Genomic DNA, 141646 nt, shown 5'->3' on the forward strand with positions numbered 1-141646 from the left:
GCAGATGACCCTGGTATAGTTAGAAGAAGAGTGAGAGTCAGGGCAGTGGCGAAGCCAGAAAATCTCCAGACCTCTAATTGTAGCATATACTCGTTTGTGATAGACTTCAAGCCCTTTTTGAACTAAGCGATATCCTGTTGCACGAACGGTGCAAAACTTCTGGTGGATACCAGCATAAACACAAGCTCAAAGGGGCTGTGTAGTTTTCTTGCATAAGTTTCCGAAAATACATCCAATGAGTCATCAATTCCCCCCTGCCCTCAATAAACTAAAAGTAGCAACAGTAGCAATGTCAATGTGATAACAGCACTCCAGCGATATTACTAAAGTACACAAATTTTATTGAATTAGATGGTAGCGAATCTAAGTGCTGTGTGAAAGTCGATGCATACAAATATTCATTTACAATGCTGATGTCGGTTATTTGCCATTGAGTGAAATGGGTCATATAACAATGCCGCACTTAACTAAATAATTTTTTCCCTATTAAAATCTCTATTTGAGATTAATTATATCAAATGACTATGAACTCACTCGTTTTCTGTTTGACTGGCTCAAAGATGATAGCCTCTGCCTTTGGAATCTCTGAGGAAAGGAGCAATTTGCAATAGCATCTCAGTAGTTTCTCCTGTTGCAAAACTAGATTTCAAAATTTTCACAGAGGACAAAATGAATCCTTATGGTTGGAATTTAAACCCAATGGCAAGCTATCCTTCTGAACAACTGAATTCTGTAAGGCGCTGGAACATCCCCCCTTACGATGACCAATTTAGACCATCTAGAGAGTAAGGAGGCACCAAAAGACAGCTGAAAAATGCCAGCAAAAGATCAAGTATTTGATTGACAAATATAAAGATGCAGAGTCGTGGAACAAGAGTCAGACAGAAGGTCACATACGTAAAAGTGTTTTCTATGACAAAATAGACTGAGTTCTTGGAACACGAGATATTGTTACCATGAAACACTTGGTCAAAGCAGAGACAAGCACTGCTTCTATGAGTGCAAACCCTCTAAGTGATCATGATGGCTCACCGCGAAGCACGAGTGGAACACCAAGTTCTTAAGAAAGTAGCATTGCTTCTAGTGGCAATGAAATCTTGGATGCCAAAGTCAATCTGGCCACTCCCAGCAAACAGTGCCAGAAAGAAAGGAAGTGCACAATGAAAGGAAAAGTAGCGCCCAAAGACACTGGAGAGGAAGAGGCAGTTTCCATCAAGAAAAGCCTTGAATCCATAGAAAGCAAGGTGAAAAGCTCCCTGCTATTATGGAGGGTATGCTGCAGAACCATGGTAAAGAAATTGGAAATGGGCTCTCTTCTGGAAGCCATAAAGGATAAAAAATAGATGCCTAGCAGTTTACCTTTTTAACAATGGACTGTTCAGTCTGATGATTCATCTTGTTGTTGCTTGTAGAGTTTACAGTTGCAAAGATATATTGGATTTTTTTTTTCAATTTCATTGCTTTTACTTTGTTAAAATAATTTTTGAGTAAAGAAACTGTTGTGATTACTATAACATGGTTTGATTTAGTTTACAATATAAAATAGTTTCGTCTTTTTGATAGTTTACAATCGTGGGAACATATTTGAGTTCCATTCCAAATGATTAGACTTGACTTATTAAAATAGTTTTTGAGTGATGGATGGATCACGGATAACATGCCTTGATTCAATTTATTGAAATTTCAATCATTATTCAATGAAGTCAAAGTGTAAAAGTAAAAAACTAAGAACACGACAGCAATAGCAAGTAATCATAACTTAATTCTCAATTTTTTTTAATAAAGTTCATTGAAATTGTAATATTGTATGAACTTTTTGGATTCATAAGTTATATTTGTTATCAATTAAATGTTGTGGTTAAGTCACGCATTTGCAATGTACTCTCTTAACACACTTCAAACGTCATCCCCATCCCTTGTAACATCCTTGTTGCTTTCATGTCCTTGATCTCGAGGGTCATGATTTCATCATCATTCCATTCATCTTGATTCAGCAGATAAAAGTTGTGAAGGACTGCACAAGTAACAGTGATTTTGTTGGCAAATGAAATCTTACTTTCCAGCCATTTCCCCAGTATACGCCAGCAATTTTTTAGCATCCCAAAAGTGCACTCTACTGCAACCCTGGCACCGGACAAAGCTTTATCGAAAGCTATTTCCTCTGGATCTCTCATTGCTTCAGGAAATGGCTTTTGAAGCCAAGAGGCAAGTGGGTATGCACTGTCTCCAATTAGATTGAGTTTGATATCATTACCCCCAATTTGCACAGAAGGACCCATCAGAATCTGATTGTGCTCTGCAAGATCAAATATTGTACTATTTCGTAGAACTCTCACATCATGCATACTGCCTGGAGAGCCAGATGCAAAGTCAAGGAAGTGTTTCTTGCCATCGACAATAGCTTGAACAATGAAGTTGTGTTGTTGGTAGCAAGTGAAATAGTCCACCACAGTGTATGGAGGAGCAGCTATTCTGATATGGGATCCATCAATTGCAACAACAAAGTTCGGGAGATCAAAAAACATCTTGAAATGTCTCTATACAATGCTATGTTTCTTGCTATGGAAACTTTGTGCAATCATTCCTGAGATTGAAAGGGGCTTCCACAACATCTCGCACTGCTTCTAGACCAGTCAACCTTCCAACACTGAAAACTGGCTCAATACTTTCATACAAGTTGCCACGAGCAAGACAGTACAAACCAAGCATGAGAACTTTTTTCTGGAGCAACGCAGCCATGCAATCTTGTATTTTTATGAGTTATAACCAGCAGCAAAACATTCAACAGAATATCAAAGGTACATTGGTTCATTCATAGTTGCTTTCTGAAATAATACCAGGGAATCTTTCAGTCATTGTAGTGAATCTCAAACCAAGACTGTTTTGGTCTTGGAAGTTTCCGAAAGTATGGGTTGTGTCAACGTGCCTGGTGTCTCTGTCATCTACAGTATTCAATCATTAAGAGGGCCACTTGATTTCGAAGATATTGATGCCTCAACAACAGGCACACCATAAGGAGTATTTCGTCTGCCATCTGAGCAATAATTACAAGAAAGAGGAATGCGACAAGAAACAAAATTTTAATGCACTCCATTATCCCACCAGATGAAGTCAATGTTTTGGCATGCAACAGAATTGAATAAATTATAATTTTGTCTGCTAGTGCAGATCAGCCCTTAGTCAAAAAACCAAGTTTTAAGTCTTTTTAAATTTTTCCTCTATTGGAATTGGTTTGTACATGTGATAAACTAAATATTTGTGTAAAAAAATTTTTCATGTCATAGGCACTTAAAATGCTTTTCACTTTGTATTTAGTGACATCAATGAAGTCAACAAGTCAGTTTACTGACATTCTATTATAACTGATAAGTCTTTCTTTATTGACACCTTGCATTGGTGTGATTTATACAAGAGCATCAAGCAAACCTACAAGAAGAAATGCTGTGATAATCAGATGTTTTGCAATTTTGCAACTTCATATTAATCTATAAGTTTAAGAATTGGAGTTACCTTAAAATGATTGAGAATTGATCACAGATCAAGAATGTGGGATTTCCTTTTTTAAAAATGTCTCCTTCTGGGTCTCAAATTGATTTGAAGACAACCTGTCAATTTAGGGTTCAATTCCCAAAATGCCCTGGTGTTCTGGGCGCTTTCTACCCAAAATGCCTGGTGGTGAAAGGGTAAAATATTCCAGCTGGATGGAGGCCTTGGTTATACAGGAACTCGATTCAAGTTCTCACATAGCTCGCAAACTTTTGGCATGTTAACTACCAGAGTGCTAAGAAATCAATTAATGAATGAGAGAATTGTAAATGAAGCATTGGTATGTCAATTTTAATCACATTTCCTTACCCAATCTCAACTACAAGTGGGGAATTTTACACATGGTTATATGAAGAAGTTAAGTGTAAGGAATGGCACCCAGTTCAAGTTTCACTTCCCTGGAGTGTTTGCGTGGTTGTTTGTACCACGACTTGAACACCTGGTTATTCAGATCACCTCAACAATCAAAAATTCATTGAGGATTCAACAGGAACAACAGATAGAATAGTTAATTAAGCAGATGGAACTGATTTTGAATATTTCTGAATTGCATTACAAAAATACTTCTTGGCTACTTTTATACTTTAACTTGCTTTATTTATACTTTATCATTTGCCTTCTGCTCTATTACTGTTCATGGTTTGTAATGTACAGTGATTATCTTGAAGGAACTGTTTTTCACATGAAAAAAAAACAGTTGGTGGGTGCAATCTGACCTCCCAGACAAACAAGTAAACTAGATTCAAAGATACTATGGCCTGGCCATTACACACAACACTCTGTCATCCCCAAATCCATCAGACAGAGAGGTTAATGTAGATGTTTACACCATGAAAAAGAACATCCTCACTCTCTTACACCACTCTGTCTAACCTGCAATGTAAAGATCCAGCAAAGCAACACAGATTTTGTCTCCTGACACAAAAAAGAGTCTCAAGTAAATTAGATACAAATTAACACATTTTATAGTATAAATTTTATTGTCTATAGAAGTTTTCAAGGACCATGCATATCATTGAACTTTTTCTAAAACTTATCCAAAATATTATGCAGTTCAGCTTACTGGCCACAATGTGAATTTGTATGCTTAATAAATCCATTAAATCTATTAAATCTACCTTCAACTAAGAATTCAACCACAGTTAAGCCAACTGTGAAAGATAAGCCAACTACTTCTGGCACCAACAACAGGAAACCTCAATGTAAACCAAAACATGTTCCTTTAGATTGTACATATACATGCAAATATTGATTTTGAGAAAGATATATCCTACTCCTTTATTTCATACTTTAGGAGCACTACAGTACTGGTCAAAGATAAGTTGACAGTCCAGTCTCTACTCCATAATCACTCCTCAATACTCAAAACTATCAAGAATCAAGGCTCAAGTATTGAGTATTGAATATGGAGGATTGAGAGTCAAGGATTGAGACACTCAAAAAACTTTGTGAGGATCTCAAACTGCAGTATCAAGAAAACGAGTTAAATATTGCAAACAGAACAATTGCTCAAGACAAAGGGCTCGACACGCAGCTCTTCTTTAAACACACAGACAGCTCACAGACATGCAAATATTTCTATGGTTGATCAATCACTACGACTAGTTCTGCAGCGTTTTAAATTAAATTGTGGAATGATCTTCCATGTTCTATCAGAATTATCAAATCTTTAAACAGGTTTAAGAAAGCTATTGATACTTTTTTACTTGCAATAGCTTTCTAATTCTTTGTATGTAATTTTTATGTTTCTACATCTTCTCAGTCAACATTTTTATTTTTAGGTTTCATATGTAGATATAGTTGCGTTTTAACATTGTAATATGCAATGGAAAATTGATAATTGTGCAATATAAGGCAATAAATTTTAACAATAATAATAATTATTATTATTAATATTGTCATTTTCATATCACACAAGATTCAAGCTTTAGCTAAGCCCTGTCTTAGTGTTGATGATATTGAATAGAGAATGTGTTACATTTATAATTATTACATGATATATGCATAAGAGCTGCTTGAGGTATGGCCTCAAGCAATTCTAGCTTCTTGAGTGATCTCCAAACTTCCCAAGTGCTTCATATCTTGATGAATGCACAGCTGATGTATTAACCAATTGTTTTATAACATTTATATATATTCATATATACATATATATATTCATTCCGGCGGTCCACAAACGTTTCGCTGGATAGAGAGACCGCTCAAGATTTGAACGAGTATTTCGGTGACCTGTGTACGGATGGCGATTACGTTGAGCCCGCGTTACTTGAAATTGGTCCTGAGGTGAAAGTCCCGGAAATTAGTGAACGATATGTATGGAACTCACTGAGTACTCTAAAGAAGACTGCAACTGGTCCTGACCAAATTCCGTATTGGGTGTGGAAAGACCATGCGGAGATCTTCACTCCAATCATTACTAAGCTATGGAATTTGTCTCTCGCTACGCACCAATGGCCTAGATCGTGGAAAAGGGCAAGTATAAACCCACTGCCAAAAGTTGATGTTCCAGTGGCAAGAGGGGACTTCCGGGGGATCAACGTAACCCCTGTAATAGCAAGAGCCCTGGAAAAGGCAGTCTATAAGATTCACGCCCAAAGGCTGGTAGAAGAACAGCTGTTGAATAGTCAATTCGCGTATAGAGAAGGAGGGAGCTGCACAGATGCTCTGCTACTTATACAGAATAAGATCTGCAAGTTTCTTGATGATCCCAAGTGCAAGGCAGTGCGGATGTTCGCGATGGATTTCAGTAAGGCCTTTGACTCTGTGAGCCATCAACTCCTTACTGAGAAACTTAAGAGTCTACCACTTAACCCGTATATCATAAACTGGTGGTTAGGTTTTTTGCGAGATAGAAAACAAAGAGTTATTTTCGGGAATCATGTCTGTAATTGGAAAACAGTTAACAAGGGCACAACCCAGGGTAGTGTTTCAGGACCTTATTTGTTCAATATATTTCTTAACGATCTGGAAATTAAATTAGGGAACGAGACACTTGGTTTCAAATACGCTGATGACTGTACGATTATTGCTCCGGTATATTATTATAAAGATCACTCTGTAGACTTAATAAATCAGTTTTTACAGTGGGCAAGCCAAAATAGAATGAATTCAAATTCTACTAAATGTAAAGAGCTTATTATGTATAAAAAAGGTCACACTGCTGAGGCCTACAAAAGTATTTTTGGCATACCTCAGACTAGTACAATAACCATTCTTGGTCTCACGTTTCAGCCGAACTGCAAATTCAGTACTCACCTAAAAGAAAAGTTAGGTAAAGCTAATAAATGTTTATACGTTATCAGATGCCTCCGCAAAGAAGGATGTAGCCAAGCAGAAGTAGATGTTTTATTTAATTCCATTGTCCTACCTAATATTACTTATGCTCTATCTGTGCATGGGGCCTCTGAGTCAGAGCTAACTATAGCCCAGCAGTTTTTAGATCGTTGTTTTAAACGTAGTTACATATCTAAGAAATTAGTGATAGGTGACTTACTTAAAACGCAAGATCACAAAATTTGTCGCAAGGTTTCAACTATCCTGAGCCATCCTCTTAGAGCCTACTTCCCTGAGACCAAGATCACGAGGTATAATTTGAGAAATAAATCCCCTGTCATGCCCGCCATTCGCACAAACCGTTTTAAGAATACATTTTTTAATAGAATTGTTTTTAAGTACAATGTAGCTTTGTAAAAGTGTACTTCCTGTATTAGACTTTTGTATTTGTTTCCACGTATATACTTATCTTATTTAGATACACCTAAGCTTATTTACATCCTTTTTTTAATGTAACATAAGATATGTAATTTTATCTTTTGAACAATAAAGACACTTTATTTATTACTTTATTGACACTTTATTGGCTAATTTACAACAGGCCACATCCTAGCTTCATGTGACAGAAAGTTCGACTTACAAACAAATCTCCTAATCATTTCTCGGTATTGACGCCAAAGAATATTTCAACCATACTTTTATGGTATAGATATTTGGTAACATATAAGCTGAAAAATATGCTAGAGTCAAGTCAATTCCCGTAGCTGCAGCTGTTGAAGAGTGAGCCATGATGTTGTTGCCACTGTCATCTCGATCTTTTTTTGAATTTGAGTGCGGGTGTTAATGATGGTGCCAGAAGAATAAGAGCTTTCGCCTGTCAGACTTCTTGACAAAACTTCACTGCAGTGTTGTAGTCATGAAGTGGAAGGCCACGTGTTGTAGTGCGCCAGACTCTGCTCACTATAGTGACCTGATATTGCCATAATATGGCAATTTTGGATTCCAGCATTTGACCACAAGGTGATCACAGTGGCCCCAACTCTGCAGTTTGTGTACATTTTCAACAGTTTTGCAGCCTCACTGATGCTTTTCATTGTGTTGTCGAGCTTGTTGATACCGATCAGTCGAGCATCATACCAAACTTCATCATCATAATTCCACGGCTTCTTCATATATTGAGAAAATGCATTGCTTTTAGGATTCAACTTCGAGATATATAGCTTCATGGCTTTGTAACCATTGTTTTCATCAGAGGTTTCATACGTCCGTGCCAATTTTTCATCGCTTGGGATATTGCTCACACCTCCTGGATGATTTTTAGTTACCTCATCATGTGTCATTGTGTCGAACCTTCTTCCAGAGGCATCTGCTTCAAATTTAAAACTCAATCTTTTGAGCTCCCTTTGCCCTTCTCTTCCTCTCCAATAAAAAAACAGGACAACATGAAACCACACATTTCAAAGCAAGGAAAGAGGGTTAGTGACCGCAATGGCTCAAGACGCTATGAGTTTTGCCAAATCTTCCTTTTGAACCCTAAATGAGGGTCTGAGCTCAGTTAAAGGCCACAGTTCAAAGGAGGTGCAGTGAGGTACCTTTCGAAGGAATGTTGGAAACCAAGAAGAGTGGATTTACTGTAAGGTTCACCAGATTTGTTTCTTGCTTCAGAAAAATTTTCGTAAGTTTGTGTCCAGTTGTCCCAGTCATTTTCTCGATTGCTGTTTCAATTTTTTTCTTGTTGCACCAAGCTTGAATCAGGACAAAAACATTGCAGGTTAATTTTTTAGAATATACATATATATTTCTTTATGTTAGACATTGCATGTTTAAAATTATATCAGTCAAAAACCATGACAGATTAAGTATTAGTTACAAGCCTCTCCTTTGAACTGTTTACATTGCTGACAGATTACTGCACTAGAATTATTGTTTCCATAGCAACTGTAAAGAGAATAAAATACTCTTAAATACATTTGAGATAGAAGTATTTACCTTTGAATGTACTAACAGACCAGTTTGTTATTTGGTTGGTTCTTGCAGAGTGTCTCTCTACCAAGATATTTTCTAACTCGGACTCACTCAGAATTGCAAAAGGGGATGACACCAGCCATGCTTGTTCTTTGTTTTCTTTTTCTTTTTGTTCTTTTTTGGAAGTTAAAAACTCCATTCCCAAAGGAAAAGTAAGCAGTTCTTCCTCATCAGCTGGCTCACAACTTTCCATGTTTCCACACCGGCAAGGAGAATGCCCCACAAAATCAAGGTGCCCTGTCTGATTCAGAAAGAGTTGTTGTGGATCTCATGGAGCCTTTGCTTGAGAAAGGCTACCATTTATACACTGATAATTGGTATTCCAGTATAACACTCTTCAAATATTTTTATGAACATCACACCCACGCCTGTGGAACAATAAGGATCAATCACAAGGGTTTCCCTGAAACCAGTGAAACAGGTAAAATTGAGGAGAGGTGAAGTCAGTGCCAACAGGAGCAGTGAACTTCTTGCTCCTAAGTTCAAGGACAAGAGAGATGTGACCATGCTCTCAACAATTCACAACAAAGAAATGGTTCGAGGGAGAAGAAATGCAGCCCACCAAAAACCAAAATGCATTTCAGATTACAACAAGTATATGGGGGTGTGGATCGCACAGATCAGTTGCTACAGCCATATGAAATTGCAAGAAAGTCTCTAAAGTGGTATAAAAAGTTAGCAATCCACTTCCTGCAGCTTGCAATGCTAAACAGTTTCCTGCTTTTCAAGAAAGATGGGGGTCGAAAGCATTTTTTGGAATTTCAGCATGATGTCATTTCTGTCCTTGTATTTGGTCAGGACAATGAGGCCCATCATGATATTCAAAGAGAGGAAAATGTTGTTAGACTTACAGAGAGGCACTTTGTTGAGAAAATTCCACCAACAGACAGCAAACAGAAAGCACAGAAGAGATGCAAAGTCTGCTAAAAGAAGACTATCAGAAAGGAAACCTACTACTACTGCCCAAGCTGCCCCAGCACACCAGGCCTCTATTACTACCCATGCTTCAGAATTTACCACACAGACTTTGTGTATTAAGCCAACACTTGGTAAAAATGACATAACACTAAAACATGCAGTAGAGATTTTGGTATAATAACTTTATTTCAGTGTACATGTTATTGTTTGTCTTCAGTATATAGCATTGAAAAGTGTAACACACTTACACTGTGTACAACAGTGTAAGTTCTATCTTTTTTTAACATATAACTTACTCGTGTGACATTGTATCTTCAGGAGATTTTCATCCTTTGTCATGCAAATAATTTTGTGTCACTCAGTACCAGTTTAGAGATATTTATGAGCTAGGGGATTTGATAATGTAGGGGAAAAGTCTAGAAATTTTAGACATTTTAAAGACCTTTCAGAAAACGTATAGGTTTATACAGCTTAAAGAAGTAATTTTCAGTTTATTTGAAGTTTTTTTGAAGATGCCTGTTTTCAGCAAAAATGGCATGGCACACTGGTTACAAATGGTACCAGCAGTCAAGGGGTTAAAGTTATTGAGTATTGAAGATCAAGGTTTGAGGGGCTGTCAACTTACCTTTGAGCAGTACTGTAACTCTGAGACTTTTCTAAGTCAAATAGCACCCAACATGCAAACAGCTTTATACCCTAGTTAATTAAAGGAACACTATCAGCGAGATGCATCCACCAGTCTTGAAATCCATAGTTGAATAATTCCACAATCACTTTGCTTTCTTACGCACTTCCAAACAAGCAAATAAGCATATTATGCTTTCTTTTATATCAAAGCATTAAGAATGAAGCCATTTGTTTCATTTCATTTGGCTGGTCCAAGGAAATCAACTCCTTTGACGTCTTTGCCACATAAACTTTTTCATCGGCCAAATCCAAGTTTGTTTACCAGCTACTGAAGTTGTGATGGACTTTTCCAGTCATTTGAAACCAGCCAAGAAAAATTAAAGATTCTAATTAAATAAATATCTCTACCCTTCTTCATTGCATTTCACAGCACACATGTTTATCATGAATGAAAATAATCTTATATGAATCTTCTACATTAATTATTACCCGGTACTTACAATTTCACTTTCCTGGGAAGTACATTTTGCTTCCAGCTCATGACGGTTTCTTTTTTTCGGCCAGAGTTTCAGCTTGATCAAGTCATTGTTTTCTGATAACAAAGGACCCATTGAGGTTATAAGTAGAGAAGTGTTAACACAGTTCCCAAAGAACATAATGACTTTCTTCCTCTTGCTTGGTTGCAAAAGAATTGGTTAACTCTGCCATTCAATAGTTTAATACAGATGACTTATCTTGATGACGGCAATACTCAATCTGCCACAGCAAGAGTAATTATTTCAGTTTTTGTTGTTGTTGCATCCTTAAGTCACAGTATTGTCTCACATAAAACTATAACATTGTGAGGAGAACTCTGTGGATGTTTTGTATTTCTTTCCCCTTTTAAAACTCACCATTATTTTCAATCACTGCATGAATTTCAGTAATGACCAGTCAGTCCTCTACCTCTGACAGTTTGTTACCAACATCTGAAAGAGCAGATAACAAGACAACTCAAAAGGCAGTCGAGGAGAAAGTGCAGTCTTCTTCGTCTCCTATTGTGCCTAGAGGACAAGAATATGAACCTCACACCAAATAAGTCACAGTGAAGAGGAACTGAAAATAATCACAGAAAGATAGTTCATATGCTCACTGGATCTGTTTCTTGATTTTCTTCAGAAGAGCTGATTAGTGCTAGGTTGCAATAACACCTTAAATGATAACCACCACTTTGTGGGTACAATATTTTTGTCCATATCACATGCCAAGCTGGACACTTGTGCGGTTTTTCACTCATCCCATGGAGTGAATGGCATGTATAAGTACAATTTGCAATCTGCATCTGCACCTCTCTTGTCTGGAGAAAATTCAGTAAAATAGCTAGAATAGCTGATTTTCTGAATGTAAACTTTCTGTCTGAAACAACATGTCTCATACCGTGCCTTTGTTTGGCTCCAGCACTAGAAGACTGGCCTACCTGGTTGTTCAAAGCTGGGTTATGAAAGCCCAGCTTTCCTAGCGCAAAGCCGAAGACACTCAAAGCTTGAAATAGATTTTAGAAAACAATTGAATTATTTTAACGAAATGTGAGAAATATTTTAGTGCCGAATTGAAGTAAACAAGACGTACCAGCGCCAGTCGATAGAGCCAACTTCTCGATCGAGTCGCATCCTTCTGGAGCGATTTCAAATTTCTGAAATAGGGTTGTCATGATCTCAGGCAGGAATCTTACATCATCCCGAAAAGGAGAGAATCTAGTTCGTATCTTAAAGATTTTCGCAAACATTTTTTACGAAATGCTAGTGGAATCACGACGAATAGTTTCCAAGTTTTATTGAAACGACGACCATTGCGACCTTTAGAAGTCGAGATATGCAAACGTTGATAGCTTGCTTCAGCGGGGTCATTTTGAAACAGGCAACTTATGTTTTCCGAAGCAATGCAGAACAAAGCAGGCTGACTGCATTAAAAAAACAAAAGCGAAAACGTGCGCGACACATGCACTTTGACGCGCGCTTTTGCTTCTATTTTTTTCGCGCAGAACTCGGAAAACGTGCAAAGGTCTTGCGTGTGCGTTGGTTATCTATTTCTGAGCTGTACTGTATGCGTGAAGTCGTCCCCGCGACATTACCAGCTTAAACCCGATCGGCATCAAAATTTTAATTTAAATGTTACCCAAGTCAACAAGTAATCTGATCAGTACAAGATTTACGAGATCACAGGTGTACGGGCAATGATTTAGATTTACATTAAACGTAAACAAACCTCCGACATTTTGCAAAGATGCTGATTTTTCCACCAAAGTAGCCCATCCTCGAATTAACTACTTGAACTTTTCTTTTACAAAATCAGCAAGATAGTTATCAAAAAGATACTGCCAACATTACTATGCTTACCATACATCGCCCTTGGCAAGTCGGCAACTCTTCTTGATGATCTCCCTACGACCCCTCGAGCAAAACCTACAATAGCGCACCGGTGACATGAGTTTGTTCCCAGACCCCTTGCACCCTGTGAGGCTGCTCGCCTGTTTCAAATGGTGGACCCAAACAATTCCCAGGGTTATCGAGTTTGATTTAGGGTCGAGAAAGTGAGCGTAAATCTGTGTTTTTGGAGATTTATATTCCCTAAAAGATTTAGATCCCTGCTTAAAACGTCTACTCTCCAACCTTAGCCTTGTAACTTTTATGATCATTCGGAGCATCAGGTCACACCACAAAGCATAGCTTTACACAGATAAATAGATATTTTTTTATCCACGTTCGATTCGTCAGCTGTAAATATATATCAACCTACAAGTAAAAAATTGAAAAAGTATTGAAACGATAAAAAGCACAAAGTCCTTACCTACTAAAAGCTGCTTTCCACGAATACTGTGGCTTAAGAACTTGTTTGATGAGCCGTTTTAAAAGCCCAAGGGACTCTGCTTATCCAACATCGACGGGAAAACTACGTTACTCCAATGTGTAGTGCAACTGTAGTTAAAGCCATTTTTATAATAGTTTGAGTGCAGTATGAAACTTCGAGTTCGTTGTCAGAGAGCAGGAGCTTCAGAACGCAAGTTAGACTTATCCCCCAGCCTGTGTTATTCTGTCACGTCGAGTTATATCGTATCCCAAGATGTCGACCTCATCGTCTCTTACGGTCTCATTGAGCTTAGTCTCATTAATCAATGATATGTCTGTTTTGTATAGTTCCAGAAAAATTCTAAGATCTTCTGTATGAGTAACTAATGCATTGATATTAAAAGAGGCCTATTCAAAACCACTTTGAAATGGCAAAAGTGAGATCGGCTCTCTACCCCTTTCAGTTTTCGTACGAAATTCTGTGTTGCATTTGGTGCACTTACCAGGCACGAAATTCGTGGAGAGCGCGTATTTTTACTCTAAGGTTGTTTTTAAGTTTTGAAAAATGTTTTAATCACCTTTGAAATTAAGACTTGATCGTCCCTTGTCCAAATCACTCTCTGCGATCTTTTGGTGCTGGATAAGTTTCCATCCAGTCTGACGGCAGTAGCTCTTTTAGATGTTTGCTCGCTTTCTTCACTGCTCTATTGAATCCATCCCTTCCAAAAGTAAGCTCTGAAATAGTGATGGTGGCATCGGATGAGTTTTCGATTTCACTGGCAAGGTCTACGATCGATTCGGTAACGAGCAAGAGATTTGCAAACGAGAAAACAAAAATAAAGGACAGAAAAAGACACTTACAAACGTTGTACGATATCCGGAGAAAACGGCAAATTCAAGACGTTTTAAAGCGATGAACAGAGACAGTTTAAACAGTTAGACGGCTTAAACAGTAAACGATAGATCTCAATGAATAAAATCCACGGTGAAAAATTTATACAAGCGAGACACACAAAGGAAAATTAAGCGGGTAAAAATTATGCACGTAGAACAAAAAGCTCTAATGAAGATGTGACAATAGAAGAGCACGAATTCGCAATGAGAAACGCGCCGAACGAATTTTTGGCGGCAACAGTACATTCTTCCACAAGCATGGAATTACCGCACGCGTTGGAATTGAACTCTGCTCCATCCCATTCTTTTTCTAACTAACAAGTTACTACTCGTTACAATTAGAATTTGCATTAGGCCGCGTCAGGTGTCGAGTCCTCGCCAGGAAAGGTGTGTTCTCCCATTTTTAGAGGTGTTTGACGTGTTACATCGACTAGCACCGGGTACATGGACTGCTTCTCTTGAAACGATTAGAAGGCAAATGGGAGTACCTTTATTTGCCCTTTTTGTCATTTGCCTCTCTCGAGGACCAAATTTATAAAAATCGCGTAACCCGTTATTCTTTATCTACCATTCCTTCATTTCACTAGAAGACTGCATGGAGTCTTTCAGACACCCCCCAAATACTCTAAACTTCTTCCCGTAATGAAGCCAGCTCCTCTTGAATTTGAAGTTTTTCTTGACCGTTGAACTTTTTCTGCATGGCCACGTCCTCTTCAGCCTTATTCCAAAGTAGCTCTACGTAAATCAGATACTAGCTACTGAGAAGTAACCCATATACAATGACGTCATATATCTCAAAACTTATTGGGATTTAAATTGAATGTTGTTCCTCGCTTAGAACAAATTGCCGATCGACACTGAAAGTGTGAATTTCTTTTACACTTTTAAACGAAAGCTTTTAATCTTTTATAGCTTAAAAGCTATTTCTTCTTATAATCCTCTAAACAACGGCGTGTAAGTTGATAGGGCAAGTGTGAGTGGGATGGAACAGCCATACATTCTTTACTCATTTCTGATAGGAATAATCTTCTTTTCATTAAGTTACTGAAACATTGACTTCAATTCTTCTCCTTTGCTCCTTTACTTGTTTTTTTCTCAAATAAAGGCTTTATTTTTTTTATTATTTTTAAATCTGCTTCTTTTGGAAAGTATATATAGACAATATGTCTTTTTTGTGGAGACAATAGAAAAGCAGAAGTTGATTGGGAGACCTCAGTGTTGAAAACTTAAAAGGTACAAGTGGAGAAGGATATTTCCTTGTAAATAAATCGTTTAAAAAAACATATTCGCGTAGTGATATATAACGTGCCCACCTTATAATCGGCATGAAAAACCCAAGACAAGTATTCAGCGGAAATCTTGGAGACACGTTCCATTTGTAACCTTTGCAAAACAATACTTCGAGCTACAAAAGTAAAATTATCCGAGAACAATGTTTTTTTTTAGTTATAGGTTGAAAAACTTTGAGTGCCCGAGGACAACGCCTGCATTTTTAAAAGCCGTTGAAACGAGGTCTATAATATACAAGGAGAATTCCTGGAATCCAGTATTTAAGACATACATGAATAAACTGGGAAGCGATTTATAAAAACGACTGTACGTATCGTCCAGATACCTACAACGTACCCTCGACATGTATAAGTTAAGTGTATCTGTCCAAATCTCCTCACGAGCTCACAAAACTGCGGTTTTCAGTTATTGCTAGATCACGACTGCGTCACGCAGCGCCCCAACAGGTAGGTTGCAAATCTTGTGATATATTGTGGTTGAAGAAAAAGAGGGCAAATAATTTGTTCATATCAAGCTTTCTATATGAATATATAGATAGACTCTTAAAGTTAAGTTATTTATAGAAAATTCAGGAGGAACTCGTTAAAAATTGATGTTCACAGAACTCTCCATCAGTGGATCTAGCAAACCACGACCCCTCTTCAGAAAACGAATCAACTTCTGGCTGAAGCGTAGAGGCAAACGTGTATAATCAGCAAGACAAATAATGAACTGTGCCTTCAGCCAGTGTGTTCATCCCACCAAGGACTTCCATCAATACTTTATATTCTCCAAATGGATCGAGGAAAGTTCAGAAGATGACACGATTTTCATCAGTTCAAACGCCTGGTCTAAAACATTGTTAAGTTAGCAGTGAATAATTTGACATGTTAGGCATCGCCCATAAAGCTTGCATGGCTGAACAAACTGAAACGCGAAAAAAGCATTGAAGTTCACCATCCATCTTCCAGAATGAAAAACAACCCAACAGCGGCTTAGTTCAAAGAATTTCTGTAATATGCGATGTTAGTCGTATCATATTAGATCTTAGAGAACTAGCCATCACAAGGAATAACGTTCCAGCCGCCAGAAGCGTCAGCTTGAAGTTTAATTTTCCTGGTCTTGAAGTAAACGTTCCTTACACAGCCTAGGAAGCCGGTATCGTATTTGTTGAAAGTCATTTCCGCGATGTTTTCACCTCCTCCTGTCATAAGATGTTTCAAATGAAGTAGTGATAAGAAAAACACTAGTTCTACTCTTCTTAATTGAAGGTCTGAGAATACATGTGACCCCTTTTCGTCGGAAAAGTAAGAATTGATAGTTACAAAAGAACGTGACATTACCCCACATGAAATTCAGACCCTAGCGTAAGATCCCGCTTTTGCCCTTTTTCCTCTTTTATTTCGTGAATATCTTGGTAAATCTTCTCAACGAGACTCATGATCGCCTTTTATGACCTCTTGTCTTTATGCACTTCTTGAAATTAATGAAGCCACCGGAGGTTTTGTGGAGTACAACAAATGTGGGATGCCTGGTGCGGTCGACAGTCTACTTGGGCTCTCTTTAAAACTAGAACTACTTCCCTGATGGTCAAGTCAACTCTTCTTAATAAAGCTACTCACCTACTAATATAGACCCCTGGATATTCAGTCCCCTACTTCCTACGACAGATGTACCATTGACTGGTTCTTGATCATCCACTATTAAGGAGCCCTCCATGTAACTCCTAAAAACCGTGCAAGAAGAGAAATCAGCTCCTTTTCCCCTTAAAGAAGGGTTCGAAGCGGCCTTATGCTTGTGGGTCAGTCTAGGACTCGAGTGATCCTACTACTAACCCTCAGCCAACGACTTTACGAGGAAAGGACACACTTCCTCCTGTATAGCTATGATTAATCCGATGCGCAGGCTTCCTTACCTGAAAACCTCGATTGAGTGCCACTCCCCGTCGTTGACTGGTAACGAGGATCTGAGAATAGCAGGGCCAGAGCCAAGCTCGAATCTGATTAGAAAAATAAAGCATTAGTAGCCACCTTTAACTGTACAAGTGAAAATATTAAGTACCAATCTCGAGATTTAAGTTCTCACAACGTACTTTGCCTTCCCATCATTTATACTTCATGTTCACAGCGTGAAAGAAAGGCACAAGCTAGACTGACCTGAACTCCAAGCGACCTTCCCTTAAGCCAATTGCGAAGTGATCTCCTCTCTATGAGAAAGATGGAAAATTAACCGGTTTAGTGTCCTTTTAGAATGGGAAAGATTTGTTACCTTTCGTGATATCTGTGAGAGCTATTTTTCTTGAATAAAAATAATCAACACCAACCTGGCCTTGCCATATGATGACTCCATTCTCGGCGTTGGTTTTTATCTCTAATGACATGTAATCTGGTTTTACTACCCTATAAATAACGAAAAAAAGTCGAACAATTCCTTCTTCAAACAGCACAAAAGTTCTCGTTTTAACCTCTTGGAAATGCGCACTAAGGAAAGGAAAACTCCAAGTCTTACCTAGGTCCTCGCATCGTAGAGCTTGGAAACTGTAAGTAGCCATTTCCGTTAAAGGCTGCACTGTCACCGAGTTGAAAAACTACAATGGAACACAAATTGCTTCATGCTTAATGACTAAGACGACGCACATGAAAAAAGAAGATTATGAAAATAAGTTTACTAAAATTATATTATCATGTAAATGCGAAATGTAAAAATATGGATGGAAATTGTGGTTAGTCCAAAATGCTGTATATGAGTGAAGACATAATGGCAAAGTGGTTCCGATAACTGAGGCGGTGGCCTCATATGTGTTCTGTAACAAAAGGTTGGTGAAAATATTTATGTGGACACTTTTCTTCACGGACTAGTGTCGTCTAATGCAAATTAGCGCCGCCTCTTAATAAACGCTTACCATTCTGGCATCTATCTCCTCTAAAGCCTAACGGACAGGAACATATGCTATCCGAGGTGGGTAGGAGTACACCGTTATTGAGACAAGTATTGTTCCTCAGTGGTCCAACCAAAGGAACCTCGCAATGTCGTCCAGTGTACCCCTGAGCACACGAACAACTGTAACTAATCTTACCAATTGGTAGACACGTGGCATTGTTTAGACAGGGTTCTATTTCACAGGGTAACAAACATTCTGTACACTGCGTGATATTACGCAGTTCAAGGTTTGACTTTATCAAGTTCATCTCTCTGCCATCTACAGACATGGCAGATATACAACCAACTAGTCCGGAGCCGACGCCAACTTTACGTGTGTCTATCACTGCGAAGTCCTCGACGCCTCCTATGAATAAGTTTAATGCAAGATTCAACCCCTTTGTGCAGCATGGGGAGTCGTCTGTTACAGGTGGATCGTTGTCAAGTGTTAGCGAGCCTTCATCCAGCGTACGTTCCGCGTGAACTGTGTGCCATTGTCCAACAGTAATATTTCTTGCGCTTCGCACAATTCCAGGACCACTTCCCAAATCAAACCTAAACTCAACTTTTCCACCAATAATGGCCAAAGAAATGAAGTCTCCACGCTGAGGGAACTGCCTCTGACCATTGTATAACAGAAGCATGTTTCCTGATTTATGAATCATGAATCTGATTACGAGTTTTAATTGTTGGAGAGCGCCTTCGATTCCCGGAAATGACATAAAGGAATGCCCATCGAACATAGGCGTCTCTATGAGAGCTCCTGCAAAAAGTGAAAAAAGATAAACTTCATAAGGAGAATAACAAGCCATACTTTGAAATGAATCAGCGTACACGTGGTCAGAAATAGCTGACTAATACCAGTGGTGAAAAGGGTCTCATTAAAGAGCACTCGATGCAATATCACTTCATAGGGTCGACCATTATTGGTAACACTGGAAATATCTTTTTACCCTTTCGCACCAAAAGGTGATATCTAACGATACTTAAGGTTGAGCTACAGAATATAACACAATAATCCTCGAAAAATAAAGTGGTGGAAATCAAGAAAAAGCGTTCGTTGGAAACAGGAATATCAAATAGAGCTTCCTGTTCCACGCATTTGTGCCACTACGGTTAGGAATACCGCTCGGTATAAGAAGTTATTTTATGTCATGGATTACCCCGTTTTATAATTTCTAAGCACCAACAAACCTTCCTCGCATCTCTCCCCTGAGTAACCTGCTGGACATATACACTTAAAACCTTCGTCGCCGATATTCTCACAACGGCCTTCGTTGCAAACTCCGGGAGAACACTGCTGTCCAGCATCTTGACAAGTTCTTCCTGAATAGCCGGGCCTACAACTGCAGACAAAGCCCCAGGCTCCCGGAACCTCTTCACATGTGCCACCGTTGTTGCAAGGCCTTGTCTCGCAAACGTTACAATCTTCCAAGCCCATATGGTTAATGGGATCTCCTATGAACATGACATTTAAGGTTGATCGGTTACATCAAACAAGACAAGTACACATCAATGAACTCCGTTTGCAAACATATTGAAAAAAATGAAAGCGAGTGATGAAGTCCATAAGTACAATTAATAACAGGTTTTTTTATGAAACAGAATTTCATGTTACTCCTTAATCTGTACGATTAGATTAAAATTTTTTTGATATCCTACCGAGAAATCAGTTTAAAAGGGGATAAACAACCTTATCTTCACTTGTGTCCAGAAATGCACGTAGTAACGAAAATGGCAAATTTGACGAAACTTTGTCAAACCGAGTAAATGTTCATGGAATTGACGATTTTGGCGAATTTTTTTCAAATTCGTCAAAGCGAAATCAGCTCGGCGGGATGGACGAATTTTAGTCAAATCCATCAAAGCGAACTTAGCTTGGCGGATTTGACGAATTTTCGCCATCGTGGTTACTTCAATCATTTCTGGACATATCTCAAAGTTATATTTTACATTACCAATTTCCCTGAAAAATTGATGAAGAAAAAAAACACAAACCAAATAAAAAACAGCACACTCTGCAACACTTTTCTGTGAGGTGGGAAGACACTGTGTGCCATTTCCTTTCGTTTAAGGCAATTTTGGAGACTAAGTTGCTTGACAGACAGAAGGAGAATTAAATAGCGAATGAACTTTACTCGCTCACCAAGATTTACAACGTTTCCATCAACCATCAAGTAGCTTAAGCAGCCAATGAACCCAGACTTGAAGCCTGCCAGCGTACTTATCGACAAAAAATCAGGGACTCCCCCGATGTATAAATCTTGGTTTAAGTTCAGTCCTGTACTACCTCCCTTGGAAATTCCTGTAACAGGTGACTTGCTATCAACAGTCAGATTTCCAACCTTCCCGTTACGTGATAGAATGACTGAATGCCACTCGTAAAGACGCAGAGGTTGGTGGCTTCTTATGATGGCAGGCTCGAAGCCAAGGTTGAACCTACCGGTAAGAGAAAATTTGATTGCAGGAAAAATGTGTTAGACAGGAGTCAAGACAGGAGATGGATGGGCGCTATATCCTGTCAAACGTCTCGATAGCAATGTGCCAAACATGATTTGGGATTGAACTGTTTTAGCGATACTGCAGTATATGATTGGTGGAGAAAATTCGCGCCACCGGCAAAGGGACCGTTCACCTCGGTTCCTTTCAGTTCAGTTCTTACCGATTCTTCCTTCCGATGGGCCACTTTGATAACTTTTTTTTGGTGCCAACGACACGCAATCGAAAACCACTACAGAACTGTGTAATTGCCACTAACCTAAACTCAGCAAATCCATTCGACATTCCAAATGATATAAAGTCTCCTACAGAACCGTTGGTAAACTGATCGTTGTAAAATATGAGGCCGTCTGCCATCTCTGGTGTAAACACAATCTCCACCGTAAAATTAAGCGGCTCTTTAGTTAATGTTGGTACGCTGAGGTATGATAGTGGCCTCTGAGTAAAACGGGGCACGGTCACTACGGACAAAGAATACAGCCTGTCAGTAGAAATCTTTTGCGACAAGCCAATTATTCGAGGACTGAAATCCATTACTTTTTTTTAAACCTTAATGAAATCTTCGAGTTTTACGAGTTGTTGACCAGTATCTGTCCGGAGTGATACTTTGCTAGTTTTAAATTGACTCTATATCTACTTTGTTCAGTACAAAAACAAACAAATAAAAACTTGAGAACACCATTACTTGTTTTCAAGTAATACCTTTTATCTCAAGAGTTGTATTTCCTTGTGCTGATCCTTCGACATTGGAAGCGTCACAGAAATATATCCCAGCATCTTGGTGGGTTACATTAGGAATTCTAAGTACTCCATCACTTACTGTGGCATAAATCGGAACTGAACCATTCAATTTTCGCCATGTTAGCTTGGGTAATGGTGAGCCACTGGCGATGCAAGTAAATTCCCCTGTCTCCCCGAGCTTTACCCGTGATTTTTGGGGCGTAACCGTCACCTTAGGTGCCTCTGAAAGGTAAATTCAAATGTGATGTGCAGCTGGGAATGGATGTTTGCAACCTTGTGTATTCTTGCGCGATATTCTTTGGCAATAACGAGTGGTCTGCGCTCATTTTTAGATCCCTGATACTAAATTTTTGATGGTCGCCTAAACATTCATCTCAAAATTCTCAGAATAGTTGATGGTGGTGTTACCACTATGCAGTAAATCTCAGAGAAAACAAATCGATGATGTCATTTTTGCTGCGGTTTCTGTTGCTGCATAATAATAGCGTGATATATTTCAATAAAATATACGAACCTTGTACTAAAACAACAATCTCGGATTGCACAGAGCCTACTTTGTTGGTGACATTACAAACATAGGGTCCTCCATGGTAAAGTTGAGCGTTTACAATATTAAGAAGTCCACCATCTGTAGTTACTCCATTGGGCAAAGGACCGTCAACACGTGACCACATGATCTCCGGTTCTGGGATTCCTGTTCCTTGACACTCGAGAGTAAGGGAACCACCGACAGCTACAGTTGTTACAGAGGATCCACCCGTTATAGTTCCAGTGGGGAAATCTATAAATTAACAAGGTTTCGAATTCATTTGTGTGTCACTGCAGTCTTTTAGACCTGAAAGCGTTTGAAACGATAAAATAAAAATCCTGAAGCAGCTGTCATTTGAAGAAATTAACGCAATAATAACAACTTTATTAACGTATCTTACGTTCTGGTTTCATTGCGGAAAATAACCGAGGACACCTATCTAGAGTCATTGTAAAAATACAACTATCAATAGACAAAAGACTCTCCCGGCCATTAACAGGATCTGCTAATTATCTCTGCACACAATTTCAATATGAATTTTAAAAGAAAAATGTAAAGTAAGAACTAATTATTACATAGATAAGAATCCTTATATTTAATTCTGAAAATAATTGTGAGGTCTTGCTTTCTCACTTTAAAAACATTCAGGGCCGGTCATCAAATTCAGCCATTGTTTAACAAAAGCGAGTCCTAAACATCCTCAATATAGCTGGACCTTTTATCTGAACATTTACTTTTGCGAATTGTGTCAAGAGGGCTTAAAGCTAACACTGTAAGGACATTTATTTCCCTAAGTCAATGCTCTTAGAAAGAAAGTCTGAGGCCCACTGATTACGCAAAACCGTAGTTTGAGTTAGACCTTGGGTAGATAACCGGTCCCTGAGGTCTTAGTCATTTTAGTCGACTTTGGGAGCTTATACCAAGCCCTTATATCTTAGAAAAGTGTCTCCTAAACGTAATGGCGTTGTATCTTGGCAAGGAAAAGTCGTCTTGATTCCTGGAGTTATCCGTGCCCATATTATAACTTAATAGGTTTGCTAAATATGTTGGAACTAAGTTATTTTTGGCGTTAAACATTGATAAGGCAATGTCTTGGAGTCTGCGGTCAAGCAAAGATAAAAAATTAGCTTTCTATATAGTTCTTCGTACGAGCTACTCGGATCACAGCAAATGGCCCCTTATGCCCGCTCTTGCAGCCTCTCCACTTTTCTGTCGTCGGAAGAGCGGTAGTGGTGCCATACTATGGGGCAATATGTGATCTGAGGTGAAATAAGGGCTTCATAATTCCCAATTTAGCAAGAGTAGTTTTTAAATTGACACCAAACGACGCGTACAAACCTTCAACTGAGAGATATACAACTTTTTGTGAATACCCTGCGGCATTGGTAGCTGTACAAATATAGCGACCTTCATCTGAACTCACAATACGCGTCAGCGTCAACTTATTACGCAAAGATGAGTGCCTCCGTGGAAGACTCGTGCCTTCTTTTGTCCACGTGATCACAGGTTCTGGTATACCAGATGCGTTGCATCGGAAAGTAACATTGGAATTCGGTGACGCTACCATGGACTCTGTCGAGACAGTTACTGTTGGTCGAACTAGGAAGAATGTAAAAAAGCTATAAGAGAATGTATGAATCTTACACTCAGTCCATAGAGAGTGAACTCTCTTAAAGTTCCCTGACGCCATTACATTGCCACCCACTGATGTAGCGAACTCAATGGAAAACTCTCTGTTTGCTTTATATTATACTGCTTTAATGGTTAATGAGTGTTTTGCCTAGAACGATATCCAGGAGCCTCAAGAACACAGATTACATGCCGTTTCAGGGCGCTTTGACATCACCTTTTCTACAATTCTGAAAAGAAAAAAGAATATTTTCGATTTTGCTTCTCAAATTTACCTGCGCTATTATTAATAATATTTATTATCACTCTTTCGTTTTCGCTCCAGTATCTGGAAATTTATGGAAGAATATTTCTTCTCAAAAGATTAATTCATCATCTCTGTGAACATCGGAACAGATGAAATCGATCTGCCTCAAAAAAGTCAAGAAAAAAGACGGGTGAATATTTGATCTGGAAAACCATAACCGTGAAGCAATATTCCTAAAACAGAGAACCAAAATGGTATCTCACCGACTACTGTTACGATTGCAAAATCTTCATCGGAACCTGCAGCATTGAAGGCTTGACAACGGTACTTCCCTGCGTGTTCCACACTCGCATTCTTAATGATCAGTTTTCCCTTGTCTACTTCACTTTCTCCAGTTATACTTCCGTTTATTTTCGACCATATAACCGGAATTAATGGTGTGGCAACGCAAAACAAACTCAGAGAATCTCCTTGAATAACCGCTCTCTGGGAAGGTGTCACTTCTACTTGAGGTGGGGCTGCAATCGGTTGAAAAGAAAAGGTAGTGCTAAGTTTGTCACATAACTAGAGGAGCAACCCCCACGTCTAGGCGAATTAACTGGGATTTGAGAAATTGGGTTTGACTTCTAAATTATTAGTAGTTGAGCTGAGTTACATCCTTGCGTGTCTGTTGGGATTCTCGTGTATCCAGGAAGCTGTCTCTGCTTTGTCCTTAGACGTTATAGTAGATGAAACTATAGATTAATCCTTAGTCAGTGCCCAAGCAATTATTTATCTCCGCCGACGCGAGAATAAAGTTAAAAATATATTTTAAGCAAATATTCCTTTAAATCTGGTAGATGATCTTTTTTTCCCTTAAGGTTGAATGGAATCTGCTTACCTATCACCTCCAACTGAACGTTAACGACGTCTTCTCCTTCAACATTCACAGCCTTACAAGCATATATTCCAGCATCTCGTCTGGCAACAGATGGGATGGTCAGATTTCCATTTCTATTTAAGGCACCACTGGGTAAATTAGAGCCTACTCTTTCCCAAGTGATACTTGGCGTTGGTACACCCGACGAGTTACAGCGGAGCACAATCTTGTAACCCTCGATAACTGATTCGTACAAAGTTTCCACGACAACTTCTGGAGGTTCGTTGGCCACAGTAACTAAATAGAAACGTAGTTCGAAAATTTTTATGCATTGTAAGAAATTTGTAGCCTGTAAAGAATAAGCCATCCACACCTACGTTAGATATTTACCTAGCAACTGGACACTTTCTCTTCTAATTCCCACGATGTTTGTCGCCTGGCAGGTGTAATTTCCCTGGTCTTCCAATCTTACGTCTTCGATGGTGAGTTTTAATACACCCATCCTAGTTTCTACTATTTGGAGACTGGATCGAGAGCTCTCTGGACTTATCCACTCAACCGACGGAGGGGGGTCTCCAGCGGCTGCGCATTCCAGGGTGACTGTATTACCAGTTGTCGCAGAAACAGGACTGGAAGGAGTCGTGATGATATTGGGTTCACCTGAAAGTGAAAAATGCGGACGTCGATAACTGCATGTTATAACATATGCCACATATCGCATCCACCTAATATGGAAAGTATTCAGTTCCAGCCAAACCTTTCCTTTTGCTTATGAGACTGAAAGAATAGCAATGATCCATATTAACACTGATTACCTTGAACAATCAGCAGAGCAACAGCTTCAGCAGATCCCATTACATTTGTGGCCTTGCAAATGTACTTTCCCTGACTGTTACCGTTTGCTGGAGAGATCACCAACACTCCATCATCGCTACTGTTCAACGGTTGACTCTCTTCCGTTTCCCACACCACCGCAGGGGGAGGATTACCAGCTTTAACAACACACCTGAAAATTACTGTTTCTCCTCCAGTGACGGTTAACCTTCTCGCCGGCATGATTTCTATCTTTGGCAACACTTTACCTGAAGTAAATATGACAAACCATTAGCGCCGCGCCTTAATCAGTTGTTCAGAAAAAAAAGGCGTCGTTAGGATAAGTTTATGGAAAACAGAAAACAGATATAATTTATCCCATCAAGAGAGTTGTGGTACCATCAATAAGGCAATTCTATGAACGAACAACATTAGAAAAATGCTTAATCACTTGTAACCTAACCTGAGCAATGTTTGGTCACATCATACCGGCAAAGAAAAAATAACTACAGGTCACCTGACCTGACATAACCTTCCTTTCTTGATTGCAAAACAAATACTAAGCTCTTTGACGTCCCATTATTGATATCGAGTAATGTTTAGGTTGTCATAACTCGATAAATATTTATTTCGAAATATCTAAACGGGTGGTTCAGAGCTACTTCCCAACACCAAGATCAATTGTTGAGCTGTTTACTTACTTCTGACGTTAATAAAAGCCGTTACTTGTTTGACACCTTTCTTGTTTTGGGCCAAGCATAGGTACATGCCCTCATCCTCTTTTGTTATTTCTGAGATCACCAATAATCCACCAATAATTGAGTGGTTGTCCGGTAACTCGTCACCAACTTTCCTCCACTCTATGGAGGGATAAGGATCTCCTGTCACTTGGCATGATAAGCTGGTGGATGAACCTTCAAGGACAGTTTGATTTGCCGGTGACACCAACGCAGTTGGAGGGACGGAGGTATCTAAAGAAAGATAAAACTTTGAGACTACGAGTAACTTGAGTGAGCGTCAATCTTTATCTTTTAACAAGTTGTCTTTTAAGGAGGCTAAATAGAATCGCTTTACTGTTATTCGAGACCCCGATTCCGTCACACGGAATGACCGGTGAATTTCTGGTAGCCGTACACGTAAAAAGTGGCGGGAAGATCAACTTAAGTTACCCGAACTAAACATGAGAGGACTGGAAACAACTTCTTGACTTGTGGTAAACATGGCGGCTTCAGTTTGGGAATCCTTTGCAGTCTGGAATCAGTTGCGGTTCAGGGATCATGTAAGGAACTGTGTAGGACTCTTAATTTTTTTCACTACCTCTCGCCATATGCCTTTGTGCGACTCTGTTTAGCTCACGCATCTACCTCTTTTTAAAGAAGGCAGCATCACAGACTAATCCTGGTGGTAATCACTTTACCTCTCTCCACAGTGAGAGTCACCAAATATCCATCCACTCCAATTGTATTAGCTGCTGTACAAACGTAATCACCTCCGTCTTCAAGCTTTGTGGGGAAAATGCGTAGAAAACCATTTGAAGAGGTAGAGGACGGAGGAAGCTGGCCCTTCTCACGTGACCATCGAATTGTGGGTTTTGGGTCCCCTATCGCCGAGCACTGGAACGAGGCTTCTTCACCTTCCAAAACAGTCAGCGAACTGGGCTCGACCGAAATGATAGGGGCAGTACCAGGAGCTACGAAAAAAAAAGAAGGTAAAGAGGAACTGTCACAGTGGGAAAATGGAATCTAATCTAGTTGAAAATGCCGTCATACCTGAGACATTCAGGAATGTTCCAGTGCTGGAGATCCCTCCCAAATTGGAAGCTGTACAAAAGTATTCTCCTTCGTGAATTTTTTTCACGGCATCAAATATCAAAAGCCCGTTACCATTGGCTGTACTCGCTTCCGGTGGCAATTCACCGCCAGGACCACCATGCCACTGAAGTTCAGGAGCTGGAAATCCCGACGCAGAGCAACGAAATTGAGCGGAGTCTCCCTCTTGCACACTCAAACTGGCAGGGCTTATGAGGACCTGAGGCTTTGTCACTGAAAAAGAAAAACGAAGTAGTTTCATACAGACTACAAAATATCCGAAGTCATGCAACCAAGTGGATCACCCTTACCTCCTATTCTCAGCTGTACGGTCACCATATCTTCGTTGTTGGCATTTTTACCGGTGCATGTGTACGATCCTCCATGGATGGCCCGGGCACGTTCGATCGTCAGAACACCATTTTCATTCTCGGCCCCATTGGGAAGTGCTCCATTCACGCCCTGAGTCCATTGCAAAGTGTACTCGGTCACACTTTTTGCTCTGCACGTGAACTGCGCTTTTTGGTCCAAAAGAACATGAAGGACTTTTGGTGAAACTGTTACGCTTATGGGATCCACACGGCGAGCTAATTTAAGGACACAATAAAGGTTGTCAGTGAAAGGTAAATATAACCATCTTCTCTAACATTTAGAACAACGATCAAGTAATGGTTACTTTGTATTTTCAACAGGGTTGACGCTCACATAGAAGACATTAACAGATGAATGCTAAAAGGGTTATGTAAAAATCACTTTCATTACATTTTGATGAAAAACAAGAAGCCACTTCGATACTCAACAAAAGAGTTGTAATGAGAAAAGGAATCGCGAGGGGATCAACCCTAAAGTGAACTCGTTACTTCGTTATAAATCACATGCTGGGCAATATTACTGAATGCTGATTGGCTGAAACAGAGGGAAATTTTTCTTAATCACGAGGACACCTTTAGTAATCAAGAGGGCATGATTACTTGATACTGATTGAGCCTTTTTGCAACTTGACTGGATGAAGCCGTGTAACGTTGTTAACTGTATTTTGAGAATAAAATGTACGTTGAATCTATTGGTCAGCTATGTTTGTTTTGACTTTTGTGGCGGCATTGAAAGGGCTCAGTCGCGCGGATATCGTGTGCGAATGCGATTCCCTCAAACATTTTGGGAAAACGTTAATAATACGCGTGAAATTAATCCGGGCCCATGCGATTTCATATACAAACGGTTCCTCTCAACAATATCCTTCCATTCTAGGCTCTCATAAAAGATAATTTAAGTATCTAACCTTGTACTCTCAGCTGTGTTGAACCAGTTTCGGAGCCATATATGTTTCTCGCAGTACACTCGTAGTCTCCCTCGTCTTCTTTCCTTATTTTACTAATTAACAGAATTTTTCCAGACACAACAGCCCTGCTGGGTAAGGTCTTGCCATTTCCTCGAGACCAACTTATTAGTGGTTGTTGCTTTGCCTTGGCAAAGCAGTAAAACCTAACATCATCTCCCTCTGTCTTTGTTCTTTTCATTGGCCTGATCATAACACTTGGTAAGAATTCCGCTTAAAAAAAAAGAATGGTCCGGCAAACTGTCATTATTTGATCTTAGGGACATTTTATGTTCATTATTTAGGTATTTATCTAAACCGAGATTTCAAGGAATATCCACCTTGTTACTACGGAAGCAAGCAATAGAAAGTTGCTGACAGAGACAATCAAAAGCTTTCCAAGTGAGGTACATATTATTTTTCTTGAGAAGCATACTAATTCTTAATCATACTCTGAGCAGAAATTACCACGCAGATACCTTCACCTTAAAAGAAATTTCTCGTCCAGTCAGAAGTTTCCATTACAATTTTTAAACCCAAAAATGAGAGCAATCAGTCCATTGTATTCTTGTTTACAATGAACTCATGCGTAGCATCTAAATTACAACGATGGATTCAATTTATCTCACCTGGTAGCTTGATACACTTTCTGCCAGGTTTGTTGGGATTCCCAGAATATCCCTTTGCACATCTAAACAGCATAAACTTGATATTACAACAATCACAACAGGAAGTAAAAACGAAGTCTGCTATGTCAACATCACCAGAAAACCATCTGCATAATCATGCATTTCACACCGGGGTCTTCATGTAACAACAACGTAGTTTCAACGAAGCAAGTTGATTTCAAAAGTGTAACTGAAGCGTTTGCGGTTAAGACGACTTTACCTATTACATGTTCTTCCCGTATAACCGGTTTGACAGCCAGTGCAGGCAGGTAGACCATCTGATTCTATCTTGCAGGTCTTGCTGAACCTGTTTAAAAGAGCAAATCAGCTATGAAAAAAGCATATAACCGGAACCAATCTTTTTAAAATTCACTTCTTTACTCACTGATTCGAAGAGACTGTTAAAGGACATGAACACGGTTGACAATCTTGAGGCGTGCCTTTAGTCGCGTCGCCATAGAAACCAATTGCACATGTCTCACACCTGGAGCCTGCGGTATTGTGATCACATTTCTGACAAAAAATAATTTTGAGATACACAAATCCCCTTCTTGCTACACTTGCTCTAACAGTTATCTATCATACATGATCAAATGAGAAATGACGGCCGAGAGGTTTGTGCACTAATTAGTGCACTGAGGGTTTGGACTTCCTCCTCAGTTCATACTGATCTTATGAAAATATTTATAGCCTTTGCAGTTGTAAGAATAAACCTCTCCCCGATCTGTTGTTTCATATTAGAATATGCATGTACAGGAGTAAAATTGGGGCCTTGCAGTTTCACGTAATTCCCAGTCCCTTTTGTAGTATTTACTCACTACACATTGTCCTGTCTCTGGATCACATTCTTTTGAGTGTTGATTACAGGAACATGGAACACAAGGGGAGAAATCCGGGCCTGGGTAAGTCCGTGTGTATCCACGAGCACAACGCTATAAAATGATATGAAACCAAAAAACTGTCATGAACTTATGACCGCTCTTCATCGTGTTCATGGGGAAGGATTTACGTCACGTTTTTACAGGACATTTTCCAGGTTTTCTTATTGTACCATTGCACTTAAAAATATAATGGAAAGCTCTCTACAGATATTCCGAAGTAAAAGCTCGCTTTTTAACTTCCACTGAGGGGTGAAAACTATTCGATACAAGTTTTAAAAATCGAGGACCGAATTTCATTTCAAAAATCAGAAAGAAGCTAAACCGAATAATAATGCGTCTTCAGAATTCGAAACAACAAAATAATACTTACAAAGTTCTTCTAACCGAAGATTGCTGGAATTATCTGACGCTTAGCAAAAGGATTCGACAGAACTATATCCTATTGTAAGCCTGCAAGATTACCTGACAAGATGTTCCAGTGTACTCTGGTGGACATCTGCATTGTTCAATTTTCTCAGCTTTTCTAAATCTCGTTACTTGAGGGACAGCTGTCTCCACTTTGACTCCGTAAAGACTGATGCAAACAAAATAAAGATAACGTTAGTGGTCTGATTTAAATCATAAATACAAGGTTACATACAGGAAGAAAAAAAGTTTTAACACAAATAGCCAAAGAACCTTTACATAACGTTGCATGCAATCCTAGTTCCGTAAGTCTGTGTTGCACTAAGTAGTAATGTAAACATTGAATGTGAGCCATATTAGTACTGTAAATATGAATTTTTACACTGGATGGGGTAAAATTAGAGGTGATCATATTGTGGCAGAATCAAATGAGATATATTGTAGTTAAAGTAATTAAATTCTGACCTAGCTTTTGTAGTAGTTGTACTGTATGTCGCACGGACTAAGATGCTATCCACGGCGGACAAAACCGTCATCACAGTATCTCTGGTCGTTTCTGCGTTATCCGGGTACCTCAGCCAATCCTGCATGATTGGTAATAATAATAGAACTGAGTGGAGTTCAATGTGGCTGTAGTCATACGAGTGGTAACAAAATCGGACGACCGTGCAGCGGAAGTCCGATCTGTATATCACGAGTATGATTACAGACCGGATTGGATGACACGAAGTCTTATTACAATTAATCGTGAAAAAAAAATTATGATTTCCGAGAAAAGAAGAACAGCCATGTAACGAAAGAAAGGGAAAAATTTTCATAAAAAGACCAACAAAGGAGGCCTAAATTGTTTGAAGTCGTTCTGAAATTTAAGAGTTTATGAGTCTTTACACTGTTTCTATGGTGATTGAAACCATGGTTGTGATTGGTTGATTTAAACTACAACTTTGAATGTGATAGGCTTAATAGGCCCTGACCAGGACCACTAAAAGTTAAGGTTTGAACACCTGATGTGCGACTATGCTACAGAATTTCGAAAAGTTGCAATTTAAATTATGCGAAGTACAAAGTTAAAAATAAAACTCAATATGTAATTCAATTGGACTACCTTTCTCTTCGTTTCTTTGCCTGGACTCTAAGATCATCCATTTTAGTAAATTTTTAGTTCTGAAGTGGAAATTCCGAGCCGTTTTAACAGTAATTTCACGAGTGATACACATTCACAAGATATATAGACGCCATTTTGATTTTGTGATTGCCACGTGACTCTGGACTTTTGTGTTCTTTCCTTTTAGTTAACGCTCCGTTAAAAGCCATGGGGCGTTTATTCAAGGTTTTCATTTTAAACTAGAGGAAATCGAGGGCTACTTCATTTTGGGATGGGCCTCTAAGAAATCAAGGAAACTGGCCCGACTGGCCACCAAGTACTGGAGTTAATTTTTAGCCCTGAACTTGGTGAGTGAAGTAGTAGAAAATGGGAGTTGTTAACACCCATCACAATCGAGGACATTGTAATTTTTATAATAAAGCAAGTTATTTGACTTCTACAGGAAAGAGGTTAGTTTTTACCTGGTTGTTGTTGGCAAAATAGTATATCTTTAACATTAAACACCTATAATTGATGACAAACCCGATGAATCAGAGCAACTGGTTCGTTCGGATATAACTGAACACACCAGATTGCCTTCAGTGTCGAAAAATGGAATACAATGCTATATGAAGTTTTAGTAACTCCTCACCTCTGACAGTTTGAGGCCGAATGTCTCTTTTTCCCCTGCCTTAAGTCTTCTCCTATGATGAAATATTAGAACTATCCCTCTACCCTGTTAACAAAAAATTGGCAAAAACATCATCGAAGCAAATTAAAATGAATTAGAAAAAGAAGCCCTATAGTGAACTCAAAAGTAGCGGGTGTTCTTCTATAGTTTTTACCGAGTTGAAGTTATGCGGCCCATTTTAGAAATAATTCATAACGATGGCAATATATCAACCAATCAATTTCTCTCTTTCTCGTTATTTCTTTCTTATCTTTGTTTGCCGGTATGTGCAACTTTTCACGCAGCACTACCAGCCCCTCCCCCCCTCAAAAAGAGAAAACCTTTCAATAATAATTGTCGCCAGAAACGTTTGACATTTCTGCACAACGCATGAAATTACACCAGTAGCTACGGTAATCTGATTTTTCTAAAAGCGCAAGACAATGAACATATACTTCCAGCATAAAATTTTTCGAAACTAGACCGACAAACAAAACAAGCTCGAGAATAACGATTTAGGTTAAAACGTCAAGTGACCTTACACAGCTTTCAAGAATCAATAGCATGCGAAGTTCCGATTGACATCACCACTAATTGGTGTATTAAAGTTCCGAATGACAGCACCACTAATTGGCGTATTCAAATTCAATAAATACCCTCAATTGGACGTCAGTTGCAGAAGTCAGCTCACCACCTGGCTGCATTTCATGCGACACTGTGTATCGTAATATACCGTCATAGCTTGTGATCTAAACAAATCAAGAGGTCAGTAAATTTTCCTTTGATACTTACCAGTAAAAAACTTTATTGAGGCGGGAAATGGATTGCAAAACATTCTGCCTAATATTTTTATTGTATGAATTTCCCTAGGTCAAACAAAAGCATTATCACATTATCAAGTGAACGCGAACAGCGAGCCTTTGAAACAATTAGAGAGGTGGGTCGCCTCCGTCGCTAACAAGTCACGGAAAGAAGACTCGAGGAAGCTGCAGAGTGAACTTACCATATCACCTCTAAATTCCTCTCCCAAAAACCAGTAATAGGTCATTACCGGTGGTTTGCCAAAGTCATAGACATAATGTCCCGGATCACCCTCTATTTCATAGCCAGAATTTATCATTGAGTCCCGTGATAAGTCCGAAAGACGTAAGTAGTTTGGGCCATCCAGTAAAGCGATACGCAAGGGAATCTGAAATACAAATTTGAAGTGTTATTAGGACATTACCAAATTACAGGAACTGAAAACATTTGCCATGCTTGGTACAGTAAGGTACGAAAAATTGTTTTCTGAAAGAATTTTCCATCAAGATTCCGCCAGTTTTAAATTTTTTCAAATTGTCACCGAACCATTTCTTCTTTGGGTATGAAACAAACCGCCTCGAGAGAGGCAATCTTTTGAGAGGTTTAATATTCCTAATTCTTAACTCCTTTTTCAAACGGGACTTTTCTTAAATGGCTTCTTGAGGGAATTATAAAATAGACCATGAATGATAGGTGGAAGTTTTGACGCCAACCTTTTAAGCTCCGGTATCGTGGCGGTCACGAGTGTGACTCCGAGACGAGCCTGAATTTACTCCAGGTTTTATTTTCACTACTGCCTAGTAGTCTTCATTACTGCGAAGATCGCTCTCATCTTCAGTTTTTTATCCGCAGTTCAAATATACGTTATTCATATATTTACAGTCGTCCTGATTCATCTTTACACAGGTTTATTACGAACCAAAACAATGACCAGCTTTCAGATGGAGTGCTCTACCAACTGAGCTAACAAGCCATCGGTATCGTAGTCATTTATTACTCACATCAAGGGTTTATTACGAACCAACAAAATGACCAGCTCCTAGTTGGAAGAGAATGTTGCTCCGGTGTCGCAGAGGTCATGGGTTCAACTTCTGTACGAGCGTGAATTTTTCCTAGGCTTTATTTTAGCTAGAGCTTAAGTAGTGTTCTTTACTGCGAAGATCACTTTAATCTTCAAACTTTGAAAGCAATAGGCTATTTCCGAGACACCTCATTCCGCTACGTTATAGCGAAAGTGAGTGGGAAGCCTTTCAGTGATGTTAGAAATATTCTTAATTTCTAGCTTTTGATTGGGTAACTGCAAATTTGGGTACGGTAACAGTCGTCATTTACTTACTATTTCTTTATAATAATCAGCACATTTACAATCAGCAGACACTCCAAAACAGAAACAAGGCACACATCCCTGAGGATCGTCCGACTGCAAGTTGAAGAAGGATCGCTTACAGCTGTCGCACTTACTTCCTTCAACATGTTTCTGTGGAGACAGGAGGTGAGTAATAATTGCATGAATACATCGTCGCCATCTTTGCATTTGACATTTTGCTATGTATAAATTCTAGCAAAATTACGCTGCAAAGATGGTTATACGTCGGTTATGCAATCTAACATTAGTCAGATTATTGCGCTATTTCATTTGACATTAACTATCCACAGCTGATAGAATTTTAGCTGTTCTAAATGTACTGTAATGTTGACTATGCTGTTCAAAACAATTGGAAATAACTTGATGACAGTGTTAAGTTCACTTCTTTAATCTACAAAAAAACCTTCAGCAAGGACACCACAACTGCAGTGGAAATGTTCCTATGTTTTTCTCTGATTTTCTTCTTTCTGATAGAATGGTGGAGCCATACGACACACACAAGTTACTTTAAAATTCGAGAGCGTTCCAAATTCAGCCCGTCTTAGAGATCAAGTAAGACGATGTCATCAAGTGATCGATCCACTCGAGGGCTGTCTCTAAATCGCGTGTGTATAAAAGTAGCTGTATATGTGGCCGAAACCATTCCGCGTGGTCATTGCCTTGTTGGTTGTGTAAGAGTGAGATCGGGAGAAATATATTGCGTGACATCTTGGGCTCTACATTAAAATTACTAAAAAAAGCATGAATCAATTGATCTTTGTAGGATCTTGAGAAACTAAGGATCATTTATAATAATGAACCAGTTTATCTTCGCGGCTAAGAATCAAACAGTCATCGATCTTGTAACATAAAATAGTCGCCTCTCTCTACTCTTTAGACTCCGGTTGTACTTGACACAGTACTATGACCTACTATGAGCCATCAGTTAGCACCTGGCTCTCAAAATCATCATTTGACGCCAATTGAAGTCACCTTTCGTGTTTGAGATCTTATAGCATCAGCATATTTTCATCCTATTATAAAACATCGTTAAGAAGACGGTCCCAAGACGATTAGTTTGTTGTTTCAAGGATAGCCTTCGGGCTCTGATGGAAAGAAAACTGATGCTGCCGGCTTTGCTTTTGCCTTGGAAAACTGATATTTGATCTATATCCAATTTGGGACCAAAAAGAGATTTGGCTCCTGTAAATATCCACTAAAAAATTACATCAAACCAGGGTGTATGTTGCCTTCAGCAGATGTTGCTATAAATAGACTAGTACTCCTCGTAATTATTGTTGATCTTGTCATTTAGTTGTAGCATACGGTTTCTCTGGGAACAGCGAAGTGTCGTCTACCAAACTATTTCATTACTCTGTCATATGTCACAAGGCACTCAACATTGTAAGCGATAATGCACGAGCACTTCCCATTAACAACATGTCGGCTCTGTCGGGTGGTAAGATAAGCTTATGTCACAATACTGGGTTTATTTTGGCCTCTGCGAAATGGCAATCATTGAGCATAAGCTCAAGTTCTTTGCAAAATCAGAGATTGATAAAATGTGAAAAGAAAATAGGATATGTGAGCGTACAAAAATATTTACATAAACAGAGACGAAGGGGTCCGTAAGAGATCCACAGGGCACACGGAAAATGGAATGCCATAGCAAAGAGGAAGTGATGGCTAATTTTACAAAATAAACACATTTTGGCAAAAAGTCTGATTTTTCTTCCATTCAGCTCATTAAACTGACAGAACCAAGCAGGTGAAAGGTCACTTTGAATGGAGCACGCATACTTCACTAATAAAAAATTACAACCATTCATCTCCACGGGGAGAGTTCAAAACTTAAATGAGACACATAAGCACAACGTAGCTTTCCCTAATTTGGCAAGAAAGTAAACGATGAATATGGAAATTATCGCATCTGTTTGAGAAATAACCTCTGTCTGGGTGGGCACATACGGGTTTTAATTAAAAGCTTAATCTTCCCTGCATGCGTAAGAACAGCTCCTCGAATGGTGTAAGAAGAAAAACCCTTTTTAAATTACATAAAACATCCATGCAGTCGGAACACCCTTTTAGACTGTAATATCGAACAGCTGTAGATGCCCTTTAATTTGCAAAATCCAATAGGTATCTGTTGTACAAATTTTACCGTACCACTTGTTGTTTCAGAAACATAGCTTTAGGTTTAGTAGGGCTAATCTATCAATAAGTGGCAAAGCTTACCCTAGATGAAATGGGCGAAATCCAGATCAGAAAATGCAGGAATGCAGCAGTAATCGGAAAGAAATACTGATTCATTCTGTGGCTTGATGGATAAGCAGCTTTCCTTCGGAAGATTTCCCAAACGGTCTTTAGGACAGATAGCCGACTAAATGACACTCAAGATTACAATCCGAAAGATCATTTTTAGAGGCTCTGTAGGAGAACTCGGTTCCTTGTAATGGAGTTCAAGCTGGGAATGGTTTGATCAACCGAAAGATTCTCAAATCCTGTCGCAGTTGATGAGCATAACAACTGAGGAAAGTGTCAATTGAAACCCAATCCGACAACTTTTGGATCTTGCCATGTTCTGTCTCCCTGATAAAAGCCCGCAAGATAAGTGATGATCTGGTTACGTTGTCGGCATCTTCGCACCTCTTTTGCACAACAAGGCGCCCGACGAGACAAAGTCAGAAGGAAACCGAGTTGAAAGAAACTTTCGTTCAGTTTACGTATCGATATACATTACGTAAAATTATCCACAGCGTTAAAAAATTACTTTCTTTTAAGAACAGCTTGAGAAGAGTTTTAGATGAGTAACTTTCAATAACTAGATCAGATTAATGATGGAAAGGTTATCAATAACCCTCCTAACTTGACCACGCTCACGAAAAAGAGTGATTCAAAATTAAAAAATCCAGACAACCCTCTCCACACTCCCGAAAAGTAATTTACAATGCGTGGTTTCACTCTAGCCAAAATAGACTTCTTTCAAAGCAAGGATCGTGGGAACGTCCGGTTACTCAGGAAGTTGATATTTCGATGTATAGGAACGACAACTTCTGTCGCTCCTGAGGAATTTTGCTCTCCTCCTATCTTTACTGGGATACCTGTGGTAGCCCAGTCATAAAATGCCTTTGTTTTTTTGTCGTCTTTTTTTTTTTTTTTTTTTTTGTTTTTTTCCTCCGCCACAAAATGGAAAAATTGCGCAATAGTACCCAGAGGTCATTGGGCCCTCAACACCATGACAACTAACTGTGATCCAATGAGGTGTTCACATACTGATCACGCGTGCTATCTTGATGATGATTGACGTTGTCATGCCCGGACATGGCCGGGTCACATGACGAACACGAGATTTTTGCCCATAAAACTATTTTGACAGTCGTTTTGTATTTCAACGTAATTGGATTACGATCATCTGGAGCATTATGGGGCAAACGCTCAAAATACTTATAGACGCATACACAATTTGTATTGTTCGCGGCCAATCCACACAAAAAGATGTTATTGAGCGGTAATTTTGGATCGGACAGAATCGCGAACGCTTGAAAGCCATGAAAGCATTGAATGCCTTGTATGTCTTGTATGCCAAGTATGCCAATGTCTTAGTTGAAAACGTAAACTCGTTGTAAAAAGCAAAATCTGAAATCTGAAACCAAACTGCATATACTCTATGCAATCTATTGAACAACACTACTACCGTGAGACTGAAGAACAAAATTCAAATGGATGCAAACTGCTAGTGAAGAAACATGTCATGTTAGATTCACTTGATGCCAGGGAACGTAGCTACGATAACAGTGCGAATGGTATTAATTTCACGATCAGAAAGGTGAATCTTATGTTTGTTTTCATTGTAGTTGTATGGATATTCTTTTTTAATAAATACATGATCCAAAATCCCGTGTTTTTTGTGTATAATGTTATTATGTCAAGTATTGTTTACGCAATTGTCTTGTCACAGGCGACCCAAGGTCACGTTTCGAGAAAGAGCCAACGATTAATTCACGAACGCGTCACGCGTTGTGTGACTCAGAGTAAGTTATTCTAGGAACCGTTGAAAATTTGAACACGTTATAAGGAAAAGTATAGGGAACGAAATATGGTCGATTTATAACGATAAATATTTCGAAATATGAAGATTTTTCTCGAAAAATCAATAAAACTTACTTATACCCTGTGTATCCGTTGTAGTTTCTGGCGATTGTTGCCGTTTTAAGCTTGCTTTACCATCACTATTATTCACGTCATCTACTTTTATTACATTGGTAAAATCTGTACAGACATCACACCAACCAACTCGCGCGCAAAGTAAGAAGACTATGTTGAAGGCTTGAAATTATATTACGATCGATTTTCATCATGAAATGAGCCAGGAATTTTCCACAATAGTGCAAATAATCGTGAAGGCTGATCGCGGAAAAGCGATTGCGTGACGCTCGGTAAGCTGTAAGATGACATGTTATTATATACCAGACGTAAAAACTCTTCAGATTCTCAGTCTGCACTTTGTACTCACTCTGCAGTCTATATTTTGTATCCGGTCTGCAGTCTTCTGTCTACATTTTGTACTAACAGGTATCCGTGGCACAAATACAGTTTATTTTTGGTTACATTTATTCGCAAAACACACATAATCTACCACAAAATACCTGTGTGTGAGGTAATTCGACATTTTCATTCTTTCCCGCGTTAATAATCTTCTTTTCTTTTGTAAGAATGTAGACCACTTACAATGTTTCAAGTAATCCACCCACCCTACAAAAAATAACTCTTGCATGCATAGCATGGCTATGTTTTGAGACAGGTGTATGCCCTTGGCCAGACTTGAGCTCACTATTTCAGTATACTAGTCCGACACGCGTAGTATCACTACACTTGATTCCACGGATCCAGTACCATCCAGGTATCCCAGTTACCCTGCTCACAGGGTCTAGTATCACAACTAACATACTTTCACTAAAGTGATCACATTATAAATTGACAATTTGAAAAGAAAGACAATGCACTGTTTTGCTTACAACAGACCAATATTTATCTACCTTTTAGTGGTGCTTTTCTTACAGACCAGGTATGTTGTCTAACACTAAGCAAGAACCAAAGCGAAAGTCAGAGAAATTACGTTCTATTGTGTATAACAGAATTTTAAACGCGAATGCCATTTAATGAAGGATTCTCAAATGTTGAAAATCTGCGGCTATTAAAAACAGAACAGCAATGCTAATCGGAAGAAATAACAGGCATGCAATTTACCGTAAAACATTTGTGACCTGGAGAAGGGAGACCCATACAATGATACACGATGACGAAAATAGCTGAAAAAAAATTCGCAAAGATACCGTTTGTTGTGTCTACAACTTCCTCGGGTCACGTCTTGGATGAAAGTTTATGGGACGTAACAAAAGAAACCCGAACTTAAACCAACAGAAACCTGGATTATTTACTTACAAATATATCTGCCTGTCAAAGATTATCAAGTACGGAAGACGCAAATTACCCCTCCTTACAGCAAAGATTGCGATAACAAGGATGCATGGATGAGAGGCAAACTTTACGCACTGTCAAAATGCTAATTTCTCGAAAGTCGTTTTGAAGAGCGAGTCACAGTTGTCTAGTCAAAAAAAAAAAAGGAAAAAAAAAAAAACCCTTGAAGGCTGGCAGTTCGTGTTGCGCTAATTTCTTAAATCATATCGTCGACATTTTTAATTTCTGAAGCTTGGTTGATCACAAAACAAACACTGTTTAGATGGACAGAAATCTCCGATACGCAGCGGGATCGAAGAAGGAAAGGAAGAGAGTAATCTATATTTGGCGCTATTTTTAAATCGAACAGACAAAATATGTTTTACAGATTTGAGATCAGGTCAGGTTTGGGAGATCGGCAGTCGGTATTTGCTTGAGGTCGGTCAACACGCGAAAACTCACATATATAATTAAATTACAGGACTTCAAATTCTTCTTATAGCACCCTTCGTATGAACGCCGTATAAGTAGTTCCAATTTAAGAAAGAATGTCACCAGAAAGTACGCTGACATGCTAAGGAAGGGCCGACGGAACGGGAAAACGATGAGTTAATAATAAATTTCATTACCTCTTTGTTTTCATCTACAATGAAATTCCTGACACAACTACTGTAAAACCAGTGCACTGAATTAAAAAGTGCGCTAGCGTCATTGAGACACTTTAAAACTATTTTTTGACACTATAGGTCAACAGAGCATATCGCCACTTACTAAACTGTCAACTGTGACTTCGGACGCAAGTCGCGTGCCGAATGTAACGGTTTCCAGATGAAAAGTGAAATTTGAGGTTGGATACAGCTCAGCACTAACGTTGTGCGCTAATGACGTAATGAACTCGTGACGACTCGGACAAAAAAAGTCTAGCTCTGCTCCTTATACTCATTACTGTCATATAAGACAAGTCGCCTCTTAGTATACCCGGCGTAACCGGCAGTTTTGTAAGTACGTAGATGCGCTAAGCGGTGGGGGCCTTGAAAAGGAGTTGCAAAGTCGCGAGAGGCTCGGAACGGATGATAGTGATAAAGGTTTTTTCCGCTCTCGCGGCTTGGTGGCTCATTGTTAAGGCGCACATTTAGTTCTGACTACGCGGGCTACTCAGATACATACTTTAGCTTTCATCACCCACCTTACAAAAGCACTGTGTGGTAATAGGATCACAAGAACTGTTGATCGAGCCACGAACATCACATCTACAGTCGACTTCCAAATTTGCAAAAAATTAATAAAAAAGAATGAGAGAGAAATCCTAATTGAAATGATAAAAATAACTTATCCGATATTATAAAGGTATTAAAAAAAAAGATGTAAGCCTTTAACATCTCTTGTAATGTAGTATATTTAAAAAAGTATGTTCGGGACAAATATTGCAAACTTTTAAAGTGTTGCATCGACTTTGCAGATATATCTGATATAGGAACACTTTAAGATAAAATCAAAATCTGGCAAATTCTCACCTAAGTTGCATTTTCCTCCTGGCTCGGTTGGATTTCCAACATAGGACTCAACACACCTACAAACAATGGGAATATGTTTATTAAAATTCTCACTTAAACTGAAAACTGTTTATTGGTTGATAACCAGACAGTGTTCGGGAAAGAAGCCCGCGATCCATGGGAGGATCGAAGACTGGACTCGAGAAAGGGGGAGGGGAAAAGAGCTCACTGGGCATGAAAGAAAGGGATTTTATATTTGAAGCACGAAAATGACTGGTTGACTAGAACTGATCGAAGAACGTTGGGAAGCAATGGTGTTAAAACGCAGGCAAATGACATCGATCGTGGACATAAATCAATAATGTCACCACTTATTTATAAAGCAGCATTCGCTCATACTTCTGAACCCTAAACAATAACATTTATGGAGGGAAAGAGGATGGACAAAATGTAAATTTTGACCTTTATCTAACATTTTTCTACAAGTTTGGAGAGGTTACTTAATCGTTTGAGGCTTCATGAGAAGTGACAAGTTATATAAAGTAAGTACAGGAACTTTCTTCTTTCTAACACACCTGTCGCATTTTCTACCCCCATATCCTGGTGGGCATGCATCGCAGGTTGGTTCATTATCCTCTGCCATGAAACACGTGGGACTAAACCTGGAAAATAATTCAAATGTAATGAAAACGTTCAAAGAATGAAGATACAATGCATTGCAATTTAACGTATTCTAAACTGCTGGCAAAGTTCGCGTAAAATAGAAAAATAATGCACGGCTTCTAAAAATATTTTCAATGTTTTAGACTACAATACTATTTGTTTGACTCGTTAGGACAAACCTGGTTCGAGTTATGAAGGGTTGATTTATGAAAGACATGACCGGAAGGGAAAAGTAAACAGCTCATAGTTAGCGTAATGTTCGAGTTATTGAATGTTTCGAGTTACGGTGGATTTTTCAGTAATTGTAAGCCGGAAGTCCAGGAGAAGTCGATGTTGTTTCAATTCAGTTCAGGGCACAAGTTTTCGAGGGTTCGAGTGTCATGAGAAGTTTGGTTAATTTCGCCCTTCTTACCTGTTTGGTGACGACGTCATTGGGCAAGGACAAGGCTTACAATCTGATGGTTGGCCAATTGTTGCGTTTCCATAGAAACCAGTCACACACTTATGACAGCGAAACCCTTCCGTATTGTACTGGCAATTCTGTTAGAGTAAACGTCAAGAAATATAATATGTCCAGTCACTGGGTAATAAGCAACACGTTACGTCGGACTGGCTCACCTTGCATTCTCCTGTTTCAGGATCACAGTAGTCATCAAGTGAGTGCCCGTTACAATCACACTTCATGCACTTGCCAAGGTGTGGACCAACACGTGATCGATAGTAACCTGCTTTACACGACTGGTGAACGTAAGAAAGAACAGTTTTCATTGAATACATAGTTATCAGTGATGAAACGGTTGAAAAAAACAAAAGAAATATGCCATTTGTGAGAACTCAGAGTAAATATCAAGGATTGTGTGACCAGTTTTCACGGAGGGACGGAAATAAAGTGAGTCGAACCTACCTCACAGGATAAACCTTGGTACTCTGCTGGACATACACATTGTTCAACCGAGCTAACACGAGGCTTATTAGTGACGGCATTAGTTGTGGTGTCCATGGAAACTTCACGAAGGCTACAAAACATTAACAATCAAAGAAAGGAGTGAGGATATAAAATTGAAATTAGGTTGTGGACTTGATTTCTGTCCATAAGAATTTTACAGGTGGCTCTTTCAAAGGATGGGAAATCAGAAATCGTTAGGGACGCTCGTGTCAATATGAACAAACTATTTTGTAGATTACGGTTCATACTACCATCCAATATTTCTAAAATTATGAATCAAAGATATAACCATTTATAAAATGGAAATGTTTTTTGAAAGAATAGCTCATAAAAAACCTTTACTATTTACAGAAACGCAACTTGAACTTTCTTAAGCCTAGTTGTTAATTTTTCACTTGTTAACGAGGCTTGCAAGGGTAATTATCGTGAATACAAACGAATAACTAAAAAATGGCAAACATTTTGTTCATCATACGTTGTCTGAAGCATCTGAGTATTATAAGAAGCTCTGATCAAAAGTGCCTCAATATGGTGCAAAGCCTTCATAAGTTGGTTTCGTGATATCTCTCTATTGGTATTGTCAATCCAGGAATTCTGAAAGAGTGAGATTTAATTTCAACGATAATTTTCTTTAATTTCATATCGAGTAAATTAGAAAGAAATTCAGGAGAGAATGAAGGGATTGAGCCTCAAACCTCTTCAAATATAACTTGGTAACCTCCTGCCCGATCGTTTCCGGTAGGACTACGTTTGTAGTGATGAAGTGTTATGTCTCTTCCCTAAATAAAAATAATAACAATAATAGATAATAATGATAATAATAGATAATAATAAAGCTTTATTCACAGCTTAGTCAAAATATTCACAGATGAATATAGAAGGAAAAAAAATCGTGCTTTATGTACAAAAATGTATCTTAACTCAGAAAAACTTGCATAGCTAAGGCAAAATAAGACTCCATTGGTAAAATTATCAAAATAATCCGCGCGAATCCCCAGAAAGGTGCTTGGTGTATGAACAGAATGATTGACTTGAGTGACTGATGCCTTAGGTGCATGGTTTGCGCCCGGCTGATGCACAAAAAGAATACCAGCAAAGACTGTGATAGAAGAGATGGTAATAATAATAATAATAATAATAATAATAATAATAATAACTATAATAATAATAATGATAATAATAACAATAATGATAACAATGAAAAAATAATACCGAATTTCATCATTTTGCCTGGGAGGCTATGACTTCTTGAATAGATAAATCACTCTATAATACTTATTGCTGTTACTCACAATTAAGATGATATCTGGCGCGTATAGTGTTTCTCCATCAGAACTTGCCTCGTGTGAGACAACAAAGCTAAAATAACCACCGTATGACGTCAGCTGTAAACAAAAATGTGAGGTAATTTAAAAGTTTGTCTACATCTAGTAACTCTATGCGACACAACTCCCCTTAAAAAGTCTTTCAAAACTCACCTTATTCCCTGTATATTCTTGGGGCAGCTTCCAGTATAAAATCTCTTCCTGAACGTCGTCCTCCACAAACGACTGAAAAGTCAGTTCCTTTGTTAGGGGATTAACAAAGAGATCTGAAGAGTTTACTGGGGAACTGTCAGATGTGACAAGAGTAAAATTCTTCTGATCATCCACCGAGAAGGTAGAACGTATCTGAAAAAAGCAAAAGGACGTGTATCGCTCTGTATTTCTAATGCAGTGTTTCCGTGCAGTTGCGTTTTAAATGTTTTAAACGAACCAGATACTATAACAATACAGTAGTAGCAGCTTGTAATGAACAGTCATATAAGAATATCCACAAGCTAAAAAGTGTATTCTTTGGTTAATTTCAGCAGATGTTCCTTATTTTAATGGTAGGAACTCTTACATAATGCGTGCATTTCTCAGATGTATTAATACATGTAAAATCTCTTAACTTGACTGTTACTGTAGCTTGAAGGAGTCCTAAAACTATTCTTCTAAAAATTCAACTACAGCTTCAACACTCAAACCTACTCTTGGCTTTCAATACTCTTATTTTCAATTTTGTCTACAACTACTCTGTAACAATGAACGCATTAGTTGCTAACCTGAGTTTTATTTAGCATAGCACTTTGGCAGCTGTCAGAAATTCCATTGCAAAAACATGGTGTACAGCCATCGAGATTATCCTCTTGCAAATTGAAAGATCCTGGTTTACAAGTGTCGCAGGTATCACCTCGGACGTTAAGCTGCAAAGGTAAACGACATAAAAGGATAGCTTTCATTAAAACGTTACAAATGAGGAGAAAGCTCGCATTTTCTGAAGTTATATTTTACAAAAAGAAGCGTCGACGCAGGTAAGGATTTTCTGTATTTTCTATCGGCCTAAGTACAGTACTTGGAAGACTCAACTAGTTTTTGAACTTTCTATTTACCGCAAACGGGTGGAAAACCTTTAAGAAACTCAGAAATGCCACGCTGCTAAGGATACAACATTTCAAAGCTATATTCGGGATTGGTAAGGGATGCAGAGAATAATAACTACGCATATTTTATTAGCCCTAAGGGGTATTATTATACATAATTTTTTTGGAACTTTCAACAAGATGCCAACCTATAATATAGACAGAAAAATGTGACGAAATTCCGTTTTTACCTTGCACAGACATTTCCGAGCGTCAGAATCAGTGTCTAAACTGCCGCGAGTGTCACACTCTGTTGGTGCTACACGAAGAAGCAGCGGAATAGGATGAAATGGTCATAGTTCGTAACTGAACTGATCATGAAAATTAACAAATTTGCAGGTTGGGCACCAGCAGAGAAAGACGAGAAAAGTGAGAAAAAAGAGTAGAAAATTCGAAAAAAAAAGAAACAACAACAACAAAACACTTTGAATATGAGCAGGTCGAATAGAATAAAAGCTACCTCGACGAATTGCATTGTCTGCTGAAGAACCACTTTATGGATAAAAACTATGCTTATAATATCTTTGTTCCCGTTTATTCAAAACAAACTTATGGTGCTAAAGAACAGACAAACTTTGGCGTTACCTGCTAGTTCACATTTGGAATAATGTATCATGGGATCTCCTGTGTAGTTTATTGCACATCTGTAGGTAGGCACAAAGAACGCGGATTTAACTGCAGCTTCTCAAGTTTCATGTAAAGTATGAAAGACACAAGAGGGGCAATGTGTTGTGCAAAACACTGTTCAAACGCATAAGACTAGCTATACAATTGCATGAATTTTGAAGCGCATGACCAGTTACACAAATGGCGTTCCTCACATGCTGCTTAAGTTGTGAGTTCCCAAAGGCACCGCTGAACATAACACACTTACAACTCGCAATTTCGTCCAGAATATCCTACAGGGCATGCGTCACAGGTTGGAAGATCGTCACTGTCTAAGAAACAAGTTGGACTAAACCTGGAAACAGATATCAGAAAATATAAACGAAACATTAGCTACACTATACTGTGGCCATATGCTGGTGAAAGATAATCATCTGGTATTTCTAAAATGGAAACAACTACATCACGACGAAGATATAGACCAAATCATCACCAGGCTATTTCATTAAAAAGGCACGAGCTGTGGAAAAGTTCCATTAAAATAGTCGAAATTTGCTGCTTATCTCATGTTGCTGCATAACATAGAGGATATAAGAAAAATTAAGATAAAGAATAGAGGCGTACTGGTTTGGAGATATAGTCAGCGGACACGGGCACGACTTGCAGTCAGCGGGAGTTCCTCTCAAGGCGTTTCCAAAGTAACCCAGCCGACACCTGTCACAGAGCGAACCTTCGGTGTTATAACGGCAGTCCTAAATAAAAGATTTGGCGGTGAGGTCATAAAGAAACGAAGGGACAATCAGGGAATACATAGCAGCATCCAATCAGCTATGACCGTCGATTGATAAAGGTTGATAAAAACTTATTCTCGTCAAGCTCTGCGTGCTCTTGGCGTTTCCTGATAATGTCTATAACGCAAAAACCACACTTCGCATAGCCAAAATACATTTAAAGTATCAAGCATATATTACAGTAAGAGGAAAACTGTAATATATTTCTTTGAGAGGAAACGAAAAACTCACAAAGCAAGTGCCATTTTCCTGGTCACAAACATCTGAATGTCCATTACACGCACACTTTTTACAACTGAGTCCATCACTAGTTCGCGTGTAGCCTGGGGAACAGTACTATCAAAAGAAACCAAAGAAAACATGAGAAGGATTTAGAGAAATGATTTTGGCAAAGTCAACTGGTCTGAAACCAACCTATCACATACTCCCCTCCGAAAAAAGCACCCGTCTAAATTCAAGTTTGCTATGAGCCCCTTCCGTAAAATGATATCGCTTCTAAAATAGCGATACCATTGTGTAATTAAAAGTTACTAGGTATGACGTACGGTTTCAGGACATAACTTTCTTGTAACTGAACGTCTATATCATCGTAGGTTTACCACGAAAAAAGTACATACTATGTACCAAGAACTCGGTAGAAAAATAATGTATCGTATTTTGTCCCTAGGTGCGTTTTCAACAAGCATCCCTTTCTCTCCCTAGTGAGGCGTCCAGTCGAATGAGCCTCACTTCTGGATACCTTTGAAATTATCAAACAACTCTGAATATTTATCACAGTTTCTATGTTAGAATGGTAGATGAAAAGAGAAAAGAGTTCAAAACTTTGCAACGTATCACACATTTTGTCTTTTTAAGAAAAACAAATAGTTGCAATCATTGTTGAAAGGAACTTATAAAAAAATGGTTACGCTGGCCACACAAGGTGATCCATTTCCCTACATTTAAGTCAATGCAGCATCAAAACAATGTAAGGTGATGATTTGTTTTAATATTGATACCTTGCTTCGTAGATAAAATGAACACTGAATTGATAACTTACTTCACAGGACAGTCCGTCGTATCCTTTTGAGCATTCGCATTTTTCCACCAACAAGGCTTTGCCATAGCCTGCGTCTTCTTGAGATGCCACGTCGAGAGAGACATCTTTAATGCTTACCAAACAGTAAAAGACGTCAGTGTAAATCTCTTAAATGGAAAATGTTTCTTTCAGTAGTCACAAAGAAGTAATCACGTACCTAACTGATTCGACTAAACTGTAGTGTCGATCGCCATAAGAGGCTCTTATGAATATTCCCTGAACATCTGACAACACCCTCATGAAACTATCCCTGGAGACTGGCACTCCATCAGTTGAAATCCATCCCTCCTAAGAAAGATGAGGAATAAACAATCAATCAATAATCCGTGTGGCATTTGAAAATATGCTCAAATGTTTCTCGCACAATGACTCACTAGACTATTGAAATGGAGGTAAAAAGGTAAAAAGGTAAGGTACATAAATCCTCTAACTTAAATATTTTTGTTCATACCTCAATAAGCTTGATCTCAACAGCAGCTTGGTAATTCCCAGAGCCTGATTGGACTCCATGATAGAGAATTACGCTGCCATCTCTTCCCTATGAGCGAAATAATGGAAGGAAAATCATTCATATAATGTGTGCTAACCCTCTTTCCCTGTCTACCTTGCAAATCATTTAAAAGCAAACTTGAACTTTCAGTTTTTTCAGTGAATATAAAAAATCATCAGTTAAGAATTACTTTTACTTTATTCTAAAGATGATATCTGCTCGGGTGGCCAAGCGTTAACGGATAATTGAAGTCACTTAAAACGATTTTCCAGAACCAGCTCTCTAGTACGAGAACACTGGATAAATCAGTTCTATATAATCCATACCATAATTCGCACTGCCTCTGTTCCTTTCCCAGCCGTAGTAGGCGGAGGGGCTGTGGGTTGAGTTACAGGGGTTGAGGGTGTTACATCTCCTAAAAAATTCAACAATAATGGTCAACGAATCGAAAATTTCAAAGATGTTAGGGAAGAGGAGATCTGCTTACGTGTCATGTACAGAACTTATTAAATAAAAAATAGCCCAACGCATGGTGTTGATGGTGGCATTGTGAAGTTCTTTAGCAAAATTAGATAGGCCCTTTTGCCATCTACCCTGAAACAAATTTTCTTTTCACAAGTACGCGACACTAATTCTCTTTCGCTACCTTTCGTTACCTTCACAAATAGGAACATCGTCGAACACAGCTGAGGGTCCCAACTTCATTACACAAGCAATGGGAAGGACAATTCTTAGTGACGCACATGCTTTTTGCTGGATAAAAATTTCCACTGACTTTAAAAGTAATTGGGGGCTCTAAGTGATATAATTTCATAGAAAAGAATTTTTATCTCTGCACAGTCGCCTGGCAACTTTAAAACTAAAATCCACCCGAAGTGTTTAAAAGAAAAGACGTGAACGGTACAGAGCCGGGATGTAATATGATACGCTCATGGTATTGAATGGTATGCGACTTTGTGAGTAAATAAATAAACACAACCTTGTGTTTCTGTCTGCGACGTCGGTTCTTCTGTCGATGTCGTGGCAGACGATGTTGTTTGGGAAGTAGTCTTGGAAGTACCGTAGGCTGAAGAAGGCACAGATGTGGTGGTCTCATCATCCGTTCCGGTCGTTAACCTTGATTTTGTTAGAGCCATATCTGCTATTTTTGTCACTGTTGTTGAGGAAGCACCGGTTCTTCTGTAAGTGACGGGAGACGCAGCCGTGGTTGTTTTTTCGTAACCCGAGGTGGTCATTACCTTTTTCGCGTTAATTGCATCTGCAGTTGTTGTCTTCATTGTCTGAATACTTAGCGGTCTAGTTACCGTCGTGGTAATTCTAGGAGCACTGTGGCCAGAAGAAGGCACACTAGTGGTTGCTCTGCCTCCACCAAGTGGTGAACTTGCAAAAAACGTACCTGATACTGTTGTAAGGGTTTCTGTAGTCTGCTTGTCCGTTGTGTCGACTGTTATTACGTCGCCAATGGTAGCTGCCATCGTTTTGGTGTAAAATTCGTTTGCAACATTTGCTGACTTTCTCCAAATGGCTCTGTCAGTACTGTAGGATGTGGATGGCATGGTAGTGGTTCTTCCATCGGTAGCGCCGGTCTGATCAGTCAATACTTTTGTCGATGCATGAATTGTTTCAGGTATTGTTGATACAGTCGTCATGATTGTTGTGTCAGTACTGTGGCCTGAAGGAGGAAGGGTAGTGATCAATACATCTTCACCATCAACTGCTACTGTATACGGTGTGTTTGTTACCGTTCTCGAGGTAGTCCCATCAGTACTGTAGGCTGAGGGAGACACATCAGTGGTTGTTTCATCATCACCATCGACCGATATTGGACCTGTGGAAGAAGTACCAGATACTGTGGATACGGATTCTGAGGTTGGTTTCCCCGTTTCATCGATTGTTTTTTTGTTACTAGTGGTAACTACCATCGTTTTCGAATAGACTGCATCTGAAATTGCAGTCGCCATCGTTCGAGTGACTCTGTTGGTACTGTGGAATGTGGCAGGTGCAGCAGTAGCCTTTTCATCCCTTCCATCAATCTGACCTGTCGAGGCTTTCGTTTTTGTGTAAAGCGTATTAGGTATCGTTGATTCAGTTACCACGGTAGTAGTTACAGTACTAAAGTCTGAAGGAGGAGGCTTACTGGTCGATCCATCTCCACTATTGACCATTACCACGTCTGAAGGTGACATATTTGGCTTCTTTGTTGTCGTTCTCGAGGTAAGCCCAACAGTACTGTGGGCTGTAGGATACAAGCCAGTGGTTGATCCATCTTCACCAGGAACCATTGTTGTGCTTGAGGCACTTGATTTGGTTGTTAAGGATTCTGAGGGTGGTCCTTTCTTTATGTAGGATGATGAGACTTCAGTCATGATTTTTTCATTTACTCCATCAGTAGATGCACCTCTTTCTGTGAAAGATATACCTGGTACTGTTTTGGTGTATTCTGTGGCTATTTGGTTAGAACTGTATGTCGTAGGAGGTACGTTGGTGCTCATTCCTTCTACAGTACCAGTTATTACGGTTTCCGAGGTTGGAATGCTATTGCTATAGGCTGAAGAAGGAGAGGAAGAGGTTGTTTCATCTTGACCATCGACAGAAGTTGTATCTGTTCTTAGTGCTATAGTCATTTCTCTCTTGGCACTTGGCCTTTCACTACTAACAACTGATAGATCAATGGAAGTGGTTGCCTCATCTTTGCCAGCGGTAGATGAATCCGTCAGTTTGTACGAAGTACTTGGTACATGTACACTGGCAGTGGAAGTTCCATCTAGACTATCCGTTGATTTCTTCGTTGTTACGTGAAATACATCTGGTGGTCTTTCAGTACTGAAGGATAAAGGAGGCATCGTAGCACTTGTTTCAAATTGTACATTTGTGGATTCACTGGTTTTCATGGATGAAGGATCTGTTGTCGATGTCACGATTTTTGAGAACGGAACATCAGTTTTGTAGTCTGAAGACCTCGGGATGTAAGTGGTTTCATCTCCATCATCGACTGAGGTTGTTAATGTGTAAGCGGTGTCTGATACTCTCTCTGTTTGAGAAGTATCTGGTATTTGTGTGGTAGGCAGGTGTGTGATATGGGCGGTAGGAAGATCATTTTCACCGTCCGGTGATACTTTGGTAAAAGACGAATCTGTTACGGATGGCAAAGATTCCGAAGAAAGTTGTTCATTGCTGTAAGCCAAAGGAGATGTTTCAGTGGTGGTGGCATCTTCGTTATCATTCGTCTTGCTTGAAATTGTCCTAATTCCATGGGAAGTGGTTTTGACAGAAAATTGGGAAGAATATATAATACCAGTTGTTTCACTTTTGGTAATAGTTGATTCATCAGTAGTACTGTGAAACGTATTTGGTTTTGTATCGGTTCTCAAAGTAGAAACGTCAGTACCGTCGGGTGAAACAGATACGGTATTTGTCATTTCCTGTTTAGCACCACTCGATGTTATCATTGTCGTTTCAGACATTCTTGGAGGTACTGTAACGTATTCTGTAGTAGCCCCCTCAATGCTGATGTGATCCGTCTTGTGGAGAGCAGTTTTTGACATTTCTGTGAATGAATGATCAATAAGCTCCATGGTAGTGTAGGCTGAGGAAGGCACTGCCGCGGCACTAGTTGAATCCTCTTCTATTTCGGTGACTCGACTAGTGGAAGTGGAAAACGTTTCTGGTGGTCTCATCTCAGTAGCAGGATCCCTAGTGCTGTAGGTCGAATAAGGTAGGATGGTGGGTGGCCCATCTTGACCACTGTTTGGTGCATTAGGCTCGGAGGGATAAGTATTAGTATCTGGTAAATTGTCACTAGAGGATATCCTACTAGATGTCGTGTAAGCCTTGTCTGGTATTGTTGTCACCATTTCTAATGAAGGACTGTCACTGCTGTAGGTTGAGGATGCTGTTTTGGCTTTTTCCCTGCCTATTGACGCATTCGTTGTTGTGTCATACGTGTTTTGAGTCGTTGCGATTGCTTCCGAAATAGATTTCGGGATGCTCAAGGATGAAAAGAAAACAGTTGGGGTTGCTTCTTTGCGACTTTCAGGCCAAGGATTCGATTTTGTGAGAGAGGGGTCTGGTGTTAATTTCGCAATTAATCGATCAGAAGTTTCTTGAGTGGTCTGAAATGGTAGAGTTTTCCCCTTCGTCAGTTGAGTTGCGGTAGTTACCGGCAGCTCTGACTTAGAAGGAACTGAACTAAAAACTCTCTTTGTTGTTCCTCCATCTTCCGAAGCAGTATTTAAGTTGGTGTCTCTGTCAACCTCTACAGTAGGTGTTGTTTCTACATTTTCTGTTATCAAAATGTTTCCTGTGTGTATGGTTGGTGTTGATGGACGTTGTGTTTGTGTTCGTTCGGTTGAGAATTTTATCGCTGCAGTTGAAGCTCCAGGGTTCTCTGTAACGTTTCTAGAGCCATCCGTACTAATAGTGTGTTTTGACGTTGCGTTAGTTTCGGGTAAAATAAAAGGAATTTCTTTAACTCTACTGCTTCTAGATGTAAACTGCGTCGAAATAGTAGACGACATATGTTCTGACATATCCAAAGAAGGGTCCTCTGTTCCAGAGGCGTCGGTGTCAACGTCAATGTTATTGTCGTCTACGTCACGGACATCACCAGTGGCATATTCTTCCATTAAGGACTTAATGGTAAGAATTTCTTCTGCACTTCTCACTTGTCTCGATGGAACATTTGCAGTATCCGTCGACGCATTACCACTGAGGTACTTGACAGCGTAACGTAGTTTTCCGCCATAACTTGTCAGCTTCGATAAAAAAAAGCAATTCAAACCTTAATAAGGGTGTGTATCTTTACAGAGCCAGCTCTATTTAAATCTCTACAATCAACCATTGCTACCAATTTTCTCATTCGCTAGAGGCGACACCGAAAATTTTCATTTTTTTCGTGAAATCTTGACTACAGCAAAGATACAGAATGAAAGAACACAATCCTGTAAGCAAGAAAATGTGCTAAGTCAACGCTGTGACATAAAAGACAATTCAAACTGTAATCATAAATGAATATTCGCAGTTCACATATATTCACAATCATATAATCTTAAACTTACTTTGTTGCCCAAAAATTCTTTTGGCAAAGCCCAGAAATGCACTCCTCCCTTCGACGTACTATGGGCCGATAGCTCATTGTTTAAGCTATCAAGAGTATAGGTAATACCGGACACTTGAGATCCATCCACACCCACCAGTGGCACATTAGGTGGACGGTTATCGGTCGTTAATTTTAGAGTGATCTGGATAAAGACAAACATTACTAAAGGAAGGAAAGTATTTAATAAAATTCGTATCAGTGAGGCATATCACGATAAACACTTGCTTCCTCGCAACCAAATTCTTAAGTTAACACCAAGTTTTTTGACCTACCCTGTCGCGGTACACGTTTGCGCTGCTACAATTCTGAGAACGTCCCATGCAAAAGCACAACGTACATCGTCCTTGAAAGACAGAGAATTTCTCGCCAGGGGCACAAAAACCATCTGTTGGTAAAATTTTAAATCATCGTCATCATGATACGAGAAAAAATCCTCTTGCATCGAGTAACTTCATGATGCTGTTGCTTGTTAAGGAATGTCAATCAGCTTTGCTATATCTTGATCTCATCTAGCCCAATTTATCACGGAAACACGATTGGATGCGATGAGGTGGTGAAACATTGAAGGTTCTTTTCTTGTAGCCGACAAATTCGCTCAGAGACCTTGCTACCTCATGAGCAGGAGGAGACATGAAACTAAACCTACGGTAGCTCTACATACGAAAAATGAAAAAATTAGTGAAAGTAGAACCAACCACATCCAATTTCGTCACTCCAGTCTCCACAATCATTCTCGCCGTCACACTTCCACTCTTGCCTTATGCATCGTCTATTCCAACAAAGGAAAGCACCGACATCACACACCCTATCGAGACCTAGGAAAAATTATAGCGGATGAATAATATTTAAAGGCTCTTTCAGTCGGTTTTCTGCTCCGCAATTAAGATGTATTCTTGTACAGTTTCCTTTTTGTACCATGAAAAAGATCAGCTCGGAAAGATATCTCCGCTATATTGGGGTAAAGGTGAGAGGAGTGATTACAAGGTTTATACTTACTGACGTTTGCAGAGACATCAGAGATTGTTGACGAAATGATTTAAAACTTAATTACCTGGTCGTGAGGGTGCGCATTTTCCACCAATGTGGCACATTCGAAAAAATCTTTGAATAACCATGTTTGGAAGAGCACAGAAGTAGATGTAGAACTCGTCAAGAAGCCCTCTCAGTTTAAACTCCAGTACCTTGTTGACTCTATATCTACCAATAGCATGGAATTCATTCCACGCTAGATCCAATGATCCACCAGCACTAGGGCCCTGAAGTATTTCCTTCCCATTCACAAATACCGCAGCACGATTGTTGTGAGCATCATATAGCGCTACGATATGTGTCCACAATTGAGTTTTCACAACTGGTTTATTGCTTATCAGCGCAAATGTTGCTATTGGTGGACGAAAAGCGGTGTGTAACCAAGTAACGTGACCTTCAGCAACCTCAAATCGAAGCTCGCCATGTTGTCCTCTTACGACCAGAATTGGCTGAATGCCCTGGATGGTTTGCAAGTTAACCCAGACGGCAATCGTGATCGCATCAGTCATCTTTGCCAACTTAACACTCCTAAATTGAACCTGTTGTAGATCTATGTCGGCGTAATTGCTGCAGGGTGCGTCAACACTTGTGACACGATTGTCATGATCACTGTATGAAGTGCTGTTTTCAAACCCAAGGTACAATTCAGGAGGGCAGCAACCTGTCAAAGTATGGCAACTTTAATTAAGACAGAAATAATTAGCCGGAATCTTTTGCCATGCGTTTCACTTGCCATGAAAGGTTGGTGATTTTGCGATAAGTGTGAAAATGCAAAATGTCTAATATATAAAACAACCGATTCAACTGTATTTTAGTAAACCCACCTAAGGTTAAAGAGGAAAGGGTCGGAGAATCTATAAAATGTTTGGATCAAACGCTCGAATCCAACAAATGAAATCCCAAACACAGGAAGAAACTCTTGGGCAGAAGCATGCTGGTGACTAAGGACCCTGAAAATTCATTCTTTTCTCGTGACGTTTTTTTTATCGCCTTCCTCGGAGTTGAAAATCTTCCCGCTGAGATATGGGGAATCCAGCATTACAACGAGCTATTTCAGGCCTGGAGGTATTTTATACAGTTGAGTGAAATCTGACTCTCGTCGGGTCCTAAATCTGTTTTGAATATTCACCTATGAGCTATGTTAAGGAAGGAGGGTCTTCATCAGTCCTTTAAGAATCGATCAGATGAGTTTTGTTGGAATGGTGTGTGTTGCCTGGCGCGAATATGTTGGCGTTGTTGCAATATATCAATTTTATCAACCAAGGTGGATCAAAGGACATCCACCGTTGAGATTCCCGCTGCAAGTCAAAAACAGCTCACTAACCCGGTGGTCTTCCCTTACGCACTGAAGGTCTCCTTTCCCAAATGGCTGATTCATAACTTTCTACTTGCGAATTCCATTTATCAGATTGGATATCAGGATTCTGGATAAGAAGAAAACCAGACAATTGAAAATGTGGAGCATGTTTAAAAAACTGGTATAAATGGATGAAGAATTCTGTAAAAATCTGTCTGATCCGACTCGTGGCTTTTGGCTGCACACCGGGCAAAGCACGAAAAAGAAAAATCAACTGAACTGTTTAAGTAAAATAAACACTTAAAATCTCTCTGGAACTAAATATCATTGAATATCAACCCAGCGGATACAATCTTGACTTAATTTCTGACAGTCTTGATAAGAACTCCGAAATAACTTAGATGGAATTCTTCTCCGAAAGGGTTCAATAAATAAATAATCAAAGGAATGCACTTGATCACAAGTCTGTCTAAACAAATTAGATTCTCATGTCTTCGACTGCAATGGAATTTTCTGTAATAGTTTGATTGAAATGACTTTTCCTAAAAGATAAACCAAGACTTCTAGGGCACGCTCATTTCTGGGTATTTTAAAATCACAGTTTGCAAAGTATCTGACCTTCCACTGAAAATATCTGAGAATGTTTAGATGCCTTCTCATGTGAATGGAAACGAAAATCATGCGTAGAGTTCGATTGGAAAATGTCTTGTGAGAGCTGCTAAAATCTCTAATCGTCCGTGCGTGCTTCTTTGGACAAAACGGTTGATGAACATGCCATGCATCTAAGTTGGTCCACTTCGCTCTCAACGCAGTCACAGAGAGAAATAAAATCCATGTTTAACCCTCAAAACGTTTGTATTATCGCAAATCATAAGTTAGAGAAATGAGAACAATCCTCGGTATAATCAAGATTATCGAAACGTTTCCCATGCTGAGGAATTAAAAAATAAGCCATGCAGTATACATATTCCTGGGTTGGGTTTCCCCTCATCTGTTGCAAGACCTGAACTAACTAAACGAATCAAAACGGAAGGAAGAACAGCTCACCTCTAAAGATCTGCTGATGGTAAACAACAGCACCGCCAGGAAACCAAAGGCATGATCCAGTCTTACATAAAATCGGGGCAACATTTCGTTAACCATACAGTGTACGCCTGTTTGGTGCACCATGGGGGTAATGAAACTGTAAACAAAGGTTCGATTCTTTGGCAGACTTCAGTTTGATCACAGTAACTAATCAGCGAGAGATATCGCTTACGCGTTATCTTTAACCTTGCAAGATCACGATACAGACGGGACCGCCTACCGCTCTGATCTTAAACACAGAAACGGAAGTCCGATAATTTCTCGTGGAAAGGTTTACTTAATTAGACCCAGAGGAGTAAACTGTGATTGGTTAAAAAGCTTGTATCCAGGGATTATGTCAAAACGTCGGGTCTTACAAAATAAATCTTATTTCGCTTTTAACCGAAAAAAAAAAAAATTCTGGTTTCGGCTCGCGAAATTAGTAACGGTACATGACGAAGTAAAGGGAAATTTTTCTTCCACCTGTAGAATTTCTTGGCTTATCTTGGTAAACAGTTTGCATGACCCATGGATGTTTGTTATTTGCAAACGTCGTAAGTCGTATCGATTTCAGTCGTAATTTGTTTCCTGTCAGCTTTCCGTGTAGCTATCAGTTGTTGGGGTTGCATGCCCACACCTTGTCGCAGACCATTTCACCCAGCTAAGGGTGAAATGCCCTCTGGTAGGATGCCCTCTCTTTGTACTTGTGATGCGCAATAACTGTGCATGTCCATGTCTTGTTTCACGTGGAAACTTCAGTTACAGTAGTTCTGGTGAATTTTCTTCCCAACGTCACTCTTTATCCCTAAGAAATCTTGTTAGGATTCTTCGTTAAGATTTTTTGAAATTACCATGCGCTGCGGCAAGAACAGCCAAGGTCGCGAAGAAAATCTGAAACAATTTTCTTTTTTGTTTCTCTGCAGTTCTGGAGGTTTGACCTCAAGGAAAGCGAAAAGCACGAGAATCCATCAATCCATCAAATGATAAATGTGGCATATATCAATGAGTGTCATCGATAGCAAACACGGGTTTTCTTCCATCTGACCTTTGCGGTTAATAATAAATCCCTAAAACAAACCTACTATTAATTTTGTTTATTTTCATTTTTATAATCCTACACTGAAAAATGCAGTTCATCTTCACCCTCACGACATATATACATACGAAAAACAGCTATTGTAGTGAGGGATTTATCGGCACGTTAAGTTGCTCATAATTGTTCATAGTGCCTGAAAAAAGGTCTGTCAAGATCTCTTCTCCTTCATGGACACAAACAAAATTCAGGCCGTTATAATAAGATTAGTTTTGTTAAGGTAGTCGGCGCAATGGAGGCGTTAAATGTACAGAAGAGTGATGCAGCAGAGTGGTATGGGAACCAGTGATGGAATTTGCTGATCTAGGAAGAGACCCGACATTCCTCTGGGGCCTTGCTATTCAACACATCGGGCCTTTTTTAACTGTCTTGGAATTTGTGCATTGAAATACTATAACTTCTTGGTTAAAACTTTTTAATTAAAACACACAGTACTGAGTAAACTTATCTTAGGGTGACCTTCTTGAGCTCTTGAAAATTAATGTAGGCAGACAGCCGAATCTATTTCACAAATAGATTCCTTTTTCACCTTATTCAATCAGTAGGTTAGAGACACAGATGAAGTTAAAATGATTTGAGAACTAACAGGAAGCACGGAGGCCATAGGCGAGCGCATTACTAATTGTTGCTCACACCTTTTCTGATTTATAACTGAGCAGGCAAACGGCAAAATGAAATCGATCTTTTTTCGAATAGACCGGCAAACTAAGCAAAATTTCGATTTGTTTCAGTTTAAGCACTTTTAGATATTTGAGCTGTTTTATTTTCCACCTCTAAACAGCTCCTACTCAGCTTCAGCCTTCTGAACCTTCACTTTCTAAATCGGAAAAAATCTAGCAAAAACTTTCAGACTTGTGCGCCAGTATGGTCAAAACAAGAGGAGTAAATTAGAGGAAACGACCAATGAGATAGCGGGTATTATTCAGTTACTGGTCAAATCGCATGGAGAGCGACGGCTCTAAATGACTTAACAGGAAGTAGAAAGCTTCATCACCAAGGTTATGCAAATTCAAGTGTTTCAGCATACTTGAATGAGCAAGTGGGCAATTCTCTGACTTCACAAATATTTCCTAAATTCATTTTTCTCTGCAGCCTCAGGCAGCCAACTATTGAATAACTCAGCTATTGATTTCAGTAATTACTGATTCCCTCAAAGGAACTCCTCCACGTCCAGTTCAAGCACTGCGCATGGTAAATTCAACTCGAAGTTGCTGACAACCTCTGGGTGTAATACTCCCATGATGCCGATGGGCTTTCCGTTAACGATCACCTGCGCACATCGACCAGGAAAGAAGGTTTCATCTGAAAAATTATCACATGAATAAATTAATGAACGCGCGAACCAGCTTGCGAATAAACAAACATACATCTTTATTTAAGGTAGTTACCCAGGCAATAAGTTAGACATTCAGTCGTTTAAAAAATATTTCATGGATAATTTTGTTTTATCAATTGTAGTTTTAGGGAGTAACACAGATACCTGCATGAGCCTCCAGATAATATCCGTGTGCTGACGTTTTATCCTCTGTGTACGGTACTTCAAGGAGCTGCATGGTGCGGTCCAACAAACCATGAATGACCTGGAGATAGGTAAAATCTTCACTTAAGGCGTAACTAAAAGGGATCTCAAACGAACTTCAGATGGACATTGAGGGAAAGTGCTGGAAATACCGCGAGGCTTGCTTAACGTAGCTTCGCGTGCCTAATCAATCAGCACCTTTCCCTTACAGCGACAGTGACCTTACCTCAAATCCCGGCGTCTTGTTGTAATTCGCGGCACAGAAACGACGGTGATTTCGAGCTCCAACATCTTGAAAAAGAAAAAAAGAGCCATGGAGCATTGGTTATTTTGTCCATACCCACCGAAGACAAAATTTTGAATAGCTTTTTGCTTAATCGAGTGACTAAGACAAGGTCTTACTGTAAAAAGTGTGCCTCGCTTCAAATATGTTGCTAGTAACGTTCACTTGTTATCGGAAAGGTTTTAGCTCGAATCCTATTAAAGTCTAACTTTTTTTCAGGCTTCTTTTTATGCTTTATTTAATTGCGTTTTTACTGCGCGGCTTATTTCGTTTTTTGTTTATCAGCCGCAATCAAATAATATTTAATTAAGTAGTGAGTGTATAAGTCGTGCAAAGAACACCAACAAATCGCACTGTACCTTTCTGATCATCGCTGTGTACCACGTCTGAAATTTCAAACAGCTTCATTGGAAGAGGCATCTTCTTGTTACAGCCAATGGTCTTTAGGATGCCAGGAATGAGTGTTGTTCTTGCAACCTGTTAGTAATTGAAATGGTCAGAGTGCTTATTGATGAGTGCGGAAGATTCAAACCTAGCTGCAGCCGATCAGAGAAAAGAAAAATATCACGAGAACTCAAAGATAACTGGTGTAAGACATAAGAGACCGCACGTGATCAGGTCGCTATCTCCACCTATACAAATTCTGCTTCACTGCTAAGTTCTTTAAAACAGGCCACAATAACAAGAACAAACGACAAAGAGGGACAAAACGAAATAACTTCTAAATCTTCCTCCGCTTACACACCGAAGGTTTTTCAATTCACCGATTTAAAGGCGAGATCCTCGCACAAAAAAATATAATCGTAATTTTAAAATACATGTATAAAGAAAATTAAAGATTTTAATTCCATACGAAAAGAAAAAAAAAATAGTAAACCTGGAATTCCAGTGTTTTTGGATTTGCGATGTGAACAGCTTTTGAAGACGACAAAGGCTTCTTGAGTTTCTCCGAAACATCATCACGGGAACACTGGAAAAAGAAGAGAGATATCGTTAGGACTTGAGAACAATTACAGCCAAGGATGTACAAACAAAAGCCAATTCTGAGAAGAGGTCTTAAACATTGACTTTTCGGGTTGATGTGTCACTTTTCTTATAAGAATTGACAAAAGTATTTACGTAAAGAACACAAGAGCCAAATTGAGTTCTATTAGAATTATTTTCTTCTCTGATGATGATAAACAGAAGCATTGAGCCACGCAAAACACACAAATACAGCAAACAAACATAACGTATTGAAATCGCTGGGAAAAGCTATCCGGGAAAAAATCTCTTACCAGAGCGAAGGTTAAAACTTCTGTAAAGCCCGCTTGAGCTATTTCTTGTCTCAGCAGATCACAGAGTGTGTTCAACTTGAACTGCAAAAGAAGTAACAAAACTTTTGGTGCTGCAGTAGTTAATCACCCCGGGTTCTCTGCTTTGTGATCAAAATGATTGCAACGACTGTGACTGTAACATCCTAACCTACATTATATTTACATGCACAATGATTTAGTAAACAAGAGCTGACAAATGTATACTTGGATTAAAAAAAAGGAAAAAAATTATTTCAGAACAGCTAATTGAGGACACTAATTAACTGACATAAAACTTTAAAAAAAGTGATGGAGAAACTTATATCAATTATACATTGATTACTCTAATCAAAGATCTACAACCTATCAATCTGCAACCTGAAAATGTTATTTCCTTACGCAGGTGTATAAATTTAAGATAGAAAAAGGATTCGTAAACCAAGTAAGCTAATTATCAAATACATTCCAATTTAGAGAGGTCACATGAAGTTTTGCTCATCTTACCTGATTAGCAATAGTATTGGTTGGAGGTATTCTCTTTACAATATTATTAAATCCATGAGAAATGGCCACATCTTCAATTACATCACACTCGTGGATAATATTTGTGAAGTGTCAAGAAAATAACATGAGTAACCAAAGAGCAACAAACCTTGCTTCATTAAGCTGCTTTTAACATCCCAAGGGTTTGACAATGGACTTACACTATTCACCTTTTTTGCTGCATTACATTTGAGATGGCAAATTTAGACTCTAAAAGGCCCAAGTCATGTAATAAGACGAAAGTGAGTTTTTTTAGGTGCTGTAAAATGGCATTTGATTCCAACAGTAATCAGCACTACACGGAAGAACATTCTCCAACAAATGCATCAGAGCTAAGAAGTGGGAAGAAAATGAATCACAAGACATATAGATTTAATCAGTAAGCTTCAAATTGTGCCACAAAACCTGCGCACAAGTGCTTTCTCTTTCAAAAGAACACCTCAGCAAGAGGATTGTGGATGTATATGGAAATGAACAGAAGTACACTGTGGTTATGGTACATTACATTTCTTTGAGATAAAAACCACAGAGTTCAAAGCAAGATTAATAAATGCTATGAAAGGATATCTGCTCTAGTTGGAGGAATTTCTACTTTGACGTTTTTCCCACCATCAGTAACCTCACTTTGAAGACACATCCTTGTCAACAATTCTGCAACTCTCTCTGGAGATTCCCTGTGAACAGGCAGAAACAATTTAATCAGATCAATAAATTAATTTTAAGAACTGTGTGCTATCTTGCTACATGTACATAACTGAGTAAAAACAACATCTTACTTAATTCCAATTTTATTGTTAATCTGCTCAACACTGACCACTTCATGGCGATATTTAAGTTCCTAGTGTGAAAAGGAAACAGAGGCAACTTTTAGTACAGATTCAATTAGGTAATTTCACACAAAGGACTGATGAACAGTGCTGCTGTGTGTGTCATCTGACACCTTTGTCAAAGTGTCAGAAAAGATCAACTCAACATGTAGCCCATAGCTTATTCAGGTGATTTTGCTGGCTTTCATTTTTTTTAGTTCTATGGACACGAGAAAAAAGATTTGTGGACAGGTTAGAGTGGTGTAAGCTGGCTATGATGCAGAAGTGAGTTTGATATGTAACATACTGGATAAACAAGGACTGATCCATCTGGCTGCTCAACTTCAACAGATTCCACCCTGGAACAGAAAAGGTTAACATTTAAGGTCTGGTAACAAATTAAATATATCTCATTAATACGGCATTTTGGCCTTTTAAAGTGTCAAATAAACCCAGTGAGTTTCACAGCTACCAAATAAACTAAGCCTTCTGATATTCCTTAAATGTACCTACAGATTGATTCAACCTACAAGTAATGTAAAAAGTTTGAGTCAAAAGAAGATCAATCGAATTTGACCTTAAGTGAAGCTAAAGTCACTTCTTTGGGGTCAAAATGTTTGTTTTTAAAGGAAATCAAACCAAACTTTGCCCTAGAGACTTTTCTTTACATCAGTGGAATCACCCTGTATTTATTTTCTGCAGATGATCTGCTATATATTTTCAGGGAAGTGAAACAAAAAAAACTATAATTCAAAGTTGTTTCAATAGACATCTTTCTTAGACTAGAACTTTAGCAGAAATCTGAAGGACTGATACAGTGTAATATTTGTTATACAAAAGAGTGCTTGTAGGCCAAAATTATCTTATTGTTCTTTAAAAATCACATTTCGACCTAAAAAGTAATTTGGACCTGTTTTGCAATTTGTCTTATAAACTACAATACTCCTTGTACACTTACACAAATGGTTCCTCACAGTAGACACTGAACATTGTCACAAGTGTGTCCAGGACAATTTTAGCCTAATAATGAAGAGAAATGATTCTGTTTTCATACAAACACCAGCCAAGAAAATAAATAAAGAAAAAAAAAAAAAACATAAAAGTCTCTTGCAGTTTAAGGTTAGGTTTATGGATGTAAACTTGCTACTAAAAGATTGGTTATTGCAGGGAGCCATGAATATTAAATAAACATTCATGGTCACCTGATTTACAGAAATACATTAGTTACATTGATTTCATGTTAAATTTTAACACAGATGTATTCATTCTCATCAGCAATTAAGCACTATACCTTGTGAAGATCTGTGGCTGTACTTTCTATGAAGACATTTCTTGTGTTGAGTGTTATTTTGGAATGTTCACCTAACATACGAAGCATGTGGTTAAATATTTGGTATTTTAAAAACACTAAGCTTAGAGAATTTTTCCAAATTTTTGCAGAAAGATTTTCATTTACAGCAAGGGCAAAAAGTAACATCATTACATTCATCCCCTTTTTCATTCTTACAGATAGCATGATCATTCTCAAGCTTGTAGAGGGGTCTTGAGTAGTGCCTTATTTCTATGGCCAATCAAGTGTTACCAGATCCACAAGTAGTATACAGCCTCAAGGTTATAACTGAAAACTTAACACGCGTAAAATGAAACAATGATCCCCTTTGATATCCAATCTTTTAGCAATTACTAATATAAAGTATAATCAAAAAGAAAGTGAAATCACTTCCTGGTAGACATGTGGTTTTTGCCTTGGTCATGGTTAATCATAGCTGACATTTAACAAATTTTCCTTCTTACAAATAAATGATGCACCATCAAAATTGGCTACATATCAGCTGTATTACAGTATAAAGAAATTAAATCAATTCAAATCAGTTTTGAAGCTTACCATTGATAATTGGTGGCATTGACAGCACAACACTTTTGGCATCAAATATGATAGGATAAACTGGTTTGTCCCGAATGATTGGCAGGTACTGTTTCAAGTGGCTTTCCCCCTTTAAACAGAATAAACAAAATGATAAATAACCACAAGCAAAAAGAGGAGGCCAAAAAAAATGGTCTCACAGTATAAATAACAGTTAACTTATTGCAAACAGAGAAGTAAAGATAGACTTCCACTCCACAAAAACAATTATTGTTTTTCCTAAAAATTTGGAAGATATCACAATTTTTGCAGATTAAACCCTGGATTTTTCAAGTTTTGTAGTTGTAAAGGTAATACAGATTTAAAAAATTCTTGATGCAGATCAAACCAACAGCTTAACCCCAAAAGACCTAGAGGGAAGGAAAAAATTATTAATTTTGAAAGTATTCAGCTCCTTCCTACCTTATACAAGTCCATCAATTCAACAGCAGTAAATTCTTTGGTCTAAGAGAAAATAAGTTGGACTAAGAGGACATACAGGTATGCTTGCCTTCTAATCAATCAATTTTCAGCCAATGAGAAAAAATGCTTCTCATTTGGCTAAAAAAATATTCACCTCAAAACTATTAGTAATCTACTGCTGTAGAGCCAGCTTTTCCATTCAAACTATAACCTACATGCCATTAGCTTGTTCTTAAATGTAGTAAATCATATTTTTAGAATTGGTTACCTTTAATGAAAAGGTACCGTAGTTTCTTGGTTACTAGGCGCACATTCATCATCAAAGTGCTAAAATACTGAACAAGTTTGCAGAAAAAGTGTACATACATTTACATCATGAGTTCTTTGATTTACAAGACATCCCAAGATACTACCCAAGACCATAAATAGATTTGAACAAAATAGTTCTGCAGTTTTAAATTTGGTCCATATAAAGATATCTCAATGTAACTTCCCATTAGGCTATATTGTATTCAAAGAGATGTGGTATAAACCAGGGTATAGTTTTTTTTTGTCATACATGTAAATTTAAAATGAAACATATTTTATTGGTTATTTGCATAAAGTTTCTAATTTTAGGAACACAGAAGTCCTGTGGTGTGAGTGTTCCAGTTAAGCTAAAATGCTACCGACAAAATAATCTAAATTATGCAGGGAGCATGTATCCTCAATGGGTTTAAGGCAATCTTAATCTGTGTAATTCACTGCTAACACCATCAAAAATATATGCACAGATACAATCTCATCCAGTGTTTCATCAAAACCATTTTAAATCTAACCTAATTGTTAAATGTAAGGAGTCATCCTTATAATAACTGAATGAAATTCATATCACTTTGTCTAAGCTATGGTACTAAGTCCATATAATCTTTCACAGTGTGGTAAATAAATCTGTATCATGTCTCACCTGGTTAAGAGGTATAAATTTGATATCTTGAGGAGGAAGAGCATCATACAAAAATGGTCCTTGCAGTGTGTCAAAATCATGAGTTCCTATGGCAACAAGACTTCTACGTCGACAAAGATTGTGATGTAGTTTATCTTGAAGGTCAATGAAGCTGTTATAACTTTCCTGGAGTGTAAGAAGTTATAATGAGAACAAGCTTATAGGTGACCCTCTTCATAAACAGGAAATAGATGAAGGATGAAGTATGAAATTGATGTTGCTTATTGATTCTATTAAGCCTAAGTAAAAAACTTAAAAATGAAATAATAATGACACTACCTGAGTGAAAGTAATATTCCTTATGAGGGCAGCAACACAATGAGGTCTGACAAGAGCTGTCTGTAAAAACAGAGAAACATCCCTTCAAGCTTTTTGCCATCACATGTTTGGCAAAATGACTCATCAAGAGATAACACTTGCTCAATATAACAAAAAGAGTTTCAAGAACCACACTTAAATTTACAATCACTGGAGCACACTTCTTTAAATTACACTCCATGTAATTAAAAAATAAAGAAGCCTACTCTTGGTGCAATTCAATATTCTTTAGTATTTTCAAAAACTTAGCAAAATTTCCTTGAAGTCATAAGGTAGTCTAAGAAAATTAGACTATTCTCCTAGGAGAGATCTTTTAGGAAAGTTTTTCATTAGAGGGTTCCAACTTTCTAATGAACATTTAACATAATCCACAGATTTTGATGACATCTAAGTAATGTTTGTCCTTTCAGAATGGACCAAAATGGTAGGAAATTTAACTCCTTCAGTGCCAGGACTTGACAATTTCCTCTTTACCAGACAACCTCACATTTTCCAATTAGCTTGCTTTTTACTTCTGTGGTTAAATAATTATCATGAAAGCATCCTCTAATAGGACATCTTTTTTTTAAATTCTCTTTCTGCTTAACAGAGAAAATCAAAGATAATCTCAAGGAATCATAGGTTTAATGGATTTACTGTTGAGTGAAACAAACCCTTTGTTTGATTACAGACTGTTCTATACACACGTATACAACTATGCTGAATGGCTCCATAATATTTTACATTATATCATGTATAGACTGTAATTTATAACACTATAACTTGTTATATTGTACAACTTAGTTGATTTGTGATGTTGGAAAATATACACATTATGTGCATTGACTCACATTAAACTAAAGATTCATTTTCAGCATGGAAAGAAATTAAAACTTGAAACAAGACTCAACATGCCCTATAGGTATATCAAGAAAGGACTGGGAAGAAAATACATACATTTTTGGAGATTTTTAATCTCTGCATAGCACCACTGGGTTTCACAGCTTTGTATCTAGGAGCTTTTATCCTGAAATATAAGGAATGAGGGAAAGCCTCTAAATGCGGAAAGGTTTGGTACATATTAATAAAGTGGGCGAGTTTCTAAAGAGACTGTCAGAGGTGCTGCATCAGTGGGAGTATAACAAGATAAGCTGGTTTTATCAATTGAGTGAATTAAGTGAATTGACCTCACAGCAGAAACTAAAGGATTTTTTTAACAAAACAATTGTCACAATTCAATAGGGTAATTTGGTGTTATCAACTGAGTTGAAAATGCAAATTGGCCACTGTAAAGAGTTTAAAAGGCTGACATTTCAAGCCTTAGCCCTTCGTCAGAGTGATTGTCACAATTCAATTACAGGATTCTCTAATAAACTCACTTTCCAAGAAAAACTTGAATTCCTCTTGAGATTCCTTCCAGACATAGAAGGTCATATCTGTGTAATCAAATTATAATCAAGTTAATGGAGTAATTTAAATAAACATTAAACAAAAAAAATTATTGACACACATATTTATTTTGGTACTACAAAGGATGAAGGAAATTAAAAGCATAACAGTTAAAAAAATGTTTCTAGATTGAAGCTTTCTACATCTAGCATGATGCCTGTAGTCCAGAAGTTGTTTATAATTAAAATAAAATGTAGTCCACCTGTTGGCTGGGATTTCAATTTTGTAGATGACTCCTTCATCACCTTCCTCAACCTGTGTGGATTACAGAATCACAACTCATGAAACTTGTTGGACAAAAAAGAAACAACATCAACAACAACACCAACAACAAAATGAGGTATGTTGTATATGCTGGTAGCAGCTCCTAGTATCCATCTCCTGTCGTGACTGAGTAGTGACGAACGGTTAACATATTTTGGTAACAAATTTTAAAATTCATCTGATTACTTGATTTTTGTTTTAAAGTGTGCGTAATTTCTCATTAAGGTTCCAAGATCAGGTTTTGTTCAGTTTGTTTGTTAGACAAATTTACTCTATAGAATTTTATCCGTGATTAAATATAGCGTGCACACCAAATTGCCATCCTGTCCATTAGAGGAAGCCCAGATAACTCCAGTTATTCCAAATAGTACTCATAAAAAGGCTGCTTTTCTTTGACAAATGGAGAATACAAGGCATGAATATAATGCAGATGCTACTCACCACTTCATCCAGTTCAAGTCCAAAGTCAAAGCACAGTTCTTCAAACTCTTCATCCGCTGGAACAAATAACTCCTGTTTTATTTCACTTTCCTTTGTATTTCACTTCTACTTGTTCGAAAATCTTACCACGTGCATTACACAAGAACCGATAATACTTACTGTACTCCTTTCCAATGGCCTTGAATAACAAGTCTCGCTTAACGTCCACGGTCGGCATGTCTTGAGAATAACCTTTTCACGAAAAGAATTTTAAATTTACAAAAATCATAAATAAATCCTTAGGGTAATTTCATCAGCCAATCCTTTCTTATACTTGTTCCCAGTCTCTTTAGTCCTCTCTGGAATTTCCTTAGAGCGCGGGCTCAGATAAGACTATAGTTTCCAGTTTCAACAAACCCGCGGCTTTCTTTATGTCTTTACTACTTTTTTCCCGACAAAAGAATCTTTGCTTTTGCAAATTTACAGATATTTCGCCCTTTCTTTTAAATATATTATAGATTTTTGCTTTTACTAAAAATGTCACACATTTCATTCAACGCTAACTTGTGGAATGAATCGCATGATTGATCAGTTCTAAGACGGTCTGGATAAAACGCAGACTGCGGACCGTGCAGACCGCCATATTGGATTTGGAAAACTGAGTAAGAGTTGAATAGCGGCAGAAGATGAAGGACAAAGAGGGGACAGGTCAGGAACAAAAAGTTAGCAGGGCAGCGAAGCCACTCAACACTTCTTGGTCCCGTTTATTTCGTTTCGTCCATTTTAGACTAAAAAAGAAACGTCATCAGATGGCCCGTCCGTCTTGTCCTGGGAGATCGTTTCATTCCTTGTACCAACCAAAGACAAAAAAAATAACTTGTGGCAAAATGATCTCTTGTTAGGGCCCGAAAATGATTTCCAAATGATGTCTTTAGATGATATTTAATCAGTACTCTAGAGTAGAGGGGGAGAACTGGGAACGGAAGAGGGTGGGAAGAGGGATCTATCTGAGGGCGGGAAGCGGGAAACGGGAACAGAAATAAAAAAGGCACTCGTCTGTTATTTATCATCGCTTATCACCCAGTCAAAAACCACTTCCCAGCAAAGTTTTTTCTTTCATTTAACGTCCACCGAGGCGTAAAATAAAATTTTATAAACGAGAAAACGTAGTTTTTTCCCTCAGGCTGAAAAAAAAAACAAAAACAAAAACAAAAAATACTGGTGAAATTGGATACGTATCGAAGTCGATTACGTGATAGGTCATGAATGAATTTGTCAGTGTCTCGCGAGCTCTAAGAGGCGAAATTCTCCAGCGAACAAAGTGAGGTCTGCCTGGTTTGTGCGGTCTGCAGTCTGCGTAAGAGCATGACCGGTCTTTAGACGACTGTGCTAACGAAAGCTCTGTAAACGATGATGTTCGAAACCACTCACCGTCTACCCCGAATGAGCTTCATTTTTATGGTACAACTCCAAACTGTACCAGAAAGCGGGAGCACCGATGATTTGACTTCATATTTCTTACCAAGCCAGGACATTCTCCTCTAACCACTTGACCCCATGGCTTGGTTCAGCGAATCATTGGAACGATTTTAGTGAACAACAAACAAGTTTCGAGCTCGTTTTTCATAGTTTATCATTTATGCGCACAACGCAGAAGTACTACCGAGTCAAACTTAACATTTTATCCAATCAGATTTCTCTGAGAACCACTGGCACGCACGCGCTCATACGTCACAAAGAAGCTGTCGGATTTATACGCAAGATTTGCTTGAGATATTTCGGTAGCTTTTTCAACTGTCGGATCAATTGGGTAACACTGTTTCAAACTTCAATTTTACAGAATAGGTTGAATTTTTAGTCGCAATAATCTTCGTGTTCCCAGAGTCCTTAGGAGGAAAAAGGTGGGTGTCTTTCACAATCAAGGTTTTAAAAGACCCTTCCTGAGACCTTCGCGGTGGCTTCCTAACTTGAATTATACTCTTTTAAGATATAGAATTTAGTTTTTAGTTTCTACAGTGTTAGCAAGCATCTGTTTGAGCGTTATTGCTTTAAAGTTTTATTATGATACTATCCGATCGTACTAGGACTATAATAAAACGCACTGTACCCATCCTCAAAATGAAATCCGAGATCCTTGTTTTCATCCGGCGCTAATTATGTAAATTTTAATAATGGAAGGTTTCAAGTCTGCAGAGACTTTCTGTACCAAAAATTTATTCAATATTGTTTTTAACCTTTTTCCTTAGACTACCAAAAGTAATAACTACTTGGTGTCATCACACGCGATGGTACTTACCAACGGAGCACGAACTTCACCTCATAGGAGAGTTGTTTTACACCCAAGGTGTGCACTGAATCATGGTATGAACCTGATGTGGCGCCTAGTACCCATATCTGGCTCATGGGGACAAAAGACTATCAGGAAAATAGAATTCCTGAAAAAGGTACCTGTAGCTTGATTTTGACCTCTTACTTGGGTCTCACTTGTTTGTTTAAAGTTGCATTTGTTACCATGTGTCGATCCCATTTGAACATCAGCAGCTTAAATATTGCTTTCTCTTTACTATGAGCCACCAACGACAACCAATCGGAAAAAATTCGATGAATGGGAAATCTGAGGCTGATCCTAATAACGATGTCAAACCAAAGAACGACCTCGAGGAAGAAAATGCTGTAAAAGTAAAGCTCCCATCGTGTCTTTCATACGAAGGTAAGAGACATTTGAAACTGGCTCATAATAACAGCGATGTATAGGGTTGCAGCACAAATAAGGAGAAAAAACATTTTCCTTTAACCGTGGAACTTGGACTAGTTAAGGGTATCCCACAATAAGCAGACAATTAGAGAGCCGCTTGGAGTAGGTGCAGGGCAACTCCACGCAGAACTTTGTTTTGGCGAACATCACCAGGCCAGGCCTCAATCGCGCGACTTGGCCAAATCGCACGCTTGTGTTGCGCACAAGTGCGTTTACAGCGAACAATTTTGAGACATTCTGATCAACCGCTCCACTGTTTTAAGAGAACACCATGTCAACTTACCGAATAAGAATTTTCGGGCATTTTGTCTTATTGTGAGGATGTAAAGAATAAGGATAGCGTCCATTTTCAATGCCTGTCACTTTTTTGGTAAGAAATCATGATATGGTTTTCGTTGAACGAAAACCATTGTCGTGATAACCCGCTAATAAAAGGTGAACTGAATGACACTGAACTATCCTTTCAGTACTTACAGTTTGTTGGAACAAAGTTAACCGGCCGAAGGACCAATGACTTCATTGGTGTTTCCTTAACTAATCTCTCTCTCTCTCTCTCTTTCATCATAAAATTACAATGAACAGGACATGGACGCTTCGAATATCGTGAATGTCACCCTGTTTTTTAGCAGGTTATCACGAGCATGGCTTTCATAGGTTTACACTCGATAGCTCCGTACTAAATGAAACAATTCTCGAGTTGGGCCTGAAGTAAGTATTGGTGTAAATCAAATACACAATATCTGAATTAAAGTTACTTCTTTAGCTGGGCAACGCAAACACTTTGAGAGTAACAAACATGATGGGGATATGCACCCACATTACTGAGGGTCGTGGAGTCTAAGAGGAAGCTTGGGTTCTAGCAAAAGACATACGTTCAGTCACGTAGCCCTACAGGGGAGCGGGAAAACTGGATACTTATTCTTTAACCCTTTAACCCCGAAGAGTGACTAGCATCTAATTTCTCCTTACCATATCACGCCTGAATCAAACATTAAGGTCAGGAGAATAAAGGAGCTAATCACCGACTAAACAAGCTCTTGATTGTTAGACAAATTCTCCATGTCGGCATCATAGGAAATGTTCAGAGAACAGTATGGAGAATATTTATACTGATCTAAGAGTGTAAAGGGTTAAGAGATGTTCATTCTCATGAGCGAAGCAAAGAAACAACTTTTCAATGATTATCACAAATTAACATCAGAGACTATTTCTGTTCATAAAGGATCAAATCTGTTTCAATTTATTCTTTGAACACAGTTTCAAAGAGTCTGTAGCAATTGTCTATTAGAACTCAGACAACAGGACAATGTACATGTGCACCTGGACTGAAGAAATCCTTGACAGGATTTGCAGGCAGTAAGTATTTTAACAGTCCTGTGGACAGCTTCTGAACTCCTCTTTAATATTGTCTCTGGTCCATAATTATCTTGAACGACGAGAACCAACTCGCAAGGGTGGTTAGCCATGCAACTTTTGGGAGAAAAAAAAGTAAATTGAAATATTATTACTGTATCTATACCGTTTTGGTAAGCATAAGGATACCGTCACTACGTTTGTGTCAGTGATAGATTTGAAAATCAACTTATCCGCATTGTTCTGCATAAACCGACATGGTTTGTCCAAGTGACTTTAGAGGAAGGGATAAGGGACGTTTTCAGGTTGGTGCAGCTTATCTGTGATTTTTCTGTCGTTATGTGTAATCTTCTGCAGAGGAACCTCCAGCAAGTAAAATTTGTGCGCGCTTTTTTGGTTGTTCTGCCATGGCAGCGACTCCCTGAAACGGTTAATTATTCAAAGGGGTTAAACTAAAACAGAAAGTTACAGACAGAAACTTTTAAAGTACAGCTTGAGAAAAAAGAATGAACTTTACGCATTTGTTGCTGGGTTACTTTAACTGCACTGGATATAACTTCAACTGTGATTACAAACTACAGCCTTAACGAGCGAAAAAAAAAAACATTACAAACGATCAAGTTAAACTTTAAATAATTCGAATAAATTCCGCAACACTTTTGCGCTAACACATTCATACAAACGATGAAAATTGTAACAACGTAGAAGGAAAACAAAAGAAAGACTTTAAGTGCTAATGAACTGGTCAGCGGTGGATCCAGCGATTTGTGTGACCAGTTTGTACCAAAAGAAAAAATTTGTCCATGTATTCCATGAGACTTAAAATCGAAGGGCGTAGCCCTGAGCTTGCTAGGGGACTGGATGCACTGTAAAGCAATCTGGTGCATATTTGGAAATATATCAAAAAGAGTATGAAAATTTGAAATTGAAAATTTGAAATAATGTTCAACATATCATAGGCGTTACTACTCAACAAGCAACAAGCAAACAAGGAAAGAAAATATTTCAATGATCTCACATTGTCCGGTCGGGTAATAGCCATATAAATGTTCCCAGGCTCCACCACGAGGAGGTTCCTGACCTACAAGCCCAAGGCAAAAGAAAATGTTTTGTACCAGAGTTAGTTTTAAGTTCAAAATAAAGAAAAGTTGCAGGGCAAAGTAGAAGTTCTTAGTCATCACTACATGAAATGCTGGCCATCCTCATTCATCTGGGATGAAGAGAAGCTAATAAGTTAATGATTTCATCCAAATCCAAGGCAATTTCCCTATGAGCATGCACAAGTGTCAAGCCATTCAATCTCTCTTCTCCCATTGTGCCTCTTAGATAATTCTTCAGATAACGAAGGCAAGATATTGACCTCTCACAGGAACAAGAAATACCGGGCTATAGCCGCAAACGCAGATCACTCGTATCCAACTTTACCAGAACAAACTTCCGTTCTTGAAAATGTAACAAACTTGACATGACACATTGTTGAACACAGTAACTGAAAATAACGACATTACAAACACACGAATGAGCACAAAATAACTTACAAAGTATAAGTGAAAGTACTGGAAAACGACAAGGCGAAATAAACAAGGACACTTACGAGACGAATGTGACCAAACCAAAAGACAACAAAAGGGAAACAGAAAGCACTATATGTTTCGATATGTTCCGCAAACTCGGCTAAACAACTAACGAAATAAATTACGCGCGAACAGAATATATACGATATGCAAATAAATATAACAAGTACAAAACTGGTAACTGACAAAGGACACTAATGAAGACGAGAAACTAAACGCCTAACACGAAACTATGAAAAACCATTAAAAAAATTATACATTCTTGCGCCTACACGGGCATTGCGGTAAATTGTGTATTTACATTATACGCATCCTCCTTTGCAAACAATGCATGGAGAGTGGAAACCAACTCAAGAGTAATGCGGGTTTTATCTGACTGGTTTTCCTAGAAAGTTTAACTAAGTCAAAAGAACTTAGATAATGCAAAGCCCTAGCGGAGTGTTAGTAGTAATATAACTATGAACAATGTGATAAACTAAGTTGTGATTCACTTCATGTTGATGTGAGAGATACAAATTTATACACCAATGATTTTATTATTGGTTATGCAAAATAGATTCTGGCTTCAATGATGATGAAACAAGCTATTTGGGGCCACATTGTTGACAAAACCTCCCTTTAGATCTAAGGGTTTGGGCAGACATTTCCTTTTTTCTCTGGATTTGATTGGCTGAGGGTAGTGTTGAAGTTAATCGTGGTTACAGCTATCTGAGCATAGATTTCGACATATTCCGTTACACTCGGGCTTGTTGGCGGCTATTTGATTTTTAGAAAGACATCAAGGTACCGCCTCGGTGGGGAGTGTTACAAGATAATGATTTGGTTTCATTAACTGAGTTGATGGTGGGAATTGGCCACCGTTGGGAGATTTTAACACTAACTATTCGAGGTTTAGCCTTTCGTTAGAGCGTTAACGCTCGAAACTTTAGCTCTAGAATCTCTTCTACGTGACTAATTCACATTATCAACTTAGTTTATAAAACTAAATTACTCAGTTTTATAATTAAGGATGAATATTAGCGGACTAACGTTCCAAGTCATCTCGACTCCATTATCAAGTAAAAGGACGGCGGCTGTAGTTTTAAAGGTGACAGAGTTCCTTAGAGTACCATGCGTTTCTTGATCACTCGTGTTCAAAGTGTCAGTGCCTGCTGTATATGATTAAATGGTATCCGGTCAATTCGCCACCACAACAAACTCGCCACCACAAAAGTCACCACCAATGAAAGTCAAATCGCCACCGGTGGCGATTTTAATTCTTCCTTAAGTGTAGCCTGTCGTATGAAACTTGTATCAAATGAAAACTAAAATATAGTAGCATATTGCGAAAAGGGAAAGGGACTCAGAAGTTATTTGAAGCCTCTCAATTATGGAACGTGAACCGTTAAATGAAATAAAACTTATTGATAACACGAAGATTATGTTCAGTTTGCGTAAAGCGAAACCAGAGAAATTTTCGCCGAGTGAGAGAATTGTCTTTAGATCTTATTTTACCCACGGCTAACTGACAACCCCATGCCAAGCATTGTGATACGATGTATTTGCATTCAATGTGCTGTCTTATCTGAAAGTAATATATGAGGAGTAGAAACCAACTCAAGAGGAATGCCGGTGTCCCAGCGGATTTGGACCCCTGGTCCAAATCCGCTTACGGATATGGACCCCCCTACCAAACTTTCCTTTTAAGCATCTTTTGCATCATATTTGGTAACTAATTCTATTTGCAAGCTTTTTGTCGATGTTCTTTTCAATCACAACACAACATTCCTCGATAAAGGTAAAAAACCCCAGCCATTTCGTTCCAATTCTACCGCATTTATTACAGCGAGTCGTACAGTATACGCAAGAATTAGATGTCAAAAAACTACTGCATTCGAACCATTGATCGTCCGATGGGATGCCAGTTCGTAGCATTAACGATACGTATGTTTTGAATTAAAAACATGCTTTAGTACGCACTGGAACGTAAAGTATCTTCCATTTTTACTAGAACGTTAAGGATGATGTTTTCACTCAGTTTTGTTGGGGGTCAAATTTAGGGGGGTCCAAATCCGCTTGGACACCGGTTTTCGTCTAACTGGTTTTACTAAGAAGTTTAACTAGCTCGAAAAAAATAAGAAAACACAAAACCCGAGAAGAGAGCTAGTAGTAATATAACCATGAACAATATGATAAATAAAATATATTAAAGTTCACACGGCAACCAGGTGGACAATCAGACATAGTTTGAAGCTACACTGATTTGCAGATTTAATGAATGTAACCGAAGAAGTTACAATTCATAGACCCAACGTTTCGACACTCCTGTCTAGTGCCTTCATCAGGGGTGATCTAAACGCTGCAACAAGAGGTCCTTTTATATGATCACTAATTAGCGGCCTTTTTTTCTGACGAGGTGTAAATAGGCGTCAGGAAGCAGACCGCCATCGTCACGATTTAAAGGAGCGTGGGCGGAGTTAATGTGCCAAGCCTCCAAACAAAGGCGCTGGTGGTAACGCCGATTAGTGGTGATAATTTTAGAATTATCCCACCCAATTGTATGGTTGGTTAGGCAAGTATGCTCCGATAAAGCTGAATTTTCCTTTTTGCAAAGAAAAACCGCTTTTTGGTGCTCTTTTAACCGTGTACCAAACTGGCGTTTGGTCTGTCCGATGTATTCGTTGTCACAGTCATTGCAAAGAATAGAATAAATGGCGTCGGTTCGTTGTTCTTTCGTGACAGGATCCTTAGGTTTGGCGAAAATATGCCCCAAAGTCTGAAAAGGTTTTTGAGCAACTTTAACGTTGTGGCTATTCAAAATTCTCTTGATGGGTTCAGTAACACCCTGTAAGTAAGGAATAACAGCAAAACCAGTCGCTGGTTCCCTTTCATCAAGAGCGTTACTATTTGTAACTGGTTTTTGGCAGTTACGGAGAAAAGTTTTTGTATAGCCATTTGCCTTTAGGACATTGGAAACATATTTCCTCTCCTCAGCCTTCGAATCGAGTTATGATGGTAGACAGTCAGCCCTCCTAAGTAAAGTTTTGGCTACAGACTTCTTATGGCAAATAGGATGGTGAGAATCGAAAGCGAGGTATTTGTCGGTGTGGGTGGGTTTACGGTAGACACTTGTCTCTAAATTACCCTGAACCCCTCTGGACACATCTAAATCAAGAAAGGGTAAATGTCTATCCTTTTCACGTTTTCAATTTGCATATCCTGAACTAGTCGGTTGTGATTGGTCAGCAGGTAAAGCTTTGGGAATACATGAGTCTCTTTGCAGATTTCAGCTGCTGTCAATCAAACGGTTGGATGCGTAGAGTAAATCCCAAGGTGACATAAAGTGAACAATAGCAATAATTAACAAAAGCCACGCTCTTAACAAAGCGTTTAGCAAATTCGTTTGCAGCGAATAGTCCATTTTACAGTTGTGTGCTTGGTTGCCAAGCCTTTGAACAGGAGTGAGGCTAAGGGTGACCATGTTATGATACAAACCTTGCTGCTTTTGAAATGCAAATAAATTTGTTATCATGCTAACTAGATTCAGGTCTCTAACACAACAAGGTCACCTTCAGCCTCACTCCAAATCAAAGGCTTGGCAACTAAGTACACAACTGTAAAATGGCCTATTCTTATATGGACTGACAGACTCCCGTTGGTCAAAATGTTATCGGAATTATAAAAATTAGTATCATGAAAATAGAAAATAGAAAATAGAAAAATTTAGAAAAAAAGTATCATGAAGAATCTACTTCGTTAAAATCGCTTCAATCGGTAGAGAAAAATATGAGCGATGCTTCCGACAACCGGCTTGTGAGTGCGACGATCGTCGAGATAGAACTAGAGTCTATCTTGCGACAATAATAGGAGTGTGGTTTCCATATGATAGTAACGATTGCTGAATATTTCTGCAGCGATCTCAGCGATCATATCTTAAAAGCTTTTACAGTTTTTTAAGCATTGTCTAGTTACCACCTCAATTTCAATACTAATTAGGCGGCGTGTGCGCGATTGTTTGCGGAGGCGGAGCTTAACATACCTTGATATTCTCGCGGGAAGTTTAAAATAGGTCACTTGTATTCTCGTGGGGGTCTCCAAAGGACAAATTTGGATAGAACACTACGATGCTTAGCAAACGTTTTCGAAATTCGCGTTTTGCGACTACTTCCAAAGTTTGGAATCCCTTGAAAATTTCTATGACGCTTTCTAGAATGTCAAATAAAAATAACCATATGGTAAAAGAGAAATCTAGCAATTGAGTGAAGATAAATTACGCCTGAAAGTGCGCTGAGATCGACTTCTCATACAAGCAGGATGCTAATATAGTCAATTTTCAAGGCAAATTTGCGACCTCTTCTGAAAGCGCAAGAACAAAGTGAGAATGATACACTATTCAATTGAACTTTCTTCTTTAAAAGCCATATGGTAAAAGTAGCATTTGAAAAGTAGTTTATCCGTAAACGAAGAGAACGTCAGCCCTTTTCCTTTATTGTTTGACAATCATTTTCTAATTAGCTTTTAAATTTAGCGCCAGCGTCTCAATGAAAGTCCCGGATATGTCGCTGAATTCTGGGCGATGCTTTGTCTCTGCTCAATGACAAGAGTACGTATGCTGTCTTAAACTCTGATCCTACCAGTAAAACTCAAAGAAAGTTAAATAAAATGTTGCTTGATTTGAAAAAAGCTGGCAGAATTAGTGACTCTACGTACAAAATGTTATACAGTAGTGACGGCTTATGTCCACGTTTTTATGGCTTACCTAAAATTCATGAACCGGGAATTCCTTTGAGACCCATTGTCTCTTTTGTTAATTCTCCGACTTATTGCAATTTCTGGTTATCTTGCGAGAATTTTGTCGCCTGTTGTTGGGAATACTGATTACACTGTCAAAAATTCCTGCGAATTTACGGATTTCATAAGAGATAAAACTCTTGACGCTTGTGAAGAATTAGTATCTTTCGACGTTGTTTCGCTCTTCTCTAAAATCCCAGTTGATCTTGCCGTTAAGGTTGCGGAGGAAAGACTCAGAGAAGATGCTCCCCTAGGACAAAGAACTTCTTTGCCTGTGGAGGATATTATTCATCTGTTGTCTTTTTGCCTCAAAACCACGCAATTTACATATAACGGCACATACTATCAACAAGTTTTTGGTACAGCTATGGGTTCGCCTGTTTCTGCTGTCATTGCTATGATGGTAATGGAAGACGTGGAACAAAGGGCCTTAGCCACTTCACCGGTTAAACCCTTTTTTCTGGATGGAATTGGCTAGGGGAAGAAATGGAGCTCACTGTGGTTACGCCTCTCTCTCACAAAGCTCCACACACTCCGTTGCTCTCACCTTTGTTTGGCAACTTTTTGCCATTGACCTCGGCAAATTTGGAATGACATTGATGCAACTAGTTAAACATAAAATAAAATTCTTTAAAAAAAATTAATGTCTGGGAGACAACATTGGGCAGCTTATGGGCAGTCTTCCGCATGCCAATGTGCATAGATTTTGAGAAAAAAAAAAAAACTACATAACGCTTTCATGTGAGAACCAATCCTAATGTTGTTAGAGTTATGTAACCAAATGGCTTCAGGCCTCCTTTCCTGACTTTCTTTAGATCTCTGTATTTTACTTTATACTGATCGGGACACTTGAAGAAGTGGACATCGGTATGCCAAAGGACTTAAAAAATGATAGAATAAAAAGCATCGATTCACCGCACGCATAAATGACGAAACAGCGAAGACATCGTGGAATGTTCTATACCCATCGATGATTTACACACATGACTAGACCTTACGGGCTCGTAGTCATAAGTATCGTATGTTCCTTTATCAGCATGTGTTGATTTCAAGTCTAAGAGCAATTAAGTTTGCGAGCCTTGTCTCACATCCTCTTAAGCGTATCATGGAATTTCGTTCATTAACATATTTACACAATGACGACAAGGTTCAACGATCATGATAAAAGAGTCTACTGAACCTAAAAGGCTCGGGAACCACAAGAAGGCAGAAGATCGCTGCATTTTGTAATAGAGCACGTAACATATGAATCGGCACCCCTCAAAAGTTCTGATCGACAAATTAAGGTAAGGTGATGTATCTTTATCAGGATATTGATGAAAATTAGAGCAAACTTGAAGATTCGCTCGAGGGCGTAAACTAGGGTGCAAAACGCCGGCAGTTTCGCTTGATGTTCGGCATATTTAGACTTGGATCAATAATGTTCTTGCACCTAACCAAAAATATAAGCCCAGCAAAGGGGAGGTTTTGATGTTTTAACTTTCTCTCTGCCGCCAAGGTTTGAAAGAGATGTTGATATAATACTAGTGTTCACATACTTAGATACCTCATGGCGCGATGATCGAACATGAGGATGAAGTTCATTTTGGATTAGGAGGTGTAAGACACAGTGATATTTTTTTATAAACTAGTCGACCCAGTTATAAACCCGAAACGCTCAGTCTCACGAATTATCAGTTTACCAAGCTAACTAGCCTTTATGTTTCTAAGAAATTTAGAGTTCCCCAGTCGAGTAGAGCGGGATAACTCTTAAGATGAATCAATAAGCTACTCACGGTTCATGCGGCGCAAGCTAAATTCATAAACAGTTTTCTTGGAAGGACTCAACCGGGTGAGTGTCAGCTGTAAACCATGCCAAAATTTAAACTTTCAACCGTGAAAAAAGTACCTCAGTATTAAAAGTAAAACAACTTCAAGATGTTTCAGACTTAACAGGTTGAATTGGTCGTCATTAACAGTCCTGGATTCTGAAGAATCTCTAGATTTAGAAACCAGTCTCCATGTTTCCAAACAGTCATTTTTTTTCTCAAAATTGTAATTTCCATCAAACTTCGCCTTTATAGTCTTAACGCAAGAAGTGACTCGCCTTAATAAATAACTTGGTCCGAATTGACAATTCATTATTAGGCATTTTAATGCACATACGTCAATCATAAATCCAGACTCTGAATGACAAAACCTGTTATGATATTATGCCAGATGAACCGTTAAGAGAGCAGTGCTATTACCTTTCCCATCCTATGCTCAGTGCTGGAGGAATCAGGGTTTCCTAGCTTTGCCATCCATGTTTTCACCCATGTAATGAGAGAAGCCGATGAATTGTTTGAAATTAACTCTAAATTGTTGTTAGAGTTCTTAGAGGTAAGTTCCATTTATCATTTTCATCATTATCATAGTGATAATTAATGTTTAAAATATGACAATAGGTATTAATCTTAATTCAAGAAAGAAAGTTCTTTCTTATAACCACCAAAAGACCTCAAATTCGATCGTCAAACATTATTTTCGGAAAAAGCTAGCCATGAATCGACAAAGCCTCCCTATTTAGACCCTCTTGTTGTTGTGCCTCACTGAACATGTTGGCCGCCAAACAAAAAGGAATCAAACTATATTTTATATGTTATCTCTGTTCTTTAGGTTATTGTACTTGGAGTTTAATAATGATAATCTAAATTTCAGTGGAATGAGGTACAGTTGTGTATCTCACTTAAAGTAAAGCAGAGAATTGAGCTTAGGTTGCTAGTTCGTGCGTCCAAGTTATTCTAATGTGGTTAACTTTAAGAGACGCTCAATCTAAAGGTATTACTGGGTCTCGCGTCAGTCAGTCACTCTCGTAAGCGTCAAACACCGTCGCTGGCAACGCGGGCTCGAAATTTTGACGATTTTCAGTTCATCTTGTTCTTATCTCGACGTTATTTTTTTAAAATATGCAAATTGAGAAGCGACTCAAACACCTTGATTTTACAGTCGAGTTTTGTAGCCAAAGTCGAGTTTTGTAGCCAAAGTCATGTGACAACCAAGTTAGAGAAAAAAAAAGTAGCGTTTAAGCCAGAAAAAATTTTGAGGTGATCATGAAGAAGATTTGTGGTGGTTCACAAAAGAACTAGAAAAATACCGGCAACGCAACAGGAGACATTTCGGTGTCTTATTTCAGATAGTTAATTCGGTCGCCGCTTCGTGATTGGCTAAAAATTCATAATATCGTTAAGTTGAAAGTCGACAGCAATTGAAGCGGAAACCAAAATTTACGGGTTTTATTTTAAAGCGTCTTCCAGTAGTAAGATAGTTTAAAGTCCATTTTTGAAATGATTGATCTATAGTGTTTATTCGAATGTGGAATCTTGGAAATTTTTTGAGACTGAAAATTACCCTGATTTGATGTGATCACGTTCATGGAATTCCTTGTCTATTCAATATGTTCCTAATTTAGATTTTTCTGATGACTACTACATGCTTTTGTTGTCACGTGGACAAAACCTGTCGGTCTCTGTTTTTTGTCTGAGTAATTTCGCTTCTTTTTCGAAAATCTAGTTTATATCTATGAAATGTAATGCATTTTTTTTGTTCTTTGTCGCCGTTCTTTCCACTCTGAGTTAGGTTTTGATGATCTACGTAGGTCAAAGATCAAATTGAAGGAAAGTTCTACAGCAAGTTCAAAGATCTAATTATGCTACCGAAAAACCACCTGGGGGTAAAGGATCACTCCAGCACTAATCATCTGTGTTATCAGGGGCAAGTTTTCAACCGAGTGTGTTGAGGGTAATCTGGAATTTCTTTTGTTTCGCGTTACTTCGTTCTGTAATAGGTGTAGATAATCCACGCCAACTTCTCGACGGGTCAGACGTAAAAACTTAAACCGACTGTGTCAGAGGCACCGCAAAATTATCAAAAATCAAGGTAGCTCTGAAATGTAAGTAAAGAATCTGGTGAGACTTTGCTGAGAGATGAATCTTGATGTGCTGATTGCAATTCAATGAAACTACATTTATAAAAAAATGGGTACTACTGGACTTGTTCATGAGTTATAGGCACGCACGTACAGCTAAAACTAAGGGTGTCTTATAAAGTTGAAGAATCGCTATGGTAACCTGGTATATTGGGTATAAAAGAAAATAATAATGAAATTCTCATAAATAATTGTCCATTTTTTCAAAACCATATTCAACGAAGCAAACGATCCACCAAACAATTCGTCTTTGAAAAATAAATAACCAAAAAGAGCCGCCTCGAGAAATGTGATCAAAGGAACTTTACAGCACCTCCTGCATATAATGAGCTTTCTCAATTAAATACAAAAAAATCATTTTTGGGCTCGAAAACCTCGCGAAAGTCTCAAATAAAAAATTGTTAATGGAATGTTAAAGGCATATTATGAATTAACCAAACGTCTACATTGGTTCGCGCCAGAAGGAGATATGATTGTGGACGTTCACCTACTGTCGAATGAGATGGATTTTAGCAGTGGCTGATTGAAGTGTTGAGAACGGATGGAAATCACTTCATTTTCGCTTCTCCCTTTTGATCAGTCTTCTACATGTTTACATAAGCACACCCTTATATGGATGCGTTAGCTAAGGCAATACCTTCTTGTGGGCAGCCGTAAGCTTTAAATATTTGAATACCTCTCAAGCAATGTTTGCCAGCTGGGTAAACGGAACGCAAACAATCAAAGACATTTGCACCCTTTCACACATACATTATGTTCGAAATAAGAAAGATTCGTTATCCATGTGGCTTCATGTTTAAAACTTTTGGTTCGGCTCTGGGTTGTCAACCCCTTATTTCTGCACCATTATTATCACAAATGGTCGCGCGTTGTCATCTCTCATATTATGAAGTTATTAGCATTGTTGAAAAAACATGTTTGTAGTCAAGGAAGGTAAGACAAAAGGTCGGTAAACACGCTTTAAATTAGAGTGCAAGTTTTGCACGCCAACTTTCACTTTCGCTCCCATCTAATGACGCTTTCGTCCGCACCTTTTTTCTATCGTTAACATTTGTTTGCCCACTTTCCTACGCTTGAATTTGTTAAGATGGAGGCAAACGTTCTCGATGTGATCTAGCCATGGTAACCATGACCACAGGTACTTTTATGAAACATGGTACCTCAGAGAAAGTTTGAGGCCATGTACTTGGCCACCAACTGATTGTTGTGACATGAAATAACAAAAGTGGATGTAAATGTATAACCATGCATAAAAAAAGTCACCAAAATAAACATCTTGAATTAATAACCAAAGTTAACGACGTATCGTTGGCGTCATGACAACAATGTCATGTTTCAAGTGAATGAGTCTTCGCAATGTTAGAAATTCAGATCAAAACTGAATTAGCTCATAAATTAAACGGCAAAACTGTGTAACGAGACTGTTTGCCGTTTTTTCTTGGAACTCATCTGGTGAGCTTTGACTCTTTTTGAGTGTTTCATTTTGGTATGTATTTTCATGCTAGGATATTTCTGTAGGCGGTAATTTCAGTTCGATACGTTTGTTGCTGCTGGGTATGTAATTTGTCAGCTCAAAAACGTAAAACTAAGCTGTTGATTTTGAACAAAAAGAGTGGCAAGAGATGGACACCTACCTTCCTTTTATAATCCTTAACAATGCACTCAGATTTTTATAGCTGAGACTTTAGGTCTGTTTCCAATAAACGTAAGTATGTATAACATTGAGGTTTGTGGAGACGGGGAAAATCATCGAATGCTTGATTCATTAGATCATCAAAAAGCTCATAATTGGCGAATTATTTTAGCTCGTCTTTGTTACGTCCAGTCTACTAGTTTCTTTCTTTGACGCTCCCATTTGCTTGCAAATGTCCACCAACCTCCCAGAACCCCACGAGGCAAGAGGAATGTTTTTGGCGCTTTCGTGGCCAACCTGAAAGGATATCACCTTTTTATGTTTAAAAATTTCAAAAGTGTCGTTTGTTACTGGATACAGGTACCTCGAGTTTGTCTGTGTCTAAATGTATGAAATTTCGCGTTCTGTTTAATATGTGCATAGAATAACGCATGACGTATACCAAAGCTAGCAGAGTATGCTCATTTATCTGAACCGAATAAATTGCTTGGGCAGTTGATCTTTTTGTCCTGCATGAAATAGAAGATAAATACACACAATTTGGTGGATGCCGTAGATACAGCACATCGAATGGTGATCCTGGTTGAAACTGACGAGTGTAATGAAAAAAAATAAGCGAGGACAGGTCTTTTTTATGCAGCACAAACCCACTAGGAATAGTCGACTTCATCTCGTAACGACGCTGATATTTACTTTGCCTCTCTAACATTTTGTTTGTGAGAAATTCATTGGTCGAATGTAGTTTATCATGTTACCGATCAAATCGCCGGCTGGTACAGTTAAAAACTTGATGCCCTCCGGGAAGCAGTGTCTATAACCAGAGCTGGTTGCTCAGGAGAATGTGTAAAGACATATATTGATTTTTATCAATATGTTTTTGTAAGTGCAGGACAGAATTTCTCTCATCTTGCATTCTGACTGGTTTCCTTGGCTGAGAGCAGATCTTATTGATTTTGTCTTAGAACCCGCGAACCTGCAAAAGTTTGTTGTCGGGAGATAAATGCTTTTGAAATGCTGATGCTCATATGATTTTTTGTAGTAGATACTATCATATCATCCCTTAATCAACTGTATTAGTTTTACAGAAATTATTAAAAAATTAAGGAAGAAAACAGCGCTCCACTCATGAGCTTAGAAAACAAATCTAAAACTGCCTACTGTATCATAGAAAACAGAGACAGTCAGTTAGAGACATGTATCCGAACTACAGAAAGGATCATTTCCTCTGGGTGGAGGACAAAAACCGCATCTTTGCATTTAAAGTTATCTTTATCATTAATTTTCATCACCCTGTGCTTCCCCTGCAATTGTATTATATTTTTGCATAATTACGCAGATATAAAAAAAATTACTAATTTAACTCTTTCCCGATTAGATTTGTTTTTTAAGAAAGGCCCACAATTTTTCCCACAAAAAGTATCATGTTTCCATTGAGCCAAAGCGAAAGCGCATTTTCCTTTCCAGGTTTTCTCCTTTTTGTTCTTCATTATCGTTTTCAGGGATGTGCTTTATTCTCTCGAAGAGACGTCGACTGTATCAGAAATTTCGTCTGATAAGTAATTTTATCTTTCCTTGCTATCCGCCATTGGAATTGACTGATTGCACTGCCCAAAGCATGTGAGCGGATATTTTACGTAAAAATAAAATAGGACTGTCATGGCTCTGTCTGTCTTCAATGGATCTTAGAACTCGAAACTTCCTCTGGGGGCCTTTCTAGTAATCGATCTACTCGGGAAAGGGTTGACTCTAAGACTTAGTATGGGAGATAGAGGCTCCCATGTCAATACGTGTTATATACTAGACATTTTCAGCATGATTTATGGTAATCGGGGTTTGTTATATCCGAGTTTTATTGTATCAACTTCATGTGCTTGTAAAGAATAATAGTGCTATGGAGTATCTATGGTGGTAAGTCAAATTTATGATAGTTTTGTCTCGTTCCTTACTCAGCTTGATAAAGCACGATATTTTACGAAAGGCACGACAGGGTGGACTCATATAGAGGATTTCATTACATGTAGAATTGATGCTGAGTTAAAAAATACCCACTTATTGCACGAGAAAGAGGAGAAGAAGTATTTTCTTCCCCATCCGCTGCTTGGTTTGACCTTCATGAATTGGATAAAAAGAATCAACCGATTGACAAACAGGTATGCACTCCTCTGAGCCAAACTCATTGAATCTCTCGGGTAAGCCCTTCCTTAGAGGCATAGGAATTCTTAGAAAATTGTCGATAATGTTTTCCAAGGAGGCTCTCAGTAGAGAAAGGGTAAGAAAGTTTGAAATATTTGTAACGACGGTTACAGCAAGAAGTGCATAGATAATAAGGCGCAGTAATGAGGCGCAATTTTGGCGATTTTATCACTGATGATTAGTAGCAAATTAATTATACCAATGTTTGATTTACAAAGTGCTTCTAATATAAGAGGTATATTTTACAAGGGTGATTGATGAAAATGAGAGAAAATGAGCGAAAATTAAACAGCACAAGAGTTTCTTTGGTAACATCGAACCTTAACGGGAATTAACCATAACTATATGGTCCTGTATTTTTTGTCACTGAAAGTGTGTTTCTAGACGAGATCTGGCTGAGATGTTTGACCGTTTATAATGACGTTTGATCGTGATTTTTTTCCGACCGTTGATACTAAACTTATCATTCAATACTTTTATAGAAAAAACAAAGAAAAAAGAACCATCGCCGCCTGCTAAGAACAACGCATTTGAAACTGGCTAGAGATTTATTTGAAATGTTTTTGAATGTGAATTACAGATGTTGAGTCTATGATGGAGGTAGTTACATTTTTTTTTTATTGCTGAGATATCAAGACTATTTTACCAAAAAAAAAAAACCAGTAACAACATCAAAAAGATCAGTCAGCTATATTTGACCGGTGGGAGGGAAACAAATTTATTAACGACTGAGAAATAAGTACATCTCATAGTTAACGACAAATTTTGGAATTTTCCTCGAGGTAAAATTTTGTCTATTGATGTTCACAGAAAAAAAATATTGATTTATATGTTACTAAATTGGCTACAAAAAATTTTTGGCAAAGAGAACTGAAAACCATTACAAACAAGAAGAACATTAATTGGTTTCTGTATTTATTTCTAACGGGAAACTTTGTTGAGCTCGGCCAGATAAAACAAATGGCTTACGCTTTCAGGAGAAGTGCGAAAATGTTACATAACATTCGTAAAGAACTGAGCTGTAAGAACCTAAATGATCATGTAGAGGAAATATAGTTTTGGTACTCTGTTATATTTTAAAGGTACAATACTGAAACTAATAAGTGAATAAGTGTGGTTTCCAGATATGTTTTATTATTTTCTGTACTTTCGACATCTCTGGCCCTTTTCGGATGAGTAACATTATTTTTCAAAAATCTTTGCAAGTTTCTTTTTATGTAACCATGGCATACTCCCTTGTAATGAAATATGAAATACCAGAAACCATGTGCTGAGTAAACTGACTGCCTTTTGTCATACAAAATGAAGCAAGAAAGTTTTTTTTCAATTATTTTTTTGTTGGTACGTGATAGCAGACAAACAGCCAGCACACAACCTTTTTGAAGTTGTTTTGTTTATGTTAAAAAGGAGAAAATAGGAACTTGTTGCTACGAGTCTTTACTGAAGTAAAACATTCTTGATGAATAAACGCTTTCATTATAGATATCAACTACCCTTGCGTGTTGGATACATGTTAAGAAAGGCCCGTTGAATCCAATAAGAAAGCATGCCATGTTCAGTGGAATTTATGCACTGAAGACAGTACTATCATAAGTTTTAATCTTCAAAGGAAAATAGGTGAGATATATTTCCATTGAAGAACAACTGCAGGGGAAGGCCCTTCTTCTACTACATCGCCACTGTTTGCTCTCTCTCCTGTAACCATGACCAGGAGCTTTGATATGAGATATGTGATCCTAAGAATTATTATCTTACCTAATATATTTCGTGCCGCCGTAATTTCGGTAATGTTTTGAGAGGAAATAAAGAGAAAAATCAATTCCAACAAAAGATGGGAAATATATTGGTCCTGTCTGGTGACCGTGATCTGTTTTGACAACTGAACAATACAAATTTAATGAAAACTTATCATTCCATACTTCATCTCCGCACATCAGCAAGGGGGTGATATCACGCACACTTTACACATTAAGGTATTGGAAATATTTGGGAGAAAAAAGCGAAGGTTTTCCGTCTTATGACCCTCGAAGCCGTCAGTATATTTTGAAGCTGCTGATGTCGATTGAAACTAAAAAATTGGAAGGAACTTTGATTTCCATTTCCTATCGAGCTTTCCCGACTTTCCTTTCGTTAAGCCAGGTAACAAAAAAACATATACTTTTTATTGCATTTTCTGAAATACAAATATTTATGATTTTCCTTAATCATAGAAATTATGGTCATGAAAAGTTCCCTGGTTCTACATATATGTAATATATATCTAAGAATTACTGAAGAGCCTCGAGACTTTGTTGGCTATAAGGGGTAATAATCATTCCATGGAAAATATCATAGTAGGGAAGTTAACGCAAAAAGATTAAATTTTGCAGACTAACATTATAACCACGATTTTCTAAAAGTTTCGGGCGTCCTCAAGACAAGTTCACTCTCTCTAATTCCTGCCTGCTTTGGCATAAGGAGATCACTAAATCAGTAACTCATTGAAATATTGTTATCAGTATTGAGCCCAAGATCTTTAAACCGCTGCTCAGATAATGCGCGTACACCCTGTGTGTTAGCATTTATTTGAACCCAGGATCTCTCGTTAAGTAACTCCTTTGTCCCGTTTCCTGACGTAACCTCTGTGAAGACCAAGTGACACATAATCCATAATCATTCATTGGCTTATTAACAGGGAATATGGGATCACACTTTTCGCGTTATTAGATACATACACACCTTAGCTTAATGGAGTGGAATTGGTCGTCGAAAGAAGTTTTACCACATTCTACAAAAGGAAAATCAAATTCCTGTACTAAGAATTAAAAACATCATGCAAGTAAGTTGGAAAGGTTTAGTTTAGCGCGGAGAGTATTTATACCGCCCAGTTAAGCTTTCTGTTGCTAACAAACTCGTGTTACTAATTTTAGTTATGTTTAAAACGGCTGGAATACGAACACAGTAATTTAAAATGAGTAAGATTTACGACAAAAAAATATCATGATTTTATGTTGTTAAATTTTCAATAGCTTTTCGAATACTAGTTTATATTTTGGTTTTATACCATATGGTGTGAGGTAAATCTTTCGAATTTCATTGAATATCTTTCTCTTGAAGAATTTTAAAACCACGCGCTCTATTTTTCAACTTCAGTCAAATAGTAAAGGATAATTCATTTCTATTTCGAGAAATCAGCAATAATATTGAGGAAAAAAATCCAAGACAGTAATGGTTGACATTACTTATAAAACGCATGTTTTGAAAACTTCGTTAAAGTTAAGCAGGTTACCTGTTCGCTGTTATTATATGACCCAAGAGTTGTTATTCGTATGTATGAAGGTACCACTCCATGGAAATATGTAAACTGGCGTATAAGACGTCTAAAAAGATAGATGTAGTTATACCTTGAGACAAATTTGTTTGACACCATGTTGGATTGTTTAATCGATCAACTAATAAATCTTGGACTGAAAAAAAGGACTGTTCTACTCTACTTTCGAGATGAAATCATTTCTAAAATTTCCAACTTTTACAAACGTTAAAATTGGAGTCATAAATCTCAATTATATCGACTTCCTTTTCGATCATTCCTTTTACTAACAGAGTAGTGATTAAACTATCTTTTTCGTGTTTGAAACAATACAGTTCTGAGGATCTCTTCATAAATGGCGACAGAAGATGAGATTAAGTCAAACCAGTTAACTTCAGTAATAATGCTTTAGAAAAAGTGATAAAATTGTCTCGCTCAACGTTATTATCGTTTGATTGAGGGGCTCTTATTTAAGTAGCAAAAACTTTATGAAACAAGCGATAATAGTAATTTAAGCATCGTATTTTGTTGTCTGAAAGGTCATAGTTTGTTTCTGATCAAAGAATCTTTACGGTTATTTAATGCGGAGCGCTAGATTGCCAAGAACTTTTAAGACCTCACAATCCACGCAATCAGTTTCTTACAATTTGAAAATCGCGTTTTTTTTTAAAGAATGAATGATTTTATGGCACCTTTTAAGTACACTGAAGCGGGGATAACTAGCAAAAATATTGGAACGTAACCAAGGGTTGCAATAAGAAAACAGAGTTTGGGCCCGACTCAGAGTCCTTTTTAGCCCGAGCCGCCAGGCGAGGGTTATAATGACTGTGTAGGGCCCAAAACATGTTTATGCCCAAGATCATAACCTGTATTACTATTATCATCACTTTGGAAGGCATCGACGCAATAAAAGCTGAAAAAATGACAAGAAAACAGTCTGAACAATCACGGGAATATCCGAGCGGGCTAAAATGCCAATATCTCCATTTCAGCTCGCAAAATGCTCTTCAATGCCCGACATAGTGATGATAAATAACACGTTTCGGAGCTTTGCCATTTTCAGTCTGGTGTCCTGAGCCACATTTTATTCCACATGCTGTCTTCGTGCGAATCGAGACGAATATAAAACCTTTCAGCGAAAATGTAGGTTGAACAACATAATGATACGACTTGTTCAGTTTTGCACTCGTAACCAATTTATAAATCAACAGGAAAGTACATAAAAACATTATTAACCCGCAATTTAAGAGGTTTTCGGTTAGATCAACTTTTTTTGAGTGTCAGCGACTTCATCGTGGAACAATTTTAAAATTGATGAAATTTCCTTGCAATGGACAGTTTACTAATTTAGTTTCAGCAGGAAAACCTTAGGATGCTTGGCACTGGAGATCATAACCAGGATAGTTAATTGGAGAAAAAGATTTTGTCGGGAGAAGTGAGTAGCACTTGATCTCGATCAGTTTTGGAAACCGATTTTACTCATGTATGGCTATTTCTACGAAGACGGTGTATTTCAGTTGCGTTATAATTCCATTCTTTTCAAGTCCTAGGAAACATGCACATTATTTCACTTGTTCGTTTTATTCAAAGAAAAAAAAATTAAAGAAAAAAAATTTGGAAAATAGAGTCAGTTGTATCGGTAAAAATGTGAATTTTAACATTTCCCGAAAGGTTATTCTGTTTTTATGCTGATTCGCTATGACATTTGCGTCATGTGAACTATTTTTGTGAATTTTGACACTGCCTGAGAGGTTATTCTGTTTTTATGCTGCTTCGCTATGACATTTGCGTCATGTGAACTATTTTTTTTTGTAATATTGTAAGTTCCAATTTAGAGGACAAGCACTTTTTACTTTGAGAAAATATACTAATGTCGTGGAACAGTGACAGACTTCGAATACTATTGGCACTGTGGCGGCCAGTCTACACAACAGCTAAGGTTTGGCTCAGTCGAGTTCTGTTAACTAGTTCTGCGTTGGTAGAAAGTCGATGAGAAGTCCACTGGGGAATATAGGAGGAAATTCTTGCCTGTACACTTTATCAATGCAATATTCGTGGTTAATTTTATCAATACTAAGCTATACTACTACAACCACCTTACATACTACCTTTACCAGAACGCTGAGTCCGTCAGAAGTTCGGCAGCTTGTTATTAACTTTACTTTTGAAAACTGCAATTATTCAATGAATAGTTTCTGTACTGAATTATGAGAGATAGGATGTAGAACAGTTTACCAGAAGCTCAGAGGGTAAAGTGTAAGCAAATGTAGGCAAATTTCCATTCTGTTACTCTAAGTGAAAACTGCATATCTCAATAAATCTGACTGTGTGAAACTGCCACGAATTTTTCTTTAACAGCTAAACTTTGACAACTTGATCTTGCTCTATTTATTTTTTGCGTGCTACGTATATTGTATTTTACGTATATTTTATATTCAAGGACTTTTTTTACAGTTGGGCGAATACAAAACAGTAATATTCATCACGGTCTGTTTTCCACATTAAAATGCGCGCAGTGAAGCATGGAGACTCCCTTCATTAGAATTTTATTTACTCTAGCGCAGCACAGGGTATAGAGGTTAAACATGTTATTATTCCAGACAGGATTTTTATCGATCAATTGAGTCAATGAATTTTAATTTCAACAGACTCGCCGAGATCCTAAAGCCATGTAATCCTGATCATCAGTCGAGATCTTGAGAGGCGGGAATATGGTTAAGAACGATTACGAGAAAGTAAACTCTGACGAAGAAGGCAAAAATAATGTCAACCCAGTTCTGAATGCCAACATCTTCTCCCGAATTACAATATGGTGGATGAACAAAATCTTTGTTACGGGAAACAAACGGCCACTGGAGGAAGACGACTTATTTCCACTCTTAGAAGAAGATAAATCTGAAGTATTAACAGAAAATTTACAAGAGGAGTGGGACAAGGAACTGAAGAAGAGGCATCAAGGCAAACGGCCAAGATTTTGGAAGGCTTTGATGCGAGTTTGCCCATGGTATGAATATTTCTCAATTGTCGCTCTGGTTCTGACAGACATGGCAAACAGAATGACACTGCCAGTTTTGCTTGGTTTTCTGATCTCTTACTTGATGGGAATACGTCAGTTGGATGTTAGTTTCAAATATATCTTACCCACTTTTATATGTATCACATCCTTGGGAAGAAACCTCGCTCAACATCATTATCAAAACAGGTCTGCTCTTTTAGGGATGCGATTCAGAGCGGCAGCCACTGGTTTACTTTACAAAAAGGTGAGTATAAGATTTACTACATTCATAGATTAAGAATAAAGGTTACATTTACATTCCAATCAATCTAAGTCGCAACTTTTTGATAATAGCTGACTCCGAATTTCAACATTCTTTACATTTCAAAAAAGTGCCGATTTTAGAATAAAACGGCCATCGAAAAACTTGAGATTAATGCAAAGAATGCTAGGACGTTTAAAGAAACATCTAGCAAGTTTTTAAGCCAGAGTTGTTCTAGAATTGTTTCTAAACAATATATTTGCATATTAATGCAAGCCTCATGAAAGTATATTTGAACACGCCATCCATAGAAAAATCTATAGATTTTAAAGACTAGAGAACTCTTTGAAATATCAGCTAAAAAGGTCATTTTTCGAAACTAAAACACTGTTACTATTGAGAAACACGAGTCAACTCATTTTTTGCGCGTAGAAGTTTCTCAACCGTAAATTTCTCTCCTTTATCTTTGATCAGGGACGCGTAAAAATAAAAAACGCCAACGCTTACTTTGTTGTGAATTGTTGCGCCCGAAATAATTATGCAGAACGTAGCTTTCCCAATTTTAACGGCTTCCATTTGCAAACGATGTACTGAACAGTAGATTATTAAATAAATAAATAAGGTATCATAGTCCCATGGTAGTGTTTCACGCTATCTAAATGATATTTCCTAAAAGATTGGTTTATCAACAGAGACTCACTTCTAATCATGTTAGCGTGAAATACCTCTTAGCGGTAAACTTAATATTGCCCATTATATTTGCATAATTTGTTACGAGGCAGAGTGCAAAAAAAACTTTGTCAAATCAAGCATCACGAGAAAGCATCAGTTATGTCAACGCACCAAATTCAGTAATTTGTAATTTGTAGTAATAGTGTTTCAAATGGGAAAACGTATTAAAACACCAAAGGTAACCGATTGAATACGTCCCATCTCGTTTTATATCTGCTGTTTGACTTGAAAGGCTCACACACCCTTCATCAAAGATTTTATGTGCAATTGGACAAGAATACTTTTAGGGGACGCAAAATTAGTTCCTAAATGCTTATTAATGATAAGAGATGTGTTGTGAAAAGAAAAAAAAAACACTATTTAATTTTTTCGAAGGAATGTGAAAGATCATCTAGGCTAAATATTAAGCGAATATCTTGTTGTTTTTTACCGGTTATGGGGAAATAAGGATTTAGAGAGGGCCGGACATTTTGTCTTGTAACAATCAAGCGGTTTCTTTTAGGTTATTGCATACAATCACATTATTTGTATATTATTGATAAAACTTATATCATGTGGTATTAATTTGTTATGGTTCGGTAAACAATTTCCTTTCCAATTTTTAAAGAATTCACTCGACAGCCAAACCCATTCAAATTTTGAAATACATTACTTTTCTCGACCATGAACCAAAATCTATTTAAAGTACGCTCGGCATTGATGTACCTGATGCCAGGAGCCTTTTGCAGTGAAACGAAACTTTAAAAAATTAAACATATAAATAATGACAACATGGATTATATCTTCGGTTTGGTAGCTCCGAAAAGCCTGCTAAAGAATGCCAAAATACTGAGGTAGTTGGTGGTTGACGATCCGAAAAGTAGAATACCTTGTACATCTCTTCAGTTCACAGCCAACAGCTTGGCGAAAGTTGTTTAGTTTTACAGAAATCCTTCCCCTATTGGAACTATGGAGGTAAATTCACCTGATAATGCCATCATTTGATCCTTGTAGAGATGTTTTGCACCAAAAATTAGAGCAGCATGAAAAAATTTAATTCATTTTTCCCGAAAAGAAGTATTTAGAAATCGGTAACGGACCTAACTGTTTAATTATCACGAATGATATCCTAACACTCCAAACATGGGTACATATCTAAGACTTTTTCCTGGCCGAGCGTAAGGGCTGCATCGGGGAATAATTGGCCAGAAGTTGTGACGGTACGGACCGAACACACTGAAGTCCGTACGCCTTGAGCAGGCGAGGTTGGTAAGTAGTATATTATATGGCACTCTAACAAAACTTGGTCATTTTTAATTTGCTGGCTCTCGCGGATTTACCTCAGGACTACCTTGCCATATAATAACGTAATATAATTGAAGGTAAAAGATTAATTTCTTAATGTTCTTGTTGCTTTAGGTACTACGTATGAGCCAATCAAAGCTTGCAAAGATAACATCCGGTCATGTGATCAACTTGGTATCCAATGATATCCAGCGACTAGATCTAGCCACTCAAAACCTCTTCGCGTCACTGCGATCCCCGTTCGATCTCGTGATTCTAGGAATTCTTCTTTGGACTCTGATTGGCTGGCAGGCAGTTACAGGTTTGGCCTTTGCTCTCATTCTCATTCCCTACGAAGCCGAGATGACAGGTTGGGTTGCTAAGTTACGAATGCAAGCGGCAAGAGTTACAGACAAGAGACTCGCAGTAATGAATGAAATTGTCTCTGGAATACGCGCGGTGAAAATGTACGCTTGGGAGTGGCCATATCGAGATGCAGTGCGTGCGATCAGAAGGTGTGCAGAACTTTTCTTTCGTTTTCTAGGGAGCTAAGTAGAATTTGGCAGAACCAATATGTGAAACTACCGGAAATTTGTTATCGAAAGAAAGATTTTGGCCAGATTGGAAACTACTGATATATTCTCGCCCCACAGGTATCTCAAGAGCTGCCTTTCTTATTTTTTCTTTAGGTCTGAGCTTTCCTTCCTGCGCAAAATCTACAACATTCTTTCAACCTTCGCTTCACTACAGCACACCTACGATAGTGTAATCTGTCTTATTGCCTTTATAACACTCATATTCACTGGAATTCGCCTAACACCCTTCAACGTATTCACCATGGTCGGACTCTTGTCTGAAAACAGGCGATCTCTTGTCTATGGTCTCACAGACGGGATGCAGCTCATCGCTGACTGCTTTGCATCTCTTGAAAGAATCGAGTCATTCCTTTTGATAGAGGAATTGAATGGAAATGGGAATGGAAAGGAAGAAAATCATCCAGAGGAAACAACGGGAAATGAAAATGGCGACGAAGAAAAGGCCACAGACAAGGAAAGTTCCTCAGGAAAACCTTTTTTAAAGGTAGATCAAAGAAATTTTTAGGGCTATAGTTTTCTTTACTAATAAAATTTGAAGTAAGAGGTTAGCGAGCAAGCGATTAAGACAGTTAAAAGAAAATCTTCGCCAAGGAGAGTCTGAGTAATGGGAAATGTCGAGTATGCTTTGATTGTCAATGAGGGGTCTTGCAGAGAATTTGACCTGGGATTAAGCCTTTTAATTCAGAGTCGCAAAGGACCAAATTTAGGCAAAGAAAAGGAGGTAAGTGCGGCAGATATTCGTATGAAAGTTAATTTCGATCTGTTGATCTTGGTAAAAGCATGATAATGGCGGAACGCGTTAAGATAACTTTCGTCGATGAAAACAACTTTACAAAGAGGGAAAGCGTGCGGAAGCGTGGGATAAAAAGCTCTCGGTTAAAGCAGTCCCTCTTACAAATTTCCTTCATAAAAATTTTCAGGCTTCCAACATAACTTGTCACTGGAATGGCCAGAACGAAGCCTCAGTTCTCAACGACGTTAGTCTCGAGGTAACCGAAGAGAGATTACTTCTAGTGACGGGTCCTGTTGGTTGTGGCAAATCATCTCTTCTCTTAGCATTTCTTGACGAGCTACCACCAAGCACTGGTAAAATAACTCACAATGGGAGAATAGTCTACGTTCCTCAAACCGCTTGGGTTTACAGTGGCACACTTCGTGATAATATTCTCTTCAATCAGCCATTTGACCAGGAGAAATATGACAAAACTATCGAAGCATGCGATTTGAAGAAGGACATTGCCATGTTACCCGAAGGTGACAAAACTCTCCTAGGGGAACGCGGCGCCAGTTTAAGTGGAGGTCAGCGCGCTCGTGTTAATCTGGCGCGTGCAGTGTACAGTGATGGTGACATCTATTTGATGGACGATCCTCTTAGTGCTGTTGACGCGAAAGTTGGAAAACACATCTTTGAGAACTGCATTAACGGATTGCTCAGTAAGAAGGTGCGCGTACTTGTTACACATCAACTGCAGTATATGAAGAGTGCAGACTACATTGTTATCCTAGACAAGGGCAGTGTTGTGAAGCAAGGCAAATATGAGCAGATGAAAGAAGCAGGATTGGATATTGAGTCACTCGAGAAAGAGTTTGAACTCGGACATGAAAAGTATCATGAAGTGGAGGGAGGAAAAGTGACCGTTACATCGGATCAGGTGTGAACAAAATTCCGTCTGTTCATAACACCTTGTGTAGATAAAGCAATTTCTGATGATCAATCAATATATTACATTTACCGTTCATAGCTAATTCTAGTTTTAGACGATTGTCTCTTAGTCTCTTCAGAGAATTGGTCAACTGTATTTTCACAGAAAGAAGGGTATTACGTAGTTCAGAAAAGAGAAAGGAATGATAGGTCATCAGACTCTTAGTCTAAGAGAAGACGACGAGGAAATAGCGCACTCGCATATGATTTGCATAGTTTACAAGCGCAATGTAACACTAAGGAATAACCTTAGACGATGTATCAAGGGACTTTCATGTATGGTACATTCTCGGTTTGCATTCTGTTTTTGTTAGCAATGCATCTATCTAAAGAAAGAGACGGGAAGACGAAAACAGCTTCGAAACTAACATCAAAGATATTTGGACAAACACAAAACTAACGAAAAATGCATGACCGTATTATTCCGTTTTCATTTATTTTCAGGAGAACAGCAAACGTGCTGAGCGTCGAGAAAGCGACTGTTCCTCAGGTTTGGCTGGAAAAGGTATGACTGCTTCTCAAGAAGATCGCATCGTAGGTACCATATCTGCAAAACTTTATTGGAACTACTTCAGAGCAGGCCTTCACGGGATACTTTTATTGGCTCTGCTGTTACTTTTCCTTATTGCCCAAGGTGAGTGAATCTCTTTAAAAGAAAGATTAGGAGAATTTAAGTCTGAATCGGTAGGAACTGTCCGTAGTGATATTAGTAGTTTGGCAGTATATATGGACGTGTAACGCGGTCGTATTGGGTTATAACGGAACGGTACATAAGGAGAAAAAACCGTGCGTGTGGGCCATTCGTTCGTCGGTTTTTTCTCTTCTTTGAGGAAGAGAGTTGTTTATCTTGATCTTTCTTCAATATTGTTTGTTGATATTCCTCTTTTTCATTTTCTTATAGCATCAATCATTTCACCTAATCTGTGGCTAGTACATTTAACAAGAATGAAATGGGTTGAACAGAAACACAAGTTGAACCTGATAATCTATGGCAGCTTGGTAGGCGGAGCACTCTTTCTAGCTGTTCTTCGAGGCCTTTTGTACTACTATACCACGCTCAGATGCTCCGAGAACCTGCACGATCGAATGGTCTTATCCATGCTTCAGTCTCCTGTGTACTTTTTCGACACGAATCCCTCTGGAAGGATATTAAACAGGTTTTCAAAGGATATTGGAATTGTGGACGAGTTCCTCCCGCCGACTTCACTGCTCGCTGTGCAATACATACTACAGACGCTAGCGTCTGTTTGTGTCACGTGCGCTACAAACTACTGGGCGGTCATTGGTGTCATTCCTATGATCATTGGTTTCTTTGGAATTAACAGGTAACTTACGAGCTAGTTAAAAACGCTCGGCAATTGTATATGTTAACAAATAGAGAGATTTAGCATCGATTTTCATGAAACGTGGACGCCAAGAGTGATCACGTGACCACGATTTCTTGCCATTTTTTCAAGTTTACCGGTTGCGCTTTGCTGTTTCTACGTGAAAGTAAAAAAGATTGCTGGGAAAAGATTGCACCAAAACTATTTCCTGTAAGTTATGCCGGGAAAGATGAAGTTTCATGCATAAAATCCTTCAAATGCCGCACTTTTCGTAAGCAGACAGCCGCAAAAATTCACGTTGACTCCTCATCGAAACTCGAAGTAAAGTGAACTCACGCGTAGCTAAAGCGGTAAAGTTCGTGCTATTTTCCGTGAAAGGGCAAGATGACGCTTGTCGTTTCTCGTAAACGCGGTGTTAAATCTCTTAAATGTTATGGGCATACACTGCGTATTGTGCATGCGTTCTTCTGGCCCATAAGGTAAGTATACCCCTTGAAAAGTGAAAGTTTTATTCTCAAACTTATAACTAGATTAGAAAGGTCCGTTTTTTTTAGGCGGTGGCATCAGTTAGCATAAACGTAAGTTTTAGGAAAAATGATTGTAAATTTAACGATAAAACATGGCCTACAGTGAACCTGTTGTTTTCAAGCTAGGAGCTCTGTTTCTACTTGCTTTTAGGTGACCTGTATGATTTTTAAATAGCACCAGGATTGGAAACATTAAATTCCCGGTTTATGCTCCTAGAAAGCTTTCATCAAAAACTAATACAATTGTGGTTAGCGATCTACCATTTGGTTGGGAGAAGTAGTCTAATCCTTTGAGGATGAATAACTTTGGACGAACGCACATTCTTTTCTGTTTCCGTGCAGGTATTATCTGAAAACTTCTCGTGAAATAAAGCGAATGGAAGCCATCAGTCAAAGTCCAGTGCTGGCTCACTTGGCAGACACTCTAGAGGGAATCATTATAATAAGGACGTATCATATGGAAGACAAGTTCATGCAAGATTTTAATGAGTGAGTGAAAATTAAGCCAGCAAACTAGTTTGTTTCTCGGCAATCCATAAATTAAAGCTGCGTCAGTCAACTTTACCTATAACCACAGATTACTGATTGTAACATCGTAACGAAGGGGACTGGCTACGAACGCCTTTTAGAAAATTTACCCACGATCAACAACGTTCCATGATTGGGTGGAAGCTGGAAAATACCTTCATCAGTCTAGATATGTTACTCATCAAACTTAACGAATACTCATTGTTATTCTACAGGGTGCAAGACAGAAGAAGCCAGATTTGGTTTCTTGTGCCTCACAGCGCTCGGTGGATGGGAATTCGCTTAGACTTCGTGTGCACCTTGTTCGTAGCGATATCCACATTCACTGGAGTATTCTCAACAACTGATGCAGGTAAAGTGAAACTTCTAGCTAGCTAATCATTCAGTTTATTTAACAAACTTGGGACAAAGCTTCTCGAAGACAAAATAGCTAACCGAGCTTCAACTTATTAAATTAGTTTCCAGATAATATTAAAATTAAAAGAAGGAGGAGAACATTTCAAAATTTGTCACGACGAGGACAGAAATAACTTGCAAATGAAAATTTCAACATTTAGTCCTTAGAGATACCCAGCATTAGTAAATATAATTTGTTCATTCGAAGCATCAGATGCTAGACAGATGTTTCTTTTTTCAATGTTATACGAATTAACAATCCGCCATTTTTGTCCTGTTAGGAACGCTCGGGTTATCTCTAGTTTACGCCATCAGTACTGTTGGTCAGCTGCAATTTGCCATGCGCCAGACAGCCGATGTTGAAAACATGATGACAGCAGTGGAGCGTGTCATAACCTACACAGAGCTTCCCAAGGAGCCGACGTATGACATCAATAACAAGCCCCCTTCAGACTGGCCCCAGGAAGGTGCCCTTCGTTTTGAGGACCTTTCTCTGACGTACTACGAGGGAGGACCACAAGTCCTAAAGAAGATTTCAATAAACATCAATGCAAGAGAGAAAGTTGGCGTAGCTGGACGAACCGGAGCTGGTAAATCGTCTTTGGTATCCGCCTTATTTCGAATGCCAGAACCGGCTGGGAATATTTACATTGATGATTTAGCACTGAGCTCATTTAATGTTCAGAGCACACGACCAGTGATTTCTGTCATCACTCAAAACCCCACTCTGTTTAGTGGGCCGTTGCGCATAAATTTGGATCCATTCTCCCGTTTCTCGGACGCGGAGGTGTGGAGCGTGTTAGAACAAGTTCAAATGAAATCGAAAATCATGGAGCTTCCGGGAGAACTTTATTTCGAACTCTCCGAGTCAGGAAACAATTTTGGTGTCGGGGAGCGCCAGCTACTTTGCTTGGCAAGATCTTTGTTGAATAAAAACAAGATCATCGTAATGGATGAAGCGACAGCCAATGTGGATTTTAGCACAGATAGAAGAATTCAAGAGACAATAAGAAGCAAATTTCAAGATTGTACCGTAATCACCATAGCGCATCGTTTGAATACGATCATAGACTATGACAAAGTGCTAGTAATGGACAAAGGAACAGTTGTAGAATATGACAAACCAAGTGTTCTTCTACAAAACAAGGATGGGGTTTTAACAGAATTATTTCGAAATCAGCAAGTAGCCCTATCTTAGTAAAAACCTTTTATTAGTCAACCAATTAATGGACAAAAAAGGCAGTGTTTCGAGAGAACATTTTTTTTTTGGAATAGAAACGAAATTTAACCTTCCTTTTCGAAGGAAATTTTCAGGAATCGCACGGGAAAGGTGGGAGGAGAATCGGTAGATTTTTGTTGTCTAAAAACAGATCAATCTAATAGCTTCGATGGCCTCTCGAAAATTCTTCCTTAAAATATTCATAAATTATATTTTTGGAAAAGTGTTCTTTATACGAAATTGGCTAATGCTATGATATTTTTTCTTCTGAGAGGAGATCTTCTTTTAATTCGATTGAAGTTTGGTCTTATTAAACCAAAGTGCCTACGAACAACACGAATATTTCACTTGAGAGTGACACAGTTTAGGATATTTCTGGTAAATATGGATTGAAAATAATGAAATGAACAATGAGCTATTTTCAAAAGAAAACTCGTAATGAAATTGGTGAAGCGGATAATACTTTCTTGACAATTAAATTACCAATAACTGAGCCTATCGTTACATACTTCAACCGGGACTATTAATTTCTCATGTGGATGGTCGAATGTATTACGCCGTCGTTCAAACGTGTATTAATGAAATATTTAAGGGTTTTAAAATATGAATTTAGGTTAAGTTAAATAGAGGATCCTAAGTTCAGTACTTATCAGAATTTGACGTTATTGGTCAATAAAATTCTGTTGTCTGGCAGTTGTGTTGGCGCGAGGCAAGGTGTTGTCGCGAGGAAGGGATAGTGGAGACGTAACCCTTCACACCCTAGCATCAGTATGCAAGTTCTCCTTATTGTTCTCTATACATTTCCTATGTTACTTACAAGGAGAATTGGTCTGACAATCAAGAATTTCTTGAGTTCGCGATCATTTCCTTTATTCTCGTGACCTTAATGTTTGATTCAAATGTGATTCTGTTGGGAGAAATTTGATCATAGTGCTTATCATTCTGAGGGGTTTAAGGAATAATTTATGTTCAGCGGTATACAGTACGAAAGTCAATCAAAATACTTCGAATCAAAAGCGTCTTTTTGCCAGGACCATCTGTCAAGAAAAGAACTTTAAGTATGCACAGTGGGGGAAGAAGAAATTTATCAACCCTAAAGGCAAATTATTATTACTAAGAGCTTGGGTTTCATTCACCTAGCATGATGGAAACGAAATAACAGCCGCGAAAGTTAATCCAGTCAGAGGCATAGAACCTAAGTTATATGTTTGCAGGGTGGCGTTATGGTATTTTGCTAAATCATAACATGAATGCTAGGAGAGTGAAATACGTTTAACGAAGTTAATAGATCAAAAACTGATCCAAACTGAGAGGTTTATAATATTTTAATCGAACTTTAGGAACATATACAACAAACAGGAGAAACTACATCACCATTGAGAACGAACGATTATTAATTATTTTTTCCACTTTCTCAGTTTAAATTTTTCTCGGAAATATAGAAAGATACCATCGAAATAATTGAAAAAAAAAAAAAAAGAAATACAGAGGGTGGCCTCTTACAAAAAGGATCCTTAACAGTTTATAGTTCAATAGATAAAAACAGATTAGACACACCAACATGGTATACCCTTGGAATTACTGGGAATTAAACGAATATTTAATTTATGACCATAACTGGGGTTTTCCGAGATAATTTACATATCTACAGCTTTTCTCACATTGTTCAGTCCTATTGCTTTCTGTTTTGATGGGGGGCAACCCGGAAAGAAATGACACTGACTGGACAGTGCTGACGAGTATTCGAACGTTTATGACGACTTTTAACAAGAGGGGAGCTGGATTCTTTAACTATTCTTGTAATGCAGTCGGGAAAACTTATTTTAACACTTTTCTGTTGATATCCATACACTCCCCTTATAAATAGCAACAAATGAAATACATGTATCTTGTCGTAAACTTTCGCCTTCCTTATGGAGGAGATAGACGGGGAAGCAAGTGAGCGAGCTAGCACAAATCTGAATTATTATTGATTTGGTACTCTTAATAACCGATTGTTTTCAGCTCGAGAGCTAAAAAGTACGTCCAAATGGTTGAGACAATTAGCAAAGGATAAATGCTTGCTGTAAGCAAACAAAGCGTAACATTTTTCATTCCTTTACTAAGCGCAAGAAAACTGACACTATCCCAAAAAACCCCTTGCTCGATCCTATAAAACATCGCCTCTGAGAATCTTTTCTCAGTTAAATAAATATGTTTCGGAAATCTAATAAAAACTACTGATGTTCCTTAAGGGCTTCACGTTTCATGGCATTGACATTGGCAACAATTTTGAGCGCAGGACCCAGCTTCATGTGCATGGCGACCACCATGTGTTCCTCACGCAGGAGCATCAGCGCCTGACCGTCAATCTCTTGCGACACAAATGAGTCCGCATACTCAGAACAACCGTTCAGGGACCTTGAGAAAAATAACAACGTGCATCACAGCAAGAAAATGAAGAATCAGATAACACGGCTATGGCTTTGAAAAACTATTCAACCGCTCTAAAGTGCTCACGTGGTTAGTTTTAAGCTAAATTAGTTAAGCTCATTGAAGAACGCCAAAGTGTTGCACCATTTTGTTTCACAAGCGGTCTCATGTTTACACGGTGAATAAAGAGGGAAAGTTCCTAAAGAAACTGTGGTGTTGCGTCGATGCGGGGTTTTAAAAGATGATTTGGTGTTTCATCTGAGTTCATAACGTAAATTAGCCAACGTAAAGAGTTTCTAAAGCTGACGTTTCGAGCATTAGACCTTTGTCAAAAGTAGCGCAAGCAGACTCGTCAGGGTTTTGTCATTGAAACACGGCAACTCCGTGTTTTCGCGGCAAATCTAGTGGTGAGCGCATGCACAAATAATTGCTTCTGTCATATCCCGTCCTTATATCTAAGAATTTTTTAGTTTCCAAGTCGCTCAGAGCAACTTCTTGTGGTCTTGAAGCTTGCGTCCAAGACTAAACTTTAAAAATGGTGTCTAATTAGAGAAAATGGAGTAACAATGACTTCCAGCTTGGAAACACCATAAAAAAATCAAGTCAACAAGCAGGACACATTGCTCATTTATTTGGGTCGATCGGCTGTTGCCATTTGTCTTCTCTCTCACTGTCAACGTTTCATATGGTTTAGTCTTTGCTGGACTTTCTGACTTTAGAGTCAGTAAAACTTATCGTAAGCGATGGTAGGGCTAGTTTGGTAAAAATTAAAGTGGCGAACATTTATTACCACATCAATCAATATTTTTGTGCTAGATAATACCATTTCAACAGTTAATACTCACTTTACGAAGGCAGCCACTTCTTCTACATTCCACTTGGCGGCTTCAACATGTTCATACAACCACAGGGGTTCCACATCGCTGCGAGTCCAGTCAAAGTTTAGTGGGTGGACTGTGTCTGTTTTAATGGTAAGGGAAATGAAATGATATTAGCCCGGAACCACTAGGGACGGAATAGTTGATAATTAACACCAACCGTTGACAGTTATGAATGTAGATGACTTTTATGACATGTTAAAGAGGTCAGTACCAAAAAAAAAAAAAAAAAGACTCTCTTCAACCTTCGTGGTTCACAAGCCTTAAGTTATTTAATTTTTAATTTAATTTTTTTTCATGATGTACGCAATTTGCTCACAAATCAATTTGATTGCTCTCACTATTTTTCAAGAAGACATAATAGTATGTTTTAGCATTCCCAAACGTGCTCTAAATTCTAATTCCTTTATCAGCTGGAAACATAGACCAAACAATTATGTCTCGGTGACCCTGAGTCAGCGCAAGAAGGACAATCAAAGTATTCTTTGATGAGGTCGAAAGCATATGATCTTGACCAGGGGTTCGTTTCTCGAAAGTCCCAGTAACTTTTCAGACCCGAAGTAATATCTTTAAATCTAATTCTAAGGAAGAATTATCCATTTTTAGCTCAAAAAGCAGATAATTCTGTTTCGTGTCCTGATGTCTATTGTTTAAATTTCAAAAATTTCCATATCTTGATCTTGAACGAAAAATGGCAAACAAAAAGTACGTTTTTGGGCCCGAAAACTTACCGGGTATTTCGAGAAACGAGCCCATACACGTCACGGTTCTTTTTGACTCTTTGCCACCCACACCCATAATAATTATTTCACTCTACTTCGATCTTCTTAAATTTTTATTGAAAACTTTGTTTTTGTCGCTAATTACACTTTCATCGCAGTTATTCCGCTCGGTCGCCAATGGTTACAAGTTGATGTGACAATGGCTGACTGGGCAATTTTAATGTGGTATCCCAAAAAACTCGTCATATTAAACAAAAAGGGATATTAGTGAATAAGAAGTTGCCAAATATCGCCTTAATATATAATCTATCTCAAGCCTCAGTTATCTTAACAAAAAAATCATTTTATTGTCAATGATGGCCAAAGACGCTTTGAAAATAAAACAGCATAAAGCGTGTTCTCGTTCTTTTACACTGAAGCACTTGACAAACAAAGTATTTTAACATCATATTTGAATAATTTTCTGCGCATTTAAACTGTTTCATGTCTTCTTCTTTCCTGGTAAGACCATCTTCGGGGAGAAGGCTACTATCATTAAATAATCCGAGAGTACATTATTCACCAGTCTAAAAGTAGGACTAAAAACGGCAACGTTACACAATTTGTAGGCATTTTCGGCCTGTCTCCTTATATCGTTACATTTTAAATGGAAAATAATTAAAATCCTTTAATATGCAAGTTGACGGCTGAATTGACAAAAATCGAACAAGTAAACACTGTCAAACAGTCGGGCACACTCTTCACACACCTTCACCACCGTGACGCTAGCCGCCACAAACTAGACACAGGTTTCACTCTTGACACGAATCACGCACCCTAAGCAAATTTCAAGCCCGCCTAGCTCGCTACGGAAGGAAGTAAATCTGACCAAAGCATTTTCGTCGTTTACTTTAAATGAGGGTACAGCAAACAACTGACGTAGATAAATGGTCAAGTAATATTCACCTGTTTGATCTCCCTCTTCGGTTTTTTTCGACTCACCATCCGGGCCGTTTCGAGGAATCTCTGCTTTCGCCTTAGACTTTCGATCTGACATTTCATTTCCCATCTTTGAAATGTTACTTTTTCTTTCTTAAGTTACTTCGGTGGCTTCCTTAACCTTACAATGTACCCGTCGTTATGATATTAGGAAGCCAGGATCACAATAGTTTTATTGTAACGTTCATGAATAACTCAGACGAAACAGAGAAATGGCATTCCAACTAACATCGATACATTGCCGTGGATACGAAAAAAAAGGAGCATATTTACTAAACCATTCTCAAGTCTCAAGTTAATAGTGGAATACTGGTTATGTCATGATAGCATCGTTAAAAGCAAATTAAATCTCGTACAAGCAATAACAAATGTTTGGAGTTTCAAACAAGAATCGAAGATTATGCAAGATACCTTTTTCACAGGTTAAAATATGCGCAAAATCAATTTTTTTTAATGGAGAAAACTTGGGGAAGATGAGTATATTTTGAATCAGTACTTTTTTTGCAGCGCTGGTTGAAATAAATTCCTGATGAGTCACTAAAGAGAGCAGAGCACTTCTTACAATAATAACAACAGACTGCTAAACGGTTATGCATTCGAGAATTCACTGGGCAAATGTATCGCTGCGCAACTGTATTAATGAGCTTCACCCAGTTTCCGTTTAAATCAACACCGACACACTAAAAAATTAACAGCATTCTTAACACTCGAACACACAGAGAGCTAATTAACCGTTCCACCAACTTCGAAGGTCGAGCAATGAGAAATAAATGAAAAGCAACCGCGCGAAAACTGTGGGCGAGAAGACTAGGTAAATTCAGCGCGTTTGACCTTCGACCATGGCTGTGTTTAGTATATTCCACACAAGAGAGTGGTACACGCAGGCTAAAATCCAAAGAGATATAGCTCCATGGCTAACGCCATTGCAGAGCGTTTAAAAACATTCCTTCGCAATTTGTTTTAATTCTATTTTTCTCCAGCCAATCTGTATGGAAGGGAGTGTGCATATAGGCTACGCCATCAAGCTTTAATTAACATTAACTTGAAAAACCTCTTCAGTGACGTTCTCTAATTACACTGCGAGTGACACAAATTATTGAAAGAAAGAGGAAAAAGGCTTTACTCACCAAACTCATTTACTTGAATTGAGGCATCCACCATATATGGACCTGCCTGCTGTTCATAATACTATAAATAAAGCAGCACAGAATATCACTTATTCAAACATATTACACAGGGTAGCTGTTGTGGATAGTAACATGAACACCGTTATCAATTTTGCTTTGCAGTAAGAAAACAGGCTTCAACTTTTTTGACCTTGTCAAATTCCTTGACTTTCGCTGACTTTGTCCTAGGATTGAATCTTTTATTGAATGTTGAATCTTTTTCAAATTATGCAAAACCATCATTTGTTCAAGGAAGTTCTTTTAATCTTGTTCTCATAAAAATACTTTCAATGATAGTCTCTCTTCCCCCCTCCCCCCCCCGCCACCCCAAGAAAAAAATATTAACAAGTGCAGACCCTCAAGAAAAATCTACATATGTTTAAGGAAAGCTACTTCAGATGTATATTTTGCAGGACTGAATTGGTGAAACGATAAACATTTAACAACATATTCAACAACTTCCCTCAGAGCAAAGTAGATCTATTAACGTCAACTATAAAAGGTTCACTTGACACATGCATAAGATTGTTAAGAAGAAACTTAACCCTTTCACTCCCAAGATCTAGTTAATAATTCTCCTTACTATCTGCCATACAATTCTTATGATGTTAGTTCAGAGAATTTGGTATTGGATCAACTTTAATCCCATAATTGATAGTCTTCTCTATTCTCATCACCTGCCTGCTTGATATTGTATTGACATTGTAAGGAGAAATTCTGTCTTGGTCACTTGTGGCAGTGAAAGGGTTAAGGACTTTAAATGGCATGAGAAATTTAGACATGGTCAAGTTATTTATTAAGGAATAGTGTGACACAGAGAACATCTTTAAGGAAATTTAGTTTAGTTAATGATTCCTCATTTATGCTCTTCTCAGAGTGTGCACAGGATAGAGTTCAAATTTTTACAAGAACAATTTTTTAATGCTGCTTTGGATGCATATATTTCAATAAATTTCCTATTTGGAATGGATCTTAGCCTTAGTGACAAGGGAAGTAACAAAGTGAATGGGTGGTGAGTGATTTTGACCACAAAAATCACTTGAACTCACCATGGGTAAGGAATATGACAACTTTCTATGATCTGAGTTTGCACTGGAGTGTCGTCCACCCTGGCTACGAGCATGAAATGCTACCATTTTACGTGAGCAGCTTACACTATATCTTCTTGCACATGACGTTGAGCAGAACCTCTTTGGTCCTCGGTGATGATTCACTTCTGTGAGGCACCCGCACTGTTCACAGTGTCCAATGTTAGAATCTTCTACAAACACGTCATTAAAAGCTTCGTCATTACTTGATGGGCTCTCAGCTAAATAAAGACAAGAGGAGGAGGAAAATTTCAAGGTGATTGGTAACAGTTAACAGAATTTATTTTTTGGAAAAAAAACTGAATTTCATATAACAATTGTTAAAGTTTGCCACTGAACACTAAAAAAGTAGTCACAAGTGAATGTCTTTTTATTAGCAAAGAGGATGTAACATAACTTTGAAGTACATAAGGAAACAAGATCACTTTTAGTGTTGGGTTTACCAAAGGGTAGGGCCCAACTGCCATTTAGAAGGTATGTGTTTGAATCCTGTCCAAGCCTGAATTTTTCTAGGATTCTTTTTGGCAATTGCTTAAATTGTAGTAAACCTAGAAAGATCATTTCTTTGCTTAAAAGTGTGCTTAGGTAACAACCAAGAAATCCTAGAAACATAAGGTCAAAGAAGAGTTTAAAAAATTAGAATATTATTCTCAATGTGTGCTTTAAAAGAAATTAACATTCAATTATGAATGTTTATTTAGAAACTGTAAGGGATGCTAGGGGTTGAGGCAAAGTTTTAAAAGGAATTTAAAAAGCCAGCCTAGAAATTCTGGAGGGGCTGATTTGGGGGCTAAAACCAAAAATCTACTTTGAGAGGGATACTGATATTTCATGGAAAAATGCCATGATTGCAAAAGGGTTACAAAATATATATATTTTTCACCCAATAGACACTAAGTTTAGACATACCCTCAAATCCAGCTTCCATATCAATGTCTCCATTCTCATAATTTTGATTGCCATTCAGCTGGTTTTGATTAATTTCTTCCACGTCATCTCCAGACTAGATAGTAAGGGTGAACAGAGTTCATGTTAACAACATTGGTAATACTAAGACATTTCATCCTTATTGACCTCTAAAATACTTCTGTGGCTCTCAACTTTCAGGATCATCAGCTGGGGCGAGTATGTAGCTCACAATTTTACATGTATTGATGACGTATAACAAGACATTTTGTTAAGCTAACTAGACTACTGGTGTTAAGGTTCTAAAAGGAAGGCTGATCAGAAATTTTGGAAGCATTAAGTGGAATAGGGCTTATAGATTGGTTCTGGCCACACTCCACTGTGCAATTTTTAAATTACTTTTGATTCAGAGATCATGTGGGACTATCAATAGTGTGGACAGACTAATTTCTTGTTGTTGTTGGTCTGGTGAACTCCAAATCAATCAAACAAGGATTTTCCTGGAAAGGACAGTTGTCAATGACACTGACAAATTTTCCACAAACAACCTCTGTGTTTATTGTTTCCAGAGTCTACTGAGTAGTTACCACTGATCCCAGGTATCCTTTCAAATGGTTTAAATTTCCCCACGCCTGGTAGGCCGTTAATTTCATTCCGTGGTTTCAAAAATTTGATGATGTTAAGCAAAATGATTATTGCAAGTGAGTGGGAGAAATTTGAACCAGCAACAGCCAAAATGTGAGTGTGTGACATATGCTGCTCTAAGACAGTTGTCTTGAATTGTTCATAAGTGGCAAACTCAAGCCACATTTTCTGATACTCTATAAATTTCACATGGTGAAGAATTCTCACTGTAAAAAAGATCTTAAGCTAAATAGTGGCCACTCTTGGTTGAACAGTTTGCTATGAACTAGCTAGGGCAATGAGATCATGTTAGGTGGATTTAAATTTAGATGCCTGCATGCAAGAATGGCTTGCCAAGTGAGATGTAATTTACATCATCTGAAAGGATGTTTTGATCATTAGTATTTGACATTAGGTGGGTGTCATGTGCCCCCACTCTTCAAGCAGTTTGCTTGTTTTAACTTTTAGTTGTCATAAGTTCCTTAAAATGCTTTCTTAGTCCTGATGGTCTTTTATGATTATTTTGGTTTTGGTCTTCCTAGATGAAATGGTCTCTGTTATTACAAAATAAGATGATGCCATCATTCAAAAACTACACTGCAAGTCTATCATATCAAAGCGCCTTCAAACTTTTAATCACTTGTAAATATGTGCAAGTAATCAATGGTGTGCGTGATTTGTACTTTTTAGCACCGCAAAGTACAATTCATTGAATCAATTTTTTCAAATACGATAGATGCACAATATTAGTGGAATAGAATCAAAGAAAAGCAACCATCATATCACACGATCGTTTGGATCATTACCCTCTAAAAGAACTTGTGCAATCGGCAGACAGTTAAGATAAAATCAAGAAAACATATGTACGTATACTACAACCCTGCAGACAATGAATGTGATCATACAACACATTAGCTTCAAGACTTCACTGAACTGAAAGTCGATGTAACTCTACCTGACATGATAGAGATCGGGCTTACCGTAAAGGGATAGTTGCTTTCTTGAATGACAAATCCTTCCACAAAATGTGTTAGAATTCTCGGTGATGCACTCCGTTTAGGAACACGGCCAACTTGATCAAGGTGAAGCGTGTTCGCCACCATTTCCATAACTTTTATAAGCGCTACATATCAGGAATGCGCTCAGTTGAATAGAAATAGGGAATCAGGAACGAAATTCATCGTCAACGCAACTGTCAATATGAAAACAGACAAAGGATGTAGGTCGACAAAAGCGAAAAAACAGCAAATATGGCGACATGTGTGCATCTGAGCCTGCGGTAAAACGTGGACATAGAGAGAGTGTTTTTGTATTTACACGGGTAGGCTAGGAGCACAGATAAAATTGATCCATCTATTTCAGTTCATTTCAAATTTTCGAGTCCAAAGTGTTACTTTATGTGAAATCAATTGAATGTTTGTCTTTAAACGGTTATATCATATTGAAATATTGCTAGACATTGGAAAAATTTACATAGGTATGTAACACTCTGGGGTCCCCTGTAAGTTTGCGCATTAGCCAGCATTTAACATGGTGGACGAGACGTTCGATGTTGTTGTCGTTGGATCTTGCTTTGTAGACTTGATATGTTATGTTCCTTATTTTCCAAAATTTAAGGAGACAGTAAAAGGAAATAAATTCCAATTAGACTTTGGTGGTAAAGCAGCCAATCAATGTATTATGGCTCAGAAACTTGGAGCAAAAACAACAATGATTGCAAAGATTGGAAACGATCAATTTGGGCAAGATACGATGCAGAATTTTACGAAGTTCGGAGTGAACGTTGATTTTATTTCGGTGACTGATAAAGCAGAGACAGGTCTCACAAGCATAGGTAAGACTTTTCCTTAACTTGGATCCTTTACTTTCCATATATGCACGTGCTTAGTTAATTAACCCGTCTACATCTTATGTATTCTTTCATAGCAGCCTTGTGGTCTTAATTTGTAACAGACTGCTTTGCTCGGTAAAATATTCCATTTTTGGACAATTATTGAATTATTCACGGTACACCAGATGAAGTACAGGTTTTTTATCCTCCTAGATAGGTTAGCCAAGGTATACACGTATGTTAATTATACAAACTGCAACTTTCTTTTTCAAATCAAATCACTTTTAAGAATGTGGCTTTTGATTAGCAGAGTGATTTAACCTTCATGTCCGTATATTACGCATGGGGTATATGAAACCTTAAAAAAGTCGTATATTTTTCTCTTTTGTCTCTGTTGTGGGGTTTGAAAGGGGTGAACTATGACATAGTAATTAATTTTATTTTTCTTAAAGTGAGTTTACATTATGTATGAGAGAGTGTATCTTTTTCTCCTTTTTTCAGCTGTTAACAATGCTGGTGAGCCGGCATTTATAAGTATGGCAGGAGCAAACAGGCATCTTATAATTGAGGACATCATGGCAGCAGAAACTGTTATTAAATCTTGTCCTGTTATGGTTTGTGATAAGGGCATACCTCTAAAGATTGCAGCAGCAGCATTGAAATATGGAAAGAGTTTAGACTGTAGAACATTATTTAATCCCTCACCAAAATTAGAGTTTGTGCCAGATGATGTTTATGTGAACACTGATGTTTTAGTTCTTAACAAGGAAGAAGGTGAAAGCTTGACAAGCATTGCAGCATGTGACTTTGAAGGAGTGAAAAATATAATTTTGGAACTTCACAAGAGGGGTACTTCACATGTAGTGCTGACACTTGGATCAGAAGGAGCTATCTCCTCTGAAATGACTCTAGAGCACAAGAGTGAGTTATCTGTTTGATTTTGTGAGAAATAGAAAATAAGCTTCATTATAATCCATAATTTTGTTTGTTTCTTTGTGTGTGAGTTGTCTAAATGAATTATGTGACTGAATATGCTTCATAGCTCACAGTTTTCCTTGACCTAAACCCTCAGGAAACACTTTGCTTCTTTAAACAGATAATGTACTCAGAAAAATATCCAAGTATTTTTTCAGGCCAAATGAAGGCTACTGTTTATTTGTAACCCTATACTTTGCTTGGCCTTAAGCCTGTTTAGCTCATGATTCCAGAGAAAAAAAGGGATAGAGTAATTAAATAGATAAAACAATAGCTAAGCATCCTAAGTTAAAAGAATTGGAAAATGTTCAGGAACAAAAGATAAATCTGTAAGTAATGAAATTATTCTGATGATGGACTGAAGTGTAAAGTATTCTATGCCATAGTTGACCACTTCATACTCAACCATTCCCCACTAATTCTCAGTGAAGGAATTTGTTTATTCTCTTGATTTTCATTTTATATGCAACATGTGTACTATTATTTTCAGTTCCATTAATGATACATACCAGAGCATCAACAGTTGAAGCAGTGGATACAACTGGAGCTGGGGATGCCTTAACAGGAGCATTGGCTTTCTACTTGTCATGTTATCCTCAGCTTTCATTTTCTGAAATGGTATCAAGAGCAGTACATATTGCATCAATTACCGTAAGAGCTCATGGTGTACAGTCCAGTTATCCCACAAGAGACCAAATAGATGACTGGTTATTTGATGCTAATTCAAGAACATTTAAGGAGTTAGGCCTTGAATTATTGCACAATGAAGTTATAGAAGATAAAGATGTGGAAAAATGTGAACAGTCATCTGTATTATAAACCTAAACCTAACAGCTTAGGTTATTAAATTGCCATTGTAAACCCAACATTAACCCTTTCACTCCTGCAAGTGACCAAGAGAGAATTTCTCCTTACAATATTAATACAATATCAAGCAGGTAAGTGATGAGAATAGAGAAGAATCTCAATTATGGGATTGTTAGAGGATCCAATACCAAATTCTCTGAACTAACATCATAAGAATTGTATGGCAGATAGTAAGGAGAATTACTAATTAGATCTTGGGAATGAAAGGGTTAACTATATCACTATCTCTGACAGACTGTCATATTCTGAAAGACTGTTTGAAAAGTAAACACATAGCTAAGAAGTAAAGCATTAAGGGAGAATATGAAGTCTATGAGAAAATCCTTGAGAGTTGGGCAACGTTTTAAAAATACTCAGGAAGCTGGACAGTTTTATTGCCTTCTTATGTCCAACATAATAAAGCACATGTAATTAATTGGCCATTTTTTCAGATACAAACTGAAAATGTGTTTTCATTGAAGTTGCAGATCCAAATTTGATAACAAGTTAATTTTTAGGTGGTATTTATTGAAATTAGTAATTTTTAATTGGATATAGCAAGTAATCTTGAATTGCTTTGGTTTTGTTTTGCTCTCTTGTTGTTCCAGGAAACTTGGCAATGTGTCATTCTCTAAACCAATCGTATTTAAGACTAAAACCAATTGCATTTGTTTATTCATATTTTCCTGTTCTTCAGGCAATTTACCTTTGTTTGCTTAGACTTCTCATTGGACCCTTGTAAAACTTTTCTTTGTTCTGTAGGCCTTTAGGATGACTTTTTTATTTTTCAGCACTTGTCGAGCAGTACTTTATTGCACATGATGTATTTTTTTCCATAGTTGTTTTTCATTTTTGCCTTCAAATGTTTATGATACTCCCATACAAAATCTCTTTATGCAGTGAGGCTCAGTGAGTGCTAAGCAGATGGACAGTCACTCATTTCTGCCAACCAGCTCTTTATCTTTTGTTCCTAACTATTACCTCCATGTTGTTTTTGGTTGTTCTTGTTTCCTCTGACCTCCACACCAATGCTATTACTCCATCTTCACTCATACTCATTCTTCCTGTTTATAAACCACCCACATCCTAAAAGTAAGCTATGTGCTTTATGAAAGGGCTAAGGCTTGATACATCAGTGTCAGAATCTCTTTACAGTTGCCACTCAGTAAATAAAACCAAGTTTTCCTGTGATACCTTCTCCCTCTCCTCCATTCCCAACACAGTATCACAGTTTCTTTATAAACTTGCCCCCCAGATTCCAACCAGTGGTCAACATACTTAATATTATTTTCCCAAGATGATTAAGAAGTTGTAATTTAAGCTAGTATTCATCATTAAAAAATCCCTGTCTCATCAATTATTTTATCATTTGCTTTTCCCTTTCCATTTTATTCGTATACAACTAACAGATCTTCAGAATTTTTCACTTTTTTTGACCCGATGAGTACAGTTGATGTAGGCGAGTTCAGCGAACCCTTACTCACCCCTGCCGAAGACGTGCCTTCTACTGGCACCAGCCTCTCTGCGGCTATCACACGGAACGCCTTGTAAGAAACATGTCGGAGATGAAGACTTCAATCGCGTGGCTCTTTTTGTTACTTCTATCGGGTGGAAAAGTTTATTGTGCTGCTGGTGATGACTTTACTGAAACTGTTACTCTATCAGGTGGGAAATTTCGCATGGGTAGTTCGTCTGCTGACCCCAAACGCGGAGAACTAGCGGCCAAGAGTGTTGGGGTGAAACCATTTGTGATTGATAAGTATCCTGTAACAAACGAAAATTTTCGGAAGTTTATCCGCGCCAAGAAATTCAAGACGGAAGCAGAGAAGTTTGGGTGGAGTTTTGTGTTTCGTACTTTTGTACCGGAAAAAGTGCGATCGAAGATCACACAGTCTGTCCCGGTAAGTTCTGATTTACTCTATTTCGAAACAAGTGCTAATTGGAGAAATTTTGTACTTTCAAGAGTAAAAACTTCTGGGGGATTCTCTGGTTATAGTTTTCAGGAGCTACCCGTTTCGCTCTCTTGTCATTCTAAGTAGATGATTTTTTCTTTTCTAGTGAAACTAGTGGTCGGTCGACGAATAATTCCAAGGAGACGTTTATCTCTTTTTGTATATTTTTGTTTATTCGCGTTACTCGTACCTGCTGTCGACCAGACCGTCGACTGTTAAATTCTTTTTCCTCTGTGTATTGGTTTTGGCCTCCTTTTTTATCTTCTCGGTCCAAGAAAAATTTTGTATTGTATCCACGTTACATTGTGGCTAGATTTTATCAACATTTCTTTCTTGGGAAGAGGGAACTAAGTAAAATAAAAGAAGGACCTCGGAAGTCGAGGTAGTTTATTTTACTTAGTGTCCACATTACTTTGACAATGTTCGTAGTAAGTTTCCCAATCTCTCTTAGAAGTATCTTCTAGGTAAGTCACCTCCTTCTACAAAATGTTTTGTCTAACAGAGCCTGATTGCTGGTTGTGCCCACCCATTGAAGTACACATATACATGTTTTCCTACTCATGATAAATTTTCTTGTAGGGCGCTCCATGGTGGTTACCCGTACAGCAGGCATACTGGAGACAGGTAGGTCCATAAGATTTCTAGAGTTCTTCACTAAATATCAAACCTAATAATTCCCATAGCTAAGTTGATAAATCATTTAACCAAAAAGTCAGGGGTTTCAAAACCTCAAAATCCTTCAATCCCATTCCTGAGACAAACATTCATGACCTTTCTCTAGCTTGTAAGTGTTGGATAAGTTTGAGTGATTTGGATTTTTTTCTGTGCCTAGCCAGGAGGTCCAGGTACCTCAATTAAAGAGAAATTGTCATATCCAGCTGTTCATATAAGCTACAATGATGCTCAGGCATATTGTGAGTGGATGGGCAAGCGGCTGCCTACAGAGGCTGAGTGGGAGTTTGCTGTTAGAGGAGGCCTCAAAGGTGTGGTAAAATTAATCATAGGGATTTGTTTTCAAGAACATAGTTAAAACTGTGGTACTGTGCCAGATAAATAGCACTTTAACCACATGCACTAGCAAGTTTTGGGGTTGGTTGGGTGATGTTTGGTCAAACATTCAAAACTATACATGGTTTTGATGTAGGAAAATCACCATGGTACTGATCATCTCTGGGATTGAAATGTCTGGATTCTGATGATTTGCATGTTGCAATATCTATTGATGATTTGAATTTGTGTGTGGAGTTTTCTCAGCTTCATGTATGTTGCTTTCTGTGCAAAAAGAAAAAAAATCACATTCTTTCTTGATTAATAGTTGACTCCTTAGCAACATCCCTTGTCCTATTACTTACTAGAGACCTGAAAAAGAAGCAAAATTATTGTAATGTTGATTCTTTGCTTGGAGATGGCAGTCTCAGATTATGCATGCCACAATGGATCAGTTCCACATTTTGACAATTTGGAGAAAAAAGTTTCAATTAAATGGTTTCACTTCAATTCATTACTCATTTAGGAAATTTTTCCTTGATAGAGAAAGAGTATCCATGGGGATCAAACTTTCAAGAGGACCGCATGAACATCTGGCAGGTGCTATTACTGTCACAATTATGATGTTGGATCTCTTATGGTATTCTGTTTATTTATGCTGCAGTCAATAGCAGTTCACTGCCAGGCCTATAAAGGACATAGTGACTTGCACAGTGTGTAAAATACATTTTTTTAAAATAACTATTTCAGAACCAGACTACTTAAATTTCAAAATTGTTTGTTACTCTCACAATTAGATTATCTAGTCATATTAAGTTTGTTCAATCAACTACACAGAACTGTAAAAGTTTCATTTTAAGAATGCATGAAACATTTTCCTTTGTACTGCAGGGAGAATTTCCTGATAAAAACTCACAGGAAGATAGTCACATTGGCGTAGCTCCTGTAGATGCCTTTCCTGCACAGAACAAATTTGGTAAGTTTATACTTGCAGTGAAATAATTACTATTTCTTTTCCATACAGTTAACTGTCTGTGAAAATTGTATAGAAGTGGCTGAAAGCTGTTTTAGATGCAGTTTACATCAATGCACTAACAAAAGTACCAATATTTTTTCTTACCAATTGTCAGAAGTTTTTTTTTTGTTACTTAAATAGTTAATAAGATAATCTTGCATTTTGCTGTTACTGCAACTTTCAAAGATGTAATCAAATTTGCAAACCTTATAATTCAATTAAATGCAAACAAAGTTTCAGTGCATGTGATACAGAGCTGAGCTGGTTAAATTGTGATTGTTCTTTATAACTACCTCACTTTTTCCATAGGAATGTATGATATGCTGGGTAATGCCTGGGAATGGGTGTCTGACAGATTTGAAGATAAAGGACAAGAGATAAAATATGTATTGAGAGGAGGATCATACATAGATACTGCAGATGGTAAACATAATCACAAAGTTACTGTCACTACAAGGTAATTACAATTTGCCTGGTTACCTCCTTTAATCTGCTGAAAATCTTTCAGTGACTTGGTTATGATTTGGGGATGACTTTGCAAAATGATCTTAGTGTAGGGATGAATTTAGAAGTAGTCAGAAGCTATTCAATACTCAAAAAGGATGGAAGAGAAAACAATGATCTGTCCTATTCAAATAAAGGGGTTACATTATTTCTGTGTTATGTAAAACTGCAGAGTAACACAATTCTTTTCATGGCTCACTGACCCCAAGATGTTATAGCCCACAGTCCCCTCCAAAATACAGCTGTTGTAAGAAAGGTTGTTGGAAAAAGGACAAAAGTGCATGCAACAATCTTAAGAGGCATTATCTGGGTATCCAATAATAATAATTCATCAAACCCTTGATGCCTCAACTTCATAGTGATGTTTTATCAGATTTCCTTGAAATCCTGAGGTCAAGTAACCTTAAACAACCCACAATACCTTTTGGGGCTATTGCATATGCTTTAATGCTGTTTTTCTGACACCTATAAACAGCTATATACATATGAAATGTATACAAAAAACAGGAGCAGATAAAAATAATTCACAAGAAAAATAGATCTCACTTTATATATTATTTATATAAAGTAAACAAAGTGTAAACTACAGTAGAAAGCCAAAGCATACCTTTACAGCTCTGGAAGATCCTTGATTTTCTTGTTGTGTTTCAATTGTACACTATTTGCTTTTTTTGTACATTCCAGGATGGGTAACACAGCAGATGCTGGCTCTGACAACATCATGTTTCGTTGTGCTCGGAGAGCTTCCAAGGATGAACTTTAATGACAAGTTTGGGGATTCAATAGACACAACCATCATGAATAGATATGTTGTTATTAGGTATTATTAAATTATTGATTAAAGAAGAAGTGATTTTTACAAAAAACAGAGATGCAACCTGTTGTATGCCTTTGTCAACCATGCTGAATATGACAAACACACTAATGTCATTAACTATCTCCATTTTGGATTTGTTGGCGTTTACATAATCATTCATGACAGAGTGGGTGTGGTGTGGTGTGGAATAACAGGAAAAAAAGCAAAGCAAGACTATGACAAGTACTACAGTTGCTCTTTCAGTCACTGTCATCTTCCTTTCTGTGAATTTTGTAAGATTTCAATCAGAAGCAGCACTGGTCACTGTGACCATGACAACTTAATTATTTATGCATTGTTCATGTTGAATTAATGGCTTCTCACAATACAATGACAACAGAAGGTATAGATTATTCAAAAATACCTTGTATTGTTCATCACTGAAAAATAAGAGCAGATTCCACTGAATTTTGAACTGAGTATAAATTGTGCCATTACAGAAATGTACTTGATGTTTTAAAAGAGTAGAACAAAATAAGCACTGTTTTCAATAGAATAAAAACCTTAAAGATGACTTTACATGTTACAAGTGCTCTGAAGTATATGGACAGAGAGATCAAAATCATAACAAATTTCTTAAAAAATTATTTACAATACTATTTTTGTAAGTTATGTTAAGACCTTAATGAGCAGACAGTACAACGGCTGTATTAGTTGAATTTGCAATGATGTCATATATCTAACATTAGAAGAAAATGATACTTAATATAAATGAGTCTCGGAAGGGAAAAAGTCAAAGCAACAATAATCCCTTTCTGAAAGTTATTAAATAAATAATATGAAATTGCGATCTTTTTACACCAAGTCATCTTGCAGATTTTTATTTACAATGTGTCTGAGACTAGTTAGATTGCAATACCACAAAACAAATCACAAATTCACACTTAATGTACTTGGTCACTGGTTCATAAAAAGTGTATTAATTACACAACTGTCTTATTACTATTCTGTTAGTCATCATCATCTGTGTGTATAACTTCTTGGGTCCCAGCCTATAAAGAAGGACAGTTCACCATGAATAACTGAGACATTAACACAACCATAACATTGTTTGGTCAAATAATTTAAATTGGCTGAGATTCACGGTAGAACTTGTTAGATAAAAAAATTCAAACTACTCTTTTATTTCAGCACTTACTGCTAATGCTTCTTCTTGTCTTCTTTGTTCATAAATCTGTGAATTTGAAAATAAATATGATAAAGTGATAAATCTTTGCTAGGGCTATACTAAAAATTGTACTCCATATTGTGTACATTAGTGTATGTTTAGTGTTGGTTTCTATTAATAGAAAACAGTCATTATAAAGCTAAGATAGAATTTTATTTTCATGTAGCTCCAGTGATATGATGAATAAATAAGGGTGAGAGTTACTAACCTCTTCTGCCTCTTGTCTCTCATCATCTGTGTACTCATCTTTGTCCAGCCTTTCCAGTCTCCGTAGACTGATCAGCACTTCTATGCGATAATCATCCTCATCTGACACCGGGCATTCTACAGGGACACAAATACAATCATGTATATTCTTAACAAATATTATTTGGTGACATATGTCAGATATATATCAACCTTATTATAGGAAATTAATGATGCATGTTAACAAGGTGAAGAAAACCCAAGTTACACAGAATTAATGGGATTTTCAAAAAGTTAGGATTACATGCATCAAATTAATGCCAATTTTTTTTAAAATGATCTGCATGTTACTTTTTTTTACCTGAATTTGCTGTAATACAAACATCTCAAAATGCATATTTAGAGGAAAAAAACAGCAGCATTTCCAGTCATTTTTAGCATTAATAAAGTGCATTGTTAATTTCCTATAATGAGGCATTTCACAGGAAAGAGGAAAATATTAATATTATTGTGTTTGAAGACATAAAAGTAAAATATAGAAAACAGTTTTTATGTTTAAGCAGAGAAATGATCCTTATAGATGCTAAGCAATTGTAGAAAAGGAGCTTAAATAAAGTAAGGCTGCAACAGGAGTTGAACCTGTGCCTTTCATACACTAGTAAGGTGCTACTACCAAACAAGCAATGAAGCTAAATGGTGGGTGCAAGGTAAATTTTAAAGGGTTCTTCTTATGTTGTTAAATCTCCTTTTCAAAAGTATTAAAGGGACGATGCAGTTGAGGTAGCAACGGAAGAAGGAGGCAATATCTCTGCAGCGGCACTTCACTTATCAGTGTCATTATTGAAACTAATGCATTGACTTACATGAAGTTCAGTCACAAAAAGATGGCAGTGGTTATTTGGTAATGAACTAAGAGCAAAATCTTGACCAGTTTAGGATAGTTTAAGAGTTCAAAGTATTGACACACAAATACAGTTCAATTGAATGAAATTCCATTTTTACATTTAAGAAAGATAACACTTCAGGTCTCAATATTAATGTGTATCATTGGTGATGACAATTTTTGGTTTACTTACCCATTAAAAGTAATGCCCTCAACAGTGGTAAACATTTGAGTTTGGCAATTTCCTTCATGTCAGTGACATTATTACCCCTGATGAAGAGAAAAACATCGTATTTTGTTTGATCTTTCCATATACTCTCAACAGTGAAGTTTAGAACAGTTTGTGTCCTCAGTTTAAAAAGGATTCAATTGAAACAATTAATGCTTACATGTAGAAGAAAAACTAGCCCATGCATCAGTGCCAATGCTATATATGAACTTGAAAAATTCTCCAATCTACCTTACTTCCTTCTCTGTCATGTTTTACATCAAAAATCCTAAGTTGTATTTACACCTTTTGGTCACTAGTACTCGTATATATACTGTTGTATTGTGCATACTGCCATAAGAGAAAATATAAAAGTATCCCATACTGTGTCACACATGATCTATTTTCTATGAAAGGACATTTCCTTCTGTATCAATAAAATGGCCTGAAAAGTGAAGAAAATACTTAAGGAAGCTTTGGATTGTTACATGTACCTCAAGTTAAGGTACTGAAGGTTTTTCATGTTTTCTGAAAAACCATCCAACTTCTCAATCTGGTTGTCACGCAGATGTAAACTTGCAAGATGTTCCAACCTGTCCAGCCCCTCAAGAGTTCTTATGGTGTTTGCAGCCTAAGAATAATGAAACTTAGTCAATGATGACATCATTGATTTACAACCCCTAAAATAATAATGATATATAAAACAAAAAATAATAATTGAAATAATGATACTAATAATAATAAGTTTAACAATAATAATAACAATAATAAAATTTATTAAAAATAGAGAAGAAAATTACCATGGGATGGATGAAATCTAAATGCCTGTTAAAGACACCAGGCAGTACTATATTTTGAGTGACTTTGACATGGTTAACTAAAATAACTTGAAGTTAAAAATAGTTAGTTCACTAAGAAAGAAAAGATAAGGGGAAATAATAGGCTTAGAATGAATGAGGATGGCTGGGGATCAAGACTGTTAACACAATTAAATTGCAAATGAGAGATTTAACAAATTTAGAATGTATTTTCAAGATGTAGGATCTAACTTCATGATACATAAACAGTAATGAAAGTACTGCTTCTTTCATTCTAGTAAGCATGACAACACAGCTTTATTAAAGTCATCATTTAACAAAAAATACAAGCAGTATGTAAAATCTTACCAAGTATAACTCCTTTAGGTTAGGAAGACTAGAAAGTCCCACAGTGGTCATGAGTTTATTTCCTCGTAGTTCCATTACCCTTAGTCTGTCCAACTTGACTGGATCAAAGCCTGTTACTTCTACTATCTCATTGACTGGTTCAGATTCAAAAGAATATGACAGTTAATAAGTCCTACTAAATTCCAATTGCCTAAAATTTAAAATGTTCCGATCCTCTCACTTCAAAATGCTATTCTGACTGTAAAATGGTTTATTTCTTGATCATTTGAAGTTCAAAGAAAAGTTTTCATGAAGAAAACTTGATAAAAAGGGAAGCAAAAGTCACCTTAACCCTTTGCACCCAAACATCAGTATGCATAGTCTCCATATCCATGACTAAACATTTCCTGAAGTGCTGTCAAGGAGAATTTACTTAACAATCAAGAACTTCCTTAGTTGGTGAACATTTTCTTTCTTGTGACTTAATTTCTAAACTCAGGGGTGATTATATAGGAAGAAATTAGTTGTTAGTCATTCTTTGGGGCTGCAGAGGGTTAAGGCAGAGATATATGTATGTTTACAAGCATGTTTGAATTATCAATTCCCAGGTATAAATTTCATTTTCAAACAATATATGTGAAGCACAAGGCTGTTTAATCAAACGATAATGAAATATAGGATTTCAGAATTATACACTGAATAACACAATGTTATGCTGAATGAATTTACTGAACAACGAACAGTAGCAGATTTGCTTGATTTGAGTTGTTGATGAATCAGGAAGGAAGGAAAATGTCACTTACACAAGGCATGCAAACACGTGTATTATTAAGTGAGTAACAAAGCGAATACTTACTAATATGCTTCCCAATTTATTCATTAACAACATTTGTTTTTTCATCATGAAAAACAAATAGATTCGATACTGTTCAGATCACAGATGATGTCAAAATGTGTTAAGAACAACAAAGTGCCACTCTAGATGCAGCGACTGTGAAACTGATGTTCTTACCACATTTTGTTGAATAGACAACTGGAATAATGATTTACATCTGCACTCATTAATTTATGGTCAGAATGGGTGTTGTATATTGTTTGTGTACCAAAATTCTCCCAAGATTGTACAAATACTTACATGATAAGTTTAATTGTTCTAACAAGGGATGATTGATACCCTCTGTATCCATAATTTTATTGTTGGCAAAACTTGCAATTTGTAGATATGGTAACTGTCAAAAGATAAACACAATAATTATACAGTTTACACATATCAAATGCTTTTGAGTCATCTAAATGGAAACCCACAAATTGTGACATTTTCCATTTACTATCTTCATTATGTTACAAGGAAGTCATTGAAGTCTCTATTTTTGGTGATTTACTAATAGAAACTGAACAATGTAAATTACATAGCGAAGAAACCAAAGCAAAAGACGTATGAACAGAAATGAATGCAAGTAAATAATAACCAATCAGAATCATTGACATAACTGCATAAATCATCATAATTCTAACACAGTACCAACCTCATCAAGTTTGGCTGAGTGCAAGGTATTCCTGTCTGCCTTCAGTGTAAGTAGGTGAGTTAATGAGTTAAGTGAAGAAATATCCATCAACTGATTTCCACTGACATCCTGTAAAAGATTCAGCAAAGACATTCCTTTCAATGCAAGCTCTAAGCCTTACAGTTTTCTCCAAAAACTGCTGGTACAAAATTTCAAATAATGAAAAAGCTTATGAGAATAACTACTGCTTACCACATATCTCAAATGAATAAAGCAGTTGAGTATACTAATATCTGTCAGCTCCCTGTTGGAAAGTAAACATTAGGTCCAATGTATCAACTATAATTTTTTAATAGTAAACTGTTTAATTGTTTGTATCACAATGTAGTCACTTGAGATGAAGGTCCCAGTGTTTCAACTGCTTACTGCTAGTCTTCATCAGGGGATGATGAAGACTAGCCTTTCTACGTACAAATGGAGGGTGCAGCCATGGGGAGCACAGTTTCTGCAGTTATGGAGGTATTTGAAGAACAAGCAATAGAATCCACAGCTCAGAAACCCAAGACCTGGAAGCACTACGTTGATAACACCTTCACCATCCAAGATTGCAATTATATCAACTGTTTCTTACAGCATCTCAATAGTTATCAACCTAACATCCAATTCACCTTGGAAATTGGGAAAGGCAACAAGATTGCCTTTCTTGACATGCCAGTTATGACGGAACCAGACAGATGCCTGAACACCAGTGTCTATACAGAAAACCAACTCACACTGATCAGTACTTACCAGTAGCGTATGATTCATACTACCCTCAATCAGTAAAGCCTGGTATTGTCACATGTTCATATGACCAGGCAAAGTGTCTCATGACAAAACCATCAATCATCTCAGAGGAAAAGAGACATTTGTCATCTGTTCTTTTTTGTAAGGGTTATCCTTCCTCCTTTGTACAGAAGGTTACAAAAACAAGAAATTCGCCAATTGCATTAGATTGCCATGATACAAATAGTAACAGGTGGCAGTCAACACCATCCCCTAACAAAGACTAGTAGTAAGCAGTCTAATTGTTGTAATCTACATCTCAAGTGACCACATGGTGAGACAAACAATTAGACGGTTTATTATTCCTTACCACCATGATGAGCAATAACCTCTTTTACAATATATATTTTTGCAAATACGAAAGGAAGTACCTTACATAAGATTGTCAAATGTCAAATGCACTATCCTTTTGACAATGCTGAATTTCCCTGAAGTATACAGAACACTTGTAATGTATGAACCTGCTAAGTATAGTACTAAGCTCATCATTGTGTTCATTATTCCTTACCACCATGATGAGCAATAACCTCTTTTACAATATATATTTTTGCAAATACGAAAGGAAGTACCTTACATAAGATTGTCAAATGTCAAATGCACTATCCTTTTGACAATGCTGAATTTCCCTGAAGTATACAGAACACTTGTAATGTATGAACCTGCTAAGTATAGTACTAAGCTCACCATTGTGTTCACTGTAGCCTGGCAATTAAAGCATCAGCCAGCTGAGAAATGTGGAGGTCAATTGAATTCCTTGCATGGTATTTTTTCTTTGCTCCACACCTTTGACAAAACAATTAAACTCTTCCCTAATATTTTGATGTTTGAATTTTGTTGGCCACTGAGGATTCTATAAATTATTTTCAATTGGTAAGTCAGAGGAATCAATTAAAAAACCCCATACTTAGCTTTGGTGATGGTTCTCTTTAATTTATAAATCTGAGCGGACATTTCTCATAGACAACAGAGTTATTTCTCTTAGGGGACCGGTCTAGCCTGCCAGTTAAAATAAACTTGAAAGCAATTATGGTTCAAAACACCTCAACTTTCAGAGGCGAATGAACATATAATTTCTCCTTGCAATGATGATACAATAGTACGGGTTTTTGTCATGTAAAAATAAATTCTCTTTGCTAGTTTAAAAGGAATGCATCGTAACTGGGAGGGAGAATTGTTGATCAGATCTCGGTGATAGGACTATACCTCCAATAGGACTTACTTTTCGTGGACGTCAAGTCTTACATATGCATGTGCCAATCCGTCTCCAGTTTTGCACATCAAAGAAAGGCTGTCGGCTAACATTTCCTCAGTGAGGGGATTCTCTGGAGGTTTCTGAAGTCACAAGAAAAGCCGATCAAGAGCGCGCCAAAATGTAAGAGGGTTTGAAAATACTTTCCAGTTCGACCGGTGTAAAGTTGTCTTGACCCACTGACATTTTGGCAAACAGAGCAAACAAAGGAAATAGGAGGAAATGTTTTGCGACATAATTACCTCCTCCTCTTCGGTTCCTTCCTCCTCGTTTTCGTCATCTAATACTGGTTCATCGACTCCCTCCTCGTCTTCGAAATCCGACATTTTGCTCTCTAGCTTTTGACTTTACTATGTTACTTAGCAACGAGAATGATACCTTAGCTCATCTTGAGCAGCCTCAACTTAATGTTTAAGCTCCGTCAAGAGTCTGGGTACTAGCTGAGTAAAAATGGCGGACAAACATAATTTCCCGCGAACAGCCTCCCCAATCCTTAATATTTCTTCAGCTTGAAGTCAAACAGTAGTTTTTAATTTTAGTTTCTTCGATTTTTCTACACTATGACCGCATTGAATTTGGGAAGAAGTGCTTCAAAAAGGAAGAAAGATGCCAAAAAAGAGTTTAAAGTCGATTGGAGCGGCCACGTAAGTTCCCATTTTTCTTTTCTTAATGAGTGAATTTGTATGGCCTAGAGTTACCGTGTTGGAGCACCATTCAATTGAGTGAAGGAACATATCGAAGCTTTTTTTTGCGTCTTGTCACGAACTTGACGAAGAAAATATTCTGACTCCCCAACTACATACATACATACATACATAACTTTATTTGATAACGCAGGTTAAAATTTGCGCAACTTTACAGCTGATGTGGACCTGCCTAAAAACTAAGGAATCCGAAGGTGTGATGTGCGATTCCTCATGGGGATCGATTCAAAATATATCTGTTAGGGTTAGATGGGAGAAGGGTAAATTCAACCCTAGGATTGTTTTTTTAAGCTGCTTGGGTTGACTTAATAACGAATGTTTTTCTATGTAAATGAAATTGTTTTAGAGGGTTGAGGTTCATTTTCAACGTATTGCTAATGTTGAAAACATGTAGGGTGAGTATATGCAAGTAAAGGTACAGAAACTAGATGTTCAGTTCAAAGAGGATGTTGGTCCAAAAGGACGCCAAGATGTGTAAGTTATCATTTATTTATTTAATTTTTTTGTTTTCTTTTTGTCTTCACCTTGTTACAAAATATTAAATCGTATTTTGATATAATTTTGCTGTCTACTTGACAAAATATCTGTAATGCATAAACCAAACTAAAGAATTTTTGGCAGTAGAGGTGTTATGTGCAAACAATGAAATGAAAGTTCACTTCTTTAAGCTCTTTAATTATTTCAAATAGATTAAAATTTAATTAATCATGGATAAACAATAAAGGATATTTTTCATGCTAACAAAAATAAGCCTCTCAAATTTCCCAAACCTCCAATTATACAGCTGAGGCTGTGTAACTTTACTTTATTGCTTCTGCAAAGGTGAACTTGACCGTGAACCATTCATTTATGTTATCCTTGGCTCACAGCTCCAATAGGAAAAAAATTTTCATTAACTAGTAATCAAGACAAATTTGTCATGTTTGGATTATTGAAATGTTTATTGTTCAAAGATCAAGATTGCGCTTCCCATTACAGCAATGATGCATGGCTACAATAGCCTTACTGTCATTACAGCTACATGCAGAGCCTGGTTGTTCAAAGGTCGGATAACACTATTGACTGTTTAAGTCTCTATCTGGTGGATAATGCCATATGTTTTGCTATCACTTATCCGCTGGATGGCAATTTATCTGTTAGATAGCGTTATCTGCCCTTTATACAACTGGGTCCAGGTCTATAAATTTCCACAGTTATAGATGTAATTTCAACCATGGATTGCTTTGACTGCCACCACTGACAGAATATTTTAATCTAAGAATTATATTGATTAACGCATTGTAATAATATCTCCTTTGTAGCAATGTACCTAAGATCTTTGAGAAAGTAGTTATTCACATCAATGGATACACAGGTGATTCTAATGTTTACAAACAGAGTAACTGATTAATTTTTTTTTGGAATAATAGTTTTTTGCTACATCAATCATTAAGGGCCAATTATATTTATGATTTTCTTTTAATACGCATCAAAGCCATTGTCCACACAATGTCCATGTCCATACATTGTCCATTGTCCGTACATTGCAAAAGGTCTAACAGAAAATTGCTCATAGACATTGGATAGATGCTAATTTTCCTTCTGTAATACCTTGACACCAACTGAAGCTGTGATCAAAATTTAGAGTCTATCACTTTCGATATTTTTACAGAGCCATCAGCAGATGAATTGCGACGCCTGGTGTACTCATATGGTGGAAGTTGTCAACAATACTACACAAAGCGTTCAGTGACACATATCATTGCAACAAACCTACCAAACAGCAAAATCCAAGAGATAAGGTAAATTTTACATTGTTAATGATTTGAAATACAAAGATAGGTAAAACCTACTTAAAGTTACTGTAGTTTTTGTGCTATCATAACATCTTTCTCAAGGTAACCTGGCCTGATCATTATATTGTTGTAATGTTAAAGTGTTGAACTACATCCATTTATTTTCTTTTTGTCAAAAGTGTTTTGAGTTTTCTTTGGTAAAACCCCTAAAAAACCATAGATTTATAACAGTTGATGTCTAAGCTAGTTAGGATTACTGATTTGAAGTGGGTCAATTATTTCTGGCTGGGTGAGACAGCTATTTTTGGAATTATTCACAACACAACAAAATTAATAATATTGACAACAGTGTCTAACTACTAATTAAATAAATATGAACATTTTTGAAATTGGTGAATCATGCCATGAAGATCAAATATTCTATCAAATCCTTTGAAACTTAACAAAAGAAATCAATCAAAACTGTCACTGTTTTGTAGAGATGAACTAGTAGTGCATCCATCTTGGATTTTGGACAGCATAAAAGCAGTCAGATTGCTTCCTGTTAATGACTATCTTCTTTATCAACCACGCCAAGCTGCACAGAAGGTTTTGAATTTTACTTCCAAACTATCATCAACTGTGACATCTTCCACACTCTCTTCTGCTGAGGGAAGGGGACCTTCTGCTGAGGGAAGGGGACACACAACAGTTACATCAAGGGAGGGTAGATCAATGGCAGAAAAGTCATCTTCATGTACCTCTGTACCACAATACACAAGGACACCTGAGGAAGTAGAGTTGCAACACCAAGATATTTGTAATGATAAAGATAACAGAACTGGTATTACTGGTAATGACTCAATTAATAGGAGGACAGATATGTCAACCGAGACTTATGAAGTCAAAATCAGTAGTGAAATCAATAGTAAAGAAGAAGAAAGATTCAAGAGGAATTATGATGGAGACAAAGGTGATGTTTCTTTGCAAGATACTGTAGAGACAACAACCTCTAAAAATAACACTGAAGATTCCATATTGTTCAAGAAACCGATCAGCTTACCCAGAGCTGGTGATGCAAACTTTGTATCAGAATTCTACAATAATTCCAGACTGCATTACCTTTCAACATGGGGAGCAGAATTCAAGAAATACACAAGTGATCTTATCAAGTCTGGTGCAGCCAAGGGGTGGAAGTGTAGAGGGAGTGGCCGGGTAGGGCCACATGGCCGTGTTATTATGCATATTGATATGGATTCATTCTTTGTTTCTGTAACATTGAGAGACCAGCCTCATCTCCGAGGCAAACCCATTGCTGTGTGTCATGCTGGGAAGAGCACTTCATCAGCTGAACAAGGTGGGCAAGGACATTAATGGCTTCTTATTTGCAGGCAAAAATGTTGCAATGAAGTTTTTGAATAGAGCAATCTTCAATTGAAAGTAATCCTGGATTGCTTTGGTTTTGCTTTACTTTGCTCTTTGATTGGTCCGAAAACCTGTGACACCATTTCAACCAATCAAGTGCAAAACTTAAACCAATTGCAACTTAGCCACTCACGTTTTCATGTGCTTCCAGCCGGTAGCCTGTCTTTACCTTGATGATGTTAACCTTTGCTCTGATTGGTCATTGTGATTACTGTGGTTTTGGTTTTTTTGACACCCAACTGAAAACTGCTCTATCCTGAATTGAACTTATACCCCATTCACACTTAAACATGTTTTAAACCTGTTTCGTTAAACAAAGTTTAATTTTTTTCTTCAATGAAGCTGCTTAAACCATTGTTTTTCAACTTCAGATGTAGCCTATTGAAAATACACGTCAGAAATTACTTGAATCCTATGGAGAAATTCAGGTTATCAGTTCTCTGTTTCTGATTTTCATTCAGTTAAACACGGTTTAACTAAACATAATTTGCTGGTGTGAACAGAGTATTAGTTACAAGTGTGACATCTTTTGAATGCGCAAGAATTACCAAAGAAAAGAGAAAAATATCGATCTCAGCAGATTATCCAAGCATTGGAAAAAATTTGAAAAATTCGCTGATGAGCTGACGCACGCTCAGGGAGATTTGTTGAAAGAGAAAGTTTCCTAAGAGAGAATTTACAGTGTACTTACAGTTTTGCATGAGACAACTAAACGCTTATATTTGTTTTGGTAATTTAGCATCCGCTGGTAACCCACAAATTTCACCAATGAAACCAGCATCATTCTTCAACTCCATGTCAGAGATCGCTTCCTGTAGCTACGAGGCAAGGGCCGTTGGAGTACGTAATGGCATGTTCCTAGGCCCTGCTCGTAAACTCTGCCCTGATATCCACTGTGTTCCATACCAGTTTAATGAATATCGCAAAGTGTCCCAAAGGCTTTATGATATTTTGGTAACCTATAGTCATGAAATAGAGGCTGTGAGCTGTGATGAGGCTTACATTGACGTGTCAGAGACCATGGAAGGTAATTTGTTTGTACGTCTTGTATATTTGGTCAAGTTTTGATTTTGAAACTCTAGAAACAGATTTTTTAAATATATCGAAGGTGAACTGTGCCACCTTTCACCTTTTTGTAAAGATAAAATTGAACGTACTACTTGTTTGTTTGCGGCACATCAACAGAGAAAAGTGCCATTTACTGGATAGATCAAATTAGTTGGAATACATTAGTTTGTAGGACAGATTAAAACCAAAGAGCCTGATGCTAATTGTGCCAACGATTCGCAATTACGTATACGTAGGAGTTCCGAATTGGTCATATAGTTTGATTGAATCACAATTCCCATTTATAATAAAATTTTAAGGTTTTCTCGACACCTTTTGAAAATACTCTTGAGTAACAAATTGTACTCCTGCTTCGCGGTCGTTCGATTTTGTTTGTTGATTACAAACCGAATTGGACTCCACTCAGTCCTATTACCATTATTTATAACTATTACTATTAACTATCAGCGGATGAAACACCAACACAGCTCGCAGAGAAGATTCGCGGGGAGATCAAGGAAGCCACCGGCTGTACAGCATCTGTTGGTGTCTCATTTAATATTCTTCTGGCCAGAATGTGCACCAGAGTGGCTAAACCTGATGGATGTTATTACCTATCACCTTCTGATGATGTCAATACTTTTATGGGTACGTTTCTATCTAGAAATCTCACACTCTTAGTACAACTCAGAGATCGTCGAGTCAGACGCGTTTTGAGCTGTTTTAAAACACTGAAGAAGCGACTATCTTCATTTGCAGTTGTTCAGTGAAACTTGAAATGGCTTAAGTTATAAGGATGCCTTATGTTATCAGACATTTTTCTCACATCTACTCTACCCAATCCTAGAATCTTTGACAAAATGTATTACCCGTATTTTGTTTGATGCTGCTACTCCAATCATTTCCATGTGTAATGGTCTTTTTGTCGAATGTTTGACTTGTGTTTTGTTTAAGCGTATGATACTCTTTCGTTATTTACCGCTTTTACAAGAGTATGTAATCACTCTGCACCGGCCTTTGTTTTAATGACCATTCTCTATTGTTGTTTCCCAGGCTCCCAGAAAGTTGAAGACCTCCCAGGAGTTGGATGGAGTATGAGAGACAAGCTGCGAACTTTGGGAGTTGAAACATGCTTTGACTTACAGAAGTACTGTTGTCAAACATTACAGCGCGAGTTCGGACCCAAGACCGGTCTTGCTTTATACCAATCCTGCCGTGGTGTTGATGACAGAACTCTTAAAACTGAGCGAGAGAGAAAGTCTGTGTCAGCAGAGATCAATTATGGAATCCGCTTCACAAAGGTAAAACTAAGGCACATAGTTGGAAAGGTTTAAAAGCTAAGAGGTGTTTTGAGGGCCTGTAAGACGGTTTGAAGAATACTGATATGGTCAACAGTTTTCTCCTTGGTTCTCTATGAACGCCACACATGTTGAACTCAAGGAAGAGATTATATCACCATTGTCTTTGTGCATGTTTAACAGCTCTGATGAAAGATATCGAGTATTTCTGGGGAGAATTGTATATCTCTTTTTTTTTGCTGCTTCACGTTTTCGTTTTGCCGTAGGAAAGTGAGGTGGAATCATTTGTTGATGAACTTGCCGAAGAAGTACAAAAAAGACTTCAGTCGCTTGGCATGAAGGGCAAATGTATAACCCTGAAGGTAAATGAGTGACTATAAGATACTGTAGCACATAGTATTGGAGTTTTACTTGTTTCAGAGGTAGTTTTTCTCTTGAAAGTCAAGCAAATGACTGTCGTAAATATCTGCACGCGTCGAACAAAGAACAGGACGTGTACATTTTGTTACCCGTTTATTTGTCATTTTCAAGTTCGTATGTTGTCGTTGACTTGTTACCCATTTACACCAAAGCGTAAACATGTTTTAAAGCTGTTTTGTCAAACACGGAGTAAAATTCTTTACTTCTTGAAAGCTCTTTAATGTAACTTGTCGACTTCAAATTTAACACTGTGAAAAAGAAAGTTTGTGATTTCTTGAACCCTGTGGAAAATTCAGGTTTTCAGTTTTTTGTTGCCGATTTCATTCAGTTAAACCTGGTTTAACTAAACACCTTTTTCTGGTGTGAATAGGTATAAGACACAGAATGTATCTTCTTGGAGGTTTTGTTACCTTTTGTTTCTGGTTTTTTGTGTGATGACAATTACTTCTGCACATTTTTTTATTCTTCCCTTTATTCAGATGAAGGTACGCAAAGCGGGAGCGCCGACTCCAAGAAAGTTCATGGGTCATGGAATCTGTGATAACATCGCTCGGTCTTGCACTTTACCAACAGTCACGGATGAGGCGCAAGTCATAGCCAAACAATGTCACGCACTCCTAAAACAACTGAGTGTCACGCCAGAGGACATGCGGGGCATGGGAATTCAAGTGAGCAAGTTGAACGACAAAAAGGCTGGTACTTCCAATAAGAACACAAGATCACTCTTTGATTTTATGAAACCTCAATCGAGTGACAATGAAGATGTTACTGAACCCTCTGCTTCTGAAAGAGCACCTGAAAACAAAGGAGAAAATCACTTTAGGTCACCAGCAGAAAGCCCTGTGCGGGAAAGAGGCGACACTGCGTTGACACTTCCACCTTTACCAAAGTTCTCGCCCCAGATCGCTCTGCAAGCTCGGAATTCTAGGTCAGAGAAAAGGCCGGGCGACTTGGGAGAGAGCCTATACTTGCCCTCTCCGTCACAGATTGATCCGACAGTACTCGAGGCTTTACCTGAAGACATTCGGAGGAGTATCGAGAAATCATATGCTGCAAGAAATAAGAAAATTCCTGCGGCCAAAACAGGAAGGCAAGAGGTTGGTTTGCCTCTTTTTGTACGTTTAAGTTTATAATTGGGGCTGTATTCGTGCTGATAAGATATTTCTTTCTCCATTTGATTATACAGAGACACCTCGAATTCGTGAGGTGCTAAGGGAGTGGAAAATGTAATCGTAAAATGCGATACATCAGGATTTTTATTTGAAAGATTGTATCGTTGTGGGGTCGAAGTATGTTTTGTTTGCAATCATTAGGGGTCTCATTGTATCGAGTTTCCAATGTTGTAAATGAGGCTGTTAATCAATTTGAGCGTAGGGATATTTCTATAATCGCAGCGTAATGAAAGAAGTTTGACTTGTTCGACTAAATTAAACTTCACACAGAAATTCGGTAACAGATGCCGTCTGCAGGAAGACACTTTCTGTAAGCATACATGTCGCCATTGTCCAAATCACGCACCTTTCTGATTACGGGGATTCCAGCTTTTAGAGAGCACGACTGTTTTAAGTATTATTAAGGATTGATATGCTCGTGTAAAATACCAGATGAACTATTTACCTCACATTCAGGAAGATGAGACCACGCCGAAACAAATCCCTCAAAAGAATAGTATTAAAAACAAGAAGGGCAAGGCAGCCTCAAAACCCTCTCGGATTCTATTTGAAGACAATCATTTGCCAGAAGAAGGGGCTCAAAGGGCTTCAGATTTGTTGCCCTCCCCATCACAAATTGATCCGGAATTTCTCGCAGCACTTCCTGAAGACGTAAGACAGGAAATAGAACAGGCTTGTAAACAAAAAAACTTGCTTGGTGCTCCTTCTAACGTCCACGAGGGACGCCTTGGTGATCATTTCTCAGATTTTGCATCTGAACATAAAACAGAAAGGACTTTTACGACAAGACTTCAAGCAGAGGATGTAAACAATACAAGAAAAAGTCAGATCATCGCTCCACCTAAACAGGTACCAAATTTCTGTAGCCTAGAGAATACCTCGTGATCTAACAAAATGGTCTTAGACGAGAGTGTTTCAAATTGTTTTTCTTCTCTATCGTGAAAAGAGTTACATTCGGTAACAGAAAATTCCATTCTCGAAATTTAGTTTTTTCTAATCTTATACAATTTTTTTTCGCTCTTCTACCAAAAATTGTAATCTGTATCCGTCACACGTACAACTAGTTAACATATGGCATACCTTTTACTATACTTTTCTGGGCCTTGGTATTCTAGGAGTATGTTTTCTACGCCTCAAGCAGGTTGCTTGTTTTTACTTTGTGATGTCTTTGGTTAATGATGATATTACCCTTTGTTCTGAATGTTATTTGTGATAAATATGGTCAAAGGACCGAGTGGAGTCCAATTCGGTCTGAAATCGTACGAGTGATTAACAGAATTGGACGACACGAGGTCCTGTTACCAATTAATCATAACCGAAAAAAAAAAACCTTTAGGACAAACATCTCCGGTAGAGACAGTGTCTAAAGTAAATAATCCTCTATCTTAAAAATTTCCCAGTTGTTTTTCGGATGAGTGTTATTGTGATCAATTCTGTGATTTGTGGATTTAGCCGAGTGGACCTAGTATGATTGGCTGCTTCAACTGTCCGATTACAGGTTTCCGACTACAGTCGAATTACGCAGTCCGATTACAACAGTACAGAATGATTAGTGAAACATAAAGCAGCTAATGCACCAATCACATTTGCGGAAATTGCATTATGATTATGATTAATATGATAATGGATTTGGTTTTAAAGCATCATTTGAAAACTACTCTAGTGGCACATTATTACTCGAAAATATAAGTACTAATTTACAAGCTTGGTGTACTACATTGTCTCGCTCCATGTTTGGCAAACATTGTTCAGTCGTCTCAAGAACGGTTGTCGTCTCAGGACAAGATTCTGTTAAATAGAATTACGATGACGACAGTTAGGAACATCTCTGGAGGAAGATTTTCTGTAACTTCTTGGAAGTTGAGATTAAGTAACTATTTGTGGCAGCCATGACACGATGTTCTTCCTCTGAGTTGTTTTTCAGTGGCCGCTTTTGCCTTCTCTCTTGACTTAGTTATCTTATAGTTTTAACCTTACAAAGTAAATGAACTTGGAATTACTTTTTAAATGTTGGTAAACGTGCTGGGCAACAAGTTATAACATTCCATCTGTTGATCGAGAAATATTGAAAGATGTTGTATCCTGTGTTGCTGGCTTAGTTTGATCCTAGTGAATTACATTCTATATTCCTTGATATAGGCGCGTTTGGGAGAGGCTGTTACCCTTTGTGATGTAAAGAAAGTAATTACAGACTGGACTTCCGCTTATGAAGGTAGATTTTGCCTTGTCATCTAGTAAGACTACGAGCATACCCTCCTATCGGTGTAGTCTGTCGCGGGAGTGAAAAAAGATCAGCGAATAAAAAAAAGATGACGTTCAGTTGGCAAGCCGCATGGGAATCTGACCGTAAGACGCAGAGTTCTACACGGCGTGCTAATATCAATTTTATTTCCATTGATTTTTTCTGCTTGCGCGACGGACTTTGCCGAAAAGAAGAGACTGCTCGTAATTTGTCTTCTGGTAGAAGTAACAGTTACTGGTAAATAAAAAATAGAAATCGTATCTCAAACTTCTACCATCACCGCTTCTCCAACTTGCGTCATGAAGTTAACGTTTGGTCATTTGTGGGTACATTGCTCCTTAAAAGTCTATAAGTTCTTGACCTTGGATATTTTTTTCTTGCAGCTCCTTTAGAAGAAGATGTTGAAGTGTTTAGTGAGTATTTGTTACAGCTTATTGGAATGAAAAACTTAGAGCAGTTATGGAAAGTGTTAAAATTTCTCGACAGGTATTGTATTAATTTTATTATGCTTGATCTTCATTATTGATAAAGGAGACTAATTACAGTCCTTTGGGTGAAGAAACTTAAAAAATTCCTCGTCGTTGTCGCCAAGGATTGCTGTAATGCGCAAAGAAAGCACCCCAGTCATCAAGAATATCGTTAGCTGAATTGCGAGTAAGGACCTAGATAAGCTTATGGCATTACGTCAGTTTTTGATACTGTGACTGGACGAGTGAATAAGAATAAAAGTCGTGTGGGGCTTGAACTAAACAACTTTGTTGAACTTACTAAATTGACTGATTTTGCGAAGGAAGGGGACATTTTCCTGTGGCTATGTCATAATAACATCCTTTTTTTGTGTGGTGTAGGAGAATCGAAGGACGTGAAGATTGGAAAAATATGTGTTGCTCCGTTTTAGAGCAAGTTCAGCACCACCTCCAGCAAAAATACTCAAGCAAGTTATCTGTTAAGTCGCTGAAATTCTGCAGCTCATGAGTTCGCTTATGTTTCATTTCACTTTATATATGTATCGTAAGTGACGTCAACAAAAATTTTTAAATGAAAGCCGAAGGAAACAGGAGCTGAAGATTTTTATAAAGGGGGTGAGTTTCCAAAGAAAGTGTGGTGTTAGTAGGGGGGGGGAAGGGGAAGGGGGGGGGAAGGGGAAGGGGAAGGGGTATTAGAAGATAATTTCGTTTGGTCATTGTAGATTGGCTACTGTAAAGAGTTTCTAAAACTTAAACTTTTTTTGGAACCGAGAATTGCAAAAAACTGAAAGAAAGGATAAAAGAACAAAAATAACGAACCCAACGCGCACATCATGGATCCTACGTAAGGTAACTTGGGCAATTAACAGAGCTCAAATTAAGGTACAAACACCATTTTCAATGAACGGGAAGGTTCCGTAGAGACAAGGAAAATAAACAAATTTATTAACATAGGAGGCGCGTTTATGTAGTGCTGTGCATTTAAGTAAGATACAATTAATAGCATAAAAATGCTACAAGGGATTTTTTAGTGGTACGTGAAATATTTAAATTACGGATGATCAGAAAAGATGTACCAGAATAATTAGAGATTAAGCTGCAAAAATTCATCTAAAGTCATGGTTTTCGAGCCAAAGGTTTTTGAAATTCCCTGATGTTTCCGTGACAAATGTAGAATTGACCATTTCATATATCAGTCCTTATATTGGCCTCAGTTCAACCTCCCCTCCATCGTTTTCTCTATGCTTCTAGTGAGTCACATGCAGTGCACGTGAACTGACCGTTCCTTAACGCAACATGGAAATATATTTGCTTTTCTTGGAAACCTGATACCATTGTGTTGTTCAATTTCATTCAGCAATACTCTATCAATCCAACATGTTTCGTGTGATTGAAACGTACTAAAGAATTTGAAATGTTAAAAAGTTTGGAAAAAAGAGAAGTTTCATCCACAAAACAACTTGACCTGGATTAAGAGGGGAATAATCCCTCCTAATCGAGAGAAGAGGATTATCAACTGTCAAAAAGTGTCAGCATTTTCCATCTCCCTTTGAAGGAATATTTTTTCTCTACCTTCTCCCTGACCTGTAACAGCCATGAAAGCATTTTCGTGCGAGCGAAAGGAGACGGAATGACAATTGAAACAGACTGTCCACAAAAGTTAAATGAAAGAGACAATCAATATTGTCCAACGAACCAGTTTATTTCAGCCACTCTTGCACGTCTTTTAATACAGTCCCAGGCCACCCGCCTGCAGGTAGTGTACCGCCCTTGAGTGTTATACCGCTGACTATCATACGACATGAATCAACGCTGTTACTATCCAGTTACTAGGTACACCACTACACGATTCAAGGTATCCCTGCTACACAACCTGCCATAAAACCAAATCCGTTATATAGATGACAGAGATTCTAATTTTGGTTTCAGAAGGACACTATTCCCGAAGTAAGTTAGTGCAGCAAAATTAAAGAAAGTGAAATTTGATTTTGTAATTAATAGCAAGTCTCATTAACTATCGTATTAATTTTTGAGGGTAATTCTAATTGTATCAATTAATGTAGCAGAGAGAAAAATATCACAGCGTCGTACCCTTTATCAAAGCTAATAACTATAAAGATATTGGACCAAGCTGAAACTAACTAAACCAATATTTATGACAGAAAGTACTATACACAGCGATTAAGTCGCTTAGACACCAAACTAGGTAAAGAAAACAATTGGAGCCCCAATAACGGGAATTTACACTCTCCTTCCCTGAACTATACAATGTTGCCTTCCCGACAAATATCCCATAAAACTTAATAACTTACTAAATAATTTTCAAATATAATTTTTCTTGAAAAACAAATGGAAAGCGAACTTTCCATGCGAATTGTTAGCTCTTCTGCCCTGACGAACCGTAAATTAATATTCCAATAAAATATATCACCTGAATAAATTACATTCAATTAAATGAGTATTTGTAAGAGAGCCTCAAAGGGTTAAGAAACGTAATTTTGAAGATTCCGTTGTGCCTGTGACAATTGACCGGTCGGTTTTGGTATGTTTTCATCAGTCGTTCAAACACCAACAATACCAGTTTTAGTTCCGCTTCATCCTCTTAAATGACATAATTTATCCCCTTTTATCCTCTAAATCAATCTCGTTCCCAAGGTCCTCTCGTTTCCTTCCTCAAGGGAGGAAGATTGAGGACTCTGGGAACGAAGTTGCCTCCAAATAAGATTCTATCTCTCTATCCACCGATTTTCCTAGTTTCCTTTCAGTGGCAGCTGACGGAAAATATCTTGACATTCTATGTCAATAAATCAATAAGTGTCATATTGATTTCACTACTGGTGAAATCGAAATTATTCCCCTTCCAGGAGATATTATACAATAACAGTAAGAAAAACAAATAATATCTAAAGATCTGAAAATCAGATATCAACCCGTCGCCATAAGGACGTTCCCCATAACTTATATTTTGATAGCAATTGCGATCAGCCTAATACCTCAGCGTATAACATAGTTTTAACGGTAATAAATAATCTATTTTTCTGCTATCTCATCGTGACCTTGAGAGTTGTGAGGGTTTTTAATGAATAGAATAAACTGTCTGACACATCAAAGATTAAGGATCTTTGAGCGTTTTCAACATTTGAAAATTCTTTTGAAACTGACCAATGAAGACCAAAGAAACCTTCATACCGAAATAAATAACTTTACAGTGAAAAAGACGAAGAAGAAGAAAAAAATAAAAACGGCGAAAAACAAAAACTTTAAGAAAGTCATGGAATGTTGTGTAATTTTCAGAGAGGAAATAAAAACTCTCAACATCTCAGCATCCGTTCTCTCCTGCATGCACTAAAAATCTTTCTTATAACTTTTTATTTCATTAATTGGGAGGAAATCAGCTCAAGCGACTAAAACTACGCACGACAACAGTTGATTTTAAGGATATAAATATATCAATAATTATTTTTGCCATTCTTTAAACCAATCACGTACACCGTCACCATTGTTACTTATACACCCACACAGCTGAAGCGTATATAGTATGGCTTCTGCATCTCAACTACAATGTCACCCAGCTACAAAAGCATAAACGGTTTGCAAGACCTGAAAATAATGAGGTGACCGGTAGTTTTCAGAGGAGAAATTTTGAACTATAGTTGACCATAAAAATACACCCAGAAAAAAACTGGCGTTGTGCAGTACCACGTGACCCTTCACGTAGCCTGGAGTCACGCAAATTTGAGCATAGTGTGACGCGATCACGCGATGCACATTTTCAGGACTTGCAATTTCCTTTCTACACTAAAAAAGGCAAACATCAGTTAGGGTATATAATCTTCCTCCAGATCATCGGCACTTTCACCATCACTCTTTCCTCCCATTAGATTGTGGTGATCAGGACAACGCCTGCTTAGCAAGATACGCTTCGCGCTTGATCTTGATCTCAAGCGATTGTGGTACATCTGGCACCAGTAAGTCGATCAAACGAGACACGAAGAACACAAAGTGCTACAAGGAGAGTATAAAAGAGTCCAGGTTTCAGTGGTATCCGGTCGTTTCGTACTTACTCGTTTTGTGCTCAAATGCATTCGATTCTTACCTAAGTTTAGGTCGGTTCGTACCCAACCCGCTCATCGATTCATACATTCAATCAAAATGCATCACGCGCCAGCGCGTGAAAAGATATCAATCGTTGCGTATGACAAAAAAGTTGAGTAAAACGAGGTAAGCAACTTAATTATTGCCTAGCTCACGATGAGTGTGAAATTTTATAGAAAAGTCTATTGTTGATACTTGTGTTTTTTTTTTTTAACAATAATAGCTCGTGTAAATGTTATCTTTTTTCTTCACTTAATACATGGAAAACATACTTTGTTAGTTTAGGTGTGAAATGACCGAGAGGGTGACTCAACTGACAGGGAACGAAACGACCGTGGGTACGAAACGACCGTGGGTACGAAACGACCGGGTACGAAACGACCGTGGTTACTCAACGACTGGTAACCGTTTTAGTGAGGCTATGGTGTTCGCTCATCAAGTTGTTAAGCAATAGGGCGTGTACGGACGGTTAGAATCACGTGACACAATACTATTTTGGGAGCCCACGAGAGCTCACAGGATATTCCGATTTACTTTGGAGTAAACAACTGAGATAGCTACATCGACTGAATTACTTACAAGCATCACGATTAGAAAGAGACAATCTCACCTCAAACATGATGACAAATCCTAGCCGAAGGGCTAACAGATGCCAGTAAAAACTAGTGAAGTGACCCTCACGATCTCTAAACTCTGCGTATCTGAAAAAGTTCAACAGAAGTGGAATAA

At 37.9% G+C, this 141646-nt stretch overlaps 11 protein-coding genes and 1 pseudogene across 19 annotated transcripts in view; 5 read left to right on the forward strand and 7 right to left on the reverse strand.

Annotated features, from left to right (window-relative positions):
* Positions 1–1886: 1886 nt before the first annotated feature.
* On the reverse strand, positions 1887–2525 carry LOC131778189 (uncharacterized). The gene has a single exon (XM_059094573.2). It carries the CDS (start codon positions 2523–2525, stop codon positions 1887–1889), a length of 639 nt encoding a protein of 212 aa, XP_058950556.2.
* A 5897-nt stretch (positions 2526–8422) lies between these two features.
* Positions 8423–9882, forward strand: LOC136283479 (piggyBac transposable element-derived protein 4-like; annotated as a pseudogene).
* Positions 9883–14717: 4835 nt separating this feature from the next.
* On the reverse strand, positions 14718–50713 carry LOC131793817 (basement membrane-specific heparan sulfate proteoglycan core protein). Its single transcript, XM_066171884.1, has 53 exons — positions 49537–50713; positions 48884–48972; positions 48519–48605; positions 48225–48355; positions 48029–48140; positions 47221–47325; positions 46823–46950; positions 46467–46553; positions 46178–46236; positions 45784–45851; positions 45236–45376; positions 44628–44819; positions 44442–44534; positions 43845–43928; positions 43625–43743; positions 43108–43219; positions 42822–42941; positions 42616–42743; positions 42116–42202; positions 41562–41617; positions 41234–41307; positions 34582–34722; positions 33448–33633; positions 33101–33193; positions 32427–32510; positions 31156–31274; positions 30748–30859; positions 30223–30336; positions 29790–29917; positions 29625–29711; positions 29366–29427; positions 28701–28970; positions 27733–28008; positions 27383–27655; positions 27031–27303; positions 26315–26584; positions 25616–25882; positions 25191–25460; positions 24822–25097; positions 24205–24459; positions 23404–23664; positions 22051–22317; positions 21498–21758; positions 21055–21256; positions 20443–20735; positions 19491–19754; positions 18280–19059; positions 17886–17964; positions 17701–17776; positions 17534–17583; positions 17293–17376; positions 17000–17103; positions 14718–16581 (listed from the first exon to the last, which is right to left on the reverse strand). The coding sequence occupies exons 1-53, from the start codon at positions 50516–50518 to the stop codon at positions 16433–16435; spliced, it is 9480 nt and encodes a 3159-aa protein (XP_066027981.1). The 5' UTR covers positions 50519–50713; the 3' UTR covers positions 14718–16432.
* LOC136283480 (mucin-2-like) lies at positions 50662–57698 on the reverse strand. The gene is made up of 8 exons (XM_066172433.1): positions 57684–57698; positions 57029–57089; positions 54707–55345; positions 54351–54470; positions 53928–54040; positions 53615–53797; positions 50726–53311; positions 50662–50676 (listed from the first exon to the last, which is right to left on the reverse strand). Exons 1-8 carry the CDS (start codon positions 57696–57698, stop codon positions 50662–50664), a joined length of 3732 nt encoding a protein of 1243 aa, XP_066028530.1.
* Positions 57699–58125: 427 nt separating this feature from the next.
* LOC131793797 (phenylalanine--tRNA ligase beta subunit-like) lies at positions 58126–68654 on the reverse strand. Its single transcript, XM_059111276.2, has 21 exons — positions 68507–68654; positions 68348–68403; positions 67845–67897; positions 67573–67629; positions 67151–67220; positions 66176–66235; positions 65858–66022; positions 64912–64953; positions 64471–64579; positions 63877–63947; positions 63544–63605; positions 62893–62944; positions 62556–62617; positions 62347–62453; positions 61741–61841; positions 61219–61299; positions 60819–60911; positions 60301–60418; positions 59885–59949; positions 59620–59719; positions 58126–59441 (listed from the first exon to the last, which is right to left on the reverse strand). The coding sequence occupies exons 1-21, from the start codon at positions 68562–68564 to the stop codon at positions 59290–59292; spliced, it is 1734 nt and encodes a 577-aa protein (XP_058967259.2). The 5' UTR covers positions 68565–68654; the 3' UTR covers positions 58126–59289.
* An 11298-nt stretch (positions 68655–79952) lies between these two features.
* Positions 79953–102070, forward strand: LOC131793854 (ATP-binding cassette sub-family C member 4). 6 transcript variants are annotated; one of them, XM_066172172.1, is made up of 13 exons: positions 79953–80064; positions 80978–81139; positions 82376–82537; positions 86308–86507; positions 92488–93099; positions 95227–95606; positions 95781–96171; positions 96608–97339; positions 97834–98023; positions 98291–98714; positions 99584–99730; positions 99985–100121; positions 100447–102070. In XM_066172172.1, the coding sequence occupies exons 5-13, from the start codon at positions 92551–92553 to the stop codon at positions 101361–101363; spliced, it is 3867 nt and encodes a 1288-aa protein (XP_066028269.1). In that variant the 5' UTR covers positions 79953–80064; positions 80978–81139; positions 82376–82537; positions 86308–86507; positions 92488–92550; the 3' UTR covers positions 101364–102070. The 6 variants fall into 6 exon arrangements, with proteins under 6 accessions (XP_066028269.1, XP_058967334.1, XP_058967337.1 ...); XM_059111351.2 differs by having other exon boundaries at positions 82395–82537; XM_059111354.2 differs by lacking the exon at positions 86308–86507 and having other exon boundaries at positions 82395–82537.
* Positions 102071–102702: 632 nt separating this feature from the next.
* LOC131793892 (polyhomeotic-like protein 1) lies at positions 102703–111436 on the reverse strand. Of its 2 annotated transcripts, none has more exons than XM_059111397.2 (6): positions 111139–111436; positions 109538–109631; positions 108590–108849; positions 107502–107562; positions 104642–104756; positions 102703–103784 (listed from the first exon to the last, which is right to left on the reverse strand). In XM_059111397.2, the coding sequence occupies exons 1-6, from the start codon at positions 111265–111267 to the stop codon at positions 103601–103603; spliced, it is 843 nt and encodes a 280-aa protein (XP_058967380.1). In that variant the 5' UTR covers positions 111268–111436; the 3' UTR covers positions 102703–103600. The 2 variants fall into 2 exon arrangements, with proteins under 2 accessions (XP_058967380.1, XP_058967381.1); XM_059111398.2 differs by having other exon boundaries at positions 108695–108849; positions 111139–111435.
* A 227-nt stretch (positions 111437–111663) lies between these two features.
* Positions 111664–114527, forward strand: LOC131793888 (ribokinase). Its single transcript, XM_059111394.2, has 3 exons — positions 111664–111992; positions 112491–112910; positions 113455–114527. Exons 1-3 carry the CDS (start codon positions 111689–111691, stop codon positions 113781–113783), a joined length of 1053 nt encoding a protein of 350 aa, XP_058967377.2. The 5' UTR covers positions 111664–111688; the 3' UTR covers positions 113784–114527.
* Positions 114528–115309: 782 nt separating this feature from the next.
* LOC131793891 (inactive C-alpha-formylglycine-generating enzyme 2-like) lies at positions 115310–119091 on the forward strand. The gene is made up of 7 exons (XM_059111396.2): positions 115310–115711; positions 116342–116386; positions 116595–116745; positions 117294–117349; positions 117641–117725; positions 118074–118221; positions 118953–119091. Exons 1-7 carry the CDS (start codon positions 115367–115369, stop codon positions 119029–119031), a joined length of 909 nt encoding a protein of 302 aa, XP_058967379.1. The 5' UTR covers positions 115310–115366; the 3' UTR covers positions 119032–119091.
* Positions 119092–119929: 838 nt separating this feature from the next.
* LOC131793889 (leucine-rich repeat-containing protein 23) lies at positions 119930–126663 on the reverse strand. Its single transcript, XM_059111395.2, has 11 exons — positions 126536–126663; positions 126264–126376; positions 124472–124523; positions 124241–124348; positions 123850–123943; positions 122736–122869; positions 122064–122200; positions 121555–121631; positions 120501–120616; positions 120263–120298; positions 119930–120116 (listed from the first exon to the last, which is right to left on the reverse strand). The coding sequence occupies exons 1-11, from the start codon at positions 126617–126619 to the stop codon at positions 120075–120077; spliced, it is 993 nt and encodes a 330-aa protein (XP_058967378.2). The 5' UTR covers positions 126620–126663; the 3' UTR covers positions 119930–120074.
* Positions 126664–126751: 88 nt separating this feature from the next.
* LOC131793877 (DNA repair protein REV1) lies at positions 126752–137456 on the forward strand. 3 transcript variants are annotated; one of them, XM_059111382.2, is made up of 14 exons: positions 126752–126937; positions 127392–127471; positions 128299–128351; positions 128649–128778; positions 129252–130108; positions 130916–131203; positions 131692–131871; positions 132277–132524; positions 132788–132883; positions 133421–134038; positions 134570–134962; positions 136253–136325; positions 136739–136841; positions 137204–137456. In XM_059111382.2, exons 1-14 carry the CDS (start codon positions 126854–126856, stop codon positions 137328–137330), a joined length of 3330 nt encoding a protein of 1109 aa, XP_058967365.2. In that variant the 5' UTR covers positions 126752–126853; the 3' UTR covers positions 137331–137456. The 3 variants fall into 3 exon arrangements, with proteins under 3 accessions (XP_058967365.2, XP_066028703.1, XP_058967366.2); XM_066172606.1 differs by having other exon boundaries at positions 136739–136768; positions 136887–137453; XM_059111383.2 differs by having other exon boundaries at positions 136739–136768; positions 137204–137453.
* Positions 137457–138503: 1047 nt separating this feature from the next.
* The window catches only part of LOC131793901 (anoctamin-7-like), a 26039-nt gene continuing 22896 nt past the window's right edge, over positions 138504–141646 (reverse strand). Inside the window, 3 exon segments of the mRNA XM_066171751.1 lie at positions 138504–140715; positions 140717–140827; positions 141528–141618. Coding sequence (XP_066027848.1) covers positions 140641–140715; positions 140717–140827; positions 141528–141618 — 277 coding nt within the window. The 3' untranslated portion in view covers positions 138504–140640.

The sequence above is a fragment of the Pocillopora verrucosa genome, chromosome 9 (assembly GCF_036669915.1).
Source record: "Pocillopora verrucosa isolate sample1 chromosome 9, ASM3666991v2, whole genome shotgun sequence".
Taxonomy (NCBI): Eukaryota; Metazoa; Cnidaria; class Anthozoa; order Scleractinia; family Pocilloporidae; genus Pocillopora; species Pocillopora verrucosa.

Excerpts from the sequence above, each read along its gene's own strand:
- LOC131778189 (XM_059094573.2), bottom strand. The coding sequence starts at position 2,525 with ATGTTTTTTGATCTCCCGAACTTTGTTGTTGCAATTGATGGATCCCAT.
- LOC131793817 (XM_066171884.1), bottom strand. The coding sequence starts at position 50,518 with ATGGCGACTGCAATTTCAGATGCAGTCTATTCGAAAACGATGGTAGTT. Across the intron at positions 46,237-46,466 it reads TCTGGACGAAATTGCGAGTT|ATGTGCAATAAACTACACAG; the intron begins GTAAGTGTGTTA and ends GCCTACCTACAG. Across the intron at positions 21,759-22,050 it reads GATTGTTGTTTTAGTACAAG|AGGCACCTAAGGTGACGGTT; the intron begins GTTCGTATATTT and ends TTTACCTTTCAG.
- LOC136283480 (XM_066172433.1), bottom strand. Across the intron at positions 55,346-57,028 it reads CCATCAGCAGATCTTTAGAG|GTTGCTGCCCTCCTGAATTG; the intron begins GTGAGCTGTTCT and ends ATACTTTGACAG. Across the intron at positions 54,471-54,706 it reads ATGCGCACCCTCACGACCAG|GTCTCGATAGGGTGTGTGAT; the intron begins GTAATTAAGTTT and ends AATTTTTCCTAG.
- LOC131793797 (XM_059111276.2), bottom strand. The coding sequence starts at position 68,564 with ATGCCGACCGTGGACGTTAAGCGAGACTTGTTATTCAAGGCCATTGGA. Across the intron at positions 60,912-61,218 it reads AAGTTTTAACCTTCGCTCTG|TGTTCCCGTGATGATGTTTC; the intron begins GTAAGAGATTTT and ends TTCTTTTTCCAG. Across the intron at positions 59,442-59,619 it reads TTATCTGGAGGCTCATGCAG|ATGAAACCTTCTTTCCTGGT; the intron begins GTATCTGTGTTA and ends ATAATTTTTCAG.
- LOC131793854 (XM_066172172.1), top strand. The coding sequence starts at position 92,551 with ATGGTTAAGAACGATTACGAGAAAGTAAACTCTGACGAAGAAGGCAAA. Across the intron at positions 93,100-95,226 it reads CTGGTTTACTTTACAAAAAG|GTACTACGTATGAGCCAATC; the intron begins GTGAGTATAAGA and ends TTGTTGCTTTAG. Across the intron at positions 95,607-95,780 it reads GCAGTGCGTGCGATCAGAAG|GTCTGAGCTTTCCTTCCTGC; the intron begins GTGTGCAGAACT and ends TTTTTTCTTTAG.
- LOC131793892 (XM_059111397.2), bottom strand. The coding sequence starts at position 111,267 with ATGGAAATGGTGGCGAACACGCTTCACCTTGATCAAGTTGGCCGTGTT. Across the intron at positions 109,632-111,138 it reads AAAGCAACTATCCCTTTACG|TCTGGAGATGACGTGGAAGA; the intron begins GTAAGCCCGATC and ends CTTACTATCTAG. Across the intron at positions 104,757-107,501 it reads AATTCAAGTAAATGAGTTTG|ACACAGTCCACCCACTAAAC; the intron begins GTGAGTAAAGCC and ends CCATTAAAACAG.
- LOC131793888 (XM_059111394.2), top strand. The coding sequence starts at position 111,689 with ATGGTGGACGAGACGTTCGATGTTGTTGTCGTTGGATCTTGCTTTGTA. Across the intron at positions 111,993-112,490 it reads GACAGGTCTCACAAGCATAG|CTGTTAACAATGCTGGTGAG; the intron begins GTAAGACTTTTC and ends TCCTTTTTTCAG. Across the intron at positions 112,911-113,454 it reads AATGACTCTAGAGCACAAGA|TTCCATTAATGATACATACC; the intron begins GTGAGTTATCTG and ends TATTATTTTCAG.
- LOC131793891 (XM_059111396.2), top strand. The coding sequence starts at position 115,367 with ATGTCGGAGATGAAGACTTCAATCGCGTGGCTCTTTTTGTTACTTCTA. Across the intron at positions 117,726-118,073 it reads TCCTGCACAGAACAAATTTG|GAATGTATGATATGCTGGGT; the intron begins GTAAGTTTATAC and ends CTTTTTCCATAG. Across the intron at positions 118,222-118,952 it reads AAAGTTACTGTCACTACAAG|GATGGGTAACACAGCAGATG; the intron begins GTAATTACAATT and ends TGTACATTCCAG.
- LOC131793889 (XM_059111395.2), bottom strand. The coding sequence starts at position 126,619 with ATGTCGGATTTCGAAGACGAGGAGGGAGTCGATGAACCAGTATTAGAT. Across the intron at positions 123,944-124,240 it reads ACTCAGCCAAACTTGATGAG|TTACCATATCTACAAATTGC; the intron begins GTTGGTACTGTG and ends ATCTTTTGACAG. Across the intron at positions 120,617-121,554 it reads GAGGGCATTACTTTTAATGG|AATGCCCGGTGTCAGATGAG; the intron begins GTAAGTAAACCA and ends GTGTCCCTGTAG.
- LOC131793877 (XM_059111382.2), top strand. The coding sequence starts at position 126,854 with ATGACCGCATTGAATTTGGGAAGAAGTGCTTCAAAAAGGAAGAAAGAT. Across the intron at positions 128,779-129,251 it reads AGCAAAATCCAAGAGATAAG|AGATGAACTAGTAGTGCATC; the intron begins GTAAATTTTACA and ends ACTGTTTTGTAG. Across the intron at positions 136,326-136,738 it reads CTGGACTTCCGCTTATGAAG|CTCCTTTAGAAGAAGATGTT; the intron begins GTAGATTTTGCC and ends TTTTTCTTGCAG.